The sequence below is a fragment of the Ranitomeya imitator genome, chromosome 2 (genome assembly GCF_032444005.1).
Source record: "Ranitomeya imitator isolate aRanImi1 chromosome 2, aRanImi1.pri, whole genome shotgun sequence".
NCBI lineage: Eukaryota > Metazoa > Chordata > Amphibia > Anura > Dendrobatidae > Ranitomeya > Ranitomeya imitator.
In genome coordinates this window covers 445738365-445866781 of record NC_091283.1, presented here as the reverse complement: position 1 = coordinate 445866781, position 128417 = coordinate 445738365, and the positions used below count along the sequence as shown (strand labels likewise).

The following is a 128417-nucleotide window of genomic DNA, read 5'->3' as shown; positions in this document are numbered from 1 at the left end:
ATATTTGCTGGAACCAGAATATTCCTTTTTTTTTTTTAAGTAGATGGTGCTGAAGAAATTAAGAATCCTCATGAGTAGTAAATTATTTTTTCCCCCATCCCATTTAAAGTGAATCTGTTAGTAGGATCAACCCTCCTAAGCTGTCTACATGACACGTAGATCATAGGGAGCTGAATAAAATGATACCTTGATATCTGCTATCCGAGGTCTTATTCCAGAGAAATCCACATTTTTCTTAATTAGAAAATAAGCAGTTAAGATCCATGGGAAGAACATAGATCTCCCTGAGAATCTGCCTCTAGAGGTTTTAAAGGGACACTGTCAACTGAATTTGGAGGGAACAATCTTCAGCCATGGAGGTGGGGTTTTTGGGTGTTTGATTCACCCTTTCCTTACCTGCTGGCTGCAATATTGGATTGAAGTTCATTCTTTGTCCTCCGTAGTACATGCCTGCACAAGGGGACTCATGTGCTTGACACCTACACTTATATGCATTGTTTTTGTCCCAGTGATGCTGTTGCTCTTCAAGAGTCTCATTTGACTTTTGTTGTCTTCGACGTTGTGCCTTTGCTGCTTTCCTTTCACTGTCATTGGTGTACTTTTTCTGAGGAGCCATGTTGGTGTTATTTGCTTTTTTAAAGGGTTTTCCCACAAACAAAAGTTCATTTTAAAAATTGTTGGTGTCTGGCCATGTACCGAACATACCACAGCTCCTGGGCAGGGGAGGAAGCAAAAGACAATACTGACATTACAGCAGGAGATCGCAAAGGATACATTTTGTGAGGTAAAATATTTCTTAAAAAGTCAGTGAAATATTTTACCTCACAAAATGAATCCACTGTGATCCCCTTCTGTAATGTTAGTATTGTCTTTTGCTTCTTCCCGTGCCCAGGAGATGTGGTATGCTCCATACATGGTCAGACACAATTTTTAAAATTAACTTTCGTTCATAGAAAAACCCCTTTAACGTGACCAGCTTCCTCTGCCTGTAGACACGTCGCGCATCTGCTGCCAGGATCAGCCCAATGATTTGCATAATTCGCGTAGGTGCAGTAAATCAGACAGCCGCCATCTTTGTGCAGACATATAGTAGTGGTCACATTAAAACTGTGCATGCGCTCCTCCTGTACAAAGATGGCGACAGTCAGTGAATCATTCAGCTGATGGCAGCGGCGTGTTCACAATGGTGTTCCGCTGGTGGTACCGCGCAAGAGGCGGTGTGAAAGTGTGTGTGTGTGTGTGTGTGTGTGTGGTGCAACGGTGTTCAACTGGTGGTACCGTGCAATAGGTTGGTACCAGCAGCAGTTTACATATTGAGAACACCCATCACTTTACATATTGAGACACCGGAACATCATGGGGATCGCCCCTGGAAGCATTTCTGACTCCAAGGTCACAGCTGCGCAGTGAATAATTTTCCTACGGCTGCCCGGCGGGGAGAGTGCCCCTGCCGTCTGGATTCCAGCGGAGGCCGGGATCCCAGTGGTGTGGAGGGGGGGTCCTTGTGGCGGGGGAGTCCCAGCAGCGGGGGCGTCCGGCCATGACCTGCTAGTGGTACTGCGCAAGGGCCTGGTATCACCAGCGGGTGCCATATTGGAATACCCATCACAGTGGTAATTCCGCCTTTATATATAAGCTCTGGAGGCAGATTCTCGAGGTGATCTATGTCTGGCCCATAGATCTTAACCGCTCATATACATAGCAAAAATGTGGATTTCTCCGAGAACTAAAGTGAGATGCGCCAAAAAAACAAGATATTTGGTACAAGTTGCATTTCATGGATCTGTCTAAAACTTCTGGATAACTACTGTCTAGGAACCTTTTTAACCCCTTTATCCCATATGACGTACTATCTCGTCGAGGTGACCTGGGACTTAATTCCCAGTGACGGGATAGTACGTCATATGTGATCGGCGGCGCTCACGGGGGGAGCGCAGTCGGATGTCAGCTATGTGCCAGGGAAAAAAAATATTCACATGTGTAAAAAAAAAAAAAAAAAAAAAAAATTGTTCCCATAAATACATTTCTTTATCTAAATAAAAAAACAATAAAAGTACACATATTTAGTATCGCCGCGTCCGTAACGACCCCACCTATAAGACTGTCCTGCTAGTTAACCCCTTCAGTGAACAACGCTTTATTATCATACCGCCGAACAAAAAGTGGAATAACACGTGATCAAAAAGATGGATGTAAATAACCATGGTACCGCTGAAAACGTAATCTTGTCCCGCAAATAGGCCGCCATGCAACATCAGCGAAAAAGTTATAGTCCTCAGACTAAAGCGATGCAAAAATAATTATTTATTCTATAAAAGTTTCTATCGTATAAAAGCCCCAAAACATAAAAAAAATATAAATGAGGTATTGCTGTAATCGTACTGACCCGAAGAATAAAACTGCTTTATCAAGTTTACCAAAAGCATAAAGGTATAAGCCCCCCCCAAAGAATTCCATGAATAGCTAGCTATGTCACGTACCCTAAAATGTTACCAATAAAAACGTCAACTCGTTCTGCAAAAAACAAGACCTCACATGACTCTGTGGACCAAAATATGGAAAAATTATAGCTCTCAAAATGTGGAGACAAAAACTATTTTTTTCAATAAAAAGCGTCTTTTAGTGTGTGACGGCTGCCAATCATGAAAATCTGCTAAAAAACCCGCTATAAAAATAAATCAAACCCCCTTCATCACCACCTTAGTTAGGGAAAAATAATAAAATAAAAAAAATGTATTTATTTCCATTTTCTAATCTAATAATAATAACCGAACTCCTCATCTTTCCCCCATCTTGTGTATCCCCCTACCTGATCTATCTTTTATAGTAAACGGCGTCACGCTCACTCCCGCACCTAAAATCCGCTGCCTCAGGGTAACTCTCGTTTCTTCCCTGTCCTTCAAACCACACGTCCAAACTCTTGCCACCTCCTGTTGCCTCCAAATCAAAAATATTGCCAGAATCCGTCTCTTCCTCAACCCATAATCTACTAAAACTTGTGCATGCGCTCATCATCTCCCGCCTCGATTACGGCAACACCCTCCTCTCTGGCCTCCCCGCACCACTCCAGCCTGTCCTCAACTCTGCTGCCCGGCTAATCCACCTCTCTCCTCACTACACCCCTGCTTCTCCCCTCTGCAAATCCCTCCACTGGCTCGCAATTCCCCAACGAATCCAGTTCAAACTAACACTGATCTACAAAGCCATCCACAACCTGTCCCCTCCCTATATCTCTGAACTAATCTACCATTATCTTCCCTCACGCAATCTTCGATCCTCCCAAGACCTCCTACTCTCCTCCACACTATTTGTTCCTCACACAACCGCCTCCAAGATTTCTCCCGAATATCCCCCATCCTCTGGAATTCTACGCCTCAACACATCCGATTATCCACCACCCTCAGATCCTTCAGACGGACGCTGAAAAACCCACCTCTTCAGGAAAGCCTACAGCCTGCAATAACCATTCCGCCGCCTCAACCAACTGCCCGAGCTGCCGCCACGTCACTGACCGCCCGAGCTGCCGCCACGTCACCGACCACCCGAGCTGCCGCCTCACCACCAGTGCTGCAGCACACGAACCTCCTGTCTCTTCCCCATTATCCTGAAGAATGCAAGTCCGCAAGGACAGGGTCCTCTCCCCTCTGTACCAGTCTGTAAATTTGTTTACTGTTAACAATGTCTATAACCCTGTATGTAACATCTTTTCACATGTACAGCATATGTACAGCACCGTGGAATTAATGGTGCTATATAAATTAATAATTTTCCCGTTAGGGTTTCAGTTAGAGTTGGGGGTTTCCACTGTTTAGGCACATCAGGGGCTCCCCAAACGCGACATGGCGTCCGATCTCAATTCCAGCCAATTCTGCGTTGAAAAAGTAAAACGGTGCTCCCTTCCGAGCTCTCCCGTGCACCCAAACAGGGGTTCACCCCAACATATGGGGTATCGGCGTACTGAAGACAAATTGGACAACAACTCTTGGGGTCCAATTTCTCTTGTTACCCTTGGGAAAATAAAAATTTGGGCTAAAAAAAAACATTTTTGTGGGGAAAAAATGATTTTTTTATTTTCACGGCTCTGCGTTATAAGCTAGTGAAACACTTGGGGGTTCAAAGTTCTCACAACACATCTAGATAAGTTCCTTGGGGGGTCTAGTTTCCAATATGGGGTTACTTGTGGGGGTTTTCTACTGTTTAGTAACATCAGGGGCTCTGCAAATGCAATGTGACGCCTGCAGACCAATCCATCTAAGTCTGCTCTGCCATGCGCCCAAACGGTGGTTCCCCCCACATATGGGGCATCAGCGTACTCAGGACAAATTGAACAACAACTTTTGGGGTCCAATTTCTCCTGTTACCCTTGGGAAAATACAAAACTAGGGGCTAAAAAATAATTTTTATTTTCACGGCTCTGCGTTATAAAGTAGTGAAACACTTGGGGGTTCAAAGCTCTCACAACACATCTAGATAAGTTCCTTAGGGGGTTTACTTTCCAAAATTGTCACTTTTGGGGGTTTCAATGTTTAGGCACATCAGTGGCTCTCCAATCTCAACATGGCGTCCCATCTCAATTCCAGTCAATTTTGCATTGAAAAGTCAAACGGCGCTCCTTCCCTTCCGAGCTCTGCCATGCGCCCACACAGTGGTTTACCCCCACATATGGGGTATCAGTATACTCAGGACAAATTGCACAACAACTTTTGGGGTCCAATTTCTTCTCTTACCCTTGGGAAAATAAAAAATTGGGGGCGAAAAGATCATTTTTGTGAAAAAATATGATTTTTTTTTTATTTTTACAGCTCTGCATTATAAACTCCTGTGAAGCACTTGGTGGGTCAAAGTGCTCACCACACATCTAGATAAGTTCCTTTTGGGGTCAACTTTCCAAAATGGTGTCACTTGTGGGGGGTTTCAATATTTAGGCACATCAGTGGCTCTCCAAACGCAACATGGCGTCCCATCTCAATTCCTGTCAATTTTGCATTGAAAAGTCAAACGGCGCTCCTTCGCTTCCGAGCTCTCCCATGCGCCCAAACAGTGGTTTACCCCCACATATGGGGTATCAGGGTACTCACGACAAATTGTACAACAACTTTTGGGGTCCATTTTCTCCTGTTACCCTTGGTAAAATAAAACAAATTGGAGTGGAAGTAAATTTTGTGTGAAAAAAAGTTAAATGTTAATTTTTATTTAAACATTCCAAAAATTCCTGTGAAACACCTGAAGGGTTAATAAACTTCTTGAATGTGGTTTTGAGCACCTTGAGGGGTGCAGTTTTTAGAATGGTGTCACACTTGGGTATTTTCTATCATATAGACCCCTCAAAATGACTTCAAATGAGATGTGGTCCCTAAAAAAAAATGGTGGTGTAAAAATGAGAAATTGCTGGTCAACTTTTAACCCTTATAACTCACTAACAAAAAAAAATGTTGGCTCCAAAATTGTGCTAATGTAAATTACACATGTGGGAAATGTTACTTAAGTATTTTGTGTGACATGTCTCTCTGATTTAAGGGCATAAAAATTCAGATTTGGAAAAGTGCGAAATTTTTAAAATTTTCGCCAAATGTGTTTTTTTTTTTCACAAACAAACGCAAGTCTTATCGGAGAAATTTTACCACTGACATGAAGTACAATATGTCATGAGAAAACAAGCGTTCCAGAGTTATAACCTCATAAAGGGACAGTGGTCAGAATTGTAAAAATTGGCCTGGTCATTAATGTGCAAACCACCCTTGGAGTTTAAGGGGTTAAAGAAAATTGCTCTTTTTTTTAAGTGGAGCAAATACTAAAGCCACTTAAAATGAGCAAATTATTCCAGAAAACTAGAGAAAAAGCAATGATGAATTAGGGCCTGAAAGTCTAGTCTGATCCTGTGGTCACAGGTAGACTTTAGGACTGGAGTAAAACAAGACTGCCGATCCAGAGGTTCACAAGTCTCCATAGTTGTACAAGGTCGTGGTAAAAAGTTTTGAGACTGTCACAAACTTTGATTTTCATAAAGTTTTGCTACTTCATTGCTTTTAGATCTTTCAGATGTTTCCGTGGTTATTGAAGTCCAATTTAGCGCTAGCGTTGTCACTTATTTTTTGTGACTTTTTGCCATTCGCCCTTGTAGCTGGATATCTGCTTCTGGGCCATATCTTGACTGATGGCCGCCCAATCTTCTCATCAGTGCTAGGAGTTTATTTTACTTGTATAGCACCATTAATTTTACAGCTCTTTACAGACAGTATCTTCACGGTCCCCATTGGGTGTCACAACCAGATTATCAGTATGTGTTTGGAGTGAGGGAGGATACCGGACAAGACCCATTATGACAATTTGCAGTGCACATATTTTAATTTGGTATGCCTGTGTAAACAGGCTCCTAATCGGACCCCGATGGGTAAAGATTTACCAATCGACGGTCATTGTCTGTCTGTGTAAACAGACCCTAAGTTATCACTTTTGCCTTGTCATGGTCTCCATCATGCTGGAATCAGGTTTTATGAAAATCAAAAGTTGTTTGTCTCAAAACGTTTTGCCATGACTATACACAACGCGGTTGATTTCAGCAGAGTTCTAGAAACTGATTACTACAAGTAATGTCAGCCTGCCCTTTTACTACCTTAGGCCTCCTTCACATGTCCTGGTGATTCCTGTACAGGAGGAAAAAAACAGTACTGGTGAGATCCATATGTGACATCTGTGTGATACGTACCAGCGCCTGTGAGGAAGCAGTACAGTTTACGCTGATCCCAGGAACCGGCATTTGAAGTCGGCTTTCATGATTGTCCAGGAGACAATGATGAGAGTTGTATTCAGCAGCAACTGTGCAAGGCTAAGTATACATTAGCGTATCTGTGCGCAGGGCATCATGTGCATGCGCAAACGCATTGTTACACTGCATTTTTAAAATCCGCATCATCTTATGAATGATGCTAAAAAAGCGTGTACATGTGTTTGTATGCATTTTTGCATGCGTTTGTGTTGTTTCTGCGCATGCCTTTGAAATTTCCATGAATTTTGTTATGCGGCAAATGCTATTCCAGGAGAATTTTCTTGACAAAAGCCACACACAATGGGCATATCTCATTGCGATTCTGAATATAGACCCCTACACAGATCAAATCCTCATCTTTTGCTGCAAGATGGATCTTGGCATGGAGAGCTTCTACAGTAATCTGGATTTGGCATTGAAATACAGATTGAAATGGAAAGACGGAGGAGACGCTACTGGCAACACCCCATCGTTGAAATCCGAGAGAGCCATGGAGCCTACCACTCGTACACCAAGCTGCGTGAAAACCTGGAGAAGTTTTTCGAATACATGAGGATGCTTCGATGACTTGCTGCAAAGTGTCTGAGGATCCATCACCAGGCAGGACACACAACTACGTTTAGCAATTCCTACTGAGGAACGTCTGTTGGTGATCCTGAGGTACGTAATTTTGAAAAACAAACACGTCTTTAGTATTATTGTTAGAAAAGTCATGTACTTATTTTTTTTTCCATTTTCTTTTCAGCTGATTCCTGGCTACTGGAGAGACCTTATCATCTCTACATTTTCAATTCCGGATTGGAGTGTCCACCTTTTCTGGGATTGTTGGAGACACCTGCCGTGCTTTATGTAACATTCTGCGTGAAGAATTCCTCCCACAATTGAACAGTGGCTGGAAAATGTTGCAAAATTCAAAGAAATTTGCCATTTTCCAAACTGTGTGGGGGCTGTGGACGGCAAACACATTCGAATTATGAAACCTGCTGGAAGTGGATCCGAGTATTTCAATTACAAAAATACTTTTCGATTGTTCTCATGGCGATTGCAGATGCTGAATGTCGATTTGTTGATGTTGGCTCATTTGGATGAGGAAACGACTCGCAGACTTTCAAAAACTCTGACATGGGCCAACGTTTGTATGGTAATAATTTCAATTTTCCATCGCCACAACCTCTTCCGAACACTGAAGGACCGCCAATGCCGTTTGTTGTGGTTGAGGATGAAGCGTTTCAAATGTGTGCCAACCTCATAAAACCATACTCGAGTCGGGACTTGAATCACACCAAAAGGATTTTCAACTACTGACTGACAAGGGCGTGAAGAACTGTGGAGTGTGCCTTTGGTTTGCTGGCATCTAAATGGTGTATTTTGGGAACACCATTCTAAAAACTGAGAAAATTAATGATGCGGTCAAAGCATGTGTCATATGCACAGTTACATCTTGGCAAAAGAGCGACAACAATTAGAACTTGACAAAAAAAGGACTTTGCAGGATTACCGTGATCACCCTCTGAGGACTACAGTGGAAGTTGCCCAGCTGAGGGATACGTGGATATGGATATGTGGCATGGCAAGACGATGCAGATTAATACAATTGTAAATAAATGTACCTGTAATGTTTGCTGACTTTACTAATAAAACACCTCCAGTGAAACACCCGTTACTACGTCACTCAACAATACACACGTGTGTTTTCACATAGAGACAAAGAAAACACAGGGATTGTGCAAACAAAATAAAAAATTTATTTACCAACAACAAACCACTGTTTATTTTTCATTAACCAACAGTTGGGTTTATGGTCGGGGTCTGCCTGACGGTGAGATATTGTGGACCTTGGGGGTGTTGAGCTGTGATGATTGGGTGGTAGTCGATGATAAAGGGGGTTACAGGGGAAGGGGCAATAAATTGCAGGATTGGCTCCTGGATGGGACTGGACACATTTGGGAGTAGACTACACATTAGGAGTAGAATCTTGGGAAGGGATAGACAAATTGGAAGGGAGATACACAAGGGAAGGTAGTGACATATTTGACAACAGAGACACATTGGGAGGTGGAGGTGGTAGGTCTAATTTAGGCTGACATTTTTCACTCCGGGTCTTCGTTTTCCTGTGCTGAGCAGAATGGGAGTCTTTTTTTTCTGCATTTCTTGCTTGGCTGAGTGGGAGTGGTGGCTTCTGTAGTAGTGGTGCTGGACTGGGAAGCGTGGATGCGGCATGCAGGCGGGGTGCTGGCCTGGGCAGCGTGGTGGATGCGGCATGGTGGGTGCTGCATGCAGCAGGGTGGAAGATGCACCCGGCAGGGGTGCTACACTCTGGAGCGTGGTGTAGATGTGAACTGGAAGAACAGCCGTAATGTCCAGCGCTCGTGGTGGAGGATAGTTCAGTGCTTGCGTCTTCACTCACTGATGCTGTGTCGGGAAAGAAATGTTTGCCTGCTGGTAATATCCAGCCTGCGGATGGTAATTTCGGGACTGCTGCTGCTGTAATGCCTGGTTGGAAGCAGCCTGGCAGGCCTGCATGACATTCAGCTGAAGTTCAGGCGTAAGGTTTTCTGACATGCCCTGCTCTATTGCAGTAAAAAAAATGTTGCGCCGGTCTCTGAAGGTCTGCTTCCAGGCAGTCAAGGCATCTGTGGACATCCTGGAAAAATGTTCACCTGAGTGAACCCACTGTCCAGTCTATCTCCAGTCACCTTCATCCCATCCTGGAAGATTGAGCATAAGTGAATAAACTCGGGCATAACTAACCTCTCCCAGGCCCTCTGCCGCTGATGAGAAGTCCCAACAAAAGCAGTGGGAGAGGAGAAAACCTGGTGGAAAATAAATGAAAAACATTACTAAAAAAAAAAACATTTTAGACAGCTCCAACATATCCTGCAGAACTGAACAATTCAGATGTTAGATAATTAACACAACATAAAGATAGAAACAGGAACACATGGGCTACTTGCACAGTGAACAAGTCTGTATGATCATGTTCACACACCACCAAGAAACCTGAAGACACAAAAGAGAATAGTAAAACCAAAAACACTCAGTTTGAAAAAATGTTGCAGTAATCCGCAAGTGCTAGTAAAAGATGTAAAAAACAGGGTATTTAGTTGATACGTTTTTTGCAAAAAATGTATACAAAGCTGCTCTACCAATCTTCACGGTATACCCTTATCAGAGCAGTCCTAACGTATGCAATCCCTATCTGATGTATTTAAAAACCTGATCATCTGTATATAACCTGTGTGAACAGGGTTCAGAGAGGAAAAATCCATGTGTGCATACAGGGTAGAACAGCTTTTGTGCAGATAGCCCAAGAGGAGTGTTTTTGGTTTTACTATTCTCTTTTGTGTCTTCAGGTTTCTTGGTGGTGTGTGAACATGATCATACAGACTTGTTCACTGTGCAAGTAGCCCATGTGTTCCTGTTTCCATAATTGTTCTCTTGTGTCTACAAGACTGGGGAGTTCCACCACTCCTCTTGGGCTATCTGCACAAAAGCTGTTCTACCCTGTATGCACACATGGATTTTTCCTCTCTGAACCCTGTTCACACAGGTTATATACAGATGATCAGGTTTTTAAATACATCAGATAGGGATTGCATACATTAGTTAGGACTGCTCTGATAAGGGTATACCGTGAAGATTGGTAGAGCAGCTTAGTATACATTTTTTGCAAAAAACGTATCAACTAAATACCCTGTTTTTTACATCTTTTACTAGCACTTGCGGATTACTGCAACATTTTTTCAAACTGAGTGTTTTTGGTTTTACTATTCTCTTTTGTGTCTACAACATAAAGATACTCACGTTCGATGAGCAACTGCAGGCCTCAGGAAAGCCAGCATGCGATTGTATTTGTATTTCGATATCTTTGGAGCAGCACCACATCGAATCTCAATCTCCTCTCTCATATCTTTATTGAAGCGATCCTTCATCGAACGCCAACGGAATTTTACTCTCTTCACAGTGAAGGGGGAAAATAAAAATAAATTGTAAATCAATGCACCAACATTTAGCAGTGCTCAGGTCTTCACTCGAGGACATGTTGGAAGAAAAGGCTGCAAGAGAGACGGAGTACACACTGCATAACATGACAAACTCAAAGAGAGAGTACAGACTGCAGTGAAAGAGACGGACATTATCATAGTTTCTATACTCACATCCAGAGTCTTGGTAGCACACCCAGAGTATTGTGATCACTTCAAGAGTCTTGAGGGTACTGGAATTACAGAGTCCACACCTCCTTTTTATACAGCTTGTTTTTTTTTGAGTGGCAGGAACCAGTTCCTGGACATGTTCAGTCTGAAGTACGCATGCGCATCGAACGCATCCATGTCTATATCCGTGCATAGCAATGTGTTCCCACAGACTAATGCGTTGTTTATACGCTCTCATCTGCATGCGTATGCCTGCGCATATTTGACGCCTCAAAAAATGCAACATCTTACGTTCGCCGGACACCACGAAACGACGCACGGGGACGCATCCGCATACAAACTGATGCCAACGCATGTCCCTGCATACACAATGTTAAAAATAGGTACGCAAGACGCATGCGGACAGTATGCAGGCCTACGCTGCGCAAAAAGAAGAACGCTAATGTGAAACCGGCCTAACTCCTGTGTAAAATAAAAAAATGTATTAAAAAAAAGTGGCTTGGGCTCACACACAATCTTCATAACCAGCAGAGGGAAAGCCCACTCCTGGGAACTGATATTAATAATATGGGAAAAGGCAATATCATGAGGTTTGTAGGCTATTAATAACCGCTTGCTGCCATTTGCTTAGCCTTTATTGGTGAATAGAAAAATATGACATGGGGTCCCCCTATAAATTCAAACCAGCAAAGGCTAAATAGACAGCTGTGGGTTGATATTAACCCCTTCATGACCCAGCCTATTTTGACCTTAAAGACCTTGCCGTTTTTTGCAATTCTGACCAGTGTCCCTTTATGAGGTAATAACTCAGGAACGCTTCAACGGATCCTAGCGGTTCTGAGATTGTTTTTTCGTGACATATTGGGCTTCATGTTAGTGGTAAATTTAGGTCAATAAATTCTGCGTTTATTTGTGATAAAAACGGAAATTTGGCGAAAATTTTGAAAATTTCGCAATTTTCACATTTTGAATTTTTATTCTGTTAAACCAGAGAGATATGTGACACAAAATAGTTAATAAATAACATTTCCCACATGTTTACTTTACATCAGCACAATTTTGGAAACAAATTTTAATTTTTTTTTTGTTAGGAAGTTATAAGGGTTAAAATTTGACCAGCGATTTGTCATTTTTACAACGAAATTTACAAAACCATTTTTTTTAGGGACCACCTCACATTTGAATTCAGTTTGAGGGGTCTATATGGCTGAAAATACCCAAAAGTGACACCATTCTAAAAACTGCACCCCTCAAGGTACTCAAAACCACATTCAAGAAGTTTATTAACCCTTCAGGTGCTTCACAGCAGCAGAAGCAACATGGAAGGAAAAAATGAACATTTAACTTTTTAGTCACAAAAATTATCTTTTAGCAACAATTTTTTTATTTTCCCAATGGTAAAAGGAGAAACTGAACCACGAAAGTTGTTGTCCAATTTGTCCTGAGTACGCTGATACCTCATATGTGGGGGTAAACCACTGTTTGGGCGCACGGCAGGGCTTGGAAGGGAAGGAGCGCCATTTGACTTTTTGAATTAAAAATTGGCTCCACTCTTTAGCGGACACCATGTCACGTTTGGAGAGCCCCCGTGTGCCTAAAAATTGGAGCTCCCCCACAAGTGACCCCATTTTGGAAACTAGACGCCCCAAGGAACTTATCTAGATGCATAGTGAGCACTTTGAACCCCCAGGTGCTTCACAAATTGATCCGTAAAAATGAAAAAGTACTTTTTTTTCACACAAAAAATTCTTTTAGCCTCAATTTTTCATTTTCACATGGGCAACAGGATAAAATGGATCCTAAAATGTGTTGGGCAATTTCTCCTGAGTACACCAATACCTCATATGTGGGGGTAAACCACTGTTTGGGCACATGGTAAGGCTCGGAAGGGAAGGAGCGCCATTTGACTTTTTGAATGGAAAATTATTTCCATCGTTAGCGGACACCATGTCGCGATTGGATAGCTCCTGTGTGCCTAAACATTGGCGCTCCCCCACAAGTGACCCCATTTTGGAAACTAGACCCCCCAAGGAACTTATTTAGATGCCTAGTGAGCACTTTAAACCCTCAGGTGCTTCACAAATAGATCTGTAAAAATGAAAAAGTACTTTTTTTTCACAAAAAAAATCTTTTCGCCTCAATTTTTTCATTTTCACATGGGCAGTAGGATAAAATGGATCATAAAATTTGTTGGGCAATTTCTCCCGAGTACGTCGATACCTCATATGTGGGGGTAAACCACTGTTTGGGCACTCGGAAGGGAAGGCGCGCCATTTGACTTTTTGAATGGAAAATTAGCTCCAATTGTTAGCGGACACCATGTCGCGTTTGGAGAGCCCCTGTGTGCCTATGCATTGGAGCTCCCCCACAAGTGACCCCATTTTGGAAACTAGACCCCCCAAGGAACTTATCTAGATGCATATTGAGCACTTTAAACCCCCAGGTGCTTCACAGAAGTTTATAACGCAGAGCCATGAAAATAAAAAATAATTTTTCATTCCTCAAAAATGATTTTTTAGCCTGGAATTTCCTATTTTGCCAAGGATAATAGGAGAAATTGGACCCCAAATATTGTTGTCCAGTTTGTCCTGAGTACGCAGATACCCCATATGTGGGGGTAAACCACTGTTTGGGCGCACGGCAGGGCTCGGAAGGGAAGGCACGCCATTTGGCTTTTTAAATGGAAAATTAGCTCCAATCATTAGCGGACACCATGTCACGTTTGGAGAGCCCCTGTGTGCCTAAACATTGGAGATCCCCCAGAAATGACACCATTTTGGAAACTAGACCCCCAAAGGAACTAATCTAGATGTGTGGTGAGGACTTTGAACCCCCAAGTGCTTCACAGAAGTTTATAACGCAGAGCCATGAAAATAAAAATGAAAAATTATTTTCTCAAAAATGATCTTTTAGCCTGCAATTTTTTATTTTCCCAAGGGTAACAGGAGAAATTTGACCCCAAAAGTTGTTGTCCAGTTTCTCCTGAGTACGCTGATACCCCATATGTGGGGGTAAATCACTGTTTGGGCACATGCCGGGGCTCGGAAGTGAAGTAGTGACGTTTTGAAATGCAGACTTTGATGGAATGCTCTGTGGGCGTCACGTTGCGTTTGCAGAGCCCCTGATGTGGCTTAACAGTAGAAACCCCCCACAAGTGACCCCATTTTGGAAACTAGACCCCGAAAGGAACTTATCTAGATGTGTGGTGAGCACTTTGAACCCCCAAGCGCTTCATAGAAGTTTATAATGCAGAGCCGTGAAAATAATAAATACGTTTTCTTTCCTCAAAAATAATTATTTAGCCCAGAATTTTTTATTTTCCCAAGGGTTACAGAAAAAATTGGACCCCAAAAGTTGTTGTCCAGTTTCTCCTGAGTACGCTGATACCCCATATGTGGGGGTAAACCACTGTTTGGGCACATGCCGAGGCTCGGAAGTGAAGTAGTGACGTTTTGAAATGCAGACTTTGATGGAATGCTCTGTGGGCGTCACGTTGCGTTTGCAGAGCCCCTGATGTGGCTTAACAGTAGAAACCCCCCACAAGTGACCCCATTTTGGAAACTAGACCCCGAAAGGAACTTATCTAGATGTGTGGTGAGCACTTTGAACCCCCAAGCGCTTCATAGAAGTTTATAATGCAGAGCCGTGAAAATAATAAATACGTTTTCTTTCCTCAAAAATAATTATTTAGCCCAGAATTTTTTAATTTTCCCAAGGGTAACAGGAGAAATTTGACCCCAATATTTGTTGTCCAGTTTCTCCTGAGTACGGTGATACCCCATATGTGGGGGTAAACTACTGTTTGGGCACATGCCGGGGCTTGGAATTGAAGTAGTGACGTTTTGAAATGCAGACTTTGATGGAATGCTCTGCGGGCGTCACGTTGCGTTTGCAGAGCCCCTGATGTGCCTAAACAGTAGAAACCCCCCACAAGTGACCCCATTTTGGAAACTAGACCCCGAAAGGAACTTATCTAGATGTGTGGTGAGCACTTTGAACCCCCAAGTGCTTCATAGAAGTTTATAATGCAGAGCCGTGAAAATAATAAATACGTTTTCTTTCCTCAAAAATAATTATTTAGCCCAGAATTTTTTATTTTCCCAAGGGTTACTGGAGAAATTGGACCCCAAAGTTGTTGTCCAGTTTCTCCTGAGTACGCTCATACCCCATGAGTGGGGGTAAACCACTGTTTGGGCACACGTCGGGGCTCAGAAGGGAAGTAGTGACTTTTGAAATGCAGACTTTGATGGAATGGTCTGCGGGTGTCACGTTGCGTTTGCAGAGCCCCTGGTGTGCCTAAACAGTAGAAACCCCCACAAGTGACCCCATTTTAGAAACTAGACCCCCCAAGGAACTTATCTAGATATGTGGTGAGCACTTTGAACCCCCAAGTGCTTCACAGACGTTTACAACGCAGAGCCGTGAAAATAAAAAATAATTTTTCTTTCCTCAAAAATTATGTTTTAGCAAGCATTTTTTTAGATTCACAAGGGTAACAGGAGAAATTGGACCCCAGTAATTGTTGCGCAGTTTGTCCTGAGTATGCTGGTACCCCATATGTGGGGGTAAACCACTGTTTGGGCACACGTCAGGGCTGGGAAGTGAGGGAGCACCATTTGACTTTTTGAATACGAGATTGGCTGGAATCAATGGTGGCGCCATGTTGCGTTTGGAGACCCCTGATGTGCCTAAACAGTGGTAACCCCTCAATTCTACCTCCAACACTAACCCCAACACACCCCTAACCCTAATCCCAACTGTAGCCATAACCCTAATCACAACCCTAACCACAACCCTAATTCCAACCCTAACCCTAAGGCTATGTGCCCACGTTGCGGATTCGTGTGAGATATTTCCGCATCATTTTTGAAAAATCCGCGGGTAAAAGGCACTGCGTTTTACCTGCGGATTTTCCGCGGATTTCCAGTGTTTTTTGTGCGGATTTCACCTGCGGATTCCTATTGAGGAACAGGTGGAAAACGCTGTGGAATCCACACAAAGAATTGACATGCTGCGGAAAATACAACGCAGCGTTTCCGCGCGGTATTTTCCGCACCATGGGCACAGCGGATTTGGTTTCCATATGTTTACATGGTACTGTAAACCTGATGGAACACTGCTGCGAATCCGCAGCGGCCAATCCGCTGCAGATCCGCAGCAAAATCCGCACAGTGTGCACATAGCCTAATTCTAAAGGTATGTGCACACGCTGCGGAAAACGCTGCGGATCCGCAGCAGTTTCCCATGAGTTTACAGTTCAATGTAAACCTACGGGAAACAAAAATCGCTGTACACATGCTGCGGAAAAATTGCACGGAAACGCAGCGGTTTACATTCCGCAGCATGTCATTTCTTTGTGCGGATTCCGCAGCGGTTTTACAACTGCTCCAATAGAAAATCGCAGTTGTAAAACCGCAGTGAAATGCGCAGAAAAAAACGCGGTAAATCCGCAGCGGTTTAGCACCGCAGCGGAAAAATCCGCAGAGGACCAGAATACGTGTGCACATACCGAAACCCTACCCCTAGCCCTAACCCTAACCCTATTCTAACATTAGTGGAAAAAAAAAATTTCTTTATTTTTTTATTGTCCCTACCTATGGGGGTGACAAAGGGGGGGGGGTCATTTATTATTTTTTTTATTTTGATCACTGAGATATAATCTATCTCAGTGATCAAAATGCACTTTGGAACGAATCTGCCGGCCGGCAGATTCGGCGGGCGCACTGCGCATGCGCCCGCCATTTTGGAAGATGGCGGCGCCCAGGGAGAAGACGGACGGGACCCCGGCTGGATCGGTAAGTATGATGGGGTGGGGGGGGATCGGAGCACGGGGGGGGGGAATCGGAGCGCGGGAGGGGGGGAATCAGAGCACGGGGGCGTGGAACGGAGCACGGGGGGCTGGAATGGAGCATGGGGGGGTGGAACGGAGCACCGGGGGGGTGGATCGGAGTGCAGGGGGGGTGATTGGAGCACGGGGGGGTGATTGGAGCACGGGGGGAGCGGACAAGAGCACGGGGGGGAGCGGAGCACTGGACGGAGGGGAGCCGGAGCAGTGTACCGGCCAGATCGGGGGGCTGGGGGGGCGATCGGTGGGGTGGGGTGGGGGCACATTAGTATTTCCAGCCATGGCCGATGATATTTCAGCATCGGCCATGGCTGGATTGTAATATTTCACCAGTTATAATAGGTGAAATATTACAAATCGCTCTCAGAGCGATCGTAGCCACGAGGGGGTGAAGCCACCCCCCCTGGGCTAAACTACCACTCCCCCTGTCCCTGCAGATCGGGTGAAATGGGAGTTAACCCTTTCACCCGATCTGCAGGGACGCGATCTTTCCATGACGCCACATAGGCGTCATGGGTCGGATTGGCACCGACTTTCATGACGCCTACGTGGCGTCAAAGGTCGGGAAGGGGTTAATAGCCTGGGAAGAGTCATAGATATTGCCAACCCCCCCCCCCCCCCAGCTACCAACAACAGCCCTCAGCGTCCCCAGAAATGGTGCATCCATAAGATGTGCCAAATCCGGTTCTTAACCTCGCTCTTCTCACTTGCCTTGGTGCGGTGGCATGTTGGGTAATATTTGTGGGGCTCATGTCAGCCTTCTGTTGTCAGCTGACACCCCCGATTACTAACCCCATAGTACGTTTTAAAATAAAGACACAGCATGAATAAAATCCTTCATTTGAAATGAAAATCATCGTTTTACACATTTAAAAATAAAAGGTTATACTCCCCTTTTCACCTGTTCCAGTGAAGCCTTTGTCCCCTTTAAACAAAAAAAGGAAAATAAACCACCATAATACTCACCTCATGCCTAACCTGTAGAAGCCCTTGTCCTCTGTAATAAAAAAAAGACAAAAAAACATATGCCTCGCCTGTCTTAATTGAAGGCAAGCCATACTGTCCCACGATGCAATACATCTCTGCAATATCTGGTTTACAACCTGAACAGTGGCACGATGCGAGCGTCCAGGCTAAAAACCAGGACACAATGAGGTGCTGTGAGCGTAGCTTCAGTGATGAGCGGTGACATCATAAAGGTTACCGCAGTTCACTGAAGGTCCGTGCCCAGGCTCACCGCAAGCACCGTGAGAAAATTCTCGCGGTGATCTCATTGAGGTCACTGCAGTTCCTTGTCCTAGCTCACAGTGAAGTGTGGGAACGCACCTTGAGTGACCTGCGGTAACCTCTATGACGTCACCGCTCATCACTGAAGCTGCACTCCCAGAACCTCATTGTTTCCTAGTTTTCAGCTTGGACAGTGGCATCATGCCACAATTCAGGTTGTAAATCAGATATTGCAGAGATGGATTATGGAATAGGACAGTATGGCTTATCTTCAATTTGGAGAGGTGAGGGATATGTTTTTATCATTATTTTTTTTTTTACAGGGAACAAGGACTTCTGCGGGTTAGGCATAAGGTGAGTATTATGGTAGTTTATCATTTTGTTTTTTTATAGGGGTCAAATAACTTTTTTATTTTAAATAAAGGATTTTATTCATGCTATGTGTTTATTTCAAAATGTTCTATGAGGTTAGTAATGAGGCGTTTTATAGATGCTTCTCCATGACTAATTCCTGGGCTTGATGTCAGCTGACGTCAACCCCACAAATATTACCCCACTTGCCACCACACCAAGGAAAGTGGGAAGAGCGAGGCTAAGGGCCAGATTTGGCCCATCTTATGGATGTGCCATTTGTGAGGCAGCCGAGAGCTGATGCTAACATCAGGGGTGGGCAATATCTATGACCCCAGGTTATTACTATTAAGACAGCTGTCTGTTTAGCCTTTGATGGTTTGAATTTATAGGGGGACCGAACTCCATTTTTTTCTTCCCTGGGGTCTCCGTAAATTCACTAGGAAAGGCTAGGCAAACTGCTATGAGCTGTTAGAAATAGCCAGTCAACCTTAGGCCGGTTTCACACGTCCAGATAATTCCGGTACCGGAAAAAATCGGTACCGGAATTGTCCGTTTCTGTGGTACATCAGTGTGGCACACGTATGCCGCCCGTGTGCCCACTGGGTACCACACGCACTGTGCTGGGTACCACACGTACCAGCATCTGGTGCTGAAGCCCCATTCATATCTTCCCTGCAGCAGCATTTGCTGTAGAGAAGATATGAATAATTGTGTTTAAAATAAAGATCTATGTGCCCCCCCAACCCCTGTGTGCCCCCCCCACCCCCTGTGCGCCCCCCCCCCCCCCCGCTGTTCTGAAAATACTCACCTGGCTCCCTCGTTGGCTGTCGCTGCTTCCTGTTCTGGCCGCATCTTCTCCTGTATGCGGTCCCGTGGGGCAGCTCATTTACAGTAATGAATATGCGGCTCCACCCCTATGGGAGGTGGAGCCGCATATTCATGACTGTAATCGGCGGCACCACGTGACCGCATACAGGAGAAGATGCGGCCAGCACAGGAAGCAGCGCCGGCGAGGGAGCGAGCCGGGTGAGTATTTTCAGAACAGCGGGGGGGCGCACCGGGGGTGGGAGAGCGGGGGGCACATAGATCTTTATTTTAAACACAATTATTCATATCTTCTCTACAGCAAACGCTGCTGCAGGGAAGATATGAATCGCGGCTTCAGCACCAGTGGGGGGGGACAGCGCTTAATGTAGCGCTGTCTCCTGCACGGCACACGGACTGCACACGGACAACATCCGTGTGCGATACGTGTTTTACACGGACCCATTGACTTTAACGGGTCCGTGTAATACGTGCGCTCCCACGAACACTGACACGGTCAGCAAAAAATCAATGACATCTTAACAGATGCATTGATTTTAATGTGTCTACGTGTGTCAGTGTCTCCGGTATGTGAGGAAACTGTCACCTCACGTACCGGAGACACTGACGTGTGAAACAGGCCTTATGGGGTATTGCCCCTTTTTCCAGATTATTAACATCAGCCCCCCCAGCAATGAGCTTTCCTTCTGCTGGCTATGAAAATTACGCAGGAGCCCACACCAGTTTTTTTTTTTCACTATTTTACACAAAAGGTACACAGTGTGTACTGAATACTAGGGTTGAGCGAAACGGGTCGTTCATTTTCAAAAGTCGCCGACTTTTGACAAAGTCGGGTTTCATGAAACCCGATCCGACCCCTGTGCGGGGTCGGCCATGCGGTACGCGACTTTCGCGCCAAAGTCGCGTTTCAATGACGCGAAAAGCGCCATTTCTCAGCCAATGAAGGTAAACGCAGAGTGTGGGCAGCGTGATGACATAGGTCCTGGTCCCCACCATCTTAGAGAAGGGCATTGCAGTGATTGGCTTGCTGTCCGCGGCGTCACAGGGGCTATAAAGGGGCGTTCCCGCCGACCGCCATGTTACTGCTGCTGATCTGAGCTTAGGGAGAGGTTGCTGCCGCTTCGTCAGAAGCAGGGATAGCGTTAGGCAGGGTCCATTAACCACCAAACCGCTTGTGCTGTAGCGATTTCCACAGCCCAACACCACCTTCGGTGTGCAGGGACAGTGGAAGCTACTTTTTTTTTTTTTTTCCTCAGCGCTGTAGCTCATTGGGCTGCCCTAGAAGGCTCCCTGATAGCTGCATTGCTGTGTGTACGCCGCTGTGCAAACCAACTGCTTTTTTCAAAGCACAAATCCTCTTGTTCCTTCCTTTCTGCACAGCTATCTTGTTTGTTTGTCCACACTTTTTATTTAATTTGTGCATCAGTCCACTCCTTATTGCTGCCTGCCATACCTGGCTGAGATTACTGCAGGGAGATAGTAATTGAAGGACAGTTCCTTTTTTTTTTTTTTTTTTTTTTTTTTGTGGGAGATTAAGATTGGCATTTCTGCTAGAGTGCCATCCCTGTCTGTGTCATCTCTCACTCAGTGGGCCAAAGAAAGCCTATTTATTTTTTTGCTTGATTTGGGTTCTAAAATCTACCTGAAAAAATCACTACATCAATCAGTGGGAGAAAAATATTGGCCTCAGGGCTTGTGTGCCACTCCTTACTCCTGTGTGTGCCATCTCTCACTCAGTGGGCCATAGAAAGCCTATTTATTTTTTTTGCTTGATTTGGGTTCCAAAATCTACCTGAAAAAATCACAACATCAATCAGTGGGAGAAAAATATTGGCCTCAGGGCTTGTGTGCCACTCCTGACTCCTGTGTGTGCCATCTCTCACTCAGTGGGCCATAGAAAGCCTATTAATTTTTTTGCTTGATTTGGGTTCTAAATTCTACCTGAAAAAATCAATAAATCAATCAGTGGGAGATTAATATTGGCCTCTGGGCTTGTGTGCCAGTCCTGAGCGTGCCATCTCTCTCACAAATAGTGGGCCATAGAAAGCCTATTTATTTTTTGGGTTGATTTGGGTTCTAAATTCTACCTGAAAAAATCAATAAATCAATCAGTGGGAGATTAATATTGGCCTTTGGGCTTGTGTGCCAGTCCTAAGCGTGCCATCTCTCTCTCAGATAGTGGGCCATAGAAAGCCTATTTATTATTTTTTTTATTGGGTTTATAAATTTTCCTTGGGAAAAAAAAAAAAAAGTGGGAGATTAATATTGGCCTCTGGGCTTGTGTGCCAGTCCTGAGCGTGCCATCTCTCTCACAAATAGTGGGCCACAGAAAGCCTATTTATTTTTTGGGTTGATTTGGGTTCTAAATTCTCCCTGAAAAAATCATTTTATTTTATTTGGTTTCTAAATTATTCCTGAAAAAATCATTTTTTTTGTATTTTTTTTTTCTAAAGTCTCCCTGAAAAAAAAAAAAAAAAAAATCAAATCAGTGGGAGATTAGTATTGCCCTTTCTGCTTGTGTGCCAGTCTTGACTCCTGGGTGTGCCATCTCTCTCTCTCCAATTGTGGGCCATAGAAAGCCTATTAATTTTTTTGCTTGATTTGGGTTCCAAAATCTACCTGAAAAAATCACTAAATCAATCAGTGGGAGATAAATATTGGCCTCTGGGCTTGTGTGCCACTCCTGACTCCTGTGTGCGTCCTCTCTCACTCAGTGGGCCCTACAAAGCCTATTTTTTTTTTATTTGTTTTCTAAATTCTCCCTGAAACAATCATTTTATTTTATTTTGTTTCTAAATTCTTCCTGAAAAATTCATTTTTTTGTATTTTTTTTTTCTAAAGTCTCCCTGAAAAAAAAAAAAAATCAAATCAGTGGGAGATTAATATTGCCCTTTCTGCTTGTGTGCCAGTCTTGACTCCTGGGTGTGCCATCTCTCTCTCCAATTGTGGGCCATAGAAAGCCTATTTATTTTTTTTGCTTGATTTGGGTTCCAAAATCTACCTGAAAAAATCACTAAATCAATCAGTGGGAGATAAATATTGGCCTCTGGGCTTGTGTGCCACTCCTGACTCCTGTGTGCGTCCTCTCTCACTCAGTGGGCCATAGAAAGCCTATTTTTTTTTATTTGTTTTCTAAATTCTCCCTGAAACAATCATTTCATTTTATTTGATTTATAAATTCTTCCTTAAAAAATCATTTTTTTTTATTATTTTTTTTTTTCTAAAGTCTCCCCTTTAAAAAAAAAAAAAACAAATCAGTGGGAGATTAATATTTACATTTGCGCTTCAGTGACAGTCCTGCGTGTGTGGCATCTCTCTCATTTGTTGCCACCAACAACAGAGTGTGTAACATTGTGCCTGATTTTCGTTGTGGTCTCACCCACCTGTAAAGGGGTAGCTAAATCATACTGAAGTTATAGCTCACCGTGTAAGTTGTGTGACAGCAACAAATACCGTTAGTTTGGTAACGTTTTTAAAACAATGAGGAAGTCTGGTGGAAGAGGTCGTGGCCGGGGGCGTTCATTGTCAGCTGGTAATGAGGGTAGTGGTAGTGGTGGAGCATCAGGTGGTCGTGGGAAAAAAAATATTGCACCTAAGTCTGGAGCTGTGGAGCCAGGTTCGTCGTCTGGCTACACAAGGCCTCGAACGCTCCCTTTTCTGGGAGTAGGAAAACCGATTTTAAAGCCGGAGCAGCAAGAGCAAGTTTTGGCTTATCTTGCTGACTCAGCCTCTAGCTCTTTTGCCTCCTCTCGTGAAACTGGTAAAAGTAAAAGCAGCGCGTCGTTAGTGGATGTTCACGGTCAGGGACAAGTCGCTTCCTTGTCCTCTTCAGCAAAAACAACAACAGAGAAGAATGCAGCAGGCGACACAACGGGTTACTCCATGGAGCTCTTTACACATACCGTCCCTGGCTTAGAAAGTGAAGCAGTTAACAGTCCATGCCCATTACAAGTTGAATCTGACATGGAGTGCACTGATGCACAGCCACAGCCAGACTACTATGCTGGTCCTTTGACTCAGACCACAACATTGCCCTCGCAGGGTGCTGATCAAGAATCAGACCCTGATGAGACTATGTTGCCCCATCACGAACGCTATACCACCGACCGACACGGTGACACAGACAAAGTTGCACATGAGCTACAAGAAGAGGTAATAGATGACCCAGTTCTTGACCCCGATTGGCAGCCATTGGGGGAACAGGGTGCAGGCGGCAGCAGTTCTGAAGCGGAGGAGGAGGGGCCGCAGCAGGCATCAACATCACAACAGGTTCCATCTGCCGGGCCCGTATCTTGCCCAAAACGCGTGGCAAAGTCAAAACCTGTTGGAGGACAGCGTGGCCATCCGGTTAAAGCTCAGTCTGCAATGCCTGAAAAGGTATCCGATGCTAGAAAGAGTGCAGTCTGGCATTTTTTTAAACAACATCCAATTGATCAGCGCAAAGTCATCTGTCAAAAATGTTCAACTACCTTAAGCAGAGGGCAGAATCTGAAAAGTCTCAATACAAGTTGCATGCATAGACATTTAACCACCATGCATTTGCAAGCTTGGACTAACTACCAAACGTCCCTTAAGGTTGTAGCACCCTCGGCAAATGAAGCTAGTCATCAACGCAACATCCCTTCCGGCAGTGTAGGGCCACCATTTTCTGCACCACCTGCAGTATCTGTGCAGGTTTCTTTGCCAGGCCAAAGCAGTCAGGGTCAGGGAATCACCAGTTTCGTAGTAGGAAACACTGCATCTAGGGCACCGGCGGCAACAATACCATCTCCCACCGTCTCTCAGTCTGCCATGTCCACCGGCACCCCCGCTAGTTCCACGATCTCCAGCTCTCCAGTCCAGCTCACCCTACATGAGACTATGGTTAGAAAAAGGAAGTACTTAGCCTCGCATCCGCGTACACAGGGTTTGAACGCCCACATAGCTAGACTAATCTCGTTAGAGATGATGCCCTACCGGTTAGTTGAAAGCGAAGCTTTCAAAGCCCTGATGGACTACGCTGTACCACGCTACGAGCTACCCAGTCGACACTTTTTTTCCAGAAAAGCCATCCCAGCCCTCCACCAGCATGTTAAAGAGCGCATCGTCCATGCACTCAGGCAATGTGTGAGCACAAAGGTGCACCTGACAACAGATGCATGGACCAGTAGGCATGGCCAGGGACGTTACGTGTCCATCACGGCACACTGGGTAAATGTGGTGGATGCAGGGTCCACAGGGAACAGCAAGTTTGGGACAGTTCTGCCTAGCCCACGGTCTAGGCAACAGTTGGCTGTAGCCGTTCGCACCCCCTCCTCCTCCTCCTCGTCCTCCTGCAGAAGCGAGACCTCGTCCACAGACCGCAGTCGCACAACCACTCCATCCGCAGCTGCCACTGTTGCACACCAGGTCTCCCATTATGGGGCAGCTACTGGCAAACTTCAGCAGGCTGTATTGGCTATGAAGTGTTTGGGCGACAACAGACACACCGCTGAAGTTCTGTCCGAGTTCTTGCAGAAAGAAACGCAGTCGTGGCTGGGCACTGTAGATCTTGAGGCAGGCAAGGTAGTGAGTGATAACGGAAGGAATTTCATGGCTGCCATCTCCCTTTCCCAACTGAAACACATTCCTTGCCTGGCTCACACCTTAAACCTGGTGGTGCAGTGCTTCCTGAAAAGTTATCCGGGGTTATCCGACCTGCTCCTCAAAGTGCGTGGACTTTGCTCACATATCCGCCGTTCGCCCGTACACTCCAGCCGTATGCAGACCTATCAGCGTTCTTTGAACCTTCCCCAGCATCGCCTAATCATAGACGTTGCAACAAGGTGGAACTCAACACTGCACATGCTTCAGAGACTGTGTGAACAGAGGCGGGCTGTTATGTTTTTGTGGGAGGATACACATACACGGGCAGGCAGTAGGATGGCAGACATGGAGTTGTCAGGTGTGCAGTGGTCGAAGATTCAAGACATGTGTCAAGTCCTTCAGTGTTTTGAGGAATGCACACGGCTGGTTAGTGCAGACAACGCCATAATAAGCATGAGCATCCCCCTAATGCGTCTGCTGATGCAAAGTTTGACGCACATAAAGGATCAGGCGTCTGCAGCTGAGGAAGAGGAAAGCCTTGATGACAGTCAGCCATTGTCTGGCCAGGGCAGTGTACAGGACGAGGTAGCGGGCGAACAGGAGGAGGAGGACGAGGAGGATGATGGGGATGATTATATTTTTAATGAGGAAGCTTTTCCGGGGCCAGTGGAAATTGTTGGCGCGGCAAGGCCGGGTTCTGGTTTTTGGAGGGACACAAGTGACGTGGATTTGCCTGAAACTGCCCCTCAACCAAGCACAACCACAGATTTGAGAACTGGAACTTTGGGCCACATGGCGGATTATGCCTTACGTATCCTCAAAAGGGACACACGCATAACAAAAATGATGAACGATGACGATTACTGGTTGGCCTGCCTCCTTGATCCTCGCTATAAAGGCAAATTGCAAAATATAATGCCACATGAGAACTTGGAACTAATATTAGCAACCAAACAATCAACTCTTATTGACCGTTTGCTTCTGGCATTCCCTACACACAGCGCCCGTGATCGTTCTAACACGAGCTGCAGGGGCCAGCAGACCAGAGGTGTTAGAGGGGCAGAAATCAGAAGTGGCGTTGGCCAGAGGGGTTTTCTGACCAGGTTGTGGAGTGATTTTGCTATGACCGCAGACAGGACAGGTACTGCAGCATCAATTCAAAGTGACAGGAGACAATATTTGTCCAGTATGGTTACTAACTATTTTTCATCCCTTATCGACGTTCTCCCTCAACCGTCATTCCCATTTGATTACTGGGCATCAAAATTAGACACCTGGCCAGAATTGGCAGAATATGCATTGCAGGAGCTTGCTTGCCCGGCAGCTAGTGTCCTATCAGAAAGAGTATTCAGTGCTGCAGGTTCAATACTAACAGAAAAAAGGACTCGTCTGGCTACCCAAAATGTAGATGATCTAACCTTCATTAAAATGAACCACAACTGGATTTCGAAATCTTTTGCCCCACCTTGCCCGGCTGACACCTAGCTTTCCTATGTAAAGGTCTTGCCTGTGGACTATTCTGAACGACTTTTCCAATCTCGTAATTTGCAGCACCTGATTGTCCAGCATCCGACATGTTAACACCTCCCTAAATGGCCAAAGTCCCCACACGGGGCCGTGGTATCGCCACTTGGCGCCAGCACCCGTGAGAGTACTGTTTGTCTGAAGAGGTGGGTGTGCCCGCTTTTGGTCGACGGCACTGCCACTAGGTCCCTCATAGAACAATAAAGTGTCTGGCGGTGGTGGTGCGCACCCAACGTCAGACACACCGTTGTAATATGAGGGGCCCTGGGCCTGTACCGCCGGCCACAAGACAGTCCCCCCCCCAGGTCAAACAGTGCTCTACGACTTGCAAAATTTTCTCTCACAGCTCCACCAATGTTTAGTCTATGCGCTGACATCCTTCAATGCCTGGCACTGTCAATACCATTGTATTGACATTTTTCTTATGTTAGGCCTTCGAAGCCTGTCTGCGGTCACTCCTTCCACTAGGCCTCCACTGACCTGTCTACTGCTGCCCGTGTTCCCCTGGAACCAATTTTAAATTGCCTACAGCCAGCCCAATTTATTATGTTAGGGCTTCGAAGCCTGTCTGCGGTCCCTCCTTCCACTAGGCCTCCACTGACCTGTCTACTGCCGCCCGTGTTCCCCTGGAACCAATTTTAAATTGCCTACAGCCCAATTTTTGTTATGTTAGGCCTTCGAAGCCTGTCTGCGGCCCGTTCTTTCCACTACTACTACACTGACCAGGCTACTGCCGCCCGTGTTCCCCTGGAACCAATTTTAAATTGCCTACAGCCAGCCCAATTTATTATGTTAGGGCTTCGAAGCCTGTCTGCGGTCCCTCCTTCCACTAGGCCTCCACTGACCTGTCTACTGCCGCCTGTGTTCCCCTGGAACCAATTTTAAATTGCCTACAGCCAGCCCAATTTATTATGTTAGGGCTTCGAAGCCTGTCTGCGGCCCGTTCTTTCCACTACTACTACACTGACCAGGCCACTGCTGCTCGTGTTCCCCTGGAACCAATTTTAAATTGCCTACAGCCAGCCCAATTTATTATGTTAGGGCTTCGAAGCCTGTCTGCGGTCCCTCCTTCCACTAGGCCTCCACTGACCTGTCTACTGCCGCCCGTGTTCCCCTGGAACCAATTTTAAATTGCCTACAGCCAGCCCAATTTATTATGTTAGGGCTTCGAAGCCTGTCTGCGGTCCCTCCTTCCACTAGGCCTCCACTGACCTGTCTACTGCTGCCCGTGTTCCCCTGGAACCAATTTTAAATTGCCTACAGCCAGCCCAATTTATTATGTTAGGGCTTCGAAGCCTGTCTGCGGTCCCTCCTTCCACTAGGCTTCCACTGACCTGTCTACTGCCGCCCGTGTTCCCCTGGAACCAATTTTAAATTGCCTACAGCCAGCCCAATTTATTATGTTAGGGCTTCGAAGCCTGTCTGCGGTCCCTCCTTCCACTAGGCCTCCACTGACCTGTCTACTGCTGTCCGTGTTCCCCTGGAACCAATTGTAAATTGCCTACATCCCAATTTTTGTTATGTTAGGCCTTCGAAGCCTGTCTGCGGCCCGTTCTTTCCACTACTGCTACACTGACCAGGCCACTGCTGCCCGTGTTCCCCTGGAACCAATTTTAAATTGCCTACAGCCAGCCCAATTTATTATGTTAGGCCTTCAAAGCCTGTCTGCGGTCCCTCCTTCCACTAGGCCTCCACTGACCTGTCTACTGCTGCCCGTGTACCCCTTGAACCAACATCAGAAAATATAAAAATAAGTATTTTGCTTATAAAAAAGAAAATACTGGAGAGATATCAAATGCAGACATTTTAACATTAAAAACAAACACATACAACAAAAATCTGGTACAGTACTAAAAATGGCCACCAGCTACAATAACTTTCTCCTGCAAGTAGTTAACTGAAAGTTTTTTTCAATTTAAAACACAGATATGGCATCCACCGAGTGTTGTCCTGTCGCGTCTTCTTTATATCATTGCCAAGAAGATGCAAAACAATGAAAATAATAAAATCATTATTTACCAAAAAAATAGAGTAAGTCAAAACCACATTGCAAATAAACATTCATTACAAATAAAGAAGCAGGGCGCGTCCGAGGGTGAGTATATACCTAATAAGAATATAATCACCCTCGGACGCGCCCTGCTTCTTTCCGACAGCCTTCCTTCCTAAGAATCAGCCCTTCCGTGGTGTAGAGAGAGGGTGTGTTACACTCCAAGGTGTTCCCCAGGTTGACTTTCCTGAGCTTCGATCTTCATGCTCTCGTTTAGTAGTTGTCGGAAAGTAGGCTGCATTAGGCCTACAAATTGGGTATGGGGTGGAGAGAGATGGTGTGTTACACTCCAAGGTGTTCCCCAGGTTTCCTTGCCATTGCTTCGGTCTTCCGACTCTCGTTTAGTAGTTGTAGAAAACTACACTGCATTAGGCCTACAAAATGGGTATCGGGTGGAGAGAGATGGTGTGTTACACTCCAAGGTGTTCCCCAGGTTTCCTTGCCATTGCTTCGGTCTTCCGACTCTCGTTTAGTAGTTGTAGAAAACTACACTGCATTAGGCCTACAAAATGGGTATCGGGTGGAGAGAGATGGTGTGTTACACTCCAAGGTGTTCCCCAGGTTTCCTTGCCATTGCTTCGGTCTTCCGACTCTCGTTTAGTAGTTGTAGAAAACTACACTGCATTAGGCCTACAAAATGGGTATCGGGTGGAGAGAGATGGTGTGTTACACTCCAAGGTGTTCCCCAGGTTTCCTTGCCATTGCTTCGGTCTTCCGACTCTTGTTTAGTAGTTGTAGAAAACTACACTGCATTAGGCCTACAAAATGGGTATGGGGTGGAGAGAGATGGTGTGTTACACTCCAAGGTGTTCCCCAGGTTTCCTTGCCATTGCTTCGGTCTTCCGACTCTCGTTTAGTAGTTGTAGAAAACTACACTGCATTAGGCCTACAAAATGGGTATGGGGTGGAGAGAGATGGTGTGTTCCACTCCAAGGTGTTCTCCAGGTTGCCTTTCCTGAGCTTCTATCTTCAGGCTCTCGTTAAATTGTGGTTAAATGGAACAACTGCATTTGGCGTACTAGTTGGTTTGGGGCCTACTAACAGTGTCTGCCGCTCCTTGCTGTTCTCCTGGTTTCCTGTCCTGAAATTCCGTTTTCAGGCGCTCGTTAAGTAGTTGTTAATGTTAGACTGCATTTGGCCTACTAGTTGGGTTGGGGCCTACTATCGGTGTCTGCCACTCCTTGCTGTTCTCCTCCACTGAACAAAGCTGTGCCGCCTGTTTACTACGGTTGCCAATTTTGAACTGCATTTCGACTACTTACTGATTTGGGCCTACTCTCTGTGTCAGCCTCTCATTCCAGTTGTCCTCCACTGCAATGCCCCCTGGTTATTCCTGTGTTACCAATTTTGAACTGCATTTAGCCAACTTTATTCTTTGGGCCTATATCTGTGTTTCCTCCTCATCCTGCCCATTGCCCAGCCAGTGATAGATGAGTCTGCTGGTACATTGACCCATAACGCAACATTCCCCGTGCACGCTACACAACAACATTGTGACCCTGCTGAAAGTCAGGTTGCTCTTCCCGCATACCATACCACCTTACACGGGGACAAAGAGGAAGGTGCAGATGAAAGTGCAGGTTCCTGCATCAGGTGGGGGGAGGAATACTAGTTGGCGACGTCACTGGCACAGGGCCTCTCATAGTACGCAAAAGTGTTGCTGCCGGTGGGAGGCGCCCCCGCCGTGCAAACACACCGCTGTACTTTGAGGGGCCCTGTGCCAGTGCTAATGCCAACGAGTGGGCCCCCCCTGCTTGCTCAGGTTCACAGCACTTGCAAAGTTGAAATACTTACCTCTCCCTGCTCCACTGCCGTGACGTGGTCCAGATTTCCTGGGCCCACTAATTACTTGAACCAGCCCTACCCACCACAACTTTAGCCAAATGACCCCCAATTTCAAATGCCTTCCAATTATTATAAGGTAAATTACGCTTGACAAGCTTCATTAAGAAGAATGGATGGTTTTGACATTAAAATGGGCACTCTAGGTGTTTTCCTGGCCCCCACTCACTGCCGACTATGCTGCCCCATTGACTTGCATTGGGTTTCGTGTTTCGGTCGATCCCGACTTTACGTCATAATCGGCCGATTTCACTCGACCCGACTTTTGAGATAGTCGGGTTTCGCGAAACCCGGCTCAACTCTAAAAAGGTCAAGGTCGCTCAACTCTACTGAATACAACTCCCATCACTGTCGTGTTGATCTCAGCGCGAGCAAGAGACAAAGACTGCTGCCTTCCACTGCCGGTGCCTGGGAACAGCGCCAACAGTACAGCTTTTCACAGGCACCGGTCTGTGGGTTTTTCACACTTACAGGGTATGTGCACACGTCAGGATTTCTTGCAGAAATTTTCCTGACAAAAACCGGACATTTCTGCCAGAAATCCGCATGCATTTTACCGCGTTTTTGGTGCGTTTTTTCCCCAAATGCATAGAATTGCGGGAAAAACGCAGAAAATCCGCAAAAATAATGAACATGCTCATTTTTTTACCGCGATGCATTTTTTTTTCGCGGAAAAAAACACATCCATGTGCACAAAATATGCAGAATGCATTCTAAATGATAGAATGCATAATGTATGCGTTTTAATGAGTTTTTATAGTGTTTTTAGCGCGAAAAAAACGCGAACGTGTGCACATAGCCACACACAGTCCGTGTGAAAAACCTAACATGTGCGCACCACCATTGATGTGCATGTCAGTATTTCTGGCCCTTAAAAGAACACGTGTGAAGAAGGCTTTGCATATAGTCCCCCCGCAGTCGGCCCCCGAGCAGGAATCACGAGTCATGTGCTCTTTCTGAAAGGTGGGATACTTTATTATGCAGTGTTTTTATTAGTTAGCCTTATACATAGAGTAAAAAGGAAGGTTTCCACTTGGTGGCGAGTCAGTGCACTTAGCCTGGAGGGTAATAATAGGAATGGAGAGGGTATGGGGTGAGCTGTTTCGTAGACAGCGGGGTGGTCTTAGTCCTGGATGGTGGGAACACATTACAATGTATGACAAATAAAAACATTCTACAAATTAAAACCTCACAAACCGTCAGTAACAATAAATAGCGTCTTATATATATATATTATATATCATAAGGTTTTTTGAAATTTCTCATCTGCTTAAAAGAGCCTAGAAGTTGGAGGAGGGAGGGGCCGCTCGAGAGTGCAAAAGAAAAAATGTGGCGCGAGGGGCGGAGCCTGCCGTGATCGCTGGCGACTGTGCGGGGGTGTCGCAACGCAAATAAATTAACTGTGAGTGTCTATACCTGAGTTCTAGGGGATGGAGTGATTGCTCAGACGTAGCGTTCAGCAAAAAGATTTGCAGGACCCGGGTCTAGCCGCCTTGTGGGTAGTCCGTGGGCGCCTGGCCAGAGCCCTCCAAATATTCCCCTACCGCTTTGCATCCCAGATGCCTTTTTGATTAGTAAGCCTGGCGTGACGTCATGCATGCATCTCGCTACAACAAGCCTACTAATCAGAAGAGGTGGCAAGGATGTCGGCAGGTACGAGGAGGTCTGCAGAGCTTCACCGTGGAGGATCCTTTGAATCTTTTCACTCAACTCTAGTCAATGCCTTCTGGCATGAAAATGGCTGTGGCTTTAGTAAGCAGAGGAGCGCCCCCTGGTGGTGGTGGTACAGCTCATCTACACAAGGTCATCTGTACATGTAAACAGGACACTGGCGGAGTCCAGAAATAATATAAAATCAACTCAAACACATACAAACAAACACGTTGGCTGTGGGAGGGTGGAGGGAGATTACAAATCTAGAAGCACCGTGTAAAATTCACCACGAACACAAAAAGTTCTTGTTCTGAAATAAGGGTAAAAAAACCCCAACAAAACGCATCTAAAAACAAAATAAGACTCGTCCTTAAAAGACAGCGCACGCTTTGGAATAGGAGGTCAGCAGAGCTTGGTGCTAGGCGAATGCTTATGGAAAGTAGCCCAGAGGGCCCTCGGAGTGCCCCTTTACCCACTAAGGACAGCCTCCGGACATGGCAGAAAAGTGCACGTCACACATAAATATGGAGGTGACAGATGGAATGATTATAAAAAAAAAAACAATAGAAATACAAAGGACGGAAAATGGGAGACGGCAACCGGAATGTTAAAGAGTGCAGCTGAAATGACACGGACCAGAACGGGGGAGCAGTAGTTGGGGGAATGAGGTCTGCGGACGTCGGAAGTGCGGATTTAGAGTTCGGCCAGTTTTCTGCCTGAGCTTTGTGGATGAAAACTTAAAAGGTGGATATTAAATTTGCTACGTTTTGTGCAAGACTTTGGAAACCCATAGCAAAGCAGGAGAGGTCAGATGGTCAATAACCAGAAGGTGTGCCCCGGAGGGGAGGAGGCCGAGTTACCTGAAATAAAGGTGAACCATAGCAGCAGGAAGTCAGAAGTAGTATAATAATGGATCAGCCTCCCCCCTGGAAATGAAGGATGATACAGTGTGGAACTGTTGAATGGTATGGTCCAAAGAAAATAAGTTTGTGGGTGCCGAATGGTATGGTCCATTGTGTATCTACTCTGTGCAGAATAATATGGGTCCAAGGAGAAGACCATGTAAGTGCACGAAAGTATGATCCAAAAGGAAAAAAAAATAGTGCAGAAAGGTATGGTCTAAAATAAAACCATTGAGTACGAAAGGTATGGTGCATAGGAACTTTTTTGGGTGCAGTATGGCATGTTCCAAGAGAAAACCAAGAGTGCAGAGTGGTATAATCCAAAGACAAACCATGTAAGTGCAGAATATTATGGTTTATAAGCAAACCATGTGAGTGCAAAATGGTATGGTCCAAAGCAGTGTCATGTTTCCAGTAAAAGACAACCAAAAGGTATAAAATGCAAAAGTAGCGTGGGGTGACCCCATGGGGTGCACCTGATCATTATAAACATGGATGGGATTGTCTGTTTTCACTGGATGCATGGAAATTGGAGACGTGATGCAGACGTAGGGTGCACGGGGCAGTGAGCATGCACTTAGTATGGTCCAGTGCAATCATGTATGTATGGTTTGGTCTACACTGACACTACCTGTCTGCAGAATGGTATGGTCCAATGGATAACAAAACCATGGGAGCATTTGTTAGATGACCCTGGCTGGAGTGCTTTCTTCTGAGGTATGGTACAGCGACCAGAAAGAGAGAGAATGATTTTTCTTTCAGCCCCCGGCAGGAGATGGGACGAGCGTTCAGTGCCAAAGTTCATTACTTAGAGGAGACCCGTCACCTACACAGATAAGAAGCAGCCATATTGGATAAGCCAGTGTTCAGGACAAATTAGCCTATTGATTCCCTAGCACCTGGTGATATCATTGAGGCACAAAGCACTTGGTGCCTTACCCCTCAGTGAGGTCACGTTTCGAGGGAAATGAGGCGGCTCAGTACTGGTTTGGCCCACGACACGGCTCGCCAATAGTGAAACGACAATTAGTCCGTACAAACAAAAAAAAACATCTTCAGAAAAATAAATTACGAAAAAAAAAGAAATTCTGTTCTCAATAAATAGGTGCTTGCAGCCCCCTGAGCTGGATGGACAGGGGTGGGGGAAAATGAAAAGGAAATCTCGCAGCGCAGAGAAAAGACTCCTTCTCCCCACGATTTCCCCGCAAAACAAAGTATATGGCTCCTGCTCCAGGAACAGGTTCAGTGTCTGCGACCGTCTGAGGGGCAAGAAGACATCAGTGTCTTATCTCAGTCCGTAGAGTAAGAGGTTGAGGTGCAGGTCGGCTCCGGGGGCCCCTCAGTTCTGCTGCAATATCAAGTTTTCCAGTTCATCCGCTGATCGCAACAGGAAGGCGGCCGACTCTCGATACCCAGCGATCAGCTGCCGCACGGCCCCAATCTCGGTAGGGCTGAGCTGGGCACATGGCATTGCCCGGTTGGTGGTATTGGTGTGGGTGCTACTTGAAGCCAATCCTTTAATGCTGAGGTCGGTGGGACCTGGTAAGAAAGAGCGCTGATTAGGAACAGTGATCCTCAGGCCTCTTAAAGGAATGTATTAGGACAACAGCCTCTCAACCCCCTATGGATCTGGACAATTTTTCGATTGTTCGTCCCTGTCTTCCAAGAGCCATAACTTTTTTGTTATTTTTCCATCGACTTAAGTGTATGAGGGCTTTTTTTTCTTATTTTATTGTGGGACGAGTTGGAGTTTTGTATGATACCATGTACAGCACCATGGAATTAATGGTGCTATATAAATAAATAATAATAATACCATTCATTTTACCTTATAATGTTCTGACAAAAAGGGAAAAAATCCAAGTAGGGTAAAATGGTGAAAAAACCCTGCAATTCAGCAGTTAACATTTGGGGGTTTGTTTGTACGATGCTCATTCTATGCTAAAAATGACCTGGAATTATGATTCCCCAAGTCACCGCGATTACACCAATACCAAACTTAAAGGGTTTTCTTTTACATTTTAGAGATTAAAAAACTTCAGAACCACAATATATGGTCTGTGTTGTTGTTTTCTGTGACCGTACATTTTTTATTTTTCGGTCTATGGACCTAGGTGAGGGCTTGCTTTTTATTGCATGCTGAACTGACGTTCTGAATTAAAGCATATTGGGATATATATGACAATTTGATTTTTTTTATAGTATTTCTTTTGGAGGGAGACGGAGTGTGGTGACCAAAATGGCAATTCTGGTGCTTTGATTTTTATTTTATTTTATTTTATTTTTTTTTTGGGGGGAGGGGGGGGATTTAACATATACGGTAATTTAAGCAATGTAATTTTGATAGCCTAAACTATTTTGGATAATCGTGAGTATGTTTATTTACTTTTTTTAAGGGTGAAAAGTTGAGTGGTTTTAAGATTTAAACTTTTTTAAATATTTTTTAATACGATTTTTTTTAGTAACGGGGAAAAGTTGGGTGGATTTGATCCTTTCAACCTTTCATACATACAATTTTTCTTTATTTTTTTTTAGTCCTCTTAGAGGATTTGAACATGTGCAGATGCTTCTCACTAAATTAAAATATCATCAAAAAGTTAATTTATTTCAGTTCTTCAATACAAAAAGTGAAACTCATATATTATATAGAGTCATTACAGACAGAGTGATCTATTTCAAGTGTTTGTTTCTGTTAATGTTGATTATGGCTTACAGTCAATGAAAACCTAAAAGTCATTATCTCAGTAAATTAGAATACTTTATAACACCAGCTTGAAAAAAAGATTTTAAAATCCAAAATGTTGTCCTACTGAAAAGTATGTTCAGTAACATAGTAACATAGTTAGTAAGGCCGAAAAAAGACATTTGTCCATCCAGTTCAGCCTATATTCCATCATAATAAATCCCCAGATTTACGTCCTTCTACAGAACCTAATAATTGTATGATACAATATTGTTCTGCTCCAGGAAGACATCCAGGCCTCTCTTGAACCCCTCGACTGAGTTCGCCATCACCACCTCCTCAGGCAAGCAATTCCAGATTCTCACTGCCCTAAGAGTAAAGAATCCTCTTCTATGTTGGTGGAAAAACCTTCTCTCCTCCAGACGCAAAGAATGCCCCCTTGTGCCCGTCACCTTCCTTGGTATAAACAAATCCTCAGCGAGATATTTGTATTCTCCCCTTATATACTTATACATGGTTATTAGATTGCCCCTCAGTCGTCTTTTTTCTAGACTAAATAATCCTAATTTCGCTAATCTATCTGGGTATTGTAGTTCTCCCATCCCCTTTATTAATTTTGTTGCCCTCCTTTGTACTCTCTCTAGTTCCATTATATCCTTCCTGAGCACCGGTGCCCAAAACTGGACACAGTACTCCATGTGCGGTCTAACTAGGGATTTGTACAGAGGCAGTATAATGCTCTCATCATGTGTATCCAGACCTCTTTTAATGCACCCCATGATCCTGTTTGCCTTGGCAGCTGCTGCCTGGCACTGGCTGCTCCAGGTAAGTTTATCATTAACTAGGATCCCCAAGTCCTTCTCCCTGTCAGATTTACCCAGTGGTTTCCCGTTCTGTGTGTAATGGTGATATTGATTCCTTCTTCCCATGTGTATAACCTTACATTTATCATTGTTAAACCTCATCTGCCACCTTTCAGCCCAAGTTTCCAACCTATCCAGATCCATTTGTAGCAGAATACTATCTTCTCTTGTATTAACTGCTTTACATAGTTTTGTATCATCTGCAAATATCGATATTTTACTGTGTAAACCTTCTACCAGATCATTAATGAATATGTTGAAGAGAACAGGTCCCAATACTGACCCCTGCGGTACCCCACTGGTCACAGCGACCCAGTTAGAGACTATACCATTTATAACCACCCTCTGCTTTCTATCACTAAGCCAGTTACTAACCCATTTACACACATTTTCCCCCAGACCAAGCATTCTCATTTTGTGTACCAACCTCTTGTGCGGCTTGGTATCAAACGCTTTGGAAAAATCGAGATATACCACGTCCAATGACTCACCGTGGTCCAGCCTATAGCTTACCTCTTCATAAAAACTGATTAGATTGGTTTGACAGGAGCGATTTCTCATAAACCCATGCTGATATGGAGTTAAACAGTTATTCTCATTGAGATAATCCAGAATAACATCCCTCAGAAACCCTTCAAATATTTTACCAACAATAGAGGTTAGACTTACTGGCCTATAATTTCCAGGTTCACTTTTAGAGCCCTTTTTGAATATTGGCACCACATTTGCTATGCACCAGTCCTGCGGAACAGACCCCGTCGCTATAGAGTCCCTAAAAATAAGAAATAATGGTTTATCTATTACATTACTTAGTTCTCTTAGTACTCGTGGGTGTATGCCATCCGGACCCGGAGATTTATCTATTTTGATCTTATTTAGCCGATTTCGCACCTCTTCTTGGGTTAGATTGGTGACCCTTAATATAGGGTTTTCATTGTTTCTTGGGATTTCACCTAGCATTTCATTTTCCACCGTGAATACCGTGGAGAAGAAGGTGTTTAATATGTTAGCTTTTTCCTCGTCATCTACAACCATTCTTTCCTCACTATTTTTTAAGGGGCCTTATTTAAGGGGCCTTATTTCTTAAGGGGCAGTAAATGCACTCAATACTTGGTCGGGGCTCCTTCTGCATCAATTACTGCATCAATGCGGCGTGGCATGGAGACGATCAGCCTGTTGCACTGCTGAGGGGTTATGGAAGCGCAGGTTGCTTTGATAGCAGACTTCAGCTCGTCTGCATTGTTGGGTCTGGTGTCTCTCATCTTCCTCCTGACAATATTCCATAGATTCTCTATGGGGTTAAGGTCCGGTGACTTTGCTGGCCACTCAAGCACAGTGATACTGTTGTTTATAAACCAGGTATTGATATTTTGGCCGTGTGGACAGGTGCCAAGTCCTGCTGGAGAATGAAATTTCCATCTCCAAAAAGCTTGTCGGCAGAGGGAAGCATGAAGTGCTCTAAAATTTCCTGGTAGACGGCTGTGCTGACTTTGGTCTTGATGAAACACAGTGGACCTACACCAGCAGATGACATGGCTCTCCAAACCATCACTGATTGTGATGAAACTTCACACTAGACCTCAAGCAGCTTGGATTGTGGCCTCTCCACTCTTCCTCCAGACGCTGGGACCTTGATTTCCAAATGAAATACAAAATTTACTTTCCTTGTGGAGTGTGTCAATGACTGCCTTCTGGACATCTGTCAAGTCAACAGTCTTCCCCATGATTGTGGAGCCTACTGAAACAGACTAAGGGACCTTTTTAAACGCTTATGAAGCCTTTGCAGGTGTTTTTTTTGTAGATTTTTCTAATTTACTGAGATAATGACTTTTGGATTTTTTTGGCTGTAAGCCATAATCATCAACATTAAGGCTATGTGCACATGTTCAGGTTTTTTTGCGTTTTTTCGCGGTAAAAACGCTATAAAAACTCATTAAAAACGCATACATTATGCATCCTATCATTTAGAATGCATTCTGCATGTTTTGTGCACCTGATGCGTTTTATTCCGCAAAAAAAACGCATCGCAGTACAAAAAAGCAACGTGTTCATTAATTTTGTGGATTTTCTGCGTTTTTCCCGCTATTCTATGCATTTGGGAAAAAACGCACAAAAAACGTACCAAAAACACGTCAAAAACGCATGAAAAAACGCTCGCAGATTTCTGGCAGAAATGTCCGGTGTTTGTCAGGAAAAATTCTGCAAGAAATCCTGACGTGTGCACATACCCTATCAGAAATAAACACTTGAAATAGATCACTCTGTAATGGCTATATAATATGAGTTTCACTTTTTGTACTGAAGAACTGAAATAAATTAACTTTTTGATAATATTCTAATTTTGTGAGACGCACCTGTATTATATGCAGAGTTTTGCAGTATATAATGTACTTGCAGTTCTCCCATGGAGCTATAGCCATGAGGCTGTTCTTCAGCAGACCCCAAATTGTCATGGTAACCCACAGGATCGCCATGGTCATGTGCAGATGGCAGCCAGTGCACGGGTGCCCCAATAATGACATCATTTAAATGTCTCTCAGTGACTGACAGCAGCTATTGGATTAGACAGATGGCATCTACGTAATCTGCGTGGAACGTAGCGGGCTCACCTCCTGAGCCCACTCCACACAGCCCTTGGTGACCTGTGACGAAAATGTACGTCATAGGTGATTATGGAGTTAGAGAGCTCCGCATTTGATTCCCCGCCATTAGGATGAGTTCTGCTTGCTGTCAGTGAATGAAAGCATTTGCTTATGCATCCAAAATGCAAAGACCTCTGCCGACCTAACACTCCTTACTGCTCTGCTACAATCCTCTGTGAGCTGAACACCAATCCACTAGTGTCGATCACATGGATCAGTCTGGAGTCCCGCGTGTTTAGGTCACAGACGATAGTCCAGACTGGATACAACTGCACCAAACCCTCCGCTGTGAGAAGTGTTATGTCTGTACAACTTCTGGATGTATGAAGAGAACTTATAAAAGGCAACTAACTAATGGGGGATGGGGATCCATCAAAGATGTCTTCATCCACACTCACCATTGCAGTGGTTTCCAGTTTGCAGTGAAGTCGTTGCCGGCAGGCTGCTTCCAACAGACCCGTGTCCGCGGTAGGTATAGTGGAGGCTGCCATTCATGTAGACAGGATCCTGGTTGTAGGAGCTTGCTGGCAGTGAGAACGAGGACTGGGTGAGTCCGGAGGGCCGATCCAGTGAGGTGTTCTCTTCCTGCCCCCCCCAAAAAACAGAATAACCAGTGAATACAGGGCAACATAGGATAACAGTAGCCATCTGCAATCAGAGGCACAACTAGTTCAGCATTTATGGGGGCCTCTGAGTATTAGACACAAATACGTCCCTATGGGGGGTTTATACATACATGTATGCTATACGTGCATGTATATATGTCTGTTTATGGTTATATGTGTGTGCATACAGTGGATACACAAAGTATTCAGACTACTTTAAATTTTTCACTCTTTGTTTCATTGCAGCCATTTGGTAAACTCCAAAAAGTTCATTTTCGTCTCATTAATGTACACTCTGCAACTCATCTTGACTGAAAAAAACAGAAATGTAGAAATTTTTGCAAATGTATTAAAAAATAAAAACTGAAATATCACATGGTCATAAGCCATTTTCAGGTCTCTCCAGAGATGCTCAATTGGGTTTAGGTCAGGGCTCTGGCTGGGCCAGTCAAGAATGGTCACAGGGTTGTTATGAAGCCACTCCTTTGTTATTTTAGCTGTGTGCTTAGGGTCATTGTCTTGTTGGAAGGTGAACCTTCGGCCAAGTCTGAGGTCCAGAGCACTCTGGAAGAGGTTTTCATCCAGGATATCTCTGTACTTGGCCACATTCATATCTCCTTCAATGACAACCAGTCGTCCTGTCCCTGCAACTGATAAACACCCCCATAGCATGATGCTGCCACCACCATGTTTCACTGTTGGGATTGTATTGGGCAGCTGATGAGCAGTGCCTGGTTTTCTCCACACATAATGCTTAGAATTATCACCAAAAAGTTCTCTTTGTCTCATCAGACCAGAGAATCTTATTTCTCATAGTCTAGGAGTCCATCATGTGTATTTTTAGCAAACTCTATGCGGGCTTTCATATATCTTGCACAGAGGAGAGGCTTCCGTTGGGCCACTCTGCCATAAAGGCTGACTGGTGGAGGGCTGCAGTGATAGTTCACTTTGTAGAACTTTCTCCCATCTCCCTACTGCATCTCTGGCGCTCAGCCACAGTGATATTGGGATTCTTCTTTATCTCTCTACCCTGCCTCTACCCTGTGCCAGTCATTACACTGGCTACCCATCCACTCCAGAATCCAGTACAAAACTACTACCCTCATCCACAAAGCACTCCATGGCTCAGCACCACCCTACATCTCCTCCCTGGTATCAGTCTACCACCCTACCCGTGCCCTCCGCTCCGCTAATGACCTCAGGTTAGCATCCTCAATAATCAGAACCTCCCACTCCCGTCTCCAAGACTTTACACGTGCTGCGCCGATTCTTTGGAATGCACTACCTAGGTTAATACGATTAATCCCCAATCCCCACAGTTTTAAGCGTGCCCTAAAAACTCATTTGTTCAGACTGGCCTACCGCCTCAATGCAGTAACCTAACGATCCCTGTGTGGCCTATTTATAATAAAAAAAAAAAAGTTCCTCGCATCATGTTCTCATACACTTTATGCAGTATTAGCCCTCTGTGTCTGTACTGCTACATACTTAGGCAGGTAACTGGTTCATGCAGCTTTACATGAACACCCGAGCCTTACACTATAGCTGGTCCGAATAACTAAAGCAATTGTTACCATCCACCTCTCGTGTCTCCCCTTTTCCCCATAGATTGTAAGCTTGCGAGCAGGGCCCTCACTCCTCCTGGTATCTGTTTTGAACTGTATTTCTGTTATGCTGTAATGTCTATTGTCTGTACAAGTCCCCTCTATAATTTGTAAAGCGCTGCGGAATATGTTGGCGCTATATAAATAAAAATTATTATTATTTATTATTATCTCTCTCGACAAGGCTCTTCTCCCACAATTGCTCAGTTTGGCTGGATGGCCAGGTCTATGAAGACTTCTGGTGGACCCAAACTTCTTCCATTTAATGATTACGGAGGCCACTGTGCTCTTAGGAACCTTGAGTACTGCAGAAATTCTGTTGTAACCTTGGCCAGATCTATGCCTTGCCACAATTCTGTCTCTGAGCTCCTTGGCCAGTTCCTTTGACCTCATGATTCTCATTTGGTCTTACGTGCACTGTGAGGTCTTATATAGACAGGTGTGTGCCTTTCCAAATCAAGTCCTATCAGTTTAATTAAACACAGCTGGACTCCAATGAAGGAGTAGAACCATCTCAAGGAGGATCACAAGGAAATGGACAGCATGTGACTTAAATATGAGTGTCTGAACAAAGGGTCTGAATACTTATGACCATGTGATATTTCAGTTTTTCTTTTGTATTAAATTTGCAAAAATGTCTACATTTCTGTTTTTTCCAGTCAAGATGGGGTGCAGAGTGTACATTAATGTGAAAAAAATGAACTTTTTTGAATGTACCAAATAGCTGCAATTAAAGTGTGAAAAAATCAAAGGGTTCTGAATACTTTCCGTAACCACTGTAGATGTTGGTATGTATATGCCTGTATACACAGTGTGAGTGTATAAATATACATGTATGCATGTACTGTACGGGTGGATGTGCAGGACCACGTTACCCCTACCAACTTGATATTGATGATCTTGAGGATAGATCATAAATATAAATCTACTGTACAATTCCTTTAATTGATGAAAATAAAGTATTAACACTTGTATTTTTGAAAGCTTTCTTATTTTGCAGCATTTTTTCAGCACCTGCCTAAAACTTAATATACATGCACAATATTATGTATGGACAGTACAGACCAAAAGTTTGGACACACCTTCTTATTTCAAGATGTTTCTGTATTTTCATGACTATGAAAATTGTACATTCACACTGAAGGCATCAAAACTATGATTTAACACATGTGGAATTATATACTTAACAAAAAAGTGTGAAACAACTGAAAATATGTCTTATATTCTAGGTTCTTGAAAGTAGCCACCTTTTGCTTAGATGACTGCTTTGCACACTCTTGGCATTCTCTTGATGAACTTCAAGAGGTAGTCATCGGGAATGGTTTTCACTTCACAGGTGTGCCCTATCAGGTTAAATAAGTGGGATTTCTTGCCTTATAAATGGGGTTGGGACCATCAGTTGTGTTGTGCAGAAGTCTGGTGGATACACAGCTGATAGCCCTACTGAATAGATTGTTAGAATTTGTATTATGGCAAGAAAAAAGCAGGTAAGTAAAGAAAAACGAGTGGCCATCATTACTTTAAGAAATGAAGGTCAGTCAGTCCGAAAAATTGGGAAAACTTTGAAAGTGTCCCCAAGTGCATTGGTAAAAACCATCAAGCGCTACAAAGAAACTGGCTCACATGAGGACCGCCCCAGAAAAGGAAGACCAAGAGTCACCTCTGCTTCTGAGGATAAGTTTATCCAAGTCACCAGCCTCAGAAATCGCAAGTTAACAGCAGCTCAGATTAGAGACCAGGTGAATGCCACACAGAGTTCTAGCAGCAGACACATCTCTACAACAACTGTTAAGAGGATATATTGTGCAGCAGGCCTTCATGGTGAAATAGCTGCTAGGAAACCACTGCTAAGGACCGGCAACAAGCAAAAGAGACTTGTTTGGGCTAAAGAACAAAAGGAATGGACATTAGACCAGTGGAAATCTGTGCTTTGGTCTGATGAGTCCAAATTTGAGATCTTTGGTTCCAACCACTGTGTCTTTGTGCGACGCAAAAAAGGTGAACGATGGACTCTACATGGCTGGTTCCCACCGTGAAGCATGGAGGAGGAGGTGTGATGGTGTGGGGGTGCTTTGCTGGTGACACTGTAGGGGATTTATTCAAAATTGAAGGCATACTGAACCAGCATGGCTACCACAGCGTCTTGCAGCGGCATGCTATTCCATCCGGTTTGCGTTTAGTTGGACCATCATTTAATTTTCAACAGGACAATGACCCCAAACACACCTCCAGGCTGTGTAAGGGCTATTTGACCAAGAAGGAGAGTGATGGGGTGCTACGCCAGATGACCTGGCCTCCACAGTCACCAGATCTGAACCCAATCGAGTTGGTTTGGGGTGAGCTGGCCAACATGTGCTAAGCATCTCTGGGAACTCCAAGATTGTTGGAAGACCATTCCCGGTGACTATCTCTTGAAGCTTATCAAGAGAATGCCAAGAGTGTGCAAAGCAGTCATCAAAGCAAAAGGTGGCTACTTTGAAGAATCTAGATTTCATAGTCATGAAAATACAGAAAAATCTTTAAATGAGAAGGTGTGTCCAAACTTTTGATCTGTACTGTATATATATGTGTATTACTGTTATTCGCCATTTACAGCCCTTCCCTCCTCTATGGGCCTAGGTGTGATGGTGGGACCACCGCTGCCGACCACTGATTGGGATATATATGAGTTACCTGAGCTGTCTGGTAAATCTCCAGCCTCATCCTCTTGGCCGCTTTCCGGGTCTCACTCTCGCAGGCGGCAGCCAGGATATTTTCCGCCATAGCTGAAGTCAGGTGCGGAGGAGTTGGCCGAGCCTGGAATAAGGGGGGGGCACATATTATTCCAACGCTCTGATATCTAAACCTGATTGTGATACTACAGCCTAAGTTATCCGACTCTGTATCACCTACATATAGATCAGGTTGGTACATTATGTTCACAGTATATTTTCATCACAGATTCATGAAGAGCGCTGTATACGGCCCAGTTTATAGGGGTATTCCGGAAAGAAGAAATTCTAAATTGATGGGTGTCTGCTTGCCGAGACTCCATGAATCGCCAGAACAAGGCACTTTTGTCCCTTGTCTGAATCACGCACTAGTGTGCATGCTCAAAGGTTGCTCTATTCATTATGGTACTGCTGGAGAAAAGAGGGCATGAGCCTGCGCATTGCTGCTCCATTCATTCTCTATGGTACTACTGGAGAAAGCAGGGCAGGAGCAGGTGGACGAGTATACACAATGCCACTCCATTCTCTATGGTACTACTGGAGAAAGCAGGGCAGGAGCAGGTGGACGAGTATACACAATGCCGCTCCATTCTCTATGGTACTACTGGAGAAAGCAGGGCAGGAGCAGGTGGACGAGTATACACAATGCCACTCCATTCTCTATGGTACTACTGGAGAAAGCAGGGCAGGAGCAGGTGGACGAGTATGTGCACTGCTGCTCCATTCATTCTCTATGGTACTACTGGAGAAAGCAGGGCAGGAGCAGGTAGACGAGTATGCGCACTGCCGCTCTATTCTCTATGGTACTACTGGAGAAAGCAGGGCAGGAGCAGGTGGACGAGTATGTGCACTGCCACTATATTCTCTATGGTACTACTGGAGAAAGCAGGGCAGGAGCAGGTGGACGAGTATGTGCACTGCCACTATATTCTCTATGGTACTACTGGAGAAAACAGGGCAGGAGCAGGTGGACGAGTATGTGCACTGCCACTATATTCTCTATGGTACTACTGGAGAAAGCAGGGCAGGAGCAGGTGGACGAGTATGTGCACTGCCACTATATTCTCTATGGTACTACTGGAGAAAGCAGGGCAGGAGCAGGTGGATGAGTATGTGCACTGCCACTATATTCTCTATGGTACTACTGGAGAAAGCAGGGCAGGAGCAGGTGGCCGAGTATGTGCACTGCCACTATATTTTCTATGGTACTACTGGAGAAAGCAGGGCAGGAGGAGGTGGACGAGTATGCGCACTGCCACTATATTCTCTATGGTACTACTGGAGAAAGTAGGGCAGGAGCAGGTGGACGAGTATGCGCACTGCCACTATATTCTCTATGGTACTACTGGAGAAAGTAGGGCAGGAGCAGGTGGACGAGTATGCGCACTGCCACTATATTCTCTATGGTACTACTGGAGAAAGTAGGGCAGGAGCAGGTGGACGAGTATGCGCACTGCCACTATATTCTCTATGGTACTACTGGAGAAAGTAGGGCAGGAGCAGGTGGACGAGTATGTGCACTGCCACTATATTCTCTATGGTACTACTGGAGAAAGTAGGGCAGGAGCAGGTGGACGAGTATGCGCACTGCCACTATATTCTCTATGGTACTACTGGAGAAAGTAGGGCAGGAGCAGGTGGACGAGTATGTGCACTGCCACTATATTCTCTATGGTACTACTGGAGAAAGTAGGGCAGGAGCAGGTGGACGAGTATGCGCACTGCCACTATATTCTCTATGGTACTACTGGAGAAAGTAGGGCAGGAGCAGGTGGACGAGTATGTGCACTGCCACTATATTCTCTATGGTACTACTGGAGAAAGTAGGGCAGGAGCAGGTGGACGAGTATGCGCACTGCCACTATATTCTCTATGGTACTACTGGAGAAAGTAGGGCAGGAGCAGGTGGACGAGTATGTGCACTGCCACTATATTCTCTATGGTACTACTGGAGAAAGTAGGGCAGGAGCAGGTGGACGAGTATGCGCACTGCCACTATATTCTCTATGGTACTACTGGAGAAAGTAGGGCAGGAGCAGGTGGACGAGTATGCGCACTGCCGCTCCATTCAAACATTGGACAAACGTGACTCGTTCTGGAGATCAATGGAATCAAGCATTCAGACACCCACCGATCTTGAGGTTATTATATGTCCCGTAAATAAATATTAATATTTTCTTAGCGGAATACCCTTTTAATCATTGTAAGTTCTACAAGTTTCTAACATACCTTGTGCTTACTCAACCACTTTCTGGATCTCTGCTTGCTGGCAGTGAGAGTAAAACACCTGTACATCTCTAATAATCCTCACAGCGGAGGGTCTGCGACAATTGTGGAGACAAAAGTGCTCTGTGCAGACTTTCAGCCTGTTTGTGTTCACTGACAACAAGCAGAGATTGTGAAAAACAGCGAGGATCTGGAATACAGAGTCAGACAATCATTGGGGACAGAGACCCGGACTGGTCATTAAGTGACTGCGCCTGTCTGCTGTACAGTCTTAATAACACAAAATCTCATAAAGGAGCCACACACCATAATTAAACTGGCACCTCAGAGGAAGTGACCTGAAGAGGGTGCAGATTTCTCATATACACCCCTCCATGCTTGGAGGAGCCATGGTATAACAGACACCGTCACTGCCCCGCTGCACCGGTATATTATGTAACCCATACTGCTATGTTACATGCCCACGCTACACCACACGTAGACAAGCTGGTAACTCACATAGACCCTGCAAGTATCCTGGTCGGTTCTCACCATCTCCATGCCGTTCTTCTTCATGCGCCGGCAGGATTTCAGGTAGGTGCGGATGCGCTTTCTGGCGCGCTCTTGGAATTCTGGGAACTGGCGGCTGCAGGACTCGATGATGGCCTGTATCTTCTCTTTGGGCTGCTTGGAGATGGGGACCATGCGATCGAGGTTTTCGTCCACGAAGAGACGGACGAACATCTGAAATGGTGGAGACATGTCACACAAGCAGCGGATTATGGGATGCAGTTACAAAAATATTTTGCATGTAGAATGTCCCCCTTTATGTTGGGGTAATTTCCCCACTGCGGAAACTTGCCGCCATTTACAGTCATAGCGGACGTCACCTTCCTCCTATTCCCCCCGCCCCAGGACAATAATTAACCCCGGGCTCACATTAAAAGCTTTCAGACGCTCAGGGTCCAGCCCTTCTGTGTCTGTGATGCGATCATTGTCTTCGTGGTCATCTTCGTCATCATCGTCCACCGCTGCGGTCCGGCTTACTGACAGGTCCTCTGCCCCACCGCTGACTTCTGTCACTTCTGTTTTAATGGAGTCATAACTTCCTGAGCTGTAAGGAGGGGACTGGAAGCAAGTAGTAGAAGTTAATGGGAAATTTCGACACTACTGACCCCCCACCCATTCTTTATCATTACATAAAATAAGCCCTGATCTAATACTTCTCACGGCTGAGGGTTTGCTACAATATATATATATATATACATATATATATATATATATATATATATATATATATATATATATATATATATATACAGGTCCTTCTCAAAAAATTAGCATATAGTGTTAAATTTCATTATTTACCATAATGTAATGATTACAATTAAACTTTCATATATTATAGATTCATTATCCACCAACTGAAATTTGTCAGGTCTTTTATTGTTTTAATACTGATGATTTTGGCATACAACTCCTGATAACCCAAAAAAACCTGTCTCAATAAATTAGCATATCAAGAAAAGGTTCTCTAAACGACCTATTACCCTAATCTTCTGAATCAACTAATTAACTCTAAACACATGCAAAAGATACCTGAGGCTTTTATAAACTCCCTGCCTGGTTCATTACTCAAAACCCCCATCATGGGTAAGACTAGCGACCTGACAGATGTCAAGAAGGCCATCATTGACACCCTCAAGCAAGAGGGTAAGACCCAGAAAGAAATTTCTCAACAAATAGGCTGTTCCCAGAGTGCTGTATCAAGGCACCTCAATGGTAAGTCTGTTGGAAGGAAACAATGTGGCAGAAAACGCTGTACAACGAGAAGAGGAGACCGGACCCTGAGGAAGATTGTGGAGAAGGACCGATTCCAGACCTTGGGGAACCTGAGGAAGCAGTGGACTGAGTCTGGTGTGGAAACATCCAGAGCCACCGTGCACAGGCGTGTGCAGGAAATGGGCTACAGGTGCCGCATTCCCCAGGTAAAGCCACTTTTGAACCATAAACAGCGGCAGAGGCGCCTGACCTGGGCTACAGAGAAGCAGCACTGGACTGTTGCTAAGTGGTCCCAAGTACTTTTTTCTGATGAAAGCAAATTTTGCATGTCATTCGGAAATCAAGGTGCCAGAGTCTGGAGGAAGACTGGGGAGAAGGAAATGCCAAAATGCCTGAAGTCCAGTGTCAAGTACCCACAGTCAGTGATGGTGTGGGGTGCCATGTCAGCTGCTGGTGTTGGTCCACTGTGTTTCATCAAGGGCAGGGTCAATGCAGCTAGCTATCAGGAGATTTTGGAGCACTTCATGCTTCCATCGGCTGAAATGCTTTATGGAGATGAAGATTTTATTTTTCAGCACGACCTGGCACCTGCTCACAGTGCCAAAACCACTGGTAAATGGTTTACTGACCATGGTATTACTGTGCTCAATTGGCCTGCCAACTCTCCTGACCTGAACCCCATAGAGAATCTGTGGGATATTGTGAAGAGAAAGTTGAGAGACGCAAGACCCAACACTCTGGATGAGCTTAAGGCCGCTATTGAAGCATCCTGGGCCTCCATAACATCTCAGCAGTGTCACAGGCTGATTGCCTCCATGCCACGCCGCATTGAAGCAGTCATTTCTGCCAAAGGATTCCCGACCAAGTATTGAGTGCATAACTGAACATTATTATTTGTTGGTTTTTTTGTTTGTTATTAAAAAACACTTTTATTTGATTGGATGGGTGAAATATGCTAATTTATTGAGACAGGTTTTTTGGGTTATCAGGAGTTGTATGCCAAAATCATCAGTATTAAAACAATAAAAGACCTGACAAATTTCAGTTGGTGGATAATGAATCTATAATATATGAAAGTTTAATTGTAATCATTACATTATGGTAAATAATGAAATTTAACACTATATGCTAATTTTTTGAGAAGGACCTGTATATATATACACACAGCTCAAAAAACTGAAGGGAACACTAAAATTCCACATCCTAGATATCACTGAATGAAATATTCCAGTTGTAAATCTTTATTCATTACATAGTGGAATGTGTCGAGAACAATAAAACCTAAAAATAATCAATGCAAATCACAACTAATATCCCACAGAGGTCTGGAGTTGGAATGATGCTCAAAATCAAAGTGGAAAATGAAGTTACAGGCTGATCCAACTTCAGTGTAAATGCCTCAAGACAAGGAAATGATGCTCAGTAGTGTGTGTGGCCTCCATGTGCCTGTATGACCTCCCTACAATGCCTGGGCATGCTCTTGATGAGGCGGCAAATGGTCTACTGAGAGATCTCCTCCCAGACCTGGACTAAAGCATCTGCCAACTCCTGGACAGTCTGTGGTGCAATGTGACTTTGGTGGATGGTGCGAGACATGATGTCCGAGATGTGTTCAATCGGATTCAGGTCTGGGAAACGGGTGGGCCAGTCCATAACTTCGATGCCTTCATCTTGCAGGAACTGCTGACACATTCCAGCCACATGAGGTCTGACATTGTCCTGCATTAGGAGGAACCCAGGGCCAACTGCACCAGCATATGGTCTCACAAGGAGTCTGAGGATCTCATCTCATGTACCTAATGGCAGTCAGGCTACCTTTGGCGAGCACTTGGAGGGCTGTGTTGTCCTCCAAAGAAATGCCACCCCAAACCATTACTGACCCACTGCCAAACTGGTCATGCTGAAGGATGTTGCAGGCAGCAGATTGCTCTCCACAGTGTCTCCAGACTCTGTCACGTCTGTCACATGTGCTCAGTGTGAACCTGCTTTCATCTGTGAAGAGCACAGGGTGCCAGTGGCGAATTTGCCAGTCCTGGTGTTCTGTGGCAAATGCCAATCGTCCTGCACGGTGTTGGGCTGTGAGCACAACCCCCATCTGTGGACGTCGGGCACTCAGACCATCCTCATGGAGTCGGTTTCTAACCGTTTTGCACACACATGCACATTTGTGGCCTGCTGGAGGTCATTTTGCAGGGCTCTGGCAGTGCTCCTCCTGTTCCTCCTTGCACAAAGGCTGAGGTAGCGGTCCTGCTGCTGGGTTGTTGCCCTCCTACTGCCCCCTCCACATCTTCTGGTGTACTGGCCTGTCTCCTGGTAGTGCCTCCAGCCTCTGGACACTATGCTGACAGACACAGCAAACCTTCTTGCCACGGCTCGCATTGATGTGCCATCCTGGATGAGCTGCACTACCTGAGCCACTTGTGTGGGTTGTAGAGTCCGTCTCATGCTACCACGAGTGTGAAAGCGCAACCAACATTCAAAAGTGACCAAAACATCAGCCAGAAAGCATTGGTACTGAGATGTGGTCTGTGGTCCCCACCTGCAGAACCACTCTTTTATTGAGTGTGTCTGGATAATTGCCAATAATTTCCATCTGTTGTCTATTCCATTTGCACAACAGCATGTGAAATTGATTATCAAACAGTGTTGCTTCCTAAGTGGACAGTTGATTTCACAGAAGTTTGATCCACTTGGAGTGATATTCTGTTGTTTAAGTGTTCCCTTTATTTTTATGAGCAGTTTGAATATATATATATAAATTAACCCTATTTCCCAGTTTAAAAAAAAACACATTTGGTATCTCTGCATCTGAAAAATTCCTATGTAACAAAATAAATGCAGCATTTCCTCCCAAGAAATACAAAATGGTACAAATAAAAACTACAGCTCGCCACATAAAAAACAAGCCCTCGCACAAATCCATCAACGGAAACATGAAAAGGTTACAGATCCCAGAAAAATAGCAAACATTTTTTATTACAAGACCCTGAATTTTTTTAACCACTAAAAATATACCGTATATAAAAAATATAATGGTGGAATTGCAGGGATTTTTTTCACTATCTCCCCACACCTTTTTTTCATTTTTTTTTTTTTTCATATAGTAAAGTAAATGGTCTCATTAAAAACCACAAGTTGAAACCATTTTAAAAGATGTAAAAGTGCTCAGTACAAATGTTTTTGATTCATAAAAAAAAACACAGCTTGTCCCACAAAAAAACAACTTCTCCTACAGCTCTGGTTGATGGAAATATAAAATAGTTATGGCTAGAGAGAAAAAAGGTCGAAAGCGTGGAAACCTAAATACTGCCCGGTTAGGAAGGAGTGACGGCTCTGGCTGTACACCACAGTACGGAGATCCTGAAACACAAAGTGGTCGCTCACGCTGGGATGCCCTCACCTCAGATGTGGCTTTGAGAGTGTATTTTCCGTGGTTACGTATCGCCTCTGTGGTACAAGCATCCGCGGGATATTGTGGGCGAATCTTGTCGCTGAGGTTCATGGGTTGCTCGTCGGATGGGGCGCTGAGTTCTGGGGCGGAGCTGGTGCTGTTCCCATTCATGTCCGGTAGGGAGCGGCTCAGGGCAGTGCTGACGGGTGCGGTGGACGGAGTCAGTGCAGGAAAGACATTCCCATTACAGCTCTCAGAGGAGGAGTCGTCTGCAAGAAAAAAAGATCGTCAGCTCTGCGGCCCCTCATCATAGTCACCAGAGGGGACCCTGTGGTCACACAAACTATTGAAAAATGAAGTGTCCTTTCTACCTAATAGTCACAATAAGCTGATCACAGGATAGCTAATAATGTATTGATCGTCGGCGGTCAGACCACTGGGACCCGCGTGCCGATTGACAGAAAGAAGCGGCAGTGCGCATGCTCCACCTACACTCCATTCATTCTATATGTGGATGATGAGCGCTGAACTTGGCTTTTTGGCAGCCCCCTAGGGAATAAATCCGTTGGACCCTGATCTATAAGTTATCGCCTACACTGTGGACAGATGATAACTGATCTTTACTGGAAAACTCCTTTAAGATTGAGGTCAGAATTAAAGTATCGAGTACCCTCGTGGTAGTGAACACTCATACCGGGGGCACTCCAAGAGACCTCTGACCCACCAGAGTCGCTTGGATCCTTACATTTGCCCGCTTTCCTGGTATATCCCAAACCAGACCTGGTCAGAGCATGCAGACATGGCATCTGCTGCAGGATATTCACACCCCAGACAGAAGTGCGCTACATTTCGGCCATCGTTCTTACCCGCGGACATGTCGTGCCATGGTTGTAGACCCGATACTAAATCAATTCACCAACACCTGCACTCTTTATAACATGGCCGACATGTACAATGTCCCAGGATGGCCACAGACTGAGCCCCATGGTTATTTTTGGACAATCTGTAATTTTTTGCCACTCTTGGGTTTCCTTGTTTGCCCCACATATTATATATACTCATACATTTTCGCAGATTATTGCTCCTTACTGATGATCCTCAAATGTCCGACTCATCCACTGGCTGTAACCCCAACTGTCACCACCTTAAAGATAACGGCTATATGAAGGCTGCAGTTAGTACGGCGGCTGTGAGCGACCATCCCAGCAATTAAAGGGGTCTCAATTCTCAAATCCCTACATTGCTCATCTCCATCACAACATCTGCATACTGGGAAAGCTTGGTGGCTGAAATGGTTGTCACTCTGCTTTCCCTGCCCCATGATGGTAGATCTGCTCATTATGCATCGAGGTGACGGGGACTAGACTGCTGTACCCGAGGTCTGAGAAAGCTGGGTCCCTCAGCTTCTGTGGAAACGTCCATGACAGTTAACATGTTAATGACTATTCAACCTTCCCAGAAATACATGCAAAAAAAAAAAAAAAAACAACAAATGATAGGAGTTGTGTGAGGCTGTAAGTACACTGTTGGACACAAGACCCCCAACACCCCCCACAGCAGATGAAGGATGGAGAGCAAAGATCAGATTATTGCTGCAGTCTCCTTCGATCTTTGGTTCTGCTCCAAGGGGATTTAGCTAATTCTGGAATAGATGAAGGAACAGGGGATTATTTCCTGGACATGTTTAAGACTCAAGGAAGGAGATGACGGGGGATGGGAAATCCTGGACAGTGCGGCCTCCACTTGTCACATCCTCCTCCAAGTCCTCCTGGCAATCAGAGAGCCAAAAAACATCACAACGACGGGACAATGACAGTGACACTTGCGACACAGGGCAATGACACTGACACCTATACTTGGGATACAGGACAATGACACAGGGTACAGGACAATGATACTTGGGACACATGACACTGACACACTTGGGACACAGGACGACACTGACACTTGGGGTACAGTATAATGACACTGTCACTTAGGGTACAGCATAATGACATTTGGGGTGCAGGACAATGACACACTGACCCTTGGAGTACAGGAAAATGATACTGACACTTGGGGTATAGGACACTGACACTTGCGGTAAAGGATAATGACACGCTGTGACTAGAGGTACAGCACGATGACACGGACACTCAGGGGCACCCCAGAAATCGCTTGCGCTTTCAGTGGCGGTGTGAGGTGCTGTCACTCTATGAGATGAGCCGTATATTTCCAGCTGTCATATAGTACACTCATCAACTGTCCACGGTACTTTGTATGATGGTATACAGTGAGGTGTATGCTGTGGGGGGAGCAGCGTCTGGAGCTTTTCCCATCCTCCACATCCTTCCTCACAGAACCTCACTTCATCTTACAAGGATTAGGCAGTATTATCCCTGCCAGTCACCCACCCCCCATACTACCGCCCCCCATACTGCTAAATGACCTAAAACTAAGAGGTCCGCCCCACACACAGAGGTCCAAACACTCCTGACTGGTCTGATGTCAATACACCATCAAAAAGAATACATGAGAATACCGCACCTTCATCTGTCCTGTATATCACTAGCCCCATCCTCCACCGCACAACTACCCTGACAGAGACAAGCAATCATCCTCTCCTGACACATTAGCAGCCCTCCCTTTCTTTCCATATACAAAAGCAGAACTTCCTCTCTCTCTACACACAAGCAGCGATCCCTTCTTTTTTCGGCACACAAGCAACGATTCCTTCTTTTTTCGGCACACAAGCAGCGATCACTTCTTTTTTTCAGCACACAAGCAGCGATTCCTTCCTTTCCCTACATGCAAGCAGCGATCCCTTCCTTTCCCTACATGCAAGCAGCGATCCCTTCCTTTCCCTACATGCAAGCAGCGATCCCTTCCTTTTTCGGCACACAAGCAGCGATCCCTTCCTTTTTCAGCACACAAGCAGCGATCCCTTCCTTTTTCAGCACGCAAACAGCGATTCCTTCCTTTTTCGGCACACAAGCAGCGATCCCTTCTTTTTTCGGCACACAAGCAGCAATCCCTTCCTTTTTCAACACACAAGCAGCGATCCCTTCTTTCCCCTACATGCAAGCAGCGATCCCTTCCTTTTTCAGCACACAAGCAACGATCCCTTCCTTTCCCTACATGCAAGCAATGATCCCTTCCTTTTTCAGCACACAAGCAGTGATCCCTTCCTTTTTTGGCACACAAGCAGCGATCCCTTCCTTTCCCTACATGCAAGCAGCGATCCCTTCCTTTCCCTACATGCAAGCAGCGATCCCTTCCTTTCCCTACATGCAAGCAGCGATCCCTTCCTTTCCCTACATGCAAGCAGCGATCCCTTTACTTTTTCGGCACATAAGCAGCGATCCCTTCCTTTTTCGGCACACAAGCAGCGATCCCTTCCTTTTTCAACACACAAGCAGCAATTCCTTCCTTTCCCTACATGCAAGCAGCGATCCCTTCTTTTTTCGGCACACAAGCAGCGATCCTTTCTTTTTTCGGCACACAAGCAGCGATCCCTTCCTTTTTCAGCACACAAACAGCGATCCCTTTTTCAGCACAGAAGCAGCAATCCCTTCCTTTTTCAGCACACAAACAGCGATCCCTTTTTCAGCACAGAAGCAGCGATTCCTTCCTTTTTCAGCACACAAACAGCGATCCCTTTTTCAGCACAGAAGCAGTGATTCCTTCCTTTTTCAGCACACAAACAGCGATCCCTTTTTCAGCACAGAAACAGCGATCAGTTCCTTTTTTGGCACACAAGTAGCGATCCCTTCCTTTTTCGGCACACAAGCAGCAATCCCTTCCTTTTTCAACACACAAGCAGCGATCCTTTCCTTTTTCGGCACACAAGCAGCGATCCTTTCCTTTTTCAACAAACAAGCAGCGATCCCTTCCTTTTTCGGCACACAAGCAGCGATCCCTTCCTTTTTCGGCACACAAGCAGCGATCCCTTCCTTTTTCAACACACAAGCAGCGATCCCTTCCTTTCCCTATATACAAGCAGCGATCCCTTCCTTTTTCGGCACACAAGCAGTGATCCCTTCTTTTTTCGGCACACAAGCAGCGATCCCTTCCTTTTTCAGCACACAAGCAGCGATCCCTTCCTTTTTCGGCACACAAGCAGCGATCCCCTCCTTTTTCAGCACACAAGCAGCAATCCCTTCCTTTTTCAGAACACAAGCAGCGATCCCTTCCTTTTTCGGCACACAAGCAGCAATCCCTTCCTTTTTCAGAACACAAGCAGCGATCCCTTCCTTTTTCGGCACACAAGCAGCGATTCCTTCCTTTTTCGGCACACAAGCAGCGATCCCTTCCTTCTTCATCACACAAGCAGCTATCCCTTCCTTTTTCAACACACAAGCAGCGATCCTTTCCTTTTTCGGCACACAAGCAGCGATCATTTCTTTTTTCGGCACACAAGCAGCGATCCCTTCCTTCTTCATCACACAAGCAGCGATCCCTTCCTTTTTCGGCACACAAGCAGCGATCCCTTCCTTCCTTGCTCTGCACACAAGCAGCGATCCCTTCCTTCCTTGCTCTGCACACAATCAGCGATCCCTTCCTTCTTCATCACACAAGCAGCGATCCCTTCTTTTTTCGGCACACAAGCAGCGATCCCTTCCTTCCTTGCTCTGCACACAAGCAGCGATCCCTTCCTTCTTCATCACACAAGCAGCTATCCTTTCCTTTTTCAACACACAAGCAGCGATCCTTTCATTTTTCGGCACACAAGCAGCGATCATTTCTTTTTTCGGCACACAAGCAGCGATCCCTTCCTTCCTTGCTCTGCACACAAGCAGCGATCCCTTCCTTCTTCATCACACAAGCAGCGATCTCTTCCTTTTTCGGCACACAAGCAGCGATCCCTTCCTTCCTTGCTCTGCACACAAGCAGCGATCCCTTCCTTTTTCGGCACACGAGCAGCGATCCCTTCCTTTTTCGGCACACAAGCAGCGATCCCTTCCTTCTTCATCACACAAGCAGCGATCCCTTCCTTCCTTGCTCTGCACACAAGCAGAGCTTTCTTCCAATCTTGGCGCACATGCAGCGCTCTCTACCTCCCACCACACACAAGCAGCGCTCTGTTCCATTGTAAGCATGAAGCCAGACCTCCCTTCCTGACCTGACACACAAGAAACACTCTCTTCCTTCCTGAAACAAAATCAGCGCTCTCTTCCTCTCTTGGCACATGCAGCACTGCCTTCCTCTTTCAGCGCACTAGCAGCGCACCAACACCCAAGCAGTGCTCCTTTCCTCTCCTGACACACAAGCCGCGCTCCATTCTTCTCATAACATATAAGCAGTGCTCTCTTCCCCTCCTGACACACCAGCAGAGCTCCCTTCCTTTCTGGTCACATAAGCAGCATTGCCTTCTTCTCCTGCCACACATGTAGCACTCCCTTACTACTTCTTGGTACAGAAGCGGTGCTTTCTTCCTCTCTTGGCACACAGACGGTGCTGCCTTCCTTGAACCTGTCAGCAGGATTGTGCACTGTAACCTACACAAAGTGTCAGGCCGGCGCTGTTATACTGATTACAATGATACCTGGGTGATGAAATCCGTCCTGTGGTTGTTGTGTAATCTTTATTTTCAGATTTGTGTTAATGATATGCTCGTGCCCCGGGGGTGCCATCTTGCTGGAGAAAAAAAATTGTCTCCACCATGATGGCACCACCTGCTTAGTATTATCTATCGGATCGCCGATAGATGCTACTGCGCAAGCACGGCCGGCACCATTTTGAGACAGAATTCTTTTGTAATGAAATTATTTATACAAGCAAATAAAAGCATTAAGGCTATGTGCACACGTTGCGGATTCCATTGCGGAATTTTCCGCAGTGGATTTGCAAAATCCGCAGTGAAAAACCGCTGTGGTTTTTACTGCGGATTTACCGCAGTTTTTAATGCGGATTCTGCTGCGGTTTTCCATCTGCAGTTTTCTATTGGAGCAGATGGAAAACCGCTGCGGATTCCGCACAGAGAATTGACATGCTGCGGAAAATAAACCGCTGCGTTTCCGCGCGTTTTTTTTCCGCAGCATGTGCACAGCGGTTTTTGTTTTCCATAGGTTAACATGGTACAGCACACCACATGGAAAACTGCTGCAGATCTGCAGCGTCAAAAACGCTGCGGATCCACAGTAAAAACCACAAAGTGTGCACATAGCCTAAATGCACTATTACAGATGCGATCATGCTGCAGCGCAGGCGCCGCCGCTGCCTGCTGAATGTGATTTTTGGTTTCTCAACATATATAGCTAGATGGTAGCCCGATTCTAACACATCGGGTATTCTAGAATATGTATGTAGTTTGTTTATGAAGATTTTAGAATAATACATTGAATACACACCATTCGGCCGGCCGCGACCAACTAGCGAAGCGCGGTTCAAATCCCGCGCCAATTCGCGGCCGGACTGCGCCTGTTGCTGATTGTTCACGGCCGGACACGTAGTATATAGCACAACCACATAGTATATACCAGCCTACTTAGTAAATAGCACAGCCACGTAGTATATTGCACAGCCACGTAGTATAAAGCGCCATGGAATAAATGGCGCTATAAAAATGTATAATAATAATAATAATATAGCAGAGCCACGCAGAATATAGCACATCCACGTAGTATATAGCACAGCCCACGGAGTATATAGCACAGCCACGTAGTATATAACACAGCCCACGGAGTATATAGCACAGCCACGTAATATATAGCACAGCCCACAGAGTGTATACCAGCCCACGTAGCATATAACACAGCTTACGTAGTACATAACAGCTCACGCACGCAGTATATAACACAGCCCACGTAGTGTATAACACAGCCCACGTAGTGTCTAACACAGGCCACGTAGTGTATAACATAGGACACATAGTGTATAACACAGCCCACACAGTATATAGCACAGCCACGTAGTATTTAGCACAGCCTCGTAAAAACCGCAAAGTGTGCACATAGCCTAAATGCACTATTACAGATGCGATCATGCTGCAGCGCAGGCGCCGCCGCTGCCTGCCTGCTGAAGGTGATTTTTGGTTTCTCAATATAAATAACTAGATGGTAGCCCGATTCTAACACATCGGGTATTCTAGAATATGTATGTAGTTTATTTATGAAGATTTTAGAATAATACATTGAATACACAGGATTCGGCAGGCCGCGACCAATTAGCGAAGCGTGGTTCAAATCCCGCGCCAATTCGCGGCCGTACTGCGCCTGTCACTGATTGTTCACGGCCGGCCACGTAGTATATAGCACAACCACATAGTATATAACAGCCCACGTAGTAAATAGCACAGCCACGTAGTATATTGCACAGCCACGTAGCATATTGCACAGCCACGTAGTATATAGCACAGCCCACGGAGTATATAGCACAGCCCATGGAGTATATAGCACAGCCATGTAGTATATAACACAGCCCACGGAGTATATAGCACAGCCACGTAGTATATAGCACAGCCCACGGAGTGTATAACAGCCCACGTAGCATATAACACAGCTCACGTAGTATATTAACAGCCCACGCACGCAGTATATAACACAGGCCACGTAGTGTCTAACACAGGCCACGTAGTGTCTAACACAGGCCACGTAGTGTCTAACACAGGCCACGTAGTGTCTAACACAGGCCACGTAGTGTCTAACACAGGCCACGTAGTGTCTAACACAGGCCACGTAGTGTCTAACACAGCCCACACAGTATATAGCACAGCCACGTAGTATTTAGCACAGCCACGTAGTATATTGCACAGCACACGTAGTACATTGCACACCCACGTAGTACATTGCACACCCACGTAGTACATTGCACAGCCCACGTAGTATATTGCACAGCCCACATAGTATATTGCACAGCCCACGTAGTATATTGCACAGCCCACGCAGTATATTGCACAGCCCACGCAGTATATTGCACAGCCCACGCAGTATATTGCACAGCCCACGTAGTATATTGCACAGCCCACGTAGTATATTGCACAGCCCAGGCAGTATACTGCACACCCCACGCAGTATATTGCACAGCCCACATAGTATATTGCAAAGCCCATGCAGTATATTGCACAGCCCACGCAGTATAGTGCACAGCCCACGCAGTATACTGCACAGCCCACGTAGTATATTGTATAGCCCACATAGTATATTGCACAGCCCACATAGTATATTGCACAGCCCACATAGCATATTGCACAGCCCACATAGTATATTGCTCAGCCACATAGTATATAACACAGCCCATGTAGTATATAGCAATGTGGGCATCATATCCCTGTTAAAAAAAAGAATTAAAATAAAAAAATCTACTATATAATTGTCTAAGGGTCACTTCCGTCTTTCTGTCCTTCTGTCTGTCTGTCTGTCTGTCACGGATATTCATTGGTCGCGGCCTCTGTCTGTCATGGAAATCCAAGTCGCTGATTGGTCGTGGCTGTTTTGCCGCGACCAATCAGCGACGGGCACAGTCCGGAAGAAAATGGCCGCTCCTTACTCCCCGCAGTCAGTGCCCGCTTACTCCCCTCCGGTCACCGCTCACACAGGGTTAATGCCAGCGGTAACAGACCACGTTATGTCACAGGTAACTCACTCCGTTACCGCCGCTATTAACCCTGTGTGACCAAGTTTTTACTATTGATGCTGCCTATGCAGCGTCAATAGTAAAAACATCTCATGTTAAAAATAATAAAAAAAATAAAAAATCATTATATACTCACCTTCCGCCGTCTTTCACGCTCCTGGCTACGCTCCGGTGACGGCTCCATGCAACGGCAGGTCCCGGTGGTATGGGAGAAGGACCTGCCATGACGTCATGGTCATGTGACCGCGACGTCATCACAGGTCCTGCGCGCCTGCGTGAGAAGGACCTGCCATGACGTCACGGTCATGTGACCGTGACGTCATCACAGGCCCTGCGCGAGAAGGACCTGCCATGACGTTACGGTCATGTGACCGCGACGTCATCACAGGCCCTGCGCGAGAAGGACCTGCCATGACGTCACGGTCAAATGACCATGACGTCATGGCAGGTCCTTCTCCCATACCACCGGAACCTGCCGTTGCATGGAGCGGTCACCGGAGCGTAGCCAGGAGCGGGAAAGGCGGCAGAAGGTGAGCATATAATGATTTTTTATTTTTTAAATTATTTTTAACATGAGATGTTTTTACTATTGACGCTGCATAGGCAGCATCAATAGTAAAAACTTGGTCACACAGGGTTAATAGCGGCGGTAACGGAGTGAGTTACACCGCGGCAAAACGTGGTCTGCTAACGTTGCCATTAACCCTGTGTGAGCGGGGAGTATGGAGCGGGCACTGACTGCGGGGAGTAAGGAGCGGCCATTTTGCCGCCTGACTGTGCCCGTCTCTATTTGGGCGTGGCTGTTTTGCCGCAACCAATCCGCGACTTGGGATTTCCGTTACAGACAGAAAGACAGACAGACAGAAAGACGGAAGTGACCCTTAGACAATTATATAGTAGATATTCATAATGTAAACTAGGGGGCTGGTCAGTGAGGGATCAGTGACCTGTCAGAAGCCATACAGATAAATACCCAACTAGAGCACCACATGAAGACCCCCCCAGGCCGCCCCGGAGCACGGGCATATCATTAACTCAGAACTGAAAATAAAGAATAAACACCAACCACAAGATGGATTTCATCAACCAAGGTATCATTTTAATCATTACAATGGCGCCGACCTGAAACGGTCTGTAGGTTACTGTGCACAGTCGTGCTGACAGGTTCCCTTTAAATAAGAAGCGGTCTCTTGCTCTCCTGACATAAAAGCAGCGCTCCATTCCTTTCTTGGCAAACCAGCAACGCTCTCTTCTTCTCCTGACATACAAGCAGCACTCCTTTCATCTCTTGACACAGAAGAAGCACAGCAGCTCCGCTAACTTCCGCTGCAAACACCCAAACAGCACTCTTTTCCTTTCCTGACAAACAAGTCACGCTCCCTTCCTTTCATGACATTTAAGCAGTGCTCCATTCCTTTCTCTGCACATCAGCAGCACTCGCTTTCTCTGTGCACACTAGCAGCGCTCCCTTCCTGTCTTGTCACACAAGTAGTGATTTCTTCATCCCTCTGCACAACAGCAGCACTCCCTTCCTCTCTCAACACACCAGCAGTAACAACAGAATCACTGTCTGTCTTCATCTTTCGGCACACCACAAGCATCACTGCCTTCATTTCTAGGCACACCGCAAGCAGCGCTGCCTTCCTCTTTCATCACACCAGCACCACTGTCTTCATCTTTCAGCACACCATCAGTGCACCCTTCTTCTCTCAGCACACCAGCAGTGCACCTTTCTTCTCTCAGCACACCATCAGTGCACCCTTCTTCTCTCAGCACACCAGCAGTGCACCCTTCTTCTCTCAGCACACCATCAGTGCACCCTTCTTCTCTCAGCACACCAGCAGTGCACCCTTCTTCTCTCAGCAGACCAGCAGTGCACCCTTCTTCTCTCAGCACACCAGCAGTGCACCCTTCTTCTCTCAGCAGACCAGCAGTGCACCCTTCTTCTCTCAGCACACCAGCAGTGCACCCTTCTTCTCTCAGCAGACCAGCAGTGCACCCTTCTTCTCTCAGCAGACCAGCAGTGCACCCTACTTCTCTCAGCAGACCAGCAGTGCACCCTTCTTCTTTCAGCAGACCAGCAGTGCACCCTTCTTCTCTCAGCACACCAGCAGTGCACCCTTCCTCTCTCAACACACCAGCAGTGCACCCTTCTTTTTTCAGCACACCAGAAGTGCACCCTTTTTCTCTCAGCACACCAGCAGTGCACCCTTCTTCTCTCAGCACACCAGCAGTGCACCCTTCTTCTCCCAGCAGACCAGCAGTGCACCCTTCTTCTCTCAGCAGACCAGCAGTGCACCCTTCTTCTCTCAGCAGACCAGCAGTGCACCCTTCTTCTCTCAGCACACCAGCAGTGCACCCTTCTTCTCTCAGCACACCAGCAGTGCACCCTTCTTCTCTCAGCAGACCAGCAGTGCACCCTTCTTCTCTCAGCACACCAGCAGTGCACCCTTCCTCTCTCAACACACCAGCAGTGCACCCTTCTTCTTTCAGCACACCAGCAGTGCACCCTTCTTCTCTCAGCAGACCAGCAGTGCACCCTTCTTCTCTCAGCACACCAGCAGTGCACCCTTCTTCTCTCAGCACACCAGCAGTGCACCCTTCTTCTCTCAGCACACCATCAATGCACCCTTCTTCTCTCAGCACACCAGCAGTGCACCCTTCTTCTCTCAGCACACCATCAGTGCACCCTTCTTCTCTCAGCACACCAGCAGGGCACCCTTCTTTCAGCACACCATCAGTGCACCCTTCCTCTCTCAGCAGACCAGCAGTGCACCCTTCTTCTCTCAGCACACCAGCAGTGCACCCTTCCTCTCTCAACACACCAGCAGTGCACCCTTCTTTTTTCAGCACACCAGAAGTGCACCCTTTTTCTCTCAGCACACCAGCAGTGCACCCTTCTTCTCTCAGCACACCGGCAGTGCACCCTTCTTCTCTCAGCAGACCAGCAGTGCACCCTTCTTCTCTCAGCACACCAGCAGTGCACCCTTCTTCTCTCAGCAGACCAGCAGTGCACCCTTCTTCTCTCAGCACACCAGCAGTGCACCCTTCTTCTCTCAGCACACCAGCAGTGCACCCTTCTTCTCTCAGCAGACCAGCAGTGCACCCTTCTTCTCTCAGCAGACCAGCAGTGCACCCTTCCTCTCTCAACACACCAGCAGTGCACCCTTCTTCTCTCAGCAGACCAGCAGTGCACCCTTCTTCTCTCAGCACACCAGCAGTGCACCCTTCTTCTCTCAGCACACCAGCAGTGCACCCTTCTTCTCTCAGCACACCATCAGTGCACCCTTCTTCTCTCAGCACACCAGCAGTGCACCTTTCTTCTCTCAGCACACCATCAGTGCACCCTTCTTCTCTCAGCACACCAGCAGTGCACCCTTCTTCTCTCAGCACACCATCAGTGCACCCTTCTTCTCTCAGCACACCAGCAGTGCACCCTTCTTCTCTCAGCAGACCAGCAGTGCACCCTTCTTCTCTCAGCACACCAGCAGTGCACCCTTCTTCTCTCAGCAGACCAGCAGTGCACCCTTCTTCTCTCAGCACACCAGCAGTGCACCCTTCTTCTCTCAGCAGACCAGCAGTGCACCCTTCTTCTCTCAGCAGACCAGCAGTGCACCCTACTTCTCTCAGCAGACCAGCAGTGCACCCTTCTTCTTTCAGCAGACCAGCAGTGCACCCTTCTTCTCTCAGCACACCAGCAGTGCACCCTTCTTCTCTCAGCACACCATCAGTGCACCCTTCTTCTCTCAGCACACCAGCAGGGCACCCTTCTTTCAGCACACCATCAGTGCACCCTTCCTCTCTCAGCAGACCAGCAGTGCACCCTTCTTCTCTCAGCACACCAGCAGTGCACCCTTCCTCTCTCAACACACCAGCAGTGCACCCTTCTTTTTTCAGCACACCAGAAGTGCACCCTTTTTCTCTCAGCACACCAGCAGTGCACCCTTCTTCTCTCAGCACACCGGCAGTGCACCCTTCTTCTCTCAGCAGACCAGCAGTGCACCCTTCTTCTCTCAGCACACCAGCAGTGCACCCTTCTTCTCTCAGCAGACCAGCAGTGCACCCTTCTTCTCTCAGCACACCAGCAGTGCACCCTTCTTCTCTCAGCACACCAGCAGTGCACCCTTCTTCTCTCAGCAGACCAGCAGTGCACCCTTCTTCTCTCAGCAGACCAGCAGTGCACCCTTCCTCTCTCAACACACCAGCAGTGCACCCTTCTTCTCTCAGCAGACCAGCAGTGCACCCTTCTTCTCTCAGCAGACCAGCAGTGCACCCTTCTTCTCTCAGCACACCAGCAGTGCACCCTTCTTCTCTCAGCACACCAGCAGTGCACCCTTCTTCTCTCAGCACACCATCAGTGCACCCTTCTTCTCTCAGCACACCAGCAGTGCACCTTTCTTCTCTCAGCACACCATCAGTGCACCCTTCTTCTCTCAGCACACCAGCAGTGCACCCTTCTTCTCTCAGCACACCATCAGTGCACCCTTCTTCTCTCAGCACACCAGCAGTGCACCCTTCTTCTCTCAGCAGACCAGCAGTGCACCCTTCTTCTCTCAGCACACCAGCAGTGCACCCTTCTTCTCTCAGCAGACCAGCAGTGCACCCTTCTTCTCTCAGCACACCAGCAGTGCACCCTTCTTCTCTCAGCAGACCAGCAGTGCACCCTTCTTCTCTCAGCAGACCAGCAGTGCACCCTACTTCTCTCAGCAGACCAGCAGTGCACCCTTCTTCTTTCAGCAGACCAGCAGTGCACCCTTCTTCTCTCAGCACACCAGCAGTGCACCCTTCCTCTCTCAACACACCAGCAGTGCACCCTTCTTTTTTCAGCACACCAGAAGTGCACCCTTTTTCTCTCAGCACACCAGCAGTGCACCCTTCTTCTCTCAGCACACCAGCAGTGCACCCTTCTTCTCCCAGCAGACCAGCAGTGCACCCTTCTTCTCTCAGCAGACCAGCAGTGCACCCTTCTTCTCTCAGCAGACCAGCAGTGCACCCTTCTTCTCTCAGCACACCAGCAGTGCACCCTTCTTCTCTCAGCACACCAGCAGTGCACCCTTCTTCTCTCAGCAGACCAGCAGTGCACCCTTCTTCTCTCAGCACACCAGCAGTGCACCCTTCCTCTCTCAACACACCAGCAGTGCACCCTTCTTCTTTCAGCACACCAGCAGTGCACCCTTCTTCTCTCAGCAGACCAGCAGTGCACCCTTCTTCTCTCAGCACACCAGCAGTGCACCCTTCTTCTCTCAGCACACCAGCAGTGCACCCTTCCTCTCTCAACACACCAGCAGTGCACCCTTCTTCTTTCAGCACACCAGCAGTGCACCCTTCTTCTCTCAGCAGACCAGCAGTGCACCCTTCTTCTCTCAGCACACCAGCAGTGCACCCTTCTTCTCTCAGCACACCAGCAGTGCACCCTTCTTCTCTCAGCACACCATCAGTGCACCCTTCTTCTCTCAGCACACCAGCAGTGCACCCTTCTTCTCTCAGCACACCATCAGTGCACCCTTCTTCTCTCAGCACACCAGCAGGGCACCCTTCTTTCAGCACACCATCAGTGCACCCTTCCTCTCTCAGCAGACCAGCAGTGCACCCTTCCTCTCTCAACACACCAGCAGTGCACCCTTCTTTTTTCAGCACACCAGAAGTGCACCCTTTTTCTCTCAGCACACCAGCAGTGCACCCTTCTTCTCTCAGCACACCGGCAGTGCACCCTTCTTCTCTCAGCAGACCAGCAGTGCACCCTTCTTCTCTCAGCACACCAGCAGTGCACCCTTCTTCTCTCAGCAGACCAGCAGTGCACCCTTCTTCTCTCAGCACACCAGCAGTGCACCCTTCTTCTCTCAGCACACCAGCAGTGCACCCTTCTTCTCTCAGCAGACCAGCAGTGCACCCTTCTTCTCTCAGCAGACCAGCAGTGCACCCTTCCTCTCTCAACACACCAGCAGTGCACCCTTCTTCTCTCAGCAGACCAGCAGTGCACCCTTCTTCTCTCAGCAGACCAGCAGTGCACCCTTCTTCTCTCAGCACACCAGCAGTGCACCCTTCTTCTCTCAGCACACCAGCAGTGCACCCTTCTTCTCTCAGCACACCAGCAGTGCACCCTTCTTCTCTCAGCAGACCAGCAGTGCACCCTTCTTCTCTCAGCACACCAGCAGTGCACCCTTCCTCTCTCAACACACCAGCAGTGCACCCTTCTTCTTTCAGCACACCAGAAGTGCACCCTTTTTCTCTCAGCACACCAGCAGTGCACCCTTCTTCTCTCAGCACACCAGCAGTGCACCCTTCTTCTCTCAGCAGACCAGCAGTGCACCCTTCTTCTCTCAGCACACAAGCAGTGCACCCTTCTTCTCTCAGCACACCAGCAGTGCACCCTTCTTCTCTCAGCACACCATCAGTGCACCCTTCTTCTCTCAGCACACCAGCAGTGCACCCTTCTTCTTTCAGCACACCATCAGTGCACCCTTCCTCTCTCAGCAGACCAGCAGTGCACCCTTCTTCTCTCAGCAGACCAGCAGTGCACCCTTCTTCTCTCAGCAGACCAGCAGAGCACCCTTCTTCTCTCAGCACACCAGCAGTGCACCCTTCTTCTCTCAGCAGACCAGCAGTGCACCCTTCTTCTCTCAGCAGACCAGCAGTCCACCCTTCTTCTCTCAGCAGACCAGCAGTGCACCCTTCTTCTCTCAGCACACCAGCAGTGCACCCTTCTTCTCTCAGCAGACCAGCAGTGCACCCTTCTTCTCTCAGCACACCAGCAGTGCACCCTTCTTCTCTCAGCACACCAGCAGTGCACCCTTCTTCTCTCAGCACACCATCAGTGCACCCTTCTTCTCTCAGCACACCAGCAGTGCACCCTTCTTCTCTCAGCACACCATCAGTGCACCCTTCTTCTCTCAGCACACCAGCAGGGCACCCTTCTTCTTTCAGCACACCATCAGGGCACCCTTCCTCTCTCAGCAGACCAGCAGTGCACCCTTCTTCTCTCAGCACACCAGCAGTGCACCCTTCCTCTCTCAACACACCAGCAGTGCACCCTTCTTTTTTCAGCACACCCGAAGTGCACCCTTTTTCTCTCAGCACACCAGCAGTGCACCCTTCTTCTCTCAGCACACCGGCAGTGCACCCTTCTTCTCTCAGCAGACCAGCAGTGCACCCTTCTTCTCTCAGCACACCAGCAGTGCACCCTTCTTCTCTCAGCACACCAGCAGTGCACCCTTCTTCTCTCAGCACACCAGCAGTGCACCCTTCTTCTCTCAGCACACCAGCAGTGCACCCTTCTTCTCTCAGCAGACCAGCAGTGCACCCTTCTTCTCTCAGCAGACCAGCAGTGCACCCTTCCTCTCTCAACACACCAGCAGTGCACCCTTCTTCTTTCAGCACACCAGAAGTGCACCCTTTTTCTCTCAGCACACCAGCAGTGCACCCTTCTTCTCTCAGCACACCAGCAGTGCACCCTTCTTCTCTCAGCAGACCAGCAGTGTACCCTTCTTCTCTCAGCACACCAGCAGTGCACCCTTCTTCTCTCAGCACACCAGGAGTGCACCCTTCTTCTCTCAGCAGACCAGCAGTGCACCCTTCTCTCAGCAGACCAGCAGTGCACCCTTCTTCTCTCAGCAGACCAGCAGTGCACCCTTCTTCTCTCAGCAGACCAGCAGTGCACCCTTCTTCTCTCAGCACACCAGCAGTGCACCCTTCCTCTCTCAACACACCAGCAGTGCACCCTTCTTCTCTCAGCAGACCAGCAGTGCACCCTTCTTCTCTCAGCACACCAGCAGTGCACCCTTCTTCTCTCAGCACACCAGCAGTGCACCCTTCTTCTCTCAGCACACCAGCAGTGCACCCTTCTTCTCTCAGCACACCAGCAGTGCACCCTTCTTCTCTCAGCAGACCAGCAGTGCACCCTTCTTCTCTCAGCACACCAGCAGTGCACCCTTCCTCTCTCAACACACCAGCAGTGCACCCTTCTTCTTTCAGCACACCAGAAGTGCACCCTTTTTCTCTCAGCACACCAGCAGTGCACCCTTCTTCTCTCAGCACACCAGCAGTGCACCCTTCTTCTCTCAGCAGACCAGCAGTGCACCCTTCTTCTCTCAGCACACAAGCAGTGCACCCTTCTTCTCTCAGCACACCAGCAGTGCACCCTTCTTCTCTCAGCACACCATCAGTGCACCCTTCTTCTCTCAGCACACCAGCAGTGCACCCTTCTTCTCTCAGCACACCATCAGTGCACCCTTCTTCTCTCAGCACACCAGCAGTGCACCCTTCTTCTTTCAGCACACCATCAGTGCACCCTTCCTCTCTCAGCAGACCAGCAGTGCACCCTTCTTCTCTCAGCAGACCAGCAGTGCACCCTTCTTCTCTCAGCAGACCAGCAGAGCACCCTTCTTCTCTCAGCACACCAGCAGTGCACCCTTCTTCTCTCAGCAGACCAGCAGTGCACCCTTCTTCTCTCAGCAGACCAGCAGTCCACCCTTCTTCTCTCAGCAGACCAGCAGTGCACCCTTCTTCTCTCAGCACACCAGCAGTGCACCCTTCCTCTCTCAACACACCAGCAGTGCACCCTTCTTTTTTCAGCACACCAGAAGTGCACCCTTTTTCTCTCAGCACACCAGCAGTGCACCCTTCTTCTCTCAGCACACCAGCAGTGCACCCTTCTTTTCTCAGCAGACCAGCAGTGCACCCTTCTTCTCTCAGCAGACCAGCAGTGCACCCTTCTTCTCTCAGCAGACCAGCAGTGCACCCTTCTTCTCTCAGCACACCAGCAGTGCACCCTTCTTCTCTCAGCACACCAGCAGTGCACCCTTCTTCTCTCAGCAGACCAGCAGTGCACCCTTCTTCTCTCAGCAGACCAGCAGTGCACCCTTCCTCTCTCAACACACCAGCAGTGCACCCTTCTTCTTTCAGCACACCAGAAGTGCACCCTTTTTCTCTCAGCACACCAGCAGTGCACCCTTCTTCTCTCAGCACACCAGCAGTGCACCCTTCTTCTCTCAGCAGACCAGCAGTGTCCCCTTCTTCTCTCAGCACACCAGCAGTGCACCCTTCTTCTCTCAGCACACCAGCAGTGCACCCTTCTTCTCTCAGCACACCAGCAGTGCACCCTTCTTCTCTCAGCACACCAGCAGTGCACCCTTCTTCTCTCAGCAGACCAGCAGTGCACCCTTCCTCTCTCAGCAGACCAGCAGTGCACCCTTCCTCTCTCAGCAGACCAGCAGTGCACCCTTCTTCTCTCAGCGCTCCAGCAGTGCACCCTTCCTCTCTCAGCAGACCAGCAGTGCACCCTTCCTCTCTCAGCACACCAGCAGTGCACCCTTCTTCTCTCAGCACACCAGCAGTGCACCCTTCTTCTCTTAGCAGACCAGCAGTGCACCCTTCTACTCTCAGCACACCAGCAGTGCACTCTTCCTCTTTTGACAAAAGGGCAGCGATTGCTTCCACTCTAAACTTGCAGGCAGCGTTCTTTCACCTCATGTCATTTGCAGACGCCATGTTGCCTCCTATCTAGCTACAGTCTGCCTCAAACCTGCCCAAACTCCATAGAAACGATCTTTGACCTAATCTAGAATATATCTATTTACCTTTTACAATCCAGCTCATCCAGATGTGACACACCTCTCCATAACCCTGACCTCCTTCCGCCTTCTTACTACAGGCGCTCTGTAACCCTTACCTCCCCAAAATTATACTCATATTGCAGCTTATTATCAGGGCCTGCACAAACTACACTACTCCCCCATCATTCCCGGGACTTCCCTACTCCATAGCATGTTGTCCCTACAATGTGTGTCCATGTATGTACTTTACTCACCATCCTCTGGACCTGGCACATTCTGAGGGCTCCGCATCTTCTCCTCGCCGGGGCTCCCCTCCTTATCTGCCCATGTGGGATCATTCATATCCAGCTTTTCCTCGGTCACCGAGATTTCATCCTGAAAGAACAAAGAGTTCATGGGACATGATCACCCAGCAACAGCGTCTTTATCATGTCAGAGGAGCCACAGCGCGCAGTCACCCCTCAGCTCACTGACAAAGGCGCAGGAGGAGCGCGCGGGGATGCAGGAGCCGCCTGCGCTCAGTGATATTGATCAGACTTTGTCCACCTCACTAAAGGTGCAATAAAATTAAATTCCGGAAGTTTGGTGCTGGTTAGAGACATCCCAAAGAGCCCTCTGCCCCGGGGAACTGTGAGCAACTCCTCATTTCAGACTCCCAATAAAGAAGCAATATGGCCGCCCCACTACCAGACCAGAAACTCAGCAATGTGAGGGCCAGGACCTTGCTCCAAATATCTGATCAGACCCTATAGGGACATAAAGACCCTCCAGCCTATCCTCTTTGTTGCCCTGTCATTCACAAAACCTCTACTGAAACACTCTGTGCTGCTGGGGGCCCTGCTCATTGTATCTGTCATGTCAGCACACTGACACCATTACATTTCCCTACTGAAATATTCTGTGCTGAGGATAAATCTGCTGGTTCTACTATAAAAGATCAGTAAACTCCTGTCCTGAAATACTCTGTTCTGCAGGGAGTCCAAATCCTTCCATTATGGACCTTACAGTCGGCAATCTCCTACATTTCTTAAATACTCTGTGCTGCTTGGGGCCGGCTTCTTCCACCTTCCTCAGGTCAGGACAGTGCCCCTGACACAATCCTCTCCTAAAACACTCTGCGCTGAATAGGAATCTGTTATTTTTACTATGAAACTCTCAGACTACAATCTTACACAAAATCAGTGCACTCCTCTCCCTCTCCTGAAATACTCTGTGCTGTATGTCACACTCCTCTCCTGAAATACTCTGTGCTGTATGTCACACTCCTCTCCTGAAATACTCTGTGCTGCTGACCAAATACTGAACGTGTGAACGTGGCCGAATAGGCATTCAGGAGTGTATAGAAAAGCTGGGTAATGCTGGGTGTGGCGGAAACACAAGAAGCCTCGCGCCTCAGTAAGATCAGAAGATGGTTTGATGCTATGCTGAAGCCTCAGATTAAATGTAATCATAGGAGTTATTATAATAGTAGCAAGGGTCTATAAAAGGCGGGGGTCCTGGACAATAACAACTCCATAGGTTTTAGTGGAGATTCACATCATGAATGTTACATAAACATAGGGGGCGCTACCCAAATATACAAAGGGGGGATCTGTGCTAGAGGAGGAGGTCTCCATTATTGTGGAAATTACTGCACCTCTCATGAAGACAAGTGGAAGTGAATACATATATCTATAGATATACAGCACGGTGGCCCTGTGGTTAGCACAGCAGCCTTGCAGCGCTGGGGTCCTGGGTTCAAACCCCACCCAGGACAACATCTGCAAGGAGTTTGTATGTTCTCTCCGTGTTTGCGTGGGTTTGCTCCGGGTACTCCGGTTTCCTCCCACATTCCAAAGACATACTGATAGGGATTCTAGATTGTGAGCCCCATCAGGGACAGCGATGATAATGTGTGCAACCTGTAAAACGCTGTGGAATATGTTAGCGCTATATAAAGATTATTATTATTATTATATACGGAGTCGGTAAATACAGCTGCGCCCCTCCCTCTCCCCAATGATAATTTCGTTTTTCATCAAAATGTGTACATTTTCTGCAATGAAACAAGAATAATGTAAATAGCCGAGCTGAAAACGACTAATAAACAAATGGTTTCTCCAAATTCGGCACAAAATTCAATTTTTCCTGAATACTGCAGTCTCAAAATTATTCACCTCATCATGACAAGGGTCTTTGGTACTTAGTAGAGTCCCTCTGGCCGTTATAACCTGCTGCAGACAGGATACATAACCAGACACCAGCTTTCGGTCACATTCCTGAGGAATTTCATCCCATTCCTCATCAACAATGGCCTCCAAGTCAATAATATTCGGACTTCTTCAGATCCCACAAAAGATTTTCTTAGTGGTTCAAGTCAGGCAACTGTGATGACCACTCCAGAATCTTCCAGGACCTCTTCTGAACCCAAGCCTTGGTGGACTGAGTTCTGCTTGGTATCACTGTCCTGATGAAAGGTATATCTTTTTCTCCTAGGATTTGCTGATATTTGATTGATTCCATCTTGCCCTCCACACACTGCAGATTTCCACTGCCAGAAGCAAAACAGCCCCATAACAACACAAAGCCGCCATTTTGATTCACAGTAGGCATCACTGAGCCACCGTCATGCTTCACTGTAGGTATCTCCAAGCCTCCACCATGCTTCACTGTAGGCATCACCGAACCTCCACCATACTTCACTGTAGGAAGGGTGTTCTTTTTAGTGTATACTTCATTCTTTCTTCTACAGACAAACCGGTGATCCATAATAAGAAAAAGTTCCAGTTTTGCATCATTCCTACACAAAGCAGAACAGCAGAATGTCTGTGGCTTGTCTATATGGCTTTCAGAATATTGGAGCCGACTTTTCTTGTGCTTTTGGGTCAGTAGATACATCTTGGAGTCCAGGATTGGAGACATTCAGTGTTTAATATGCCAACTGTAGAAACCGTGGTGCCTGCTGACACCAGATCTTGCAGCAGCTCCTCCAAGTTTTTGACCATCTGCTTCCTCAGAAATCTGGTGGCAGCCGGTTACAGCTCCCTCTTTCTTTTGTGTCCAGGTAGTGTAGCAAGTGTTCCTGTAATTTTGACCTTGTGAATTTTGCTTCCAGCTGTATCTCTAGGAACATGCAATGCCTTTTTATCTTTTTGTATCCATTTCCTTAGTGTGCAGACAATGATTTCTTCTCTTATTTTTTTGGACCAATATTGACTTTTTTCTAACATGCAATCAAACACAACCCCTCTACAGCCAGTCCAGGTATTTGATGTGTTTTATCTAAATATGTGGGGTGAGCAATCCTCAGACTGCAGCAGTTAGTAATAGACGCATCTTGGGGGGAATTTGGGGAAACCACTTGTTACATTAGTTCTGTTGTTTCTTTGTTCTTGTTTTATTAAAAGTAGCAGAAAGTTTGTACATATAGGTACAAGTGATATGCCATGGTATACTACAAATACAGTAGTATATATTTATATGGGGTCATTATATACATGTAGAGTAGGATGAAAATATACACGGGGTCTGTACAGTAGAAGTAGGATATATATCGGGTTGGTAGATACAGTAGGATATATGGGGTCAGTATATACAGGTACTTTAAGATAAAGATAGGGTCAATATAGGTACAGTAGGAAATATATAGGGTCGGTATATGCAGGTACAGTAGGATATACATGCGGTCGGTATATACAGGTACAGTAGGATATATATGGGGTCGGTATATACAGGTACAGTAGGATATATATGGGGTAAGTATATACAGGTACAGTAGGATATATATGGGGTCGGTATATACAGGTACAGTAGGATATATATGGGTCAGTATATACAGGTACAGTAGGATATATATGGGTCAGTATACACAGGTACAGTAGGATATATATGGGGTCGGTATATACAGGTACAGTAGGATATATATGGGGTCGGTATATACAGGTACAGTAGGATATATATGGGTCAGTATACACAGGTACAGTAGGATATACATGCGGTCAGTATATACAGGTACAGTAGGATATATATGGGGTAAGTATATACAGGTACAGTAGGATATATATGGGGTCGGTATATACAGGTACAGTAGGATATATATGGGGTCGGTATACACAGGTACAGTAGGATATACATGCGGTCAGTATATACAGGTACAGTAGGATATATATGGGTCAGTATATACAGGTACAGTAGGATATACATGCGGTCGGTATATACAGGTACAGTAGGATATATGGGGTCGGTATATACAGGTACAGTAGGATATATATGGGTCAGTATATACAGGTACAGTAGGATATATATGGGGTCGGTATATACAGGTACAGTAGGATATATATGGGTCAGTATACACAGGTACAGTAGGATATACATGCGGTCAGTATATACAGGTACAGTAGGATATATATGGGTCAGTATATACAGGTACAGTAGGATATATATGGGGTCGGTATATACAGGTACAGTAGGATATATATGGGTCAGTATACACAGGTACAGTAGGATATACATGCGGTCGGTATATACAGGTACAGTAGGATATACATGCGGTCGGTATATACAGGTACAGTAGGATATATATGGGTCAGTATATACAGGTACAGTAGGATATATATGGGGTCGGTATATACAGGTACAGTAGGATATATATGGGGTAAGTATATACAGGTACAGTAGGATATATATGGGGTCGGTATATACAGGTACAGTAGGATATATATGGGGTCGGTATACACAGGTACAGTAGGATATACATGCGGTCGGTATATACAGGTACAGTAGGATATACATGCGGTCAGTATATACAGGTACAGTAGGATATACATGCGGTCAGTATATACAGGTACAGTAGGATATATATGGGGTCGGTATATACAGGTACAGTAGTGGGATACACATGTGGTCGGTATACACAGGAGGTGACAGTATACAGATGACAGGCCGGCAGCATACACAGTGCTGAGATCCGGGGAGGGGGTCGGCAGCTATTGTATACAGGCCTGTGTGATGTGTGTACGGGGTGACCGAGGTTGTGCTTCCTCTCTCCCTCCGTGCACCCCAGCTGTCCCTTGCTCCCCACTCCCTACAGTCCCAGGTCGCACCTCAGGCCGGGTCCGGGTGTTCGGGCACCGTGTGACAGCTGCAGCTGGGCAGGGACTCGGTGACGTCGAGACCAGGCCGGTCCCTCCCGGCCACCGTACACAGTGGGGCGGGGCTAAAGTCACCATGTGTGTACACCCAACCCATACACAAAGTACACCCTGCCCACTGCACCCTATACAGTCACCCATGACCCAACCCAGTCCTCATACACAATACCCTGTGTATACCGCACCTCATACACACCGTACGCGATATATACTGCACCTCATACACACCGTACCTTGTATATACCACACCTCATACACACCGTACCCTGTATACACCGCACCTCATACACACCGTACCTTGTATATACCACACCTCATACACACCGTACCCTGTATACACCGCACCTCATACACACCGTACCTTGTATATACCACACCTCATACACACCGTACCCTGTATACACCGCACCTCATACACACCGTACCCGGTATATACCGCACCCCATACACACTGTACACGATATATAGTGCACCTCATACACACCGTACACGGTATATACCGCACCCAGAATATACCACACCCCAAACACGCAACCCTGTATATACCGCACCTCATACACACCGTACCCTGTATATACTGCACCTCATACACACTACCTTGTATATACCACACCTCATACACACCCTACCCTGTATATTCCGTACCTCATACGCACCATACCCGGTATATACCGCACCCCATACGCACCGTACCTGGTATATACCGCACCTCATACACACCGTACCCCATATATACGGCACCCCAAACACACCGTACCCAGTATATACCGCACCCCATACACACCGTACCCGGTATATACCGCACCCCATACATTCCATACCCTCTATATACCGTACCCGGTACATACCGCCCGGTATCCACCACAATCCATACACACCGTGCCCGGTATACACCACATCCCATACCATATATATACCGCACCTCATACACACCGTACCCTGTATATAACCCCCCTAACGCACAATATACATATCATGCACTGTATATACAACACGCCATACTGGACATACACACAATACACTACATACAGCGCACCTCATACAGAATACACACCGTACCCGGTATACACACCGAACCCGGTATATACCGCACCCCATACCCGTTACATACTGCACCCCATACACTCCATGCCCTTTATATACTGCACCCCATACACACCATACCCGGTACATACCGCACTATACCCTTTATATACTGCACCCTGTATATACTGCAACCTCATACAGACTGTACCTTGTATATAAACCGCACCTTATACACACCGTACCCATTACACACCGCACCCCATATTTACAGCGCCCCATACACACCGTACCCTGTACATACTGCACAATACCCTTCATACTGCACCCATTCACACCGTACCCTGCTGTATACACCTCACCCCATACATGTGCAGACCAAGAACTAAGTCAGTAGAACTGCACTGGCTTTAACTGCACTTAGAACAGAAATAAACTTAGCAAATACTATTTTTTCATGGAAAAAGTATAATACACATATACATTTACATGTAAACAAACAAAGCCTCCCCCCCCCCCCCCCCCATAGTAGTATACCAGCTCCCAGTCCAAAGGTTTTTAGACCGACTACCAGGATTGTGTGAAGCTTAAGGCTATGTGCACACGGTGCGGATTTTGCTGCGGATCCGCAGCAGTTTCTCATGAGTTTACAGTACAATGTAAACTTATGGGAAACCAAAAACGCTGTTCCCAAGCTGCAGAAAAAGCCGCGTGGAAACGCAGCGGATTATTTTCTGCAGCATGTCAATTCTTTGTGCGGAATCCGCAGCGGTTTTCCATCTGCTCCAATAGAAAAATGCAGATGGAAAACGGCAGCAGAATCTGCATTAAAAACCGCGATAAATCCGCTGTACAAACCGCAGCAGTTTTGCACTGCGGATTTATCAAATCCGCTGTGGAAAAATCTGCAGCTGATTTTTCTACGTGTGCACATCGCCTTAGTTCTGAGGAGATCTTAGTTCTTATGAGCAATTCAAGTGCAAAACTGTTCTGTAAACATCCAGGACCAGACATCCAGCGGACTAACCAGACTGTGTGGGCACCCATGTAAACCTCCATTCTCCTTCAGTGTCCCTCTGGACAAATGCTTGGCCATTAGAGAAGCTGTGGGTCTTCACATTGCAATGAGGGTTCAAGGATGTGGTGAAAGCAACGCCTGTTTTGTTTGGAGAGACCTCAGGAGTGTAGTAGATTGGAGATCCGAAGGGACTTAGGGTATGTTTCCATGTTCAGGCTTGCTTCAGGATTTGGTCAGGATTTCATGCAGGTAAAATCCTGACCAAATCTGCACCTGAGGTCACTGGCAGGTCACCTGCGGTGTTCTTGCATGTTTCGCTCATTGTACCGAAATGCTGCGTTCTGAAAAGACGCGCCGCATGTGCGTTTTCGCGGCTATGCCGCATGCGTTTTTTACTGCATAGTGGAGACTGGATTTCATTAAATCCCCCCCACTATGCTGTAACATCTGGACGCTGCGTTTTTGACGCTGCGGCTCAACGCAGCGTCAAAAACGCAGCGTTTCCTGAACATGGAAACCATACCCTTACAGGTTCACTGTTGGCAAGAGATATGGAGCTGGAGGTGAAAGGAGAGTAGTCTGCCATGCAAGGGGAGTCTTGGGTGCAGGAACCTCCAGCTTGGCCATGTATCGGGGTCCTGAGCACTGTGCTGTATCCAGAAGATGGGGAACCCTCTGCATTTTTCTACGGCAGGGCTGAATTGTTCCTCGCAGGCAGTGAAGTCGCTAAAAAGATTTCTTTTGGCCTTCTAAGGTTTCAGGAGTGTGGCTGCTAACTCTTCTCTTCCTCTTTAGAGAAGCTCCAAGACCACTTCTGGACAACAGTTTCTTGGTCTTTTTTTCCAAATATTTCACAAAAGTGGAGTTCAGGTATTGCTTCAACTTGTTCTCCTGTAACCTTGCCAGTTCCTCTTCCCTTTGGACTAAAGTATCCTGGAGCTGTTTGTAAACATCTGATTAGACAGCTGATCCCCCCAGAGGTAATCATCTTGAAGAGTGCACCCAACATACAGTGGGGCAAAAAAGTATTTAGTCAGTCAGCAATAGTGCAAGTTCCACCACTTAAAAAGATGAGAGGCGTCTGTAATTTACATCATAGGTAGACCTCAACCATGGGAGACAAACTGAGAAAAAAAAATCCAGAAAATCACATTGTCTGTTTTTTTAACATTTTTTTGCATATTATGGTGGAAAATAAGTATTTGGTCAGAAACAAAATTTCATCTCAATACTTTGTAATATATCCTTTGTTGGCAATGACAGAGGTCAAACGTTTTCTGTAAGTCTTCACAAGGTTGCCACACACTGTTGTTGGTATGTTGGCCCATTCCTCCATGCAGATCTCCTCTAGAGCAGTGATGTTTTTGGCTTTTCGCTTGGCAACACGGACTTTCAACTCCCTCCAAAGGTTTTCTATAGGGTTGAGATCTGGAGACTGGCTAGGCCACTCCAGGACCTTGAAATGCTTCTTACGAAGCCACTCCTTCGTTGCCCTGGCGGTGTGCTTTGGATCATTGTCATGTTGAAAGACCCAGCCACGTTTCATCTTCAATGCCCTTGCTGATGGAAGGAGGTTTGCACTCAAAATCTCACGATACATGGCCCCATTCATTCTTTCATGTACCCGGATCAGTCGTCCTGGCCCCTTTGCAGAGAAACAGCCCCAAAGCATGATGTTTCCACCACCATGCTTTACAGTAGGTATGGTGTTTGATGGATGCAACTCAGTATTCTTTTTCCTCCAAACACAACAAGTTGTGTTTCTACCAAACAGTTCCAGTTTGGTTTCATCAGACCATAGGACATTCTCCCAAAACTCCTCTGGATCATCCAAATGCTCTCTAGCAAACTTCAGACGGGCCCGGACATGTACTGGCTTAAGCAGTGGGACACGTCTGGCACTGCAGGATCTGAGTCCATGGTGGCGTAGTGTGTTACTTATGGTAGGTGTTATGACCTGGTGGTTAGGAGCACCCGGAATGACCTGATAGTTAAAACTCACACAGGACAAGCTCTGGGATGTGGGAGCTCTGCTGACCGCAATCCCTAATCCTATCACACACACTAGAAATAGCCGTGGAGCGCTCCTGACGCTCCCTAGGCACCTCGTCACAGCCTAAGAGCTAGCTAGCCCTAGAGATAGAAAATAAAGCCTACCTTGCCTCAGAGAAATTCCCCAAAGGAAAAGGCAGCCCCCCACATATATTGACTGTGAGTAAAGATGAAAGTCACAAACGCAGAAATGAAACAGGTTTCAGCAAAGGGAGGCCAGACTTACTTAGTAGACAGAGGATAGGAAAGGTAGCTTTGCTATCAGCACAAAAACTACAAAAGACCACGCAGAGTGTGCAAAAAAGACCTCCGCACCGACTAACGGTGCGGAGATGCCACTCTGCATCCCAGAGCTTCCAGCTAGCAAGACAAAATCATGATATCCAGCTGGACAAGAAAACAATGAACGAATTAGATCCTATCAGGAACTTAGCTTCTGCTGGAGTAGACAGGTCACCATAAAGATCCAAGAGCGAACAGAACCAATGCAGAAACATTGACAGCTGGCATGGAGTAACGATCTAAGTGGAGTTAAATAGAGCAGCCAACCAAAGGATAAATCACGTCACCTGTGTAAGGAACCTCAGAAGCAGCAGCTCCACTCACAGCCACCAGAGGGAACCTACGGACAGAACTCACCGAAGTACCATTCACGACCACAGGAGGGAGCTCGACAACAGAATTCACAACAGTACCCCCCCCTTGAGGAGGGGTCACCGAACCCTCACCAGAGCCCCCAGGCCGATCAGGATGAGCCAAATGAAAGGCACGAACTAAATCGGCAGCATGAACATCAGAGGCAAAAACCCAGGAATTATCTTCCTGACCATAACCCTTCCACTTGACCAGGTACTGGAGTTTCCGTCTTGAAACACGAGAATCCAAAATCTTCTCCACCACATACTCCAACTCCCCCTCGACCAACACCGGGGCAGGAGGAACAACGGAGGGAACCATAGGCGCCACGTATCTCCGCAACAACGACCTATGGAACACATTATGGATGGCAAAAGAAGCTGGAAGGTCCAAACGAAATGACACAGGATTAAGAACTTCAGAAATCTTAAATGGCCCAATGAAACGAGGCTTAAACTTAGGAGAGGAAACCTTCATAGGAACATGACGAGATGACAACCAAACCAAATCCCCAACCCGAAGTCGGGGACCAACACAGCGCCGGCGGTTAGCGAAACATTGAGCCTTCTCCTGGGACAATGTCAAATTGTCCACCACATGAGTCCAAATCTGCTGCAACCTGTCCACCACAGTATCCACATCAGGACAGTCCGAAGGCTCAACCTGCCCTGAAGAGAAACGAGGATGGAAACCAGAATTGCAGAAAAAAGGAGAAACCAAAGTAGCCGAGCTGGCCCGATTATTAAGGGCAAACTCAGCCAAAGGCAAGAAGGACACCCAATCATCCTGATCAGCAGAAACAAAGCATCTCAGAAATGTTTCCAAAGTCTGATTAGTTCGTTCGGTTTGGCCATTAGTCTGAGGATGGAAAGCCGAAGAAAAAGACAAATCAATGCCCATCTTAGCACAAAAGGACCGCCAAAACCTTGAAACAAACTGGGAACCTCTGTCCGAGACGATGTTCTCCGGAATGCCATGCAAACGAACCACATGCTGGAAAAACAATGGCACCAAATCAGAGGAGGAAGGCAATTTAGACAAGGGTACCAAATGGACCATCTTAGAGAAGCGATCACAAACCACCTTTGAGAAACAGGGAGATCAGAAATAAAATCCATGGAAATAGGCATCCAGAGCCTCTTCGGGACCGGCAAGGGCAAAAGCAACCCACTGGCACGAGAACAGCAGGGCTTAGCCCGAGCACAAGTCCCACAGGACTGCACAAAAGAACGCACATCCCGTGACAAAGAAGGCCACCAAAAGGATCTAGCCACCAAATCTCTGGTACAAAAGATTCCAGGACAATGAACAATGAACCTCAGAGATAACTCTACTAGTCCATCTATCAGCGACAAACAGTTTCTCCGTTGGACAAAGGTCAGGTCTATCAGCCTGAAACTTCTGCAACACACGCCGCAAATCAGGGGAGATGGCAGACAAAATTACCCCCTCTTTAAGAATACCCGCCGGCTCCGGAACACCCGGAGAGTCAGGCACAAAACTCCTTGACAGGGCATCAGCCTTCACATTCTTAGATCCCGGAAGGTATGAAACCACAAAATCAAAACGGGAGAAAAAGAGCGACCATCGAGCCTGTCTAGGATTCAACCGTTTGGCAGACTCGAGATAAGTCAAATTCTTGTGATCCGTCAAGACCACCACGCGATGTTTAGCTCCTTCAAGCCAATGTCGCCACTCCTCGAATGCCCACTTCATGGCCAACAACTCTCGATTGCCAACATCATAATTGCGCTCAGCAGGCGAGAATTTTCTAGAAAAGAAGGCATATGGTTTCATCACCGAGCCATCAGAACTTCTTTGCGACAAAACAGCCCCTGCTCCAATCTCAGAAGCATCAACCTCGACCTGAAACGGGAGCGAAACATCTGGCTGGCACAGCACAGGGGCAGAAGAAAAACGACGCTTCAACTCCTGAAAAGCCTCAACAGCCGCAGAGGACCAATTGACCACATCAGCACCTTTCTTGGTCAAATCAGTCAACGGTTTAGCAATACTAGAAAAATTAGCGATGAAGCGACGGTAAAAATTAGCAAAGCCCAGGAACTTCTGTAGGCTCTTCACAGATGTCGGCTGAGTCCAATCATAAATGGGCTGAACTTTAACAGGGTCCATCTTGATAGTAGAAGGGGAAAAAATGAAACCCAAAAATGAAACCTTCTGAACTCCAAAGAGACACTTAGACCCCTTCACAAACAAAGAATTCGCACGAAGGACCTGGAACACCATTCTGACCTGCTTCATATGAGACTCCCAATCATCCGAAAAGACCAAAATGTCATCAAAATATACAATCATGAATCTATCCAGGTACTCTCGGAAGATGTCATGCATAAAGGACTGAAACACAGATGGAGCATTAGAAAGCCCGAATGGCATAACCAGGTACTTAAAATGGCCCTCGGGCGTATTAAATGCTGTTTTCCATTCATCGCCCTGTTTAATTCGCACAAGATTATACGCCCCTCGAAGATCTATCTTGGTGAACCAACTAGCCCCCTTAATCCGAGCAAACAAATCAGACATCAGCGGCAAAGGATACTGAAATTTGACTGTGATCTTATTAAGAAGGCGGTAATCAATACAAGGTCTTAAAGAGCCATCCTTCTTGGCCACAAAAAAGAACCCTGCTCCCAATGGTGACGACGACGGGCGAATATGACCCTTCTCCAAGGATTCCTTTATATAACTCCACATAGCAGCGTGCTCTGGCACAGATAAATTAAACAGTCGGCCCTTAGGAAACTTACTACCGGGAATCAAATTAATAGCACAGTCGCAATCCCCATGAGGAGGTAGGGCACCGGATTTGGGCTCCTCAAATACATCCCGGTAATCTGATAAAAACTCAGGGACTTCAGAAGAAGTGGAAGGCGAAATTGACAACAATGGAACATCACCATGTACCCCTTGACAACCCCAGCCGGACACAGACATAGATTTCCAATCCAATACTGGATTATGGACCTGTAGCCATGGCAACCCCAAAACGACCACATCATGCAGATTATGCAACACCAAAAAGCGAATATCCTCCTGATGTGCAGGAGCCATGCACATGGTCAATTGCGTCCAGTATTGAGGTTTATTCTTGGCCAAAGGCGTAGCATCAATAACTCTCAATTGAATAGGATACTGCAAGGGCTCCAAGGAAAAACCACAGCGTCTGGCAAACTCCAGTCCATCAAATTCAGGGCAGCGCCTGAATCCACAAATGCCATAACAGAATAGGACGATAGAGAGCAAATCAGAGTAACGGACAAAAGAAATTTAGACTGTACCGTACCAATGGTGGCAGACCTAGCGAACCGCTTAGTGCGCTTAGGACAATCGGAGATAGCATGAGTGGATTCACCACAGTAAAAACACAGCCCATTCCGACGTCTGTATTCTTACCGTTCAGCTCTGGTCAAAGTCCTATCACACTGCATAGGCTCAGGCCTATTCTCAGAGAACACCGCCAAATGGTGCACAGCTTTGCGCTCACGCAAGCGCTGATAGATCTGAATGGCCAAGGACATAGACTCATTCAGACCAGCAGGCGTGGGAAATCCCACCATGACATCCTTAAGGGCTTCAGAAAGACCCTTTCTGAAAATTGCCGCCAGGGCACATTCATTCCACTGAGTAAGCACAGACCACTTTCTAAACTTCTGACAGTACACCTCCGCTTCATCCTGACCCTGACACAATGCCAGCAAGATTTTCTCTGCCTGATCCACGGAATTTGGTTCATCATAAAGCAATCCAAGCGCCAGAAAAAACGCATCCACATCACGCAATGCAGGATCTCCCGGCGCAAGGGAAAATGCCCAGTCTTGAGGGTCACCACGCAACAAAGAAATAATGATTTTTACTTGTTGAGCGGGGTCACCAGAGGAGCGGGGTTTCAAAGCTAGAAACAGTTTACAATTATTTTTGAAATTCAGAAACTTAGATCTATTCCCAGAAAACAAATCAGGAGTAGGAATTCTAGGCTCCAACATCGGATTCTGAACCACAAAATCTTGAATGTTTTGTACCCTTGCAGTGAGATGATCCACACAAGAGGACAGACCTTGAATGTCCATATCTACACCTGTGTCCTGAACCACCCAAAGGTTTAGGGGAAAAGAAAGACAAAACACAGTGCAAAGAAAAAAAAATGGTCTCAGAACTTCTCTTATCCCTCTATTGAGATGCATTAATACTTTGGGCCAGCTGTACTGTTATGACCTGGTGGTTAGGAGCACCCGGAATGACCTGATAGTTAAAACTCACACAGGACAAGCTCTGGGATGTGGGAGCTCTGCTGACCGCAATCCCTAATCCTATCACACACACTAGAAATAGCCGTGGAGCGCTCCTGACGCTCCCTAGGCGCCTCGTCACAGCCTAAGAGCTAGCTAGCCCTAGAGATAGAAAATAAAGCCTACCTTGCCTCAGAGAAATTCCCCAAAGGAAAAGGCAGCCCCCCACATATATTGACTGTGAGTAAAGATGAAAGTCACAAACGCAGAAATGAAACAGGTTTCAGCAAAGGGAGGCCAGACTTACTAAATAGACAGAGGATAGGAAAGGTAGCTTTGCGATCAGCACAAAAACTACAAAAGACCACGCAGAGTGTGCAAAAAAGACCTCCGCACTGATGCCACTCTGCATCCCAGAGCTTCCAGCTAGCAAGACAAAATCATGATATCCAGCTGGACAAGAAAACAATGAACGAATTAGATACTATCAGGAACTTAGCTTCTGCTGGAGTAGACAGGTCACCAGAAAGATCCAAGAGCGAACAGAACCAATGCAGAAACATTGACAGCTGGCATGGAGTAACAATCTAAGTGGAGTTAAATAGAGCAGCCAACCAATGGATAAACCACGTCACCTGTGTAAGGAACCTCAGAAGCAGCAGCTCCACTCACAGCCACCAGAGGGAACCTACGAACAGAACTCACCGAAGTACCATTCACGACCACAGGAGGGAGGTCGACAACAGAATTCACAACAGGTAGGCTTTGTTACATTGGTCCCAGCTCTCTGCAGTTCATTCACTAGGTCCCCCCGCGTGGTTCTGGGATTTTTGCTCACCGTTCTTGTGATCATTCTGACCCCACGGGGTGGGATTTTGCGTGGAGCCCCAGATCGAGGGAGATTATCAGTGGTCTTGTATGTCTTCCATTTTCTAATTATTGCTCCCACTGTTGATTTCTTCACTCCAAGCTGGTTGGCTATTGCAGATTCAGTCTTCCCAGCCTGGTGCAGGGCTACAATTTTGTTTCTGGTGTCCTTTGACAGCTCTTTGGTCTTCACCATAGTGGAGTTTGGAGTCAGACTGTTTGAGGGTGTGCACAGGTGTCTTTTTATACTGATAACAAGTTTAAACAGGTGCCATTACTACAGGTAATGAGTGGAGGAAAGAGGAGACTCTTAACCCCTTCACCCCCAGAGCTTTTTCCGCTTTTTCATTTTCGTTTTTTGCTCCCCTCCTTCCCAGAGCCATAACTTTTTTGTTTTTCCGTCAATATGGCCATGTGAGGGCTTATTTTTTGCGGGATGAGATGTACTTTTGAAAGATACCATTGATTTTACCATGCCATGTAACAGAAAACGGGAAAAAAATTCCAAGTGTGATGAAATTGCAAAAAAAGTGCAATCTCACACTTGTTTTTTGTTTGGCTTTTTTGCTAGGTTCACTAAATGCTAAAACTAACCTGCTATTATGATTCTCCAGGTCATTACGAGTTCATAGACACCAAACATGTCTAGGTTATTTTTTATCTAAGTGGTGAAAAAAAATTCCAAATTTTGGTAAAAAAAAAAAAATGCGCAATTTTCCGATACCCGTAGCGTCTCCAAATTTCGTGATCTGGGGTCAGGTGAGGGCTTATTTTTTGCGTGCCGAGCTGGCGTTTTTAATGATACCATTTTGGTGTAGATACGTTCTTTTGATCGCCCGTTATTGCATTTTAATGCAATGTCGCGGCGACCAAAAAAACGTTATTTTGGCGTTTTGATTTTTTTTCTCGCTACGTCATTTAGCGGTCAGGTTAATCCTTTGTTTTTATTGATATATCGGGCGATTCTGAACGCGGCGATACCAAATATGTGTATGTTTGATTTTTTTTTAATTGTTTTATTTTGATTGGGGCGAAAGGGGGGTGATTTGAACTTTTATATATTTTTTATTTTTTTTATATTTTTAATCACTTTTTTTTTTTTAATTTGGCATACTTCAATAGCCTCCATAGGAGGCTAGAAGCATGCATAACTCGATCGGCTCTGCTACATAGAGGTGAAGTACAGATCACCTCTATGTAGCAGAAATGCAAGGTTGCTTTGAACGCCGACCACAGGGTGGCGCTCAAAGCAATCGGCCATCAACAACCATAGAGGTCTCAAGGAGACCTCTGGTTGTTATGGCGATGCACTGCTGACCCCCGATCATGTGACGGGGGTCCGCAGTGCGAGCACTTCCGGCCGCGCGGCCGGGAGCGCTAGTTAAATGCCGCTGTCAGCGCTTGACGGCGGCATTTAACTAGTTAATGGGCGCGGGCGGATCGCGATTCCGCTCGCGCTCATTGCGCGCACATGTCAGCTGTACAAAACAGCTGACATGTCGCGGCTTTGAGGTGGGCTCACCGCCGGAGCCCACCTCAAAGCAGGGGATCTGCCAGCTGACGTACTATTCCGTCAGCTGGCAGAAAGGGGTTAAAGAAGAAGTTACAGGTCTGTGAGAGCCAGAAATCTTGATTGTTTGTTTCTGACCAAATACTTATTTTCCACCATAATATGCAAATAAAATGTTAAAAAAACAGACAATGTGAATTTCTGGATTTTTTTTTCTCAGTTTGTCTCCCATAGTTGAGGTCTACCTATGATGTAAATTACAGACGCCTCTCATCTTTTTAAGTGGTGGAACTTGCACTATTGCTGACTGACTAAATACTTTTTTGCCCCACTGTATGGCTGACAGTGGGATTATGGACCTTGGTTGCTTGATCTGTTGTCCAGGAGATTAGATAGGGTTGGGATTAGGGGTGTGTTGGGGTTAGGGTTGTGATTAGCGTTATGGTTAGGGGTGTGTTGGGGTTAGGGTTAGAGTTAGAATTGGGGGGTTTCCACTGTTTTGGTACATTAGGGGGTCTCCAAACGCGACCTGGCACCACCATTGATTCTAGCCAATTTTGTGTTCAAAAAGTCAAATGGTGCTCCCTCCCTTCTGAGCTCTGCCGTGCACCCAAACAGTGGTTTATCCCCACATATGGGACATCAGCGTACTCAGAACAAATTGGACAACAACTTTTGGGGTCCAATGTTTTCCTGTTACCCTTGTGAAAGTAAAAATTTGGGGGTGAAAAGATAATTTTGTGGAAAAAATATGATTTTTTTATTTTCAAAAAAATCTAAATATTTAATAAATAACATTACCCACATGTCTACTTTACATCAGCACAATTTTGGAAACAAATTTTTTTTTTCCTAGGAAGTTATAAGGGTTAAAATTTGACCAGCGATTTCTCATTTTTACAACATAATTTACAAAAACATTTTTTTTAGGGACCACCTAAATACCCAAAAGTGACACCACTCTAAAAACTGCACCCCTCAAGGTGCTCAAAACCACATTTAAGAAGTTTATTAACCCTTCAGGTGCTTCACAGCAGGCTAAGCAACATGGAAGGAAAAAATTAACATTTCACTCTTTAGTCACAAAAGTGATCTTTTAGCAACAATTTTTTTATTTTCCCAAGGGTAAAAGGAGAAACTGGAAACTGAAAGTTATTTGTCCTGAGTACGCAGATACCCCATAGGTGGGGGGGAACCACTGTTTGGACGCACGACAGGGCTCGGAAGGGAAGGAGTGACATTTGATTTTTTGAATGAAAAATTGTCTCCAATCTTTAGCGGACACCATGTCGCGGTTGGAGAGTCCCTGTGTGCCTAAATATTGGAGCTCCCCCACAACTGACCCCATTTTGGAAACTAGACCCCCTCCCCCCAAGGAATTTATCTAGATGCATAGTGAGCACTTTGAACCCCCAGGTGCTTCACAAATTGATCCGTAAAAATGAAAACGTACTTTTTTTTTCTCAAAAAATTTCTTTTAGCCTCAATTTTTTCATTTTTACATGGGCAACAGGATAAAGTGGATCCTAAAATTTATTGGGCAATTTCTCCTGAGTACACCGATACCTCACATGTGGGGGTAAACCACTGTTTGGGCACACGGCAAGGCTCGGAAGGAAAGGAGCGCCATTTCACTTTGAATGAAAAATTAGCTCCAATCGTTAGCAGACACCATGTCGCGTTTGGAGAGCTCCTGTGTGCCTAAACATTGGATCTCCCCCACAAGTGACCCCATTTTGGAAACTAGACCTCCCAAGTAACTAATCTAGATGTGCGATGAGCACTTTGAACCCCCAAGTGCTTCACAGAAGTTTATAACGCAGAACCGTGAAAATAAAAAATCATCTTTCTTTCCTCAAAAATTAATTGTTTAGCCCGCAATATTTTACTTGTGAGTAATAGGAGAAATTGGACCCCAAAAGTTGTTGTCCAGTTTGTCCGGAGTACGCTGACACCCAATATGTGGGTGGGATGGGGGGACTGTTTGGGGACATGTTGGGGCTCGGAAGGGAAGTAGTGACGTTTTGGAATGCAAACTTTGATGGAATGGTCTGCGGGCGTCACGATGCGTTTGCAGAGCCCCTGATGTGCCTAAACAGTAGAACCCCCCAACAAATGACCCCATTTTGGAAACTAGACCTCCCAAGGAACTAATCTAAATGTGCAATGAGCACTTTGAACCCCCAAGGGCTTCACAGAAAATTATAACGCAGAGCCGTGAAAATAAAAAATCATTTTTTTCCCCACAAAAATAAGGTTTTATCCCCCATTTTTTTATTTTCCCAAGGGAAACAGGAAAAATTAGACCCCCAAAGTTGTTGTGCAATTTTTCCTGAGTACGATTGTGCCCCATATGTTTGGGTAAACCACTGTTTGGGTGCACGTTGGGACTCGGAAGTGAGGGAGCACCATTTGACTTTTTGAACATAAGATTGGCTGGAATCAATGGTGGCACCATGTCGCGCTTGGAGACCCCTGATGTGCCAAAACAGTGGAAACCCCTCAATTCTAACTCCAACACTAACTCCAACACACCCCTAACCCTAATCCCAACTCTAGCCATAACCCTAATGACAACCCTAACCCCAACACACCCCTAACCCTAATCCCAACTCTAGCCATAACCCTAATCACAACCCTAACCCTAATCCCAACTCTAGCCATAACCCTAACCACATCCCTAACCCCAACACACCCGTAATCCTAATCCCAACCCTAAACTTAACCCCAACACACCCATAACCCTAATCTTAACCCTATTTCCAACCCTAACTCTAAGGCTATGTGCCCACGTTGCGGATTCGTGTGAGGATTTTTCTGCCCAGTTTTAGAAAAATCTGCAGGTAAAACACAGCGCGTTTTACCTGCGGATTTACTGCGGATTTCCAGTGTTTTTTTGTGCGGATATCACCTGCGGAATCCTATTGAGGAACAGGTTTAAAATGCTGTGGAATCCGCACAAAGAATTGACATGCTGTGGAAAATACAACACAGCGTTTCCGCCGATTTGATTTTCCATAGGTTTACATGGTACTGTAAACGTGATGGAAAACTGCTACGAATCCGCAGGAGCCAATCCGCTACGGATCCGCAGCCAAATCCGCACCGTGTGCACATAGCCTAATTCTAACTCTAATTGTAACCCTAACTGCAACCTTAACCCTAATTCTACCCTTAATTGCAACCCTAATTCTACCCCTAACCCTAATTGCAACCCTAAGCCTAATTCTACCCCTAACCCTACCCCTAATTGCAACCCTAACTCTAGTTCTAACCCTAACTCTAGTTCTAACCCTAAGCCCTGTTTTATCCCTAACCCTAGTTCTAACCCCAACCCTAGTTCTAACCCTAACCCTAGTGGAAAAATAAAAGTAAATATATGTTCTTTATTTTATTATGTTCCCTATCTATGGGGGTGATAAATGGGGGGTTTATTTTTTTTTAAATTTTGATCGCTGTGATAGGTTCTATCACTCTTAAGTACCCCCCTCCCCTGCAGGTCGGGTGAAATTACAGTTAACCCTTTCACCTGACTTGCAGGAGCGCGATCCGACCATGACGCATATGCTGTGTCACAGGTTGGATTGGCACAGGTTTTCATGACGCATACGCTGCGTCAAAGCTCAGGGAGGGGTTAAATGATTCAGAAATACACTCTATACATTGTTAATGTGGTAAATGACTATTTTAGCTGCAAATGTCTGGTTTGTATTGCAATATCTTCATAGGTGTATATATTTCCAACAACCATCACTTCAGTGTTCTTATGGTATTTTTTGTTTGCTAACTGTGCAAGAAGGCTAATGGATGGTTAGAATACCCTTGAAAACCCTTGTGCAAGTATGTTAGCACAGCTGAAAACAGTTTGGCTGATTAGAGAACCTATAAACCGGACCTTCCTTTGAGCTAGTTGAGAATCTGGAGCATTACATTTGTTGGTTCCATTAAACTCTCAAAATGGCCAGAAAAGTCGTAGTTACTCACTGATAACGGTGTTTCTCGGAGCCCATGACAGCACTACGGAGAGAGGGGATCCGCCCTTCAGGGACAGGAAACCTACAGATAAAAGGGCGGTACCTCTCCCTCGCATCAGTTGGTTTACAGAGCATCGGAGGACCTCCAGGTTAGTTTACAACAGAGAAAAAATCATATTACAACATTTCTTAATAGAGGAACCCCGTGCCTATACTCATACTATATACACTATATAAATTATATGTAATTAAAGGTGCTCACCGCACTCGTGATGGGAGGGAATAAGCGAGTGCTGTCATGGGCTCCGAGAAACACCGTTATCGGTGAGTAACTACGACTTTCTCGGTCTCCCATGACAGCACTACGGAGAGAATTGCAGAGACTAAGCTTAGGGAGGGACCACCGCCTCGAGAACCCTTCGTCCGAAGGTTAAGTCAGACACAGAGGCTAGATTTAATCTATAGTGTCTAAAAAGGTCGATGGTGATGACCAGGTGGCCGCTTTACAGATTTGCTCTATTGATACCTCTGACCTCTCAGCCCATGAGGTAGCTACTGCTCTTGTGGAATGTGCTCTTATACCATCTGGGATCTCATTCCCCGAGGATGAATATGCCAAGACTATCGCCTCCTTTATCCACCTCGCCAAAGTACCCTTGGATGCCCGAAATCCTTTTCTGGGACCCTGGAAACAGACAAACAGAGAGCCTTCCTTCCTATACTCTCTGGTGGAATCTAAGTATTGGATTAGGCACCTTCTGACGTCTAGATTATGGAAGTTCTGCTCTTTCTCATTTTTTGGATTTGGACAAAAGGACGGCAGGGATACTTCTTGTGACCTATGGAATTTTGATGCCACTTTTGGCAAATAGGCCGGGTCAGGTCTAAGAGTGACTCTATCATCTAATATTTTAGTGAAGGGTGGATTAGAGGATAAGGCTTGAATGTCACTTATTCTGCGTGCGGATGTTAACGCTACCAAGAGAATGGTTTTAAGTGATAAAGTTTTAATGGGAATCGTCTATATGGGTTCGAATGGAGGACCCGTTAACGCCGAGAGGACTAAATTTAAGTCCCATGAGGGCACTTTTTGAGAAATTAAGGGCTTTGATCTTGTCACCGCCTTAACAAATCTGATTATCCATGGGTTGGCCGCAATATTATGATTATAGAGTGCTCCTAGAGCTGCTATTTGTACTTTAAGAGTACTAACCGACAACCCCTGTTCCAGACCTTTTTGTAGGAACTCAAGTATTTTAGGAATTGAGGGCCCATCTTGGACTTTTACTTTGGAGACGGACAGAAATTTTTTCCATGTTTTCCCATATATTCTAGTAGTGATGGGTTTTCTACTTTTTAACAACGTGGTGACTAAGTTGTCTGAGAAACCCCTTTCTTTTAATAGTCCCCGTTCAAAAACCAGGCTGTCAAATGTAAGTTCGATTCCTGTGGGTGGAAGATCGGCCCTTGATGTAGAAGGTCTGGTATATTCGGTAGGACCCATGGGTCCGAGACCGATAGCATCCTCAGCCAGGAGAACCACGTCCTTTTTGGCCAGAACTGGGCTATGAGGATCATTTTCGCTTTGTCCTCTCTGACTTTCCGAATGACTGCCGGGATCAGAATAGTTGGAGGAAAAGCATAAGTCAATTTTTGAGTCCACGGAATCATAAAGGCATCTAGAGCCTGTGGATTCCCTACCGGGTTCAGTGAGCAGAATTTGTTCACCTTTTTGTTTTTGTAATTGGCGAATAGATCTATTGTCGGTGCTCCCCACATTTTTGTGATCTGATCGTAGATGGATTGGTTTAGGGACCACTCGCCTTGTTTTAACAGAGATCGACTCAGGTAATCTGCTCTCTCGTTGTTTGAACCCTGAATGTGTAGCGCAGAGAGGGATAGTAGATTTTCTTCCGCAAGGTTGAAAATTTTGGCTGAAGAACTCATGAGTGCCCGAGACCTTGTTCCTCCCTGGTGGTTTATATACGCTACAGTCACTTTGTTGTCCGAAAAGATTCGGACATGATGTCCCTGAATATAGGTCAGAAAAGAAAGAAGAGCCTGAAGCACTGCCCAAAGTTCTTTTTGGTTTGAGGATGCTGATAGTTCCTGAACTAACCAGGTTCCCTGAGCAACTCTGTCCGCCATGTGAGCCCCCCACCCTGTGGGACTCGCATCGGTTGTTATTACCCGGGATATTTGTGTCACCCAAGGAACTCCCTTTGATAAGTTTTGGCTTTCCGCCCACCAACGAAGGGAATGAATAACTGAGGAATTCAGGGTGATTCGACTTTCCAAGTTGTCTTTTAATATTGACTGCCATTCGAGTACGTGCCACTGAAGTTCTCTTGTGTGGAACTGTGCGAAGGGTATCGCTGGTAGGCATGAGGACAGAGAGCCTAGTAGCGACATTGCTCTCCTTAGAGTCATGGAAGGATGGAGAAAAGTTCGCGCTATCATGGCTAATATGTTGTTTTTTGGGGTTTGGAAGTCGGCATTCTTGGACTCGGGAGTCTAATGTCAGACCTAGGAACTCCTGTACTTGACAGGGTTCCAACTTTGATTTTTTTAAGTTTATGAGCCACCCCAAGTCCGTCAAAATAGTCATTACCCGGTCCCTCTGTTCTTTGCAATTTTGAGCCGAGTTGCTTACGATGAGAAAGTCGCCTAGGTAAGGGACTATTAATATATTTTGTTCCCTTATGTGGGCCATCATTTCTGCTATTATTTTTGTGAATATTCGGGGAGCTATAGAGATTCCGAACGGAAGAGCTCTGTACTGGAAAAATCTTAATTGTCCTTTTATGGGAACTGCCAATCTTAGGAATTTTTGAGATTGATTGTGGATGGGCACATGATAATATGCATCGGTTAGGTCTATCACGACCATGTAGCAATTCGGAAACAGGATTTTTATAGTGGACTTTATTGTTTCCATTTTGAATTTGTAATTTTTTACGTATTTGTTCAGGTTTTTTAGATTTATAAAACCTTCTCCTACTTCCTGAGGGGGGATTTCTTGAATCACAGATTTTCGCAGTAGGGAAATAATTTCTTTCTCTAAAGCTGCTTGTTCTGCCACCGAGGATCTTATTTTCGTTTCTATGTACTTCCGGGGAGGAAAAGAAATAAAATCTATTTTTAGACCGTACTGTATGATGTTTAGAATCCAGGTGTTGTTGGATATTTTCTTCCAGGCGGGAAGGAATGATGTGAGTCTTCCCCCCACCGTAGGCAAAATGTCATTTGGAGGGTTTTTTGTCTCGGGAGGTATTGCCAAAGAGGTAACCGCTATCCCTTCTCCTGCCTTCTTCCCATTTATTCTGCTCCCTGGGAGGTCTACGGCGGAAAAATCTCCGATTCCGAAAGGACTGCCTGAATGGGGCTGGGCCCAAATTTGGAAACCCATTCTTTTTGTCTCCTGCTTTTTGGAGGATGTCATCCAGGGTCTCTCCAAACAGAAAATTTCCTTCACATGGAATAGAACATAGCTTTAGCTTTGTCTGGAGATCTCCAGGCCAGCTTTTGAGCCATAAGGTTCTTCTGGCTGCGTTGGAGAGAGCAGCGGCCTTAGATGTTAACCGTACGGAGTCTGCCGAGGAGTCCGCCAGGAATGCTGCTGCTGCTCTAATTGCAGGGATAGAATCCAGTAATTTATTCCTGGGTAGCCCGTCTCTAATTTGACTCTCTAATTGATCAATCCACACCATCAGAGATCTGGAGGTGCAGGTAGCCGCAACAGTAGGCCTCAAGCTACCCCCAGCCGATTCCCATGCCCCTTTAAGAAATGTGTCTGCTTTCTTATCTAAAGGGTCTCTGAGGGTACCCATGTCCTCGAACGGGAGCGCAAATTTTTTCGAGGTTTTTGCCACCGCTACATCCAACTTTGGTGCCTTATCCCAGGAAGTGGATGCGTCATCTTCGAAGGGATACTTCCTTTTAAGCGAGGGCACCGAAGAGTTTCTCCTATCTGGTTTCTCCCATTCTTTTTTAATTAGGGATTGGACATTGGGATTCAGAGGAAAGGTTTTCCGTTTTTTTTTTGTCCCAAGCCACCAAACATTACGTCTTGGGCCGTTTTGTCAGGTTTAGGTTCCTCCACCCCCATAGTAGCCCTAACGGCTCTCACTAAGGTATCCACTTCCTCGAGTGGAAAACAATGTCGGCCTGAATCTTCCTCAGAGGAGGATAGGGAGGAGTCAGAATCGTCCGAATCTGCGTCTTCAGATGAGGATCGGACAGAGTGGGATTGTACTGTTTCCTTTACTTTATCTTTTCCTTTTTTGGAGGAAGATACAGCATTCTGAACCTCAGATCTAATGATATTTTTTAGCTCGGATGCAAAGTCGGGAGTCTCCTCACATAGCACACGCTGGATACATGATTTACAAAGCTTTTTGTCCCAGGCTACTGGTAAAGCTTTGTCACAGATGGGGCAGGATTTGTTTTTTCTTTTCTCCAACTTCTTCTTTCCCTATTAAGGGAGAAGAGGGAGCCCCATTATAATATACACATTCACGAAGATCACTCACCATTCGGACGTGCAGGCAGGTACCGGTTCTGGAGGGGGCCCTGGGTCTGGAAGGGAAGGTTCCCGAGGAAGTGAATTAGTCTTCGCAGCAGACCTGCTGCGCTGTGTAGAACGACTGCTAGACCCACTCCTGGCGCTCTTAGGGTCTGTTTTCTTATGGTGCTGCTGCCTCGGCTGCAGCTCCTGTGGATCGCTGTCTTCCATGATTTACAGGGAGATGGTGCGACAACTATGTGTGCACCATCTCCCTATTTGTATTTGGCACCACCTCCGGCGTTCCCCGCACTTCCGGTCCTGCGTCACATCCTCCAGGGAGAAAAGAGGCTACCGCGCATGCGCGCGGCGATGACCCGGAAGTCCTGCCGCATTTCTGGAGCGGCGGCCATCTTAGTACACCCGGAGCGTGCGCTTATCGGCACAGGAGCTCCGGGTGATCCAGCGCCCCTTCTTCACGTCGGAATCGGCGGCGTTCTCCCTCCGCCCACCCTGAAGAACCCCTCGGTTCCAGCGGTGGCGGCTTCGGGAGCCGGACAAGCCGCGGCAGGAGCCTCCTCGCTGCCGGAACTCGACCGCCCGGTCCATCGGTCTTCCTAACAGGTACCACCGAAAAGAGGTTCCTGTTCAGGGACAGGAAACCAACTGATGCGAGGGAGAGGTACCGCCCTTTTATCTGTAGGTTTCCTGTCCCTGAAGGGCGGATCCCCTCTCTCCGTAGTGCTGTCATGGGAGACCGAGAAAAAGGAACTTTCATGTGAAACTCGAAAGTCTATTCTTGTTCTTAGAATTGAAGGCTATTCCATGCGAGAAATTGCCAAGAAACTGAAGATTTCCTACGACGGTGTGTACTACTCCCTTCAGAGGAGAGCACAAACAGGCTCTAACCAGAGTAGAAAGAGAAGTGGTAGGCCCCGCTGCACAGCTGATCAACAAGTGAAGGACATTAGAGTCTGTAGTTTGAGAAATCAACGCCTCACAGGTCCTCAACTGGCAGCTTTATTAAATAGTGCACGCAAAACGCCAGTGTCAATGTCTACAGTGAAGAGGTGACTCCGGGATGCTGGCCTTCAGGGCAGAGTGGTAAAGAAAAAGCCATATCTGAGACTGGCTAATAAAAGGGAAGGATTAATATGGGCAAAAGAACACAGACATTGGACAGAGGAAGATTGGAAAAAAGTATTATGGACAGACGAATCCAAGTTTGAGGTGTTTGGATCACACAGAAGAACATTTGTGAGACGCAGAACAACTGAAAAGATGCTGAATGAGTGCCTGATGTCATCTGTCAAGCATGGTGGAGGTAAGGTGATGGTCTGGGGTTGCTTTGGTGCTGGTAATGTGGGAGTTGCACAAGGTAAAAGGGATTTTGAATAAGGAAGGCTATCACTCCATTTTGCAACGCCATGCCATACCCTGTGGACAGCGCTTGATTGGAGCCAATTTCATCCTACAACAGGACAATGACCCAAAGCACACCTCCAAATTATGCAAGAACTATTTAGGGAAGAAGCAGGCAGCTGGTATTCTATCTCTAATGGAGTGGCCAGCACAGTCACCAGATCTCAACCCCATTGAGCTGTTGTGGGAGCAGCTTGACCGTATGGTACACAAAAAGTGCCCATCAAGCCAAACCAACTTGTGGGAGGGGCTTCTGGAAGCATGGGGTGAAATTTCTCCAGATTATCTCAGCAAATTAACTGTTAGAATGCCAAAGGTCTGCAATGCTGTTATTGCTGCAAAGGGAGAATTCTTTGACGAAAGAAAGGTTCGAAGGAGAAATTTATTATTTCAAATAAAAATCTTTTTTCCGAACCTTGTCAATGTCTGGACTGGATTTTCAATTCATTTGGCAACTCATTTGATTAATAGAAGTATGAGTTTTTATGGAAAACACAAAATTGTCTGGGTGACCCTAAACTTTTGAACGGTAGTGTATACTTTATTTCAGCTTGGGAAACTCCAAAACAGCCACGGGTCCTCCAAGAAACCCTTGTCCATAAGCAGAACATGACTTCTGATGCCTCTTGCTTAAAAATCTACCTACCATTGTCAAAGTTCGCAGCTCTGATGCAGAATGATGCATCTCCATGGTTACAGATAGGAGGGAGGCTAAAAAAGGTAGGTAAGAGACTGAAGATGGTATGACTGCAAGATCAGACTACAGACTACTTGTAGTCTGTAACCATGGACACGAATGGCTTTGCACTGGAGCTGCAGAAAAAAACCTGCACCTTTTTTTTTATTTTTATTTTTTTAAATCAGGGATATCGGCAGTTTCCTTTTTCTTTACATGAATTGAAGCAGCATAAAAAATAAATATTGACAATGTGGAACAAATATTCTAACACCACCTATGATTGTTAGATGATTGTATGAGATACAAGATCACTGATTAACACTTTCCCACCGCCGCCAAATTTATTTTTAGCAATATCATTTGTTTCAGGGACTGAAACATTATTCGAGCATACTGAAGTCACTCGGTTAGCACTCGAGCATGCTCAATAACACCTTATCCCAGCACGTTCGCTCATCACTAGCCCGAAGCATGGGAAACATGTACAGGGAAAGGTGCTGCAGCCTGGGTGACCGGTAAGAGGCAAAAGCTGTATGTGTTCCATAATATGGATATTGGTCACATTTTATAAATGGCAGAGACGGGTTTACCAAAGGAATGTTTTATTGTGGGCGCACAGGGCAGTGCATGTATACCACCTATATAAGTAACTGTTATATCCATCTTGTGGGCAACGGCCTCCAAAACTGGAGCTAGTGCCGATGACCTCCAGGAGGGGAGCTGACCCCAGCCTTCACCGTGATCCTGTAGAATCTACAGTGTAGATGTTCTGCGTCACGTGAAACATTCCAGGCTGCTCTTGGCCCGTTCCATCTCATGTAGGAAACTGTAGAACTGTGGCAGCGTTAGCTCTAAAAGAAAAAAAAAAGTTCAATAAAGTGATACTTTTGTCATATAAAAGAAAAATAAAATTCCCAGGGAAAAGTTTTCTTTATTTTTGCGCCATATCTATCAAAGCGTTTCACCGATTTTTGCACGTTATGTCTGATAAATCAGGCACATCTTATATTACACTTCTGTTTAAAAATGTCACTTCACCCTTAATCGAGTGAGTTTGCGACTTTTTTGCCACTTTTTTTTAAAAAAAAGTTGCAATTCCTAAGTTTGGCTAAAGAAATAATTTGCGTGGAAACCACAACTCACTTCTCAATAGTGCAGAAAGCAGAGTAAAAAAAGTCACACATTTTGCACAAAAATACAATTTCTAAAAGCTGAACACTGCCACAAAAGCTTTGCTATACGCCCCCCCATATTTGTGTCAGTTATCATTAACAGATTCTTTAAAGGGAACCTGTCATCCGATTAGTTGCCTAACAAACAGGCAATCCCTGCATGCATTGCGGCTGTCGAACAGCCACGAGACATGCAGCCGTGGGGACTAGAACATAATCTTCAAGCATGCCGAAGACACTCTGTTAGCACAGGAGCATGCTCAGATAACACCTTATCCCAGCACATTCGCTCATCTCTAGTGGTCACTGGACGGGAGCTCTGGGAACCGCCTGTTATCTGACGGAACCCCGCAGCTCTTTTCAATAGCTGGTTTGGCATTGTTGAGTTGTGACAGATGTGACATCATGCCAGGCCGGGTAATCCAAAGAAGGGCCATAGATGGCATCACGTAAAAGGCGGTTCTCCAGGTCACTGTCCACAGATCACGCTCGTGGCCGATGGACCGGGTCATGGGAATCGATTTGCACCACCTTTAGCCACTAATCTTTTAAGTATTACGATCTGGACAGGAGTGATGAAACCTAAATACTTACCTACGTAGACAGGCTCCAATTGGTTTCCTTTTTTAATAATCATCTTTAACTGAAAGAAAAAAAGAAAGCAACAACTACCATAAATCGTAGTGTAAAAGTGGGAATCCTGCCACAATTTATACAGCGTAATACACGAACACATATACCTTGGCTAAGCCTTAAAGGGGTTGTTCGGTTGGAAATGCTAAGTCTGCAGACTTGTGAATTCTCAGATCGCGTGCGCCGTGCGTATTCTCTAGTGTCAGCACCGTGAACAGCGCTCATGTGACCACGAGTATGGAATACGTATCCTCACGGCCACAATCCGACTAGATTGAAGCAGCCTCGCTCAATGCAAGTGTATTGAAAGAGGTCAGAAACAGTCTGACACCGGAGAATCCTCAAAGCGCGCATTGTACGCGATGCGAGGAATCACAAGTCTGCAGTCCCAGTGTGACTGCACACTTGTCGTTTAAGATTGACAAAAACATGCATCTGCCATTAGGTGGTTCAACTGTGTGGAGTTGTCATCCATAAAGATGGTGCCGTTTCTAGGTAAAGGGGTGTAGACCATGGTGTACAAATGGTTAGTCCACTTCTGCCACCTATACAGGTTTATACCCAGTCCAGAGAATGAAACTAATCTTTGCTCCACCTGCAGGAATATGGTTCCGGCTTTCTCCAGTTCGCTGCTTGCTGCCGTAACTGCAATAGAAAACAATGGTTACTGCACTGTTATATCGGTACACTCCGAGGATCAGACTAACACTCACCCCCGAACTTCCACTCCATGTCCACCAGCTGGTTAATACCGAGCGTCCGCCCAACCGCTAACCGCATGAGAGCCGGGGCATCGCTGCTCCACTGCAATGGAAGCAATGACACCAAAACCTTACATTTTACAGAGAGGAATGGCTGAGCAGTCACATCACTGAAAAGTATTTCCTTCATTTAACACATTATAGGCAGATCTTAATTTTACCAGTCACGTAGGGCTTGTGCCGCCCGTCCATGGACATAACAGAGGGAGGGGATACCCCACGAGGATCCCTGCTTAATGCAACCTGCATTTCATGGTTCCTCATTTGTCTTGCACCATAAACCAAACTCATCTGTTAGCTCACTATAATTCCGATTAAATCAATTCCATCTTTTTTGGAATCCTTGATTCCGTTCCAAAGTAATCCATTATCCAATTTTTATGCAAATGAGGCAGAATTTCACGGGCCTGGTACAGTACTTCCAGCTCTCCATCCTCTATCTTTCCCTGTCCGTTGCCATCCCAAGCCTCTTGACTGATAGGTAACTCTTGTCTGACTGTCCTGCTTACCCCCTCTGTCATTTCCGGGGGCGGTGCATGAACTGCTAAGTTTCAATGACGAAGCTAGATTAGAACCTTGCATCTGCGAATGTGCCGCCTCCCCTCTGAGAAGGTGATCAGCACTGGAAGTGATGGCACCTCTGCAAGATATCGTCGGTCTCGGGGAGCAGAGCACTCAGACAATAGTGACCTGTCAATCAGAGAGATTTGAATGGCGGCAGAGACTGACGGAGACGGACAGCTGTCAGTGCAGGGCCAGGCCTGATGCACTTGCACTTCATTTGCATGGAAATTGGATAAGGGATTACTATGGAACAGAAGCAAGGATTTATTAAAAGAAGGGATAGATTTAATCTGAATTACAATGACCTAATACAGATGTGTTTGGTTTAAGGTACAAAAAACCTGCCGAAAGGTTCCCTTTAATAGATATGGTGCAGGAAGAAACAGCAGAGATCAGTCCTGGAGGTAAAAATTACAGCAATAACACATCATGTGCAAACCAAAAAAAAACAACCCAAAACCCTAAAATATCACTTTTAATTTAATATAGTTAAAAAACTTTCCAAGTGATAAATGCTATAGTAAGGTGTGTCAAAAATTAATTCAGAGAAAATACACAACCATATACAAAAAAAGGGGAGGCTATCACGCCCTAATAAACCCCTAAAGTGGCCCTACCTGTCAGCAGAGGTTGGCAGCCTAATATGGTTGGTATGGCGCCTCCGCTCAACGTCGACTATCCCCCGGGACCCTATTACACACCTAACTCTAAAGTGCAGCACAGGTAGAAATAAAACAGTACCCTGGATGTGTCTCCCTAGTAAGTCAATATCACTGACACATCACATCCGCAGATTTAGAAACTGTGTGTGGAGGTAATACAGGGAGCCAGGCCCTATCAGGCACTATAGAATACACAATAACTATGGCATGCTCCACATTCAAGGAATCCATGTCCCAAACCAAAATCCTGACCCGTTTCTCCCCAAGAATGGTATTGGGGTTCATCAAGGGATCAAAGAAAATCAGGCATCCCGTCAATGCAGCACAATCCCGTGGTCACAGGTAATAATGTGTACAGCTCACAACGTCCACCACAAGGACACATCCAGGGTACTGTTTTATTTTCTACTTGTGCGGCACTTTAGATTTAGGTGTGTAATAGGGTCCCGAGGGACAGTCGACGTTGAGCAGGGGTGCCACATCGAACTTATTAGGGTGCAAACCTCCGCTGACAGGTAAGGACACCTTAGGGTCTAATAGAGCATGATAGCTTCCCCTTTTTGCATATAGTTGTGTATTTTCTATGTGAGATTTTGACACACCTTACTATACCATTTGTCATTTGGAAAGTTTTTCATCTATATTAAAAGTGAAATTTTAGGGGTTTATTATTTTTCTTGGTTTACTAATGATTGGGGCCCACACTGCATTTTGTTTTTTCTGAACACATCACGTGACAAGAACAACTTCTTTATGAATCGTTAGCATTTTAAAAATTTCGGATGTCAGAGTTTGATTGATAAGGATCAGGGTGAAAGGAAGAGGCAGAAGGGCTTAGCTGCACACTGTCAGGTCCGTGTAGTTCCGCTGGTGTTTCACCGTAAAACAAAGCGAGTAGTGTAGAGTCAGAGAACATCTGCACCCCATGAATCTGTATCCCACATGCTCACCTCTCCCAGGAAAGATCAGCAATAACAGATGGGCACATTGCCCCTCTGAGCACTTCTATCTTTTCATGATCAGTGAGGGGCCTCAGCATCCTGATCCCCACCGGTGACAACTTCTGACACCTTCTAAACAATTGTTTCTTCTCACCTCTTTTGCAAAAATCCTGGCCTTCTCTTCATCCAACCCTGCAGATAATAAAACACACAGATCATGAATCCCATCAGTGCAAGCACAAGAGCGGTAACTACAGTACTATTCTCACCTAGAACAATCAGGTCAGACTGCAGGTCCTCCGACTTCAGACTCCTCCTCAGAGCACCTGGAAAAGTTAAGACTCTCTTCATGTTGACATAAGAACCATTTGCTTGGTGCATACGTTCAGTCTAGTAATGTCTCTCACAGGGTTGGTCTGATGACAATTTGTTTCACAGTTAGAAGCAGAAGCTGGCGCTGCACTCACCTCTCCCACACCTTCTATCACAATGGGTCCAAGATGTCTTCACAGGAGTCATGGATGCAAGAAACTGTAATAAGTAACTGCAGCGCTGCCTCCTGACGACATCTTGTTCCAGGAGGGTAAATGGATGCTGCAATGAAGTGAGTGAAGCCCCAGCCTCCTGTGAGGTCACGTTTGACACTCCTCTAAAATTTGACATCACATAAAGTACAATAAAAGAAAAATAACATTAAGTTATGGATTAAGTGGATAAGGAGACGAGCAGGCAATTGTATAATGAAGCAAATTACAATAAGTGGTTAGGGTGTAAAGATAGATGATTACCAAGACATTTTAGGTGCTGGGCCACCCCTCTAACATCAGGTTTAAAATAACACCAAGCAGTTGAAAGAAATAACATGTCCATTCTTCTGGCGTTTTCAGTTTGGAACATGCTCCATATTTTACAATTTAACTTGCCTACAAAAAAAAAAAAATTGTACATACCTTTAGCCAATATTCACACATTGCGTTCTTGCAGCAGTTATTTTTCAGTATCCAAAACCTCCTCTCTTGGCAGTAAAAATGTTGTCTTAAAAATGCCCCTTTTTTGATATTTTTGCAGCAACTTACTTGTGTGATTTGTGTATAGTACCTTACTTAGTTTTATTGACGCAAAAAGCTAAAAAAAATGCAACTAAGCGTTTTTGCACAATCGTTACTTTCTAATCGCTGAATAACAACAATGCTAAAAAAAATGGATTTAAGAAATGCTGCAAAACAAGTGTGTGCATGAGGATTCTGAAATCTCACAGCTTTTGCTGCTAATTAGAATTTTTTTTTAAATGCAGAAAAAACGTGATGTGTTAACATAGCCTTAAGGTACCGTCACACTGAACGATATCGTTAACGATATCATTGCTTTTTGTGACGTAGCAACGATATCGTTAACGAAATCGTTGTGTGTGACAGCGACTAACGATCAGGCCCCTGCTGGGAGATCGTTGGTCGCTGGGGAAAGTCCAGCACTTTATTTCGTCGCTGGGTCTCCCGCTGACATCGCTGAATCGGCGTGTGTGACACCGATCCAGCGATGTCTTCACTGGTAACCAGGGTAAACATCGGGTTACTAAGCGCAGGGCCGCGCTTAGTAACCCGATGTTTACCCTGGTTACCAGCGTAAAAGTAAAAAAAAAAAAAAACACTACATACTTACCTACCGCTGTCTGTCCCCGGTGCTGTGCTTCTCTGCAGTCTGCACTGTGAGCACCGGCCAGCCGGAAAGCAGAGCGGTGACGTCACCACTGTGCTTTCCGGCCGCTGTGCTTACACAGTGCAGAGGAGAGCAGAGAAGCAGAGCGCCGGGGACAGACAGCGGAAGGTAAGTATGTAGTGTTTGTGTTTTTTTACATTTACGCTAGTAACCAGGGTAAACATCGGGTTACTAAGCGCAGCCCTGTGCTTAGTAACCCGATGTTTACCCTGGTTACCCGGGGACCTCGGGATCGTTGGTCACTGGAGAGCTGTCTGTGTGACAGCTCTCCAGCAACCAAACAGCGACGCTGCAGCGATCGGCATCGTTGTCGGTATCGCTGCAGCGTCGCTTAGTGTGATGGTACCTTTAGAGTGTGTCTAATAGCCAAGTGCTGATCTGTGTCTTGGTGGCCGTGGAAAAGGGCACTTCCCACTCCACAGGAAACGGTGAGTGCACACTTGTCTCATCCTCACCGTTCAGAACAAGCAGGACGCTCCTCACAATACTTTTTAAAGGGCCCAGGCTGATCCCGTTGTCTTTGGCAAATTCTTCAAGCTGAGAAGTGAACTGATCCGCCTGCAGGAAAAGAAAGGAAAAGATGTAGTCCTGACCCCCAAAACAAGACAAGTGGGGGGAGGGGCGCAATTTACCTCTCTCTGTTCTTTAAGGAAAGAAAATATCGCTGAGCAGAGACGTGACACCTGCTGGAGAGAGGATCACAGACAGAGCATCAGTACAAGAGCAGGAGGCATCAGTGTAAAGGTACCGTCACACAAAGCGACGCTGCAGCAATACCGACAACGATCCGGATCGCTGCAGCGTCGCTGTTTGGTCGCTGGAGAGCTGTCACACAGACCGCTCTCCAGCGACCAACGATGCCGGTAACCAGGGTAAACATCGGGTTACTAAGCGCAGGGCCGCGCTTAGTAACCCGATGTTTACCCTGGTTACCATCGTTAAAGTAAAAAAAACAAACACTACATACTTACCTTCCGCTGTCTGTCCCCGGCGCTGGGCTTCTCTGCTCTGGCTGTGAGCGCCGGGCAGCCGGAAAGCACAGCGGTGACGTCACCGCTCTGCTTTCCGGCCGCTGTGCTCACACAGGGCAGCGAAGCACAGCGCCGGGGACAGACAGCGGTAGGTAAGTATGTAGTGGTTGTTTTTTTTACTTTAACGATGGTAACCAGGGTAAACATCGGGTTACTAAGCGTGGCCCTGCGCTTAGTAACCCGATGTTTACCCTGGTTACCAGCGAAGACATCGCTGAATCGGCGTCACACACGCCGATTCAGCGATGTCAGCGGGAGATCCAGCGACGAAACAAAGTTCTGGACTTTCTTCCCCGACCAGCGACATCACAGCAGGGGCCTGATCGCTGCTGCCTGTCACACTGGACGATATCGCTAGCCAGGACGCTGCAACATCACGGATCGCTAGCGATATCGTCTAGTGTGACGGTACCTTAAGGATCAGTATAAAGGGGCCTGCAGCCGCCCCACCACCCAGATGTTATAGATGGATGCCCCCACTGAAGAGGAGAACCCCATCTAAGATAAGCAAAGAAGATACAGATCAGCGTCACTGCCTGTATTTTACTCCAGAGCTGCACTCTGCTTTCTTGTCCGATGCTTGAACAAAGGGTATACTATTGATTTGAATTCTGGTTAGTGTCCTATTTACACCATTCCCCGTAAGTCATCTGATGGAGGAAAAGGGCCCACCTCCTCCATTCAGTCAGATAGGAGGAAACAAGACTGATGAAATATTTACTGACTGACAATAAGCTGAATAGTGAGTGCAGCTCTAGAGTATAATACAGGGTGTAACTCAGCATCAGTACAGGATAAGTAATGTAATGTATGTACACAGTGACTCCACCAGCAGAATAGTGAGTGTAGCTCTGCAGTATAATACAGGATGTAACTCAGGATCAGTACAGGATAAGTAATGTACTGTATGTACACAGTGACTCCACCAGCAGAATAGTGAGTACAGCTCTGGAGTATAATACAGGATGTAACTCAGGATCAGTACAGGATAAGTAATGTAATGTATGTACACAGTGGCTCCACCAGCAGAATAGTGAGTACAGCTCTGGGGTATAATACAGGATGTAACTCATGATCAGTACAGGATCAGTAATGTAATGTATGTACACAGTGACTGCACCAGCAGAATAGTGAGTGCAGCTCTGGGGTATAATACAGGATGTAACTCAGGATCAGTAATGTAATGTATGTACACAGTGTCTGCACCAGCAGAATAGTGAGTGCAGCTCTGGAGTACAATACAGGATGTAACTCAGGATCAGTACAGGATAAGTAATGTAATGTATGTACACAGTGACTGCACCAGCAGAATAGTGAGAGCAGCTCTGGAGTACAATACAGGATGTAACTCAGGATCAGTACAGGATAAGTAATGTAATGTATGTACACAGTGACTGCACCAGCAGAATAGTGAGTGCAGCTCTGGAGTACAATACAGGATGTAACTCAGGATCAGTACAGGATAAGTAATGTAATGTATGTACACAGTGACTGCACCTGCAGAATAGTGAGTGTAGCTCTGCAGTATAATACAGGATGTAACTCAGGATCAGTACAGGATAAGTAATGTAATGTATGTACACAGTGACTCCACCAGCAGAATAGTGAGTGTAGCTCTGCAGTATAATACAGGATGTAACTCAGGATCAGTACAGGATAAGTAATGTACTGTATGTACACAGTGACTCCACCAGCAGAATAGTGAGTACAGCTCTGGAGTATAATACAGGATGTAACTCAGGATCAGTACAGGATAAGTAATGTAATGTATGTACACAGTGACTCCACCAGCAGAATAGTGAATGTAGCTCTGCAGTATAATACAGGATGTAACTCAGGATCAGTACAGGATAAGTAATGTACTGTATGTACACAGTGACTCCACCAGCAGAATAGTGAGTACAGCTCTGGAGTATAATACAGGATGTAACTCAGGATCAGTACAGGATCAGTAATGTAATGTATGTACACAGTGACTGCACCAGCAGAATAGTGAGTGCAGCTCTGGGGTATAATACAGGATGTAACTCAGGATCAGTAATGTAATGTATGTACACAGTGACTGCACCAGCAGAATAGTGAGTGCAGCTCTGGAGTACAATACAGGGTGTAACTCAGGATCAGTACAGGATAAGTAATGTAATGTATGTACACAGTGACTCCACCAGCAGAATAGTGAGTGTAGCTCTGCAGTATAATACAGGATGTAACTCAGGATCAGTACAGGATAAGTAATGTACTGTATGTACACAGTGACTCCACCAGCAGAATAGTGAGTACAGCTCTGGAGTATAATACAGGATGTAACTCAGGATCAGTACAGGATCAGTAATGTAATGTATGTACACAGTGACTGCACCAGCAGAATAGTGAGTGCAGCTCTGGGGTATAATACAGGATGTAACTCAGGATCAGTAATGTAATGTATGTACACAGTGACTGCACCAGCAGAATAGTGAGTGCAGCTCTGGAGTACAATACAGGATGTAACTCAGGATCAGTACAGGATAAGTAATGTAATGTATGTACACAGTGACTGCACCAGCAGAATAGTGAGTGCAGCTCTGGAGTACAATACAGGATGTAACTCAGGATCAGTACAGGATAAGTAATGTAATGTGTGTACACAGTGACTGCACCAGCAGAAAAGTGAGTGCAGCTCTAGAGTATAATACAGGGTGTAACTCAGGATCAGTACAGGATAAGTAATGTAATGTATGTACACAGTGACTCCACCAGCAGAACAGAGAGTGCAGCTCTAGAGTATACTACGGGATGCAACTCAGGATCAGTACAGGATAAGTAATGTAATGTATGTACACAGTGACTCCACCAGCAGAACAGTGAGTGCAGCTCTGGAGTATAATACAGGATGTAACTCAGGATCAGTACAGGATAAGTAATGTATGTACACAGTGACTGCACCAGCAGAATAGGGAGTGCAGCTCTGGAGTATAATACAGGATGTAACTCAGGATCAGTACAGGATAAGTAATGTAATGTATGTACACAGTGACTGCACCAGCAGAATAGGGAGTGCAGCTCTAGAGTATAATACAGGATGTAACTCAGGATCAGTACAGGATAAGTAACTTATAACTTTTTTTTGGAAGTGCATTTGAACAGCAAGGTGGATTGCTGTTAAGGGAACTAGAGAAAAAAAAAATCTATAAATCTTCAGCATAGCGAGTGTGAGCGAGCTGAGTGTGAGCTGAGTGTAAGTGTGAACGGCGTTAAGTGTGACTTGTGATTCAGTGTCTTTGAATTCAGGGAGTTTCCAAGGGAGGAATTACTGAATTGCTGTCTGTTTTTTATTAATACTTTGTATTTATATTTTATTTTTTTTATTTAACTTTTCTGTCTGGTGCAATCCCCATTAGGAAATGTGCTCCACTCTTGTTAATCCCATCCAGTGCACATCTTGCCACATGTATGCAGTCCTTGAGCAGCCAGTCGAGGGTGCATACTGCTGTGCGAGATGTGAGCACGTTGTGCATTTGGAAACCCAGATTCTGAATCTAAATGTGCAGCTGGCAACACTGAGATCCATAGACAATATGGAGAGGAGTCTTCTGCTCACGGAGCAGACGCTCAATGGGATAGATGAGGTGGGGGATGGTAGGATGGAGCTGCAGGACAGTGAAGCAGCAAGCTGGGTGACAGTTAGGAAGCGGGGTAGAGGGAAGAGTGCCAGGGAGGCTAGTCCTGATCTGGAACACCCCAATAAGTTTGCTAAGGCTACGTTCACATTAGCGTTTTGCGACGCATGCGTTTTTGTGTGATGTGTTGTGCGACGCATGCGGGTTTTTTTGCCGCAAGCGTCGGGCCTAGAAAACGCAATAAGTTGCATTTTTCTTGCATCCAAATTTCGGCAAAAAACGACGCATGTGTCGCAAAACGCAGCGTTTTTGCGTGCGTTTTGGTGCGTTTTAATTTGCGTTGTGCGTTGCGTCGCCGACGCAGCAGCGCACAACGCAAATGTGAACGTAGCCTAAGTTGGCAGATGAGGGGGGTGCCAGTACAGGGGTAGCACTGCTGCAGCCAGGCATGTCCTCTGAAAGCCGGAGTAGTGACTGCTCCAGTAAGGAGGGAAATAGGAGAGCAGGGCAGGCCAGACAGGTGCTGGTAGTGCGTGACTCAATTATTAGGGGAACAGATAGGGCAATCTGTCACAAAGACAGGGATCGTCGAACGGTGTGCTGCCTACCTGGCGCTCGAGTCCGACACATCGCTGATCGGGTTGACAGATTACTGGGAGGGGCTGGTGAGGACCCAGCGGTCATGGTGCACATTGGCACAAATGACAAAGTTAGAGGTAGGTGGAAGGTCCTTAAAGATGATTCCAGGGAATTAGGCTGCAAGCTGAAAGCAAGGACCTCCAACGTGGTATTTTCCAAAATACTGCCTGTACCACGTGCCACGCCAGAGAGGCAACGGGAGATTAGGGAGGTTAATAAGTGGCTCAAGAATTGGTGTAGGAAGGAGGGGTTTGGGTTCCTGCAGAACTGGGACGACTTCTCAGTTGGCTACAGGCTCTACGCTAGGGACGGGCTGCATCTCAATGGTGAAGGTGCAGCTGTGCTGGGGGAGAAAATGGCTAGAAGGTTGGAGGAGTGTTTAAACTAGGGAATGGGGGGGAGGATATTCATTTTATAGGAGGGGAAGATAGTGCAGATAGAGACCTGGGCACAAACAAGGAAGTTGGGGGTGGCGGTGGCATGGGGAGTGGGGTTAGAACAGTTAATAATTTAAGAAATAGAGGTACAGAGAGGAACATCAAGTGCATGTATACTAATGCCAGAAGCCTCGCCAACAAAATGGACGAATTAGAACTAATTTGTTGGAGCATAATTATGACATGGTGGGGATATCTGAGACATGACTGGATGAGAGCCATGACTGGGCTGTTAACTTGCAGGGCTATAGCCTGTTCAGAAATGACCGAACGGATAAGCGAGGGGGAGGGGTGTGTCTGTATGTAAAATCGTCCTTAAAACCCATCCGGCGTGATAATATAGGTGAATTTAATGAAAATGTAGAATCCCTGTGGGTGGAGATAAGGGGAGGGGAAAAAATAATAAATTACTGATAGGGGTTTGTTATAAATCTCCAAAAATAATGGAAGCAACGGAGAATATCCTCGTAAAGCAAATAGATGAAGCTGCGACTCAAGGAGAAGTCATTATTATGGGGGACTTCAACTACCCTGAAATAGACTGAGGTACAGAAACCTGCAGTTCCAGCAAAGGTAATCGGTTTTTGACAACTATGAGAGACAATTACCTTTCACAACTGGTTCAGGACCCAACAAGAAGGGGGGCACTGCTAGACCTAATATTAACCAACAGGCCAGACCGCATAGCAAATATAAGGGTTGGGGGTCACTAGGGAAAAAGCGATCACAAAATAATAAGTTTTCATATATCCTTTAAAAAGATGTGTAACAGAGGGGTGACAAGGACACTAAACTTCAGGAGGGCAAATTTCCAACGGATGAGAGAGGATCTTGGTGCAATTAACTGGGACGATATCCTGAGACACAAAAATACACAAAGAAAATGGGAGACATTTATTAGCATCCTGGATAGGACCTGTGCACAGTATATACCGTATGGGAATAAACATACTAGAAATAGGAGGAAACCAATATGGCTAAATAGAGCTGTAAGGGGCGCAATAAGTGACAAAAAGAAAGCATTTAGAGAATTAAAGGAAGTAGGTAGTGAGGAGGCATTAAATAAATACAAAAAATTAAATCAATTCTGTAAAAGCAAATCAAGGCAGCAAAGATTGAGACAGAGAGACTCATTGCCAGAGAGAGTAAAAATAATCCTAAAATATTCTTTAACTACATAAATAGTAAGAAACTAAAAAATGATAGTGTTGGCCCCCTTAAAAATAGTCTGGGTGAAATGGTGGAGGAGGATGAGGAAAAAGCCAATATGCTAAATGACTTTTTTTCATCAGTATTTACACAAGAAAATCCATGTACACAGTGACTGCACCAGCAGAATAGTGAGTACAGCTCTGGGGTATAATACAGGATGTAACTCAGGATCAGTAATGTAATGTATGTACACAGTGATTGCACCAGCAGAATAGTGAGTGCAGCTCTGGAGTACAATACAGGATGTAACTCAGGATCAGTACAGGATAAGTAATGTAATGTATGTACACAGTGACTGCATCAGCAGAATAGTGAGTGCAGCTCTGGAGTATAATACAGGATGTAACTCAGGGTCAGTACAGGATAAGTAACGCAATGTATGTACACAGTGACTCCACCAGCAGAATAGTGAGTGCAGCTCTGGAGTACAATACAGGATGTAACTCAGGATCAGTACAGGATAAGTAATGTAATGTATGTACACAGTGACTGCATCAGCAGAATAGTGAGTGCAGCTCTGGAGTATAATACAGGATGTAACTCAGGGTCAGTACAGGATAAGTAATGCAATGTATGTACACAGTGACTCCACCAGCAGAATAGTGAGTGCAGCTCTGGAGTACAATACAGGATGTAACTCAGGATCAGTACAGGATAAGTAATGTAATGTATGTACACAGTGACTGCATCAGCAGAATAGTGAGTGCAGCTCTGGAGTATAATACAGGATGTAACTCAGGGTCAGTACAGGATAAGTAATGCAATGTATGTTAACAGTGACTGCACCAGTAGAACGAGGCTGAAGTTGGTTTCTTATTCGTCGGTTTCTTATTCGGCAATTTTTTCTTTTCTGTTTTTTATAGGTTTAACAACAAAAAATAATCATCACAATAATAAAAGACAATGCAGCGAGGTGCCCTGATGTAAATACACTTAAAAACGGCTACAAAAATAATAAAACTGGCACAAAAATGGGCATCAAAGTGGGCACCAAAGAGCGCTGAAGAAAGGGTTAAATGCCTTTGGGCCACTGATCTCACACTGCAGACATATAGAACATGGAGCCCCACATCAAAACCAGTTTTTCCCAGCCTGGCCCAAATGGGTTCTGGGCATCAGAACTGGCATCAAAGTGGGCAGACAGTCAATTTTGGCCATTTGAATAAGTAACTGATGTTTTTAAGGGGTTAAATGTCTTTGGGCAATTGATACGACACTTAAAATACACAGAAAGTGATGCCCTGCATCAAACCCAGGTCCCTCCTGCCTGGCCCAAATGGGCTCTGGGCACCAGAACTGGCATCAAAGTGGGCAAACAGCCCATTTTGACATATTTGAATAAGTAACTGACATTTTTAAGGGGTTAAATGCATTTGGGCCACTGATACAACCCTTAAAATTCACAGACAGCGAAGCCCTGCATCAAACCCAGGTCCCTCCAGCCTGGCCCAAATGGGTTCTGGGCACCAGAACTAGCATCAAAGTGGGCAAAAAGCCCATTTTCACAGATTTGAATAAGTAACTGATGTTTTTAAGCGGTTAAATACCTTTGGGCCACTGATACCATAGTGCATACATATAGAACAGGGAGCCTGACATCAAAAACAGGTCTCCTCAGCCTGGCCCAAATGGGTTCTGGGCATCAGAACTGGCATCAAAGTGGGCAAACAGCCCATTTTCACAAATTTGAATAAGTAACTGATGTTTTTAAGGGGTTAAATGCCTTTGGGCCACTGATACGACACGTAAAATACACAGAAAGTGATGGCCTGCATCAAACCCAGGTCCCTTCAGCCTGGCCCAAATGGCTTCCGGGCACCAGAACTGGCATCAAAGTGGGCAAACAGCCCATTTTCACAGATTTGAATAAGTAACTGATGTTTTTAAGGGGTTAAATGCATTTGGGCCACTGATACGACACGTAAAATTCACAGACAGTGATGCCCTGCATCAAACCCAGGTCCCTCCAGCCTGGCCCAAATGGGTTCTGGGCACCAGAACTAGCATCAAAGTGGGCAAACAGCCCATTTTTACAGAATTGAATAAGTAACTGATGTTTTTAAGGGGTTAAATGCCTTTGGGCCACTGATACCATAGTGCATTCATATAGAACAGGGAGCCCCACATCAAAAACAGGTCTCTTCAGCCTGGCCCAAATGGGTTCTGGGCACCAGAACTGGCATCAAAGTGGGCAAACAGCCCATTTTCACAGATTTGAATAAGTAACTGATGTTTTTAAGGGGTTAAATGCCTTTGGGCCACTGTTACCACAGTGCATACATATCGAACATCAAGCCTCACATCAAAAACAAGTCCCTCCAGCCTGGCCCAAATAGGTTCTGGGCACCAGATCTGGCATCAAAGTGGGCAAACTTCCCTTTTTACAGATATTAATAAGTAACTGATGTTTTTAAGGGGTTGAATTACTTGTACAATGGACTCCTCGCCAGAGACGGACTACACCTCAACAAACCTGGGAAACAAACATTCGCCAGAAGACTCACTACACTCATCAGGAGGGCGTTAAACTAGAAGAAGAGGGGACGGGAAGAAAAACATTAGACTCGAACAAAGAAGACCCAGGAAAACATACTCAGAAGGGAGGTAAGAACATTTCTAAAACAATCCACAGCGAGGAGATTGGAACAAAACAAAATCCTCTAAACTGCATGCTCGCAAACGCCAGAAGCCTGACAAACAAGATGGAAGAACTAGAAGCAGAAATATCTACAGGTAACTTTGACATAGTGGGAATAACCGAGACATGGTTAGATGAAAGCTATGACTGGGCAGTTAACTTACAGGGTTACAGTCTGTTTAGAAAGGATCGTAAAAATCGGAGAGGAGGAGGGGTTTGTCTCTATGTAAAGTCTTGTCTAAAGTCCACTTTAAGGGAGGATATTAGCGAAGGGAATGAGGATGTCGAGTCCATATGGGTCGAAATTCATGGAGGGAAAAATGATAACAAAATTCTCATTGGGGTCTGTTACAAACCCTCAAATATAACAGAAATCATGGAAAGTCTACTTCTAAAGCAGATAGATGAAGCTGCAACCCATAATGAGGTCCTGGTTATGGGGGACTTTAACTATCCGGATATTAACTGGGAAACAGAAACCTGTGAAACCCATAAAGGCAACAGGTTTCTGCTAATAACCAAGAAAAATTATCTTTCACAATTGGTGCAGAATCCAACCAGAGGAGCAGCACTTTTAGACCTAATACTATCTAATAGACCTGACAGAATAACAAATCTGCAGGTGGTCGGGCATCTAAGAAATAGCGACCACAATATTGTACAGTTTCACCTGTCTTTCACTAGGGGGACTTGTCAGGGAGTCACAAAAACACTGAACTTTAGGAAGGCAAAGTTTGACCAGCTTAGAGATGCCCTTAATCTGGTAGACTGGGACAATATCCTCAGAAATAAGAATACAGATATTAACTGGAAAATGTTTAAGAACATCCTAAATAGGCACTGTAAGCGGATTATACCTTGTGGGAATAAAAGGACTAGAAATAGGAAAAACCCAATGTGGCTAAACAAAGAAGTAAGACAGGCAATTAACAGTAAAAAGAAAGCATTTGCACTACTAAAGCAGGATGGCACCATTGAAGCTCTAAAAAACTATAGGGAGAAAAATACTTTATCTAAAAAACTAATTAAAGCTGCCAAAAAGGAAACAGAGAAGCACATTGCTAAGGAGAGTAAAACTAATCCCAAACTGTTCTTCAACTATATCAATAGTAAAAGAATAAAAACTGAAAATGTAGGCCCCTTAAAAAATAGTGAGGAAAGAATGGTTGTAGATGACGAGGAAAAAGCTAACATATTAAACACCTTCTTCTCCACGGTATTCACGGTGGAAAATGAAATGCTAGGTGAAATCCCAAGAAACAATGAAAACCCTATATTAAGGGTCACCAATCTAACCCAAGAAGAGGTGCGAAATCGGCTAAATAAGATTAAAATAGATAAATCTCCGGGTCCGGATGGCATACACCCACGAGTACTAAGAGAACTAAGTAATGTAATAGATAAACCATTATTTCTTATTTTTAGGGACTCTATAGCGACTGGGTCTGTTCCGCAGGACTGGCGCATAGCAAATGTGGTGCCAATATTCAAAAAGGGCTCTAAAAGTGAACCTGGAAATTATAGGCCAGTAAGTCTAACCTCTATTGTTGGTAAAATATTTGAAGGGTTTCTGAGGGATGTTATTCTGGATTATCTCAATGAGAATAACTGTTTAACTCCATATCAGCATGGGTTTATGAGAAATCGCTCCTGTCAAACCAATCTAATCAGTTTTTATGAAGAGGTAAGCTATAGACTGGACCACGGTGAGTCATTGGACGTGGTATATCTCGATTTTTCCAAAGCGTTTGATACCGTGCCGCACAAGAGGTTGGTACACAAAATGAGAATGCTTGGTCTGGGGGAAAATGTGTGTAAATGGGTTAGTAACTGGCTTAGTGATAGAAAGCAGAGAGTGGTTATAAATGGTATAGTCTCTAACTGGGTCGCTGTGACCAGTGGGGTACCGCAGGGGTCAGTATTGGGACCTGTTCTCTTCAACATATTCATTAATGATCTGGTAGAAGGTTTACACAGTAAAATATCGATATTTGCAGATGATACAAAACTATGTAAAGCAGTTAATACAAGAGAAGATAGTATTCTGCTACAGATGGATCTGGATAGGTTGGAAACTTGGGCTGAAAGGTGGAAGATGAGGTTTAACAATGATAAATGTAAGGTTATACACATGGGAAGAAGGAATCAATATCACCATTACACACTGAACGGGAAACCACTGGGTAAATCTGACAGGGAGAAGGACTTGGGGATCCTAGTTAATGATAAACTTACCTGGAGCAGCCAGTGCCAGGCAGCAGCTGCCAAGGCAAACAGGATCATGGGGTGCATTAAAAGAGGTCTGGATACACATGATGAGAGCATTATACTGCCTCTGTACAAATCCCTAGTTAGACCGCACATGGAGTACTGTGTCCAGTTTTGGGCACCGGTGCTCAGGAAGGATATAATGGAACTAGAGAGAGTACAAAGGAGGGCAACAAAATTAATAAAGGGGATGGAAAAACTACAATACCTAGATAGATTAGCGAAATTAGGATTATTTAGTCTAGAAAAAAGACGACTGAGGGGCAATCTAATAACCATGTATAAGTATATAAGGGGACAATACAAATATCTCGCTGAGGATTTGTTTATACCAAGGAAGGTGACGGGCACAAGGGGGCATTCTTTGCGTCTGGAGGAGAGAAGGTTTTTCCACCAACATAGAAGAGGATTCTTTACTGTTAGGGCAGTGAGAATCTGGAATTGCTTGCCTGAGGAGGTGGTGATGGCGAACTCAGTCGAGGGGTTCAAGAGAGGTCTGGATGTCTTCCTGGAGCAGAACAATATTGTATCATACAATTATTAGGTTCTGTAGAAGGACGTAAATCTGGGGATTTATTATGATGGAAAATAGGCTGAACTGGATGGACAAATGTCTTTTTTCGGCCTTACTAACTATGTTACTATGAATGCCTTTGAGCCACTGATACCACAGTGCATATGTCAGGAAATAGGAAGAAGTCCTGATTACTTCAATTACACATACAGCGCCCTGAGCTCCAATTTCCTCTGCCTGCCCGGACAAGGCTGGAATTCTAAGCCACTCTTTCTCCCTCCTCCCACTATACAGCCGTAATGTAAGACGAGCCTGCCAGCGTCATTGAAGAATTTATATGGCCCTGTGCTGCTGTCACGATAATGCCAAAAAATGTCTTATTGTGAGTGTAGTTTCAGAAGAACATTGTTAACTACACACACACTCACAATGCAGCTGCGACCCCTTTCTCTTCCCCCCCCTCAGCTTCACACCTACCCGAAACAAAGCCTATGATAGAGACTGGGCAACCTGATACTAATGGTGGGCAGGGTGTGGCTTTAAACTGCAGGTGACCAATCCGGCAAAGCCACCCGTTGTCCCTCCCCTCTCACTCAAGAATGCCTTTGTCTGAGAACTTGGAATAAGGTAAAGAACTATCCGATCAGTGCATATCATTAACCAGCCCTTTAGTGTTGTCACAAGCTCAGAAGTATAAGTCACTGTACTCTTAGACCAGCCATCAGTCTTGGCCGGGAAGCGATCTAACACAGCTTGGCAAAGCTGTTCCATGCATCTGGATGTATTTATCCTCCTAAGCCACAGGCCAGCCAAGATGATAAAGTTGTCTGCAGGATGCGTTTTTTCCCCATAGACTAACATTACCGACGTATTGCCACACGTCGCAACCGTCATGCAACGGTTGCGCCGTGTTGTGGCGGACCGCCGGCACAAAAAAACGTTCAATGTAACTTTTTTTGTGCGTTGTGTCTGCCATTTTCGGCCGCGCATTCGCGGCCGAAGCTCCGCCCCCTCCTCCCCGCAACTTACAATGGGGCAGCGGATGTGTGGAAAAAATGCATCCACTGCCCCCATTGTGCAGTGCTTCCACAGCATGCGTCGGTACCTGGGCCCGACGCTAATGTGAAAGTAGCCTAAGCCACAGGCCAGCCAAGATGATACCATGACATAACCTGTAAGTTCTCTTTTCAACGTTAATCCTTTTTTATTTTGTAATCTGTAATGTACCGCATTTTCCGGCGTATAACAAGACTTTTTAACCCCTGCAAAGCATCTCAAAAGTCGGGGGTCGTCTTATATGCCGGGTACGGCATGTGTAGGGAGCAGTCCTGTATGGTTCCCAGGATCTAAAGGAGAGGAGACTCTCCTTCATGCCCTGGGATCCATATTCATGGAAAAAAAAAGATAAAAATAAAAAATATGGGATACAGTGACCCTTCGACGGCCCGCGGCTCTCATCGGTGCAAGGGCTGGTCTCCAATCCTAAGGATGCATTGATCGAAGGACCTTTGGTGACGTCACGGTCACCCGACCGCAACGTCATCAAAGGTCCTTCGTTCAATGCATCCTTAGGAACGGAGGCCGCCGCTTGCGCCGCTGAGAGCCGCGGGCCGTATATATGTATATCCCATATTTTTTATATGGGGGGGGGGGGGGCGGGTGAGCAAGGGGTCGCAGCTGCATTGTGAGAATGTGTGTGTGTCTGTAGTTAGCCATGTCCTTCTTAATCTACACTCAAAATATGCCAATTGTTGGCATTATCGTGACAGCAGCACAGGGCCATATAAATTCTTCAATGAAGCTGGCAGGCTCGTCTTACATTACGGCTGTATAGCGGGGGGGAGGGAGAAAGAGTGGCTTAGAATTCCAGCCTTGTGCGGGCAGGCAGAGGAAATTGCAGCTCAGAGCGCTGTATGTGTAATTGAAGCAATCAGGACTTCTTCCTATTTCCTGACATATGCACTGTGGTATCAGTGGCTCAAAGTCATTTAACCCCTTAAAAACATCAGTTACTTATTCAAATCTGTGAAAAAGGGCTGTTTGCCCACTTTGATGCCAGTTCTGGTGCCCAGAACCCATTTGAGTCAGGCTGGAGGGACCTGGTTTTGATGCAGGCTATCACTGTCTGTGTATTTTAAGTGTCGTTTCAGTGGCCCAAAGGCATTTAACCCCTTAAAAACATCAGTTACTTATTCAAATCTGTAAAAATGGGCTGTTTGCCCACTTTGATGCCAGTTTTGATGCCCAGAACCCATTTGGGCCAGGCTGAAGAGACCTGTTTTTGATGTGGGGCTCCCTGTTCTATATGTATGCACTATGGTATCAGTGGCCCAAAGGCATTTAACCCCTTAAAAACATCAGTTACTTATTCAAATTTGTGAAAATGGGCTGTTTGCCCACTTTGATGCCAGTTCTGGTGCCCAGAACCCATTAGGGCTAGGCTGAAGGGACCTGGGTTTGATGCAGGCCATCACTGTCTTTGTATTTTAAGTGTCGTATCCATGGCCCAAAGGCATTTAACCCCTTAAAAACATCAGTTACTTATTGAAATCTGTGAAAATGGGTTGTTTGCCCACTTTGATGCCAGTTCTGGTGCCCAGAACCCATTAGGGCTAGGCTGAAGGGACCTGGGTTTGATGCAGGCCATCACTTACTGTGTATTTTAAGTGTCGTATCAGTGGCCCAAAGGCATTTAACCCCTTAAAAACATCAGTTACTTATTCAAATCTGTGAAAATGGGCTGTTTGCCCACTTGATGCCAGTTCTGGTGCCCAGAACCCATTTGGGCCAGGCTGAAGGGACCAGGGTTTGATGCAGGGCATCACTGTCTGTGTATTGTAAGTGTCATATAAGTGGCCCAAAGGCATTTAACCCCTTAAAAATGTCAGTTACTTATTCAAATATGTCAAAATGGGCTGTTTGCCCACTTTGATGCCAGTTCTGGTTCCCAGAACCCATTTGGGGCAGGCTGAAAAGACCTGGGTTTGATGCAGGGCATCACTGTCTGTGAATTTTAAGTGTTGTATCAGTGGCTAAAATGCGTTTAACCCCTTAAAAACATCAGTTACTTATTCAAATCTGTGAAAAAGGGCTGTTTGCCCACTTTGATGCCAGTTCTGGTTCCCAGAACCCATTTGGGCCAGGCAGGAGGGACCTGGGTTTCATGCAGGGCATCACTGACTATGATTTTTAAGTGTTGTATCAGTGGCTAAAATGCGTTTAACCCCTTAAAAACATCAGTTACTTATTCAAATCTGTGAAAAAGGGCTGTTTGCCCACTTTGATGCCAGTTCTGGTGCCCAGAACACATCTGGGCCAGGCAGGAGGGACCTGGGTTTGATGCAGGGCATCACTTTCTGTGTATTTTAAGTGTCGTATCAGTGGCCCAAAGGCATTTAAACCCTTAAAAACATCAGTTACTTATTCAAATTTGTGAAAATGGATGGGCTGTTTGCCCACTTTGATGCCAGTTCTGGTGCCCAGAACCCATTTGGGCCAGGCTGGAGGAACCTGGGTTTGATGCAGGGCATCACTGTCTGTGTATTGTAAGTGTTGTATGGCCCAAAGACATTTAACCCCTTAAAAACATCAGTTACTTATTCAAATCTGTGAAAATGGATGGGCTGTTTGCCCACTTTGATGCCAGTTCTGGTGCCCAGAACCCATTTGGGCCAGACTGGAGGGACCTGGGTTTGATGCAGGGCATCACTTTCTGTGTATTTTAAGTGTTGTATCAGTGGCCCAAAGGCATTTAACCCCTTAAAAATGTCAGTTACATATTCAAATATGTCAAAATGGGCTGTTTGCCCACTTTGATGCCAGTTCTGGTTTCCAGAACCCATTTGGGCCAGGCAGGACGGACCTGGGTTTGATGCAGGGCTTCCCTGTCTGTGAATTTTAAGGGTTGTATCAGTGGCTCAAAGGCATTTAACCCCTTAAAAACATCAGTTACTTATTCAAATCTGTGAAAAAGGGCTGTTTGCCCACTTTGATGCCAGTTCTGGTGCCCAGAACCCATTTGGGCCAGGCTGAAGGGACCTGGGTTTGATGCAGGCCATCACTGTCTGTGTATTTTAAGTGTCGTATCAATGGCCCAAAGACATTTAACCCCTTAAAAACATCAGTTACTTATTCAAATGGCCAAAATTGACTGTCTGCCCACTTTGATGCCAGTTCTGATGCCCAGAACCCATTTGGGCCAGGCTGGAAAAAACTGGTTTTGATGTGGGGCTCCATGTTCTATATGTCTGCAGTGTGACATCAGTGGCCCAAAGGCATTTAACCCTTTCTTCAGCGCTCTTTGATGCCCACTTTGATGCCCATTTTTGTGCCAGTTTTATTGTTTTTGTAGCCGTTTTTAAGCGTATTCACATCAGGGCACCTCGCTGCATTGTCTTTTATTATTGTGATGATTATTTTTTGTTGTTAAACCTATAAAACACAGAAAAGAAAAAATTGCCGAATAAGAAACCAACTTCAGCCTCGTACCAGCAGAATAGTGAGTGCAGCTCTGATGTATAATACAGGATGTAACTCAGAATCAGTACAGGATAAGTAATGTAATGTATGTACACAGTGACTGCACCAGCAGAATAGTGAGTGCAGCTCTGGGGTATAATACAGGATTTAACTCAGGATCAGTACAGGATAAGTAATGTAATGTATGTACACAGTGACTCCACCAGCAGAATAGTGAGTGCAGCTCTGGAGTATAATACAGGATGTAACTCAGGATCAGTACAGGATAAGTAATGTAATGTATGTACACAGTGACTGCACCAGCAGAATAGTGAGTGCAGCTCTGGTGTACACCGCGTTCCTCACCATCATCCGTCCTGGAACAGGAACATATTCCTGCTCCATTTCTATGGTCCGCATATAGCTACTACCGATTCTGGGCAAGAGGTGTTCTTTGGTCCACCTGTTAGATCCATACAACACACTTGTTTGGTCCATATTTAGCTACTGCCGATCCTGGGTAAGAGGTCTCCTTTGGCTCACCTGTTAGACCCATACAATACATTTACTCTCACAGGTTCTACTTACCATAGTCAAGAGCCACCATTGGATTTTCCCTACACATGACCCTCATTGTGACTTGTATACGGGATCTACATTAGGACCTTCCCTGTAAACTTACACTAGGACCTTATCTACATTTTGAGCCACACTCTCGCTACCTTTGACTATAAGTACACTGAAGAAGGTCAATAATACTGACCGAAACGTCTGTACGAGTGGCTGCTAATAAAATTTACGACATACTTAAGTTGAGTGCCAAAGTTTATTTTTAATAGTCACTGGTTTGGGAACCTTCTTTGTGCACCTTACAGCTGTGCCACGTTGCTCCATAATAATACAGGATGTAACTCAGGACCAGTACAGGATAAGTAATGTACTGTATGAACACAGTGACTCCACCAGCAGAATAGTGAGTGTAGCTCTGCAGTATAATACAGGATGTAACTCAGGACCAGTACAGGATAAGTAATGTACTGTATGAACACAGTGACTCCACCAGCAGAATAGTGAGTGCAGCTCTGGAGTATAATACAGGATATAACTCAGGATCAGTACAGGATAAGTAATGTAATGTATGTACACAGTGACTCCACCAGCAGAATAGTGAGTGCAGCTCTGGAGTATAATACAGGATGTAACTCAGGATCAGTACAGGATAAGAAATGTACTGTATGAACACAGTGACTCCACCAGCAGAATAGTGAGTGCAGCTCTGGAGTATAATACAGGATATAACTCAGGATCAGTGCAGGATAAGTAATGTACTGTATGAACACAGTGACTCCACCAGCAGAATAGTGAGTGCAGCTCTGGAGTATAATACAGGATGTAACTCAGGACCAGTACAGGATATGTACTGTATGAACACAGTGACTCCACCAGCAGAATAGTGAGTGCAGCTCTGGAGTATAATACAGGATATAACTCAGGATCAGTACAGGATAAGTAATGTACTGTATGAACACAGTGACTCCACCAGCAGAATAGTGAGTGCAGCTCTGGGGTATAATACAGGATGTAACTCAGGATCAGTACAGGATAAGTAATGTAATGTATGAACACAGTGACTCCACCAGCAGAATAGTGAGTGCAGCTCTGGAGTATAATACAGGATGTAACTCAGGATCAGTACAGGATAAGTAATGTACTGTATGAACACAGTGACTCCACCAGCAGAATAGTGAGTGTAGCTCTGCAGTATAATACAGGATGTAACTCAGGACCAGTACAGGATAAGTAATGTACTGTATGAACACAGTGACTCCACCAGCAGAATAGTGAGTGCAGCTCTGGAGTATAATACAGGATATAACTCAGGATCAGTACAGGATAAGTAATGTAATGTATGTACACAGTGACTCCACCAGCAGAATAGTGAGTGCAGCTCTGGAGTATAATACAGGATGTAACTCAGGATCAGTACAGGATAAGAAATGTACTGTATGAACACAGTGACTCCACCAGCAGAATAGTGAGTGCAGCTCTGGAGTATAATACAGGATATAACTCAGGATCAGTGCAGGATAAGTAATGTACTGTATGAACACAGTGACTCCACCAGCAGAATAGTGAGTGCAGCTCTGGAGTATAATACAGGATGTAACTCAGGACCAGTACAGGATATGTACTGTATGAACACAGTGACTCCACCAGCAGAATAGTGAGTGCAGCTCTGGAGTATAATACAGGATATAACTCAGGATCAGTACAGGATAAGTAATGTACTGTATGAACACAGTGACTCCACCAGCAGAATAGTGAGTGCAGCTCTGGGGTATAATACAGGATGTAACTCAGGATCAGTACAGGATAAGTAATGTAATGTATGAACACAGTGACTCCACCAGCAGAATAGTGAGTGCAGCTCTGGAGTATAATACAGGATGTAACTCAGGATCAGTACAGGATAAGTAATGTACTGTATGAACACAGTGACTCCACCAGCAGAATAGTGAGTGCAGCTCTGGAGTATAATACAGGATATAACTCAGGATCAGTACAGGATAAGTAATGTACTGTATGAACACAGTGACTCCACCAGCAGAATAGTGAGTGCAGCTCTGGAGTATAATACAGGCTGTAACTCAGGATCAGTACAGGGTAAGAAGTGTAATGTATGTACACAGTGACTCCACCAGCAGAATTGTGAGTGCAGCTCTGGAGTATAATACAGGATGTAACTCAGGATCAGTACAGGGTAAGTAATGTAATGTATGTACACAGTGACTCCACCAGCGGAATAGTGAGTGCAGCTCTGGAGTATAGTACAGTATGTAACTCAGGATCAGTACAGGATAAGTAATGTAATGTATGTACACAGTGACTGCACCAGCAGAATAGTGAGTGCAGCTCTGGTGTATAATACAGGATGTAACTCAGGATCAGTAAAGGATAAGTAATGCAATGTATGTACACAGTGACTGCACCAGCAGAATAGTGAGTGCAGCTCTGGAGTATAATACAGGATGTAACTCAGGATCAGTACAGGATAAGTAATGCAATGTATGTACACAGTGACTGCACCAGCAGAATAGTGAGTGCAGCTCTGGGGTATAATACAGGATGTAACTCAGGATCAGTACAGGATAAGTAATGTAATGTATGTACACAGTGACTCCTCCAGCAGAATAGTGAGTGCAGCTCTGGAGTATAATACAGGATGTAACTCAGGATCAGTACAGGATAAGTAATGTAATGTATGTACACAGTGACTCCACCAGCAGAATAGTGAGTGCAGCTCTGGAGTATAATACAGGATGTAACTCAGGATCAGTACAGGATAAGTAATGTAATGTATGTACACAGTGACTGCACTAGCAGAATAGTGAGTGCAGCTCTGGAGTATAATACAGGATGTAACTCAGGATCAGTACAGGATAAGTAATGTAATGTATGTACACAGTGACTCCACCAGCAGAATAGTGAGTGCAGCTCTGGGGTATAATACAGGATGTAACTCAGGATCAGTACAGGATAAGTAATGTTATGTATGTACACAGTGACTCCACCAGCAGAATAGTGAGTGCAGCTCTGGGGTATAATACAGGATGTAACTCAGGATCAGTACAGGATAAGTAATGTTATGTATGTACACAGTGACTCCACCAGCAGAATAGTGAGTGCAGCTCTGGGGTATAATACAGGATGTAACTCAGGATCAGTACAGGATAAGTAATGTAATGTATGTACACAGTGACTCCACCAGCAGAATAGTGAGTGCAGCTCTGGAGTATAATACAGGATGTAACTCAGGATCAGTACAGGATAAGTAATGTAATGTATGTACACAGTGACTGCACTAGCAGAATAGTGAGTGCAGCTCTGGAGTATAATACAGGATGTTACTCAGGATCAGTACAGGATAAGTAATGTAATGTATGTACACAGTGACTCCACCAGCAGAATAGTGAGTGCAGCTCTGGGGTATAATACAGGATGTAACTCAGGATCAGTACAGGATAAGTAATGTTATGTATGTACACAGTGACTCCACCAGCAGAATAGTGAGTGCAGCTCTGGAGTATAATACAGGATGTAACTCAGGATCAGTACAGGATAAGTAATGTTATGTATGTACACAATGACTGCACCAGCAGAATAGTGAGTGCAGCTCTGGGATATAATACAGGATGTAACTCAGGATCAGTACAGGATAAGTAATGTAATGTATGTACACAGTGACTCCACCAGCAGAATAGTGAGTGCAGCTCTGGGGTATAATACAGGATGTAACTCAGGATCAGTACAGGATAAGTAATGTTATGTATGTACACAGTGACTCCACCAGCAGAATAGTGAGTGCAGCTCTGGGGTATAATACAGGATGTAACTCAGGATCAGTACAGGATAAGTAATGTAATGTATGTACACTGTGACTCCACCAGCAGAATAGGGAGTGCAGCTCTGGAGTATAATACAGGACGTAACTCAGGATCAGCACAGGATAAGTAATGTAATGTATGTACACTGTGACTCCACCAGCAGAATAGTGAGTGCAGCTCTGGAGTATAATACAGGACGTAACTCAGGATCAGCACAGGATAAGTAATGTAATGTATGTACACAGTGACTCCACCAGCAGAATAGTGAGTGCAGCTCTGGAGTATAATACAGGATGTAACTCAGGATCAGTACAGGATAAGTAATGTAATGTATGTATACAGTGACTGCACCAGCAGAATAGTGAGTGCAGCTCTGGGGTATAATACAGGATGTAACTCAGGATCAGTACAGGATAAGTAATGTAATGTATGTACACAGTGACTGCACCAGCAGAATAGTGAGTGCAGCTCTGGAGTATAATACAGGATGTAACTCAGGATCAGTACAGGATAAGTAATGTAATGTATGTACACAGTGACTCCACCAGCAGAATAGGGAGTGCAGCTCTGGAGCATAATACAGGATGTAACTCATACACAATGCATGTCTAATGCAGATTTCCACCACTCCGACGTCCATATTGCTTCAGTCCCTTGGCTCTTACCTCCTCGGACAGCTGCCTCATATTCTGTATGTCAGAAGCCACAGAGTCCGGCAAAGGAGCGACTGAACAGCGCAGCGCCATGACACCGGAGACTCCCCTGATCATCACACATCATGTGACCTTCATACAGCCAGACACTAGAGGGCGCCGCAAGGATGCATGAATCAGTGCTGAAGTTCCCGGATGAGCGCAGTGAGAACTGGAAAGTGTCGCTGCACGGAACTGTCCTACATGTTATTGGTGGGTTTGTCTATTTCTGTATCACAGCAGAAGTAATGTTATTATAGGGATATTAATGCTCCTGTGGTGATAAATAACAGCGTATTATTACACCTGGTGCGCTCATATATAACCTGAAAGTATAGTATCACTTCATAAATGCACAGAAGTGACAGTGCAAGAAAAGCAATAATACCTTTGTATGAAATATATTACGTGGCCACATACAGTGCATGCGTCCAAAATAAGAAACAAATAGATAACCGCCCAGCGATTTCTCATTTTGCGATTTAGCTTTTTTCTGTTCTTCATAGAGGTATAAGGTTGTCTTTAATTTTCTGTTGACAGCGGTGCGAAAGTTTTTCTGCAAAACGAGTTGTAGCTTTAATTGACTCCATCATTTTGCCCTGCCGTGTGCTAAAAACACAAAAAATACAATGAAATGGTGAAAATAATGCAATTCTGCCGTTGTTTTTTGTTTTCTACGTCATAGATTGCACCTTGGGAACCTGATTTTCCAGGTCAGTATGATTGCAGCAAAACTAAACCTGCATCATTTTTTTTAATTTTGAGCAGTTCTAAAAAAAAATCAGAATTTTTGCAAAAAAAAAAAAAAAAATTTAGTTTACGTCGCCATTATCCAAGAGCCGTAATATATTTCCAGCTCTGTGATGGCTTATTTGGGGGCAGGCAGACTGTTTATTGATGGGATTTTGATCTCTTCTTATTATGTTTTTTAGGATAATGTGGTGCTTGATTAAAAAAACAATTCTGTCGTCTTGATTTTTAAAAAAAAAATTTTTTTAAGGTGTTTACTATACTGGTAATACATTTTATATTTTGATAGACAAGTTTATTGATGTGACGATACCAGATTTGTTTATTTTTTAAATGTATTTGTTTTGTTTTTTTAAAAAGGTAGCGATTAGAGCTTTTATATGTTTTTTTTATTTACATTTTTAAAAGCTTTTAATTTTTAACTCTTGAACCTGCAATCATCTCATACTAGAATATTGCAGTATAGGCCACATTCACACTATCAGTATTTGGTCAGTATTATACATCAGTATTTAAAGCCAAAACCAGGAGTGGATGATAAATACAGACGTGGTGACATGTTTCTATTGTACTGTTTCCACCATCATCAGGGGCTCATCTACAGCATTCTGTAATGTATCCTGAAAGATGAGAAAAAGAGGTTAGAATATACTCACCCTGGGGCGGTCCCGCTGCGGTCCGGTCCGATGGGTGTCGCGGTCCTGTTCGGGGCCTCCCATCTTCATAGGATGACGTCCTCTTCTTGTCTTCACGCTGCGGCTCAGGTCTGAATTAAATTTTTTGTGAAAAAAAGTTAAATGTTAATTTTTTTTAAACATTCTAAAAATTCCTGTGAAGCACCTGAAGGGTTAATAAACACCTAGAATGTAGTTTTTAGCATCTTGAGGGGTGCAGTTTTTAGAATGGTGTCACACTTGGGTATTTTCTATCAAATAGACCCCTCAAAGTGACTTCAAATGTGAGGTGATCCCTAAAAAAAAAATGGTGTTGTAAAAATGAGAAATCGCAGTTTAACTTTTAACTTCCTAGCAAACAAAAATTTTGGTTCCAAAATTGTGCTGATGTAAAGTAGACATGTGGGAAATGTTACTTATTAAAGGGAACCTGTCACCCCGAAAATCGCGGGTGAGGTAAGCCCACCGGCATCAGGGGCTTATCTACAGCATTCTGTAATGCTGTAGATAAGCCCCCGATGTTATCTGAAAAAGGAGAAAAAGACGTTATATTATACTTACCCAGGGGCGGTCCCGCTGCTGGTCAGGTCGGATGGGCGTCTCTGGTCCGCTGCGGCGCCTCCCATCTTCTTTCCATGACGTCCTCTTCTGCGGCTCCGGCGCAGGCATACTTTGCTCTGCCCTGTTGAGGGCAGAGCAAAGTACTGCAGTGCGCAGGCGCCCGGAAAGGTCAGAGAGGCTCGGCGCCTGCGCACTGCAGTACTTTGCTCTGCCCTCAACAGGGCAGACAAAGTACGCCTGAGCCGCAGCGTGAAGACAAGAAGAGGACGTCATCGTAAGAAGATGGGAGGCCCTGGACCGGACCGCAGCGGGACAGCCCCTGGGTGAGTATAATCTAACCTCTTTTTCTCATCTTTCAGGTTACATCAGGGGCTTATCTACAGCATTCCAGAATGCTGTGGATAAGCCCCTGATGCCGGTGGGCTTAGCTCACCTTCGATTTTGGGGGTGACAGGTTCCGTTTAACATGCATTTTAAGTTGTTTGAACACAAAGAGATCATTTTACTTTATTTGGATGAAGCTGGACAAACTTGCGTCTTTTCTTCCAACTACCACCCCACAATAGCTTATACTCTGAGAGAGGGAGAGCTGTTTGCTTAGACTTTACTTGCTAGTTTACAGGGGGACACCAGAAAAAAATTGATATAGGATCCCCCTATAAAATCTAACCAGCAATGGCAAGGCAGACAGCTGCGGGCTGATATTAGTAGCCTTGGGAGAGGCCATGGATATTGGCCCCCTCCCAGACTAAAAACAGCTCTCATCCGCCCCAGAAAAGGTTCATCTATAAGATGCGCCCAATCTGGTGCTTAGCCTTGCCTTTCCCATTTGCCTTGTAGAAGTGGCAAGTGGGGTTCATATTTGTTGGGCTGATATTACCTTTGTATTGTCAGGTGACATCAAGCCCACAGGTTAGTAATGGAGACGTGTCTATAAGACATCTCTCCATTACTAACCGCATAGTGGTATTGTATAAAAACACAGAAACCCAGAATAAAGACCTTTATTTGAAATAATGACACAATCATTTAACGAATCTTAATTAAACCATACTCACCGAACGCCTAATCCACTGAAACCGTCTCCTGCACAAAAATAAATTAATAAACCACAATATTTTTCACCTGTCCACAGAAAAGATAATCCATAATGTTCCACAACATTCCTGATGACTCTGAGAGCAGTCACTGATGTGACTGCTCTCAAAAACAGCCGGCGATACACTGATAGGACATAATTGCTACCGTAGTATATCACTGAGCTGCAGTGCTGTAAGTGAGAGCATCGGAGCTGATCAGCTGATGAACTCCGGTGAACTCTCTCACAGCAGCTCAGTGATACATTGTGGGAGCAATTATCTCCTGTGAGTGTATCGCTGGCAGCCGCGTAGAGCAGTCACATCTCCCAATGTGACTGTTCTACATGTGAGATCGCCGTGGGACACTCGGGATTACGTGGACTACGGCGGACAGCTGAGTATATGTTGGTTTGTTATTTTACATATTTTCTAGGAGACGAGGGCATCTTGGATTTGGTGTTAGGTGAGTATAATGTTTTTTTTAATTTTTTATTTGAATATGTATGTAATTATTTTACTTTTTTTAAAACTGTGAGCACAGGCGCCGGCTGATGAGACTACTTCTCCCATCACCAGTGACCTGCTGTCACTGTTATCAGTGAAAGCAGATGTAGCCCAATGGCAGCAGTAGTCTCATCAGCCCACGTTTGCTGACCTATGGTAAGCTTTTTAC

The 128417-nt window shown here is 45.6% G+C and overlaps 3 protein-coding genes across 9 annotated transcripts; all 3 read right to left on the bottom strand.

The window, feature by feature from the left end:
• Window positions 1-31105: 31105 nt before the first annotated feature.
• On the bottom strand, window positions 31106-74479 carry NOL4L (nucleolar protein 4 like). 5 transcript variants are annotated; one of them, XM_069750979.1, is made up of 8 exons: window positions 74379-74479; window positions 69552-69672; window positions 51203-51462; window positions 46960-47148; window positions 46573-46764; window positions 43778-43900; window positions 39294-39480; window positions 31106-34246 (listed from the first exon to the last, which is right to left on the bottom strand). In XM_069750979.1, exons 2-8 carry the CDS (start codon window positions 69637-69639, stop codon window positions 34047-34049), a joined length of 1239 nt encoding a protein of 412 aa, XP_069607080.1. In that variant the 5' UTR covers window positions 69640-69672; window positions 74379-74479; the 3' UTR covers window positions 31106-34046. The 5 variants fall into 5 exon arrangements, with proteins under 5 accessions (XP_069607080.1, XP_069607078.1, XP_069607079.1 ...); XM_069750981.1 differs by lacking the exon at window positions 31106-34246 and adding an exon at window positions 35294-37883; XM_069750977.1 differs by lacking the exon at window positions 74379-74479 and having other exon boundaries at window positions 46540-46764; window positions 69552-69801.
• Window positions 74480-76471: 1992 nt separating this feature from the next.
• LOC138666686 (geminin coiled-coil domain-containing protein 1-like) lies at window positions 76472-96370 on the bottom strand. Its single transcript, XM_069754870.1, has 4 exons — window positions 96326-96370; window positions 77245-77406; window positions 76762-76808; window positions 76472-76658 (listed from the first exon to the last, which is right to left on the bottom strand). The coding sequence occupies exons 1-4, from the start codon at window positions 96368-96370 to the stop codon at window positions 76472-76474; spliced, it is 441 nt and encodes a 146-aa protein (XP_069610971.1).
• Window positions 96371-96943: 573 nt separating this feature from the next.
• COMMD7 (COMM domain containing 7) lies at window positions 96944-124791 on the bottom strand. Of its 3 annotated transcripts, none has more exons than XM_069750974.1 (10): window positions 124654-124791; window positions 103440-103493; window positions 103263-103365; window positions 101880-102014; window positions 101361-101417; window positions 101246-101283; window positions 98877-98967; window positions 98759-98808; window positions 98125-98173; window positions 96944-97209 (listed from the first exon to the last, which is right to left on the bottom strand). In XM_069750974.1, the coding sequence occupies exons 1-10, from the start codon at window positions 124756-124758 to the stop codon at window positions 97133-97135; spliced, it is 759 nt and encodes a 252-aa protein (XP_069607075.1). In that variant the 5' UTR covers window positions 124759-124791; the 3' UTR covers window positions 96944-97132. The 3 variants fall into 3 exon arrangements, with proteins under 3 accessions (XP_069607075.1, XP_069607076.1, XP_069607077.1); XM_069750975.1 differs by having other exon boundaries at window positions 103440-103490; window positions 124654-124783; XM_069750976.1 differs by lacking the exon at window positions 101880-102014.
• Window positions 124792-128417: the final 3626 nt, after the last annotated feature.

Coding starts and splice junctions, on each gene's coding strand:
- NOL4L (XM_069750977.1), bottom strand. CDS start 69,693: ATGAACTCTTTGTTCTTTCAGGATGAAATCTCGGTGACCGAGGAAAAG. Junction 47,149..51,202: donor CTCTCAAAGCCACATCTGAG/GTGAGGGCATCC, acceptor ACTTGCTTCCAG/TCCCCTCCTTACAGCTCAGG. Junction 34,247..39,293: donor AACTGGAAACCACTGCAATG/GTGAGTGTGGAT, acceptor CTTTCTTACCAG/GTCCCACCGACCTCAGCATT.
- LOC138666686 (XM_069754870.1), bottom strand. CDS start 96,370: ATGGAGATGCATCATTCTGCATCAGAGCTGCGAACTTTGACAATG. Junction 77,407..96,325: donor AGCTGCGAACTTTGACAATG/GTAGGTAGATTT, acceptor GTTTACAAACAG/CTCCAGGATACTTTAGTCCA. Junction 76,809..77,244: donor CTCTAAAGAGGAAGAGAAGA/GTTAGCAGCCAC, acceptor GCGTCTTTTCAG/AACGCAGCATTTCGGTACAA.
- COMMD7 (XM_069750974.1), bottom strand. CDS start 124,758: ATGATCAGGGGAGTCTCCGGTGTCATGGCGCTGCGCTGTTCAGTCGCT. Junction 103,494..124,653: donor TGAGGCAGCTGTCCGAGGAG/GTAAGAGCCAAG, acceptor TCCTCTCTCCAG/CAGGTGTCACGTCTCTGCTC. Junction 98,174..98,758: donor CCGGAACCATATTCCTGCAG/GTGGAGCAAAGA, acceptor TTTTTCTTTCAG/TTAAAGATGATTATTAAAAA.